Below are 144,179 nucleotides of genomic sequence, written 5' to 3'. Positions count from 1 at the left end.
AGACTGAGGTAATGTCTCGAAGACAATTACTATAGGCAAATAAAATTGACTTTTACAGGGTGTGAGCAGAGAGGAAAACAATCAAAGCAGAAACTGCTTGTAAACTAGAGACTTGAGAAGGAAAAAGAAAAGACAATGAAGTTGACAGCAGCTGAGCTGGGGGCTTTTAAGTAGAAGGATGTTAGCAAGAAGAGATAGGATGTTGAAGACTGTCTAAGACAGCAGGGAAAGGAGCTTCACAAGTCTCTCTTCCTCACTTTAATTCAACTTCTGATTTCAACCACTGATGTGACTTGAGTTGATTAATTTGTCACTTAGAGCTCACGAGTCACCAGCCATCAAATGAAAATGACAAAACGACAGCAGCCTGTAAGAGATGCGCTTCTCAAGGTTCCCCAGCCCCCAACAGAATAAGCCACTGTCCCACAGTCAACTCTTCCAAGTGGCAATTCAATGATAAGCTGTTTGGCAGTTGGGGATGGGGGTGGGAGAGGTCATGTGACCAAGTTCTCACCAAGGGAATATAACACTATGAAGGCCCATTGCAGTCTCTCCTACGACAATGCTCTGCCTCCACCATGTTCTGTCTCTTCCTTACCTTGAACCAGTGCAGGTTCAGGCTCTGTCATGTGCAAGGAGGCCAAGCCCCTGAATGTCAGCATGAGGATTCACCTCTACTTCTAAGATGGGAAAGCAAAGACCTCCTGTCCTCTCTGCCCAGCTACCTGCTGCGGCCTTTTCTTAGAACATCCTAGCCCTGTCCTAGCCACTATAGCTCCCTTTGGACAGACACAAACACCTCTTCTGTGTCGGGAGGATGGAGACTAAAAGACACTACATCAAGATTAACATGTGAGGACTGGAGAGGTGGACCAACATTAAGAAAACTTTCTGTTTTTCCAGAGAACTGGAGTTTGGTTCCCACTCACATCAGAGGGTCACAACTGCCTAACTCCAGCTGCAGGAGATTCACCATCGTCTTCTTCTTCTTCTTCTTCTTCTTCTTCTTCTTCTTCTTCTTCTTCTTCTTCTTCTTCTTCTTCTTCTTCTTCTTCTTCTTCTTCTTCCTCTTCCTCTTCTTCCTCTTCTTACTCTTCTTGTTCTCTCTCTTTCTCTCTCCCTCTCTCTCTCCCTCTCTCTCTCTCTCTCTCTCTCACACACACACACACACACACACTCATTCACACATATGCACACACATACACACACTCACACATACTCACATAAAATCTGAGATTATTCACATATCTGAATAAGATGTGAAAGAAGCCAATCTGCAGAGGAAAACCAGAAACTCTGACTTCACCTAATGAACCCTACGTTTTTGAAAGATAGCATACAACATACAAACTGGAGTGAAGTGTGTGTGTGTGTGTGCATGCGTGCATGTGTGTGGTGCATGTGTGTGTGGTGCATGTGTGTGTGGTGCATGTGTGTGTGGTGCATGTGTGTGTGCTATAAAAGTATATGAAAGTATATACCAGATACTTTTCACTCTTAGGAGTGCTTTTTCTTTTTTTTAATAAGCTATCTTTTTTTTTTTTTGACCCAAAAGGAAACCAGTTTCCCCAGCAATCCCTATCACCATTGATGTAGGTATTTTACAGCTGCCCCCCCCCCCATGGAAAATCACTGCAGATTCTGTATATTTCCATCTACCATAAAATGAGAGTGATATTTTACTTTATTTGAAGTCATAAGCTAATTAGACCTGTGTTTCCAAACATAAAATGACATTATTCGGTTTTCCATATACTCTCCCTCCTGGGGAAACAGCTGATAGTTTCCTTCTTGCTTTAAAGTATAGTTAGCGATTAATATAAAAACAGACCTATCCAAGGGAGATGCCTGTCACTGATAGTTATTATTCACAGTTCCCAGGAAGAGGGGGAACATCCTGCTATAGGATGGATTGGAACAGCAGAAGCACCACACTTAGTGAGTAGGCAGGGGAATGACTTTAGGAGCGACTGGGACACCAGAAAGCAGCTTTTGTATTGGCTAGCTTGACAGATTTCAGTGAGCTCACAGGATCAAGCCCTTTGGTTTCTGTCCTAGGAGTGACAAGGGTAACCGCCAACTTCCAGGCAAATGTTGGCTATTTGTAGTCATGGGCTCATTGTGGGAGAAGTCAGTCAAGATCAGCAAAGCCTTAAATGTCAAAACATCAGAATACAGAAAATTTTTAAAAAGCAGATAATCCACTGGGCTTCTTTGATGGCACTGAAAAATCTCTTTGTCTCAAAATTACGCACTTAATAAATGGTAAATATTTTTTGTTGGCTCCCCATAGCCCTTCAACTTTTGCAACAGAGTCTCACTCTATAGCCCAGACAGGCTATGGAGTCACTAGAACTCACTATGTAGTCCAAGGTGGTCCCAAAGTTGAGGCAATCCTCTCGCCTCCAAGGTCCTGGGATTGCTTCTCACACCGTGCAGGTGAATGTCATTTTTTATTGAGTGCCAATTATTCCTGATCAGGCAAAATAGCAAAAGACTAGAACCACTGCATACATTTAACAATCAAGTTACTCAGGTTGTACATACACACAGTGACAGAAGCATCACGGGCACCAAAATATCGATATGAAGGATGCCCATCAGGAGCTCTGTAGGTACTTTAACCTGGCTGACACGATCCCAGGGGAGAGCTGGGGAAAGCTCACTGTAGATCTGAAGGAGAAGATAAAAGCAGAGGGGACATTGTACCTGATCAACTCTAAGAGGCCCGTGGCTTGCTTGCTTCATCACTGCTCCCACCAGCTCCTAGCACAGAGTTCAGCACAAACTGGGCAGCTTTGAAAGTCTTGGTTGAATGAAGATGAATTCTGAAACTGAAATATGGTGGGACCTGCCGATAAGCCCAGCTTTGAGAATCAGGCAGGTGGAAAGTGAGTTAAAGGTCAGCATGGGCTGGGGGGGGAGAGAGAGAGAGAGAGAGAGAGAGAGAGAGAGAGAGAGAGAGAGAGAGAGAGAGAGAAGACAGAGACAGTGTTCAGGGTCTTAAAGGGGGCAGGGAGGGGATGCGTGATTAAAGAATTTTAAAGTGACTAATTTGAATAACAAAGAAATGTGTTTGGCAGGAGTTTGTAACCTTCTGTCCTGGGAGAAGCAGACACTTGAGACCGTGAGTGTTTCAGGCAAGGCTAAGAGCATCCTCTGAAGCTGAGGAGAGGAAACAGAAAGAGAAGACTTGGTGGAACACCTAGTAAACGTGCTGTATGAGAGAGGCTACCAGGAATCTCTTGAGTTAAAATCGATGATTGTATGTCTGGGAAACCAACCGCCCGAGGTAAATATCAGATTCAGGACTGACCACAACCCCAGTGTGCTCCTTCGTTCTTGTAGTTAGTGGCCTTTCTTTTGTTTAATGTGTTAGTTAAAGAACTCTGAGCAAATGGCTTTCCCAGAAATGAAGGCGAGCTTTAGTTTAATCTATTATGAGCTTAGTGATAGAGCATAAATAAGACTCGCTGTGGAATTATGTAAAAATATAACTAGAAACCATATGGCTTCCCAGGAATAGGTACAGATTGGCACTCGGAGAAACCACCTGAAGAATGCCAGTGCCAAATTCCTGCTTCCCTACTTGCAAACGCCCTTCAACCAGAGGGAGAGATACAGTGGAAAAAGCCTTTGACCACCACTGACCTCTCTGGGTCCCAGTGAAGCTGAGAATAGAGTGTTAAAGTCTTCCCAGCTCTCTGCCTGAGGGCTCAAAGAATTTAGGTAGCTGTGGACCAAGAGGCTCCTGACTCCTGGCTCCAGCGGGTGGGCGGGAGGGACAGTGCCGGGAAGACTAGGGCTTAGCTGTGCTGAAGGTGAAACAAAGACTTTGCATTTCTGCCAAGTCCTTCCCACCTGCATCACTCTTCATTTATCTTTGGGGTTTGAGGGCCAGGTCCTCTCCCTTCAGACCCTCCTAGTTAGAAGAATCGGGAGAAGAGGACTCGGGAAGGGGAGGAGTTCGGCCGAACCAGGGATCTCTGAGTCAGTGTCTTCAAATGAAATGACCGCCTCCAGGGATGTTGGGAACAGCATCTTCTGAAACAAAAGCGGTAACAACAAGCGTGCTCAGTGAGAAGTGGTGAAAGATGACTGGGTGGGATGCTTCCAGGTTGCCACTTGTTGCATTGCCAACCATGCCATGTAGACTGAACAGCCCACTGTCTTGGCCTACTGGACACAGACTTTATAAAAAAAAAAAAAAAAGATGTTGGGTTACAAATAGCTGACTAAAGGCTCGGATAGGAGGAATCCACGTAGCTATAAAACAGGTTCAGGGCTGAGGTGAGAACTCTGGAAGCAATTGCTCTAAGGACCAAGGGAGTGGAGAGGTTAACAGGGTGAGCTTACACCTGAGGCTCCCTGGGGTTGAGAGGGGAGGGAGTGAAGGTAAGAAATACCCAGTAGGCACCTTCCCTTTCCTTCTTTTCTTTCTTTTTAAAGAAACTAAGACTCAAGATTTTTTGGGGGTGGGGGGTGCTGGTTGTATCTTTATTCATCATGACATCATAGGAAGACTGACTGGCAAGGATTTGGCATTCTAAAGGCTTCAATGACAAAGGTGCATATTGTGGTAACAGGTATTTACAACAATCTAAGGCATTCGAGGGAGGGCTAATTATTTCTCATGAATAGTTCAGGGAGAATGAGGCATTTGATCTGTCTGAGGGCTGGTGTTGCATGAACTGGCTCTGGATGTGCTGACGGATGAATGGGTGAACGATCTGTGCGAGAAAACGCACCTAGCTGCAGGTACTGACTGGATGTATGGGTTGTGAAATTAGAACCATACAGGGGTGATTCTTGGCTCAATGTGACAATGGACAAATGAGATGTTTCTAGAACCAAATAACCAGTACGAAGCTAAGGACTTGTGCGATGCCTGGTGAATACGAAGGTGCTATTCGTTTATCTTCGTAAATCTTGACGACTATGCAAGTGGCAGTCATCTTTGTAATTATGACTAGGGTGTAAAAGTAAGTACTAAACAGAAGAAGCAAAAATAGAAAGTGAGGGTCAGGGACTGTGTTCCCTTCTTTTGCTGCTTCGGACCTTGTATCGAGGTGAATAAGGCAAGCACATGCGCTTACAATTGGGAGGTTGGCTGTATGAAACTCCAACACCCAGGGGAAGACCTTGGTAGGGCTGGCTCCTTCTCAGGGTTCAGAGAGAATCTGCTCTCTTGTTTCTTCCTTCTTCTTGAGTCAGATCCCATCTCTGCTGCAGGCCTCGGCTCTTACATTAGTATGCCTTTCTTCCTGACTCTCTCAAGCTCAAATCTTATTCCTTTTGTGGCGTGGCATTCCATTCCTGGCATTCTCCTTTCTCTCCTGCCTTTCTTGCCAGGGGAATCCTAAAAGTCTGTCTCCCTGACCAGCCATTGGTCGATGGCAACTTTATTTACTAACCAAAGCCAACTGGGGGCAGGGACCCTCAGCGTCCTACATACAGACATTCGAATTCCCGTGTAATTTCGGGAACCCAATTAACATACTACAACCACTAAATCAAATCCATAACCCTGCATCTCCAGTTCCTCCCTTCTTCATATACTCATATACTCAACACTGGGTCTGTCATTCTAGAAATATCTTTTTTTCCTACCGTATCCTCACCACTTCTCTCACGATAACAGGTTCAGCTAGGAGCTAAGGACAGAGCAATCTTACGAGATAAATGTATTCCATCTGTTTCCAAGGCACAACGAGACCCAGAGAAGTCACAGAACTGACCAACATCATATAGTTGGAAAGAACAGAACTGTGTCTAGACTTACATTTCTGTGACTGATTATGACATAGAACCACAGAGTCCACTTTTACTGCCAACAGACTAACATTCCAGTTTCTTGCTACTTATTTTCAAAAGTAGAGCGGTCAGAACATTTGTTTGTTTTTCTTGGAAAATAACCACAGGAAAAACCAACAGTAACAGAGCTTTTTAACTTTGAGTGTGGCCCTTGCTTTTTGTTTCGTATGTCTGAAAGCATCCCCTGGAGAACCACCCAAGCCCTGCTGCATGTGACATGGCATGGAGCCAAGGCAGAAATCCTGCTCTTCCCACCCTGAAGCCCTTGGCCGGTGGCCAGCCTGCAGTTCTGTGCTCATACCCACTATAGTGTCTACTGGGCTGGTCATGTGAAGGGATGGCTGACTGATTTAAGGACATGAATGCCAGGATTCATTGGAGAGAGAGAGAGAGAGAGAGAGAGTAAAAAATTGGCTCACACACCAGTAGAGTGACACACTATAGCCACTCCCCCACCCCCCCCAGCTGACCTGTGTTAAGAAGTGGTGTCTGTCAGATACCTCTCCTGAGGGAGGAGACTCATATCCTTTCTTTGAACTGAAGTGGCACTGACATTATAGGGCTTGGCCAGCAGAAGGATTTTGAGGCAATAAAGAAAGGTGCCTCTGGGTAAGTCACATGACAGGGCACAGAACATAAGTTGCTCTTTGACCCCTGTCAACTTCCGGTAGTTACATACAGTAGCTAAGAACTTTAGGTAGGTCTGAGCCATACAGCTACCACCGTTCGTGTTGCTAGGGCCAATAACTACATCTATGTTAAAGGTTCCTGTGACAGAGGATTCAGTTACTTAACACAGGTACAAGGCAGCATGGGGCCTCATCATGGTAACTCCTATACCAGTATTAGCTAGCAGGTACTGTTACCTGGAAACTGAGTCACCATTTCTCCATCTTCTTCCAATCCCGAGGACTGAAAGTGCCCCTACATTATCCTGTACTGCCTCTGCCATTCTAGAAATAATCCGGCACCCCCACTCACCTCCCTCACGGGAACAGCAAGTTCATCCAATACTAAGCTGGCACGCACACAGGCTCTGACACACACCTCCTGGCAGTAAGTGTTACTGAGCCTGCTTGTTCAGACCAAAGCAGAGCAAGGGAAACAAAGAAGTTGAAAAGTGCTGTGGTTTAAAATGGATAGACGGTTACAGTTTAAGGTTACCGCCAGCGTGTACAGGGCCACGGGAAGAGAATCTCAAGCCTTCAGATTATTTCTTTAACAAGGTGCTTGTCCATCCGTCCCTCCACCCCCACAACCCCAAATAAAAGTGTCATGTGCCAAGACATGATCTCTAACCTTTAGGTAACATTTTATTTATTCATTTTATTACATATCTTTGTTTGTTTTGTGTTAGGATGTGGGAGTGGCGTGTGCAAACCACGGCATGCTTGTGGAGGTCAGAGGACAATTTGTGAACATCGGTTCTCTCCTTCCACGGCGTGGGTCCCGGGGATTGAGCTCAGGTCCCCAAGTCTAGGCAGCCAACATGTTTACCCACTGATCTATCTCACCATTTTCGTAGTCGAAGTGCTAATCAATATGGAGGCTGCCCCAGCCTCTCATCGCTATTGTGAACTTTCTGGGACGACTAAGTTCTAAGGAGAAAGCTGACTTAGCTCCAGTTTTGAAGGTTCAAAGGTTGGAAGTTGCGTTAGCTCAGGCCTCACGGCAGCGCCATTGCTACTGGGTCCATCACCGTGGGAGCTGGGATATCAGGAGACACACTCTGGAAAACAGAGACTGAGACACATGGGGATCCCACAATCCGATCTCAATGTCGAGACTGTTACGTTATAAAACTACCATCCAGTAACCGAGCCTTCACACATACAGCTCGTTCACACTTCCAATCCCAGCCTTTCAGCCACTTTCTCTCTTCATTTTAACAAAAATAAGTAAGCAAATAATAAATAAATTCAAAAAATCACCCCCGCCCCCACAAAGTTTTTCTTATGGTGACTAGATCAAAATACCTCTTAAAGAGGAGGCTGTTTCTAACCCAGAAGTGTAATTTGACCCCTGTCTGCAGCAGTCTGCTGTGCTGATTAGCATGGACAATAAATATTCATGAGGCAGAGGTGGCAACGAAGAAAACATCAATAACTGTCGATTGTTATTAGCCATAAGTGGGGCTAGCAGAATGAGTCTATTATCCCCAAGAAATGGCATTAATGTTGATTTCACACACAAACACATACACACACAAACTGCAATGTGCATACGAGACAAAGCCTAGACTACACACACATATAATGAGTCTTTCTTTTGCCATCTGTTCTTGAATTTTTTATTTAAAAATCTCTGACACATGAGTGTTTGTGATGGAGGAAGTTGGCAACCACGTTGCATTCATTCTCCAGGGGGCATGGAGGTCAGAGCATCCCACCAGCAGCTGCAGGGTGCAGAGGTGGGCTGTCCCTCGCTGCCACTGGCACTCCTGTCTTCACACAATGGGGTTCATTGTCCCTCTGTTCAGGTTGGAGATGTCTTTGGAGACCTATTATCCCAGGAACAAATAGAACGATACAATATATCGGTTGTGTTTGACAAATAAGGGAATAGGTACCACTGAGCGCCCAAACTCCTTAGTGTATTTGTTACCATAAAGGGTAAACAGCTACTACACGGACTGTTTTTAAAAGTTCAGTGGCTTCAGAGAAGTACCTTTGCTCTTTCCAAACAAGCCAGGACCTCCATGCTGGCAGGATGGTTCTAATGCTCGCGCTTCCTCTGGGATCCTCGGGATCTGCTTTTCCGTCCCTCCTGGAGTTGGTGTGTTAGTGATGTTTGTGGCTTATAGAAGTACATAAAGGATGGCACGTTCCTCACAAATAACGACCTTGTGTCTGAGATGCTTGGATAACATTCTCACTCTTCTTTCACAAACCATAACCTTGTCAAACTTAAGCATCCTCAAAAATGCTTATATGAAATTTGTCATTGAATGTCTCTTAGAAAGAGTTAAAAAAAGAAAGAACAACACACTTTGCATGAGATGCCAGCTTGCCCATGTCCCTGAACACGGAACATTTGGCTCTTATGTGTTTTCTAAAAAACATCAGGCAGACTGACACACAATTTCGAGCGATTCCAATCTCCTCCTTTGGACAAAGAAGCTTTGCTAGCTGCAGTTCCTAACACAGGGTCTGGGTGTCAGTGGCAATAGAAAACAACTGTCCATCACCATGGCCGGGTGATTCTGCCCATCTCTTTTTGTGTACCTGCTCTATTGGCTTCCTTCAATGAGAAAATATGTGTAAGTGCTGCAGGAACATTCTTTCTCTCTCTGAGATGTAACTTTATTTTATTATTTTATTTTTTTAATTGGATATTTTATTTACATTTCAGATGCCATCTCCTTTTCCCAATTTCCCTCCCTAGAAAACCCCTATCCCATGCCCCCTTTGAATTTTTGCTTTTATACAATTTTTTTTAAAAATGTTAATCAATGGCTTTATAAGTTTGGTAATGCTCAATCAGAAGTGTAACCCAATACCCAACCTAGATATATCAACTATCTTTGACTGGTGGAGACACGTGAACATCTGCCTCTATGTCCCCCATCTTTTTCTCTCTCTTTCTCTCTATGTCTTTCCATTGACACAACTTTATCTTTGAAAAAGGTACTTTTCTTAGTTGATGGAATAAAATGGCTCTTTCCAAAATAATCTAAGTTGAGCCAAGAGCTTTCCCAAGGGGAAAAGCAATTTCCTCTGGTGGAGATGCGGTGGAGGAAAGGGATGGGGAGAGGGGTGGGATGTGGTATATTCAGTCTCCATTAGTAAGAACATAGTCACTCAGCAATACCGACTTGCAAGGAATGCTGGGAAATGTAGTCTCTGCCTGCCAGTTCTATGCTTAAGCAATTTTTTTTTCCCATGAGAGAAAGAGAAAGCAATAAAAGAATTTGGTTCCTCACTTAAGTGATCCAGTGAAATTCCTTTTTCTTTTCTGTTTCAAAAGTTTCCCTGAGCACAGTGAGACATTTCAGACAGACCAACATCTTAATGTCTTTCCCCACTCCTTAGAAGACTTACTGCCGCACAGCTGACAGGGCAAATCGAATCCTGCCAGTAACGTCTGTCTCTCTTGAACACTGACTCCTTCTCGTTATGAAGCAAGTGTTGTAGCCATGGGTTTTGAACTTGCCAGTTGTGCTGCAGATGAATAGCTTACATAGAGAATAGGTCCACTGTTGACTGATCAGCTGTGAGCATCCTGTCAATTCGAACACACACATCTCAGATCCAACACAGCATTAGGTGAATTGGGAATTAGATCAAAATAATAATCATTATCGCATGCCCCATTGTAACCAAGGTTTTGTGCTTACTGCTTTGTGTACACTGTTTTTCTATCTTCAAATATGTGTTATTAGGCTATTTCCTAAGATAGCTCTCAACTAAATGACCTTGTATTTAACATTATTCAGGAAGGAGCCTAAAATATAATAGGCAGTAAAGAGTGATCAGTATTTGCTCACTGGATTTAGACAGAGATCTGTGGAATATGTAAAAGCCCACTTTCATAGGGCGATGGAGTTCTTATGACAATTAGCAATCATTGGACATACTGTGGCACTGATAACTAATTGGCTTTAGCATCTCCAACTTCCTGTATCGGATTGATGGTTTTCTGGGTGTTCTGCAATTCCTAAGCACGTGCCTTTCTGCACATTTCAATTGGCCCAACTAGAGATGGTGCTTGTGTAAAACAACCCTGCCGGAATGGGCAGAGGCCATCCAAGCTCTGCTGGATCCTCATAACAGGTTCCGAATGGATTCAATACTCCTAATCATGTGGAATCCATCTGCCAGCAGCCATGTCCTGTGACCAGACAAGCTGGGTCATTGGACATACTTGAGTCTGGATAGAGCAACCCAATGTCTCTGACCTGTGTCACTGAACTGCCTGGATAAGTCTCTCCCTTATTACTGTGCTTCTTGAGAATCATGTAACCATCTGTTTTTCAGGTCCTAGGCCAGGGTTTTATTCGCCCACCTAGAGACATTGCTTGGACTATAAATGTTCCCTTCTGTCATCTCATAAATACTGCTTAGCCCTGTAGAAGAAGGCTTTGAATAGTGTGGCCAGAGTCAGGGTCATGGTTTCTGGGTAGACTTTAAGCTGGATTTTAAATGAACCCTTAGCCTCTCCAGTGTGCCATGCTTCTGTGTAGTGTTCACTCTGCACACCGCACACAGCAACCCTCTCAGGGCCCATGTCATCATTGCTTGGCTCCCACTGCCTAGTGGGCTTGATCACTACCTGGAGGTATTTACTCAGCCTCCTTGAGTCTGATTTCCTCATCACTAACATAGCACTTTTCAGAAGGAATTACCTCATGGGAATTTTATGAAAATGAAGTGGTCAGAAGATATAGATCAAGGGCTCTGTGGTCAGACTATCAGGGGTTGAAATCCTGGCTCTGTCATTTGCTGAGGGGTGTGGCTTTGAGCAGGTTACTAGGTCCTTTGAGCCTCAGGTTTCTCATCTAGGGAGTGTAATGCTTACTCCCCAGGAGGCAGACGATTAGATGAGGTGACAGATCTGAAATGCTCAACCAAGGACCTGACTCAGATCTCCCTTTCCGTCCAGTTCAGTTCTTAGTGCGCTTTGCTTTCATGCATAGCCCCTAGTGTAACTCTTGACACAATGGGAGACCAAAAATCGTAACTCCTCTTTGATAAATAAAGGGAGACAGAATGAATAGAAGCAGAATGTTCAGTTCTGAGGGAGCATAGGTGTCTTTGTCCTAATGGCCTCTTTGGTGACACCCTTGTTCCCGCTTCACAGGGCCAGGAGGAACTCTCAAGCCTTTGCCTCAGCTGTCCTTGGGACCCACGTGAGCCATCCAGTGCTTCAAGCAACTTCCTCAGAAATGAGTTAGGACCATATGACTGCTTGGAGTTACCTTCACCTGTAACACGTACAGGAAAACGGTGAGATTCTCCCTACTCCCACACCCCTAGGAATCATGGGCAACGTTGTTTAAAACTTAGAATATCATCCAGCTCCCACTGGACAGTTTGGCCATCACAGGCTTCCATAGCTCCACCAGACTGAAGTGGAGTTGAACGATGGACAAGAGGGCAGAGCCCTGGTGCTATTGCCGGAATCCCAAGTCCAGCCGTACCTAAAGTTGCCTGTGCATGTGAAATTCCTGGCTACATGTTTTCCCCCCTGACTAAAGCTATTTGAGCTAAACATCTCTCTTCTGCAATGAAAAGGACCATTTCAGCGTTCCATACACACACATGGCTGTAAAGTAACAATGACTGAATGCCTACGGAGTAGCAGTAGCAATGCTTTGCCCAGTAGACAAATGTTACAGAGATTTACTGGAGACCAAGCCCTGCTTTAAGTGGCTTGCCTGGAGCAGTGCATTTATGCCTTGGAGTTGATGAGGTAGTCATGCTGCTGCTCCTTGCAAAATGACAAACTTGTCTGTCTTATGGGGTTCAAGTCACCCTAACATTTTCTATCAAAGTTTTTTTTTTTTTTGGCTTTATTTTAAATAAATGGCAGTCAAAGCCAGTTAACTTAAGAAAATAATGATCAGCCTATGGACTCCTTCTAGTGTCAGGCTAGGACTTTTCTGTTCTTGATGGCTTATTTACCTTATATGACTTTTGGTAACATTTGGCTGCTCACAGATCAAATATCGACTTCAAGGACAAAGGCATAGGACCATCGAGAAAAAAAAATATATGGAGCAGGGTCTAAAGGTGACTCTAGAAGGCACATTCCTAGGCTGGCTTGTGCATTTATGCTCTCGAAGGTGACATTTGGGAACACACATTATAGTATGCTGTTTTTTAAAAACATCAATTAGGTTGTGTATATGCAAACTAATATTTGTTCTCTTACGTGTGTATGTAACAACAGGAAGGTCCTGGGACTTTTGAGTTAAGGAATCCGGTAGCTTCAGGTGCTTGGAGGGTGTTCCAGCTCCTACATCAAGTTCCTAGCTAGGTTAGTTAAAAAGAAGACACATCAAATCAACATGGTATCAGTATCACACTCAGTCACATGACGGCTCTCTGATATCATGTAATATCTAGGCTGGGTTAGTTACTTTCCTCATTGCTAGAATAAAGCACTTGATGAAAACAACTTAAGAAAAGCCATTTGGATAATGCCAGAATCATAAGGTCAAGGCTGAGAAGGAAGCCATCTATGAAGGTGACCTGTGTGTGGGTGAACACTTTCAGGAAGTGATACTCTCAAAAGAAAAGGTCGCAGGGATGATGTCAACCTCAAACACCCCTAGAGGCCAAATTTGAAGGAAACATTTCCTGGCACAGAAAGTTGTAATGATACTGCTTGTTTCCCCAGATTTTATGGAAACCATTTACAGCACTCAAGAAGTTGAGAAAGGCATTCAGTGTATACACACCACTTTTTCAACAAATTGACAGCGTTCTGGCAATATTTTGCTTTGCTCGTATGAGTGTGTGTGTGTGTGTGTGTGTGTGTGCATTTTTATTTTGATGAAATTCTTGAAACTGAGTTTCAGATAATGAGATATTTTGTCCCTATTTAATTTAGTTAAAAAGAGGAAACTCTTTAAAATAACACAGTATCAGTGTCACACTCAATCACATGACAGTTCTCTAACGCCATCTAATATCTAGGCTGTATTAGTTACTTTCCTCATTACTAGAACAAAGCACTTGATGAAAGCAGCCTAAGGAAGCGTTTACCTTGGCTCACAGTTTCAGTGTGCGGTACATCATGGTGAAGGGACTTCATGGTGACAGAAACCTGAAGCGGCTGGTCTTTCTGTGTCCTCAGTCAGCAATTAAAGGAGGGAGAATGTTGGTGTTCTGATAGCCGCCTCCTTTAGATTTTGTCCAGGACTTCAGGTCATATAATGGCTTTAAAGAGTTTCCACATTGGTTTAGAAATATGACCAGAGGTTTGTTTTCATGGTGATTTTAAATCTCATCAAGTTGACAATTAAGATCAACTATCACAATGATCCATACTCAAATGCCCTTAGAAAATTCCCTAAAGCAAATTGATAGGCATTTATTTTCTTCTTTCCTTCTATATAAAAGCTAAGCTAGGATCTGACTAAGCTATCATATCTGGCTATGCATCTTTATTTTTATGCTGAAATTAAGGGCACTATTATCTTTTTGAGGAGACCACACCAGCTGTGACTCACCTGATTGTTCTCTCATAGGTCCACTCTCTTGCTACTTTGTCTAGGAAATTTCTCTTTTCTTGGAAGTTAAGTCTGGAGATTTGATTTTTTTTTTTTGGTTTTTCCAGACAGGGTTTCTCTGTGTAGTGCTGGCTGTCCTGGAACTCACTCTGTAGACCAGGCTGGCCTCAAACTCAGAAATCTGCCTGCCTCTGCCTCCCAAGTGCTGGGACTAAAGGTGTGCACCACCACATCCAGGCAAGTCTGGAGATTTGAGAAGAAAAAAAGAAAGAAAGAAAAATGGCAAGTTTGTCTACTTCACGATGAATTTTATCAAGACTCAGAGAAGGCCAGGGTGTTCCACTGTGACTAACACTGACTGAGATTAGTAGATTAAGGTAGCAACCACCAGAACTTTCCATCAAAATTCTATTTATAGGGCTGGTGGGATGGCTCAGCCCTAAGGGCACTTGCCTGACATGACTGATAACTTCAATTTGATCCCCAGAACCCATGAGGAGGTGAAAGAGGGGGACAGATTGAACAGAGTTTTCCTCTGATCACACAAATGTCCTGGAATGAGCATCCTTCCCTATCTGCACACAGGGACATTTGATAATAAAAAAAAAAAATAAGAATGTGATAAAAAGAAATGCTAACCACCCCCTGCCCCTTTGCAGTGAGCAGTCTGTGGAGAATGTCCCACCGAGCACATGTCATTGTCTTCTGTGACCTCTGTGAATGGTTAGCCCTTAGGGACCGTGTTCCCACCCAGCCCCTCAAGTCTTCATTTCACTTCTCTGAAGAACTGTCAACTTTCTTTCTTCTTGTGAGTCCTAGGTTCTGGTGTTCATGAGCTGTTCTTTCAAAAAGAGCTGGCTCTTGCTCAACACTGCTGTTAGAGAAGTTCTGCAAACATGTGTAAGCACTTCCTGTTGGGGACAGCTGGCCACATTAGGCTGTGCTCTGCAAACCTCCTTTGCTCTGTGTTAGCAACAGTATCAGAGTTTGCAGAACCGACACAGCCTACTGAGGCCTCCATTGTTCTCCTGATGCAGGGGCTTTACACCCCGATTAAACGCTAAAACCATGTAGGAAGCTTTCAACTTCTGTCCCAGCCCCACCCCAGACCTAGAAGATCAGTACTTAGGAGGCTGTAGCCCAGCGTAAGTGGTCTAGATGATTCCTTGGTGCTCAACTGGGCAAGCCAGGGGGATCCAATAATCAAGCAGCTGCTTCAGAAAGAAAGAGTGACTACAGCGACACTACTCACCACCAGGGCACTGTGTATCTCCTTCTGGAGTGATGGCTGCAGAATTTCACCTCACATGAGAACTTCTTGGTGAGTTTTCAAACTTCCCAAGGGCCAGGTGGCACAATAAAGTGGTACTCTCTGTACCAACAAAGAGTATATATCTGGGTGCAGGACAGAGCCCTGTCACCTCACCTTTCTTGCCCCCTGTATTAGCTCCCTGCTGTTGCTATGATAAATAGTCAACAAGTCAGAGGTTTAAAAAGACAGCATATTTGCAAACCAGACATACAAAACGGGTCTCACTGAGCCAAAATTAAGGTATTAGCAGGGCTCACCTGCCTCTCCCAGCTTCCCTGCAGCTACTGGACCTCCAGAGTTGGTGCTCCCCTTCCAGATTTAGTGTCAGTAATGGCAGACAGGGGCGTGTCTCAAAATTCATCACTCTACCTCGTCTACCTCTCTCTTCTACCTGTAGAGAGTCTTGTGATTACATTGAGCCTGTCCAAATCATCCAAGAAGACAAGTGTTCTCTGGGGAAATCAAGAGATAACAATCTTAATCTAACCTGTTAGCATTGAAATAGCAATGATTTAGAGATGCCCCCCTCCCAACCCCATTCCTGTAGTGCTGGGTGGGAATCAAGCCCAGAGTCTCATCCATCTAGGTTATGGGCTTTATCACTAAGCCACGCCCTCAGCCTTGGAAAGCCATTACTTTGTCCAACATGCCATGATGGTTCATATTGACTGCTAACTTGACAGGCTCTAGGATTGTCTAGGAGCAAACATCTGTGAGGACGTTTCTAGATTGGTTTAATTAAGGTGGTGAAAGAGTTAAAATTTTTTAAGCCTTCCACAGATGGAGTCAAGAGTGCAGATCAGCTTGTTCTGCACTCTGGGTCCTAGGAAACTAGCTATCTACAAGACAAGATAGATTGAATAGGGTTTGAGCTGGGAGTTCAGGTCAGTGTGCCCGTGCACCCTGGATACCAGGAACAGAACTGACCACAAGACAAATTAGATAGGGTTTGATATTTCCCCATGACCGTTTCTTGAACCTGTCACGGAAGCTGAACACTGGACAGGTGCTTTCTATAGATACTTAATCATGATTTACCCCCTCATCTCCCTGGATTGCGGTTCTTCCTTTAAAAGCTCTATCTCTTCTCTAAGTGGGGGTCGTACTTCATTGCTTGCCTCTGCGTAGGACAGGCAAGAAGTGCGGCCTCAACGCGTTGAAATCAAATATACCTCTTGTTAATTACATCAAGTTCGGTGTCTTGCAGTTATTGGGGTGGCCGTGAATTCCCATGGGCTGAGAGGAAGTTTCTCCCTTCCTGGTGGGCCTTACAGTGGGAGGATCCACCTTAAACGTGGGCACCATCATCCATGGGTTGAGGTTCTCGGTTGAATAGAAGGGAGAAAGTGAGTACCAGGATGTGCCTCTCTCTGCTTCTTGGCAGTTGCTGAGATGTGACCTGCATGCTCTTGTCCCTTCTTTGCCTTGACGGTTTACACCCTAAACCATCAGCTCAAATAAGTCCTCCATCTCTTGCACGCTTCTTATCAGGTATTTGGTCACAGTGAGAAAAAGTATCTTGCATGCCCTCAAATAATCCCCCCCACCCCGCCCCACCAGTCCAACATACACGGAACAGTAAGCTTATGTCTATTGCTCTCATCCTAAACACACAGGAATCTTGTCAATGAAGGACTAATCCACCAGAGTTTACTTTGAGAAATCAGTGAGTTTACGAGACTTCCTTCCAGAGCATAGATGAGGGACTACTTAAAGAGGTGTTTGGGGATGTTCTTCCCCCAATAGGAATCACCTGGAAAGCCCTTACCCAGCATGGATGAGAGCTTTCTTACATCCACAAACATGGAGCCCCATTTTTGTAGTCTATGTACACTATGTACACTAGTCCCTCCCCTGAGTCCACATGTTGTTAAGGCAGAATGGTGGACAGCAGGTGTAGAGAGTAGCTGGAGAGTCGAGTGAGGTCTCCTGACCATCCTCATTCCTCCATGAGGAGGTATAAACAGTTAACAAGCCCAGCTGGCATGATTCTTTTGCAGGAGAGCACAGCTGAACTCCCCCAAACGGTGGAATCCTGTGCTTGGCTCAGAGGACAGTCATTCACTGCAGATGACAGAGATTGAGCCAGTAGGCACTTCTGAGAGTGCCAAAAGACAGATGTGGATTCCTGTTTTCCTCCTCCCACTTTGCCCCCAAGTAGATTCTAGGGAATCTAAAGTCTAGCCCATGACTACCAAGACTGTGACTGTCACTCACTCCAACTCCTATTTTCCCCCCCTTTTTTTTTCTTTTCCTTTCTTTTTTTTTTTTGGCTGGAGAGACAGCCGTGGGTGCTGGGAACCAAACTCTTATATTTTTGGTTGTGAGCCTAGCCTTTAATGGCTGAGCCATTTCTCCAGCCCCTATTTTCCCCTTAAATAACTGTCTTAGTGTTCTATTGCAGTGAAGAGATGCCATGACGATGGCAACTCTTATAGAAAAAAAAAAGCATTTAATTGGTGCTTGCTTACATTCAGATATTTAGTCTATTACCATCATGGCTGGAAGCATGGTGGTGCACATGCAGACATGGTGCTGAGAAGGGGCTGTGAGTTCTACATCTGAGTCATCAGGCAGCAGAGAAACAGAGAGACAGAGAGAGATAGACAGAGAGACAGAGACAGAGAGACAGAGACAGAGAGAGATAGACAGAGAGACAGAGACAGAGAGACAGAGACAGAGAGAGATAGACAGAGAGACAGAGACAGAGAGACAGAGACAGAGAGACACAGAGAAACAGAGACAGAGAAAGAGACTGGGCCTGGCTTGGGCATTTGAAACCCCAAATCCCACCTCCATCAAGGTCATACCTCCTAATCCGTATCAAGTAATACCACTTCCTCTTGACCAAGCTTTCAAATCTACAAGCCACCACAATAACAATAACAACAATATCATTTCTTTTAAAGCTTTTTTCCTTGTGAGGGATGAGACAGCATAAAGCTTTTTTCTTGTGGGGGGATGACATAAAGCATATATTTAACCTAAATTTTAGGTACGATGGAACTGCTCATGGAGGGTGGGCGTATGAGCCTTTGATGTCATCCCTGGAAGATGAGGTATTATAGGTAATAATCTAGAAATAGGTTTTCTCCTCAATGTTTTGAAAATTGATTCAAGCCACCAAAGAAAAATGCTTTGAAGGCATAGCCCTAATCTGTTTCAGAAACTCTCAACATTCAGAGTGTGTAATTCATGCCTCACATTCAGTGGGTTGGGTGGGAAGGGTTTGATGTTGTTATTATAGGCCTCTAAATGCTAGGAATTAAAATCAGCTCCCCGACATACACACATATCTCAGCAGCTAGGATCAGCTGTGGAGAGTGGGAAAGAGTGAGTGAGGACCAGCCATTTTGCGTATTTCTCAGGAAAGACAATAAACACTGATATGTAACCACAGTTAACCCTTGGAACCAACCTCATGGGGTCAGCACCCTCATGGCCACTGGGCCAGAGGGAACCCTGAAGCCCAAAAAGTCATGCAAGACATTGAATTAGTAAGCAGCAGTGTGAACTCGGGCCCGGTTCACTTCCCCCAAGTCATTTGTCTTAAGGATGCATCCTCTCTTCTGAGATTTATAAGGCAAAAGATTTGCTGGGTAAGCAAAGGCTTTAACTCTTCACAAAAGGTATTATTGACCTCAGTCGAGCAGGGTGAGCGCTGGTATCCCTACAGGCAACTATGCTATTGAGGGTAAATGGGAGTCTCTCGGCAGACGGCTTTGGGGAAGCATTTCAGGTGGAGGGTGTGGGGTGTGCAAAGGCAGGGAGGTTTGGGTGAGCTCTGGGAATTACACACAGTGCAGAATTGCTAGCTCAGGGGCTTTGAAAACAAGTGGCAGAAAATGAACCAAATGCGCAGAAGCCTAGAAGATGCTTAACCCCTATTTTTAGGATAAAACCAATAATTATTCAGCAATTTGATAGCACCAGATAAGAGATGACAGATAATAGCAAGCCCAAATTCATTAGTCTTTTAAATATTCATGGCTGGAAAGCTTAGAGATGACCTTCGTATCCAGCAGTAGAGTGTTGGGAGCCGACCTTTAGCAGAAAGCCGCTAGAAAGCAGCGATCCACATGCTAGCCACGCCTCCAAGGCTTACGTCATATCCACGAGCCTACAAGGGGCGTGGCAAAAGTGTATAAATACCCCAGATTTCCCTTCAAATAAAGAGACTTGAGACTTGATCAGAACCTCTGTCTTGTCTCTATTCCTTGTGTCTTTTCTTCTTATCCTCTCTCTCTCTCTCTCTCTGTAGACCCTGACCGGAAGACCTGAGTGGCAGTTTGAAGCCAGGCAGAGCGGAGCAGGCCGCAACATAGTAACTAACCAGGCTTTTAAGTCTTTTGTCTCAAGCCAGGTAGAGCTGAGCCGGTTGCAACAGTAGAGGACTAACCAGATGTGCTTTGCATCTACACAAAGGAGAAACTAAGAGAAGACAGTGAACAGTCTGAGTACTTAGTAAAGCCACTCAGAGGTTCAAGCCCAGGGTCATGATGATGAGGCAAAAGGGAATCAAGAAGCATGCGGTGTGCCACGGACTGAGTCTGCAGGTTGCAAAGAGGCTCGGCATTTCACTCAGAAGGGGGAGTGGCTCTGTGTCATCTCCAAGAAGCTTATGGTGGAGGGAAAGGGTTAGAGCGTACCTGCTTCACACACAGTCTCTTGTTTCTCATTGGTAGAGACGCATGCTTTCTAGTGACCACATCTGTGCTTCTACCCACCCACAGGAAGTCGGCATCTAGTTCTTGTTCAGGCCAGGTTCGGAAGTGCAGTCTGTGGATCTCTTGGAGAAGCACTGAGGAAGAGACACAGTCGGGAGCATGTGGATGGCCATAAACTCTACAAAGACATACAAGCATCAGGATGTTGGTGTAGGTACAGACATGACCACAGCACACTCAGTCTTTGTCCTGACAAAAGTTACAGTGCTATGCAGAAGACAATCACACAAATGTCATGGCAACCACACAGGCTAAAGAACTCAATCAAGTCAGAATGAGCTCTTGCTCGTGAGTGTGTAGCCTTTAGTTATAAAGAAGTTATTTTTCTGGAACCTCCCCCTGCAGTTGTTGAGGTGTTTGGTGGTTGTTGTTGTTTTTAAATTAACTTGACACAAGTTTGGGTCATCTAGGAACACTGAACCTCAGCTGAGAAAATTCCTCCAATAGATTGGCCTAATCAATGGGTATTTTCTATGGGTATTTTCTTGATTAATGATTGAGTGGGTATACTCACACACATATGTATAATATACATATATGTGCATATATACATATATGATATATACATGTGTGCATACATATATACATATATACACATATACACATATACACACATACACACATATACACATATACACACATACACATATACACACACACACATATATATATATAAAACAAGAACAAAACAAATGACGACAACAACAACAAAAAAAACGCAATCTGAGTGAGCATTGTCTCCACCTCTGATTCAGTTCCTGCTTCTTGAGTTCCTACATTGGCATCCTTCAATGACAGCCTATGATCGTGACATGCAAGACAAATACATCCTTCCCTCCCCAAGTCCGTTTTGATGGTGGGCTCTAACACAGCAGTCAACAGTTAGCTAGGACAGCCCTAGTGTGGCAGGCCTCTGCTTCTCACTTTTAAATCACTGAAGCTTGAACGAGGGCCAGCAAAGCTTTTCTGTAAATGACAGACAGTAAATACTTCAAGTGCTCATATCACGCTGTCATTGTCACAATTATTCAACTCTGCCTTGACTCACAGAGGCCACTGCAGACAAACAGAAACAAATGAACAGGTTTTCCTGGGCATGCTGGGATTCTCTTAGAAGATCCCTGCAGAACTTCGAATTTTGTAACACATGTGTTGTGGAATCCTTTTCTTCTTTTGATACTTTTCTAGCCATTGAAAATGTTGAACCGATCGGGCTCTCAGGCAGTGGGCCTTATCTGCCTTGAAGTTCCACACTCTCTGACCCCTAGTTATAATGTTCTCATGTTAAACTTCCGACTGTCTTCATATAGAAGCCACACACCTCTCCAACCCATAGTTGACTCCAAGATGAAGCTGCAAAAGCTACTTAGCCTCTGCAGTTGGCTGCTTGACTTTTCAGTTCATTTTTCTTTAACTTTGAGGATTTGCCCATTTTTATTGAACTTGTCCAGCTGTATTGGATGCTATGTGGAACGGACTCCTGGCCTGCAGTGAAGGTCACCAAAGGAGGCTTTGTTTCTCCATGACTGTTGGCTAATCCGTTTCTGGATGTCAGAAGCACTTTTATAAGCCTCGCACGGTGTGCCATATGGAATATCGTTATGTGCTCCCCAGAGCTTCTGTCACTGCCATCTGTCTGCAACTTCCTGTGTGGTTTCTTTGGCAGTGGGGGAGCCATCTATCAGAAACGCTTCTATAAAACAAGTTTTGAAAGCCTAACCCAAAACAACATTAGCCTCTCAAGTTGGATGTAAACATGTTTAAAACAAATTAGTAATGAGTTGTACTTAAAGGAGCAGCTATAAACTACAGTGTGTAATGCAGACCATCTCCTGGTGCTCCCCGGTGCTTCCAGCTCTATGAAAGCCCAATCAGAAAAACCTTTACCATCTCCCACTTTAAGGACTTTCCCACTCCAGGACCTTGCCCTTCTGCCTATGCTCAGCTTGTATTCTCAAATATCCTGTCACCTAATACACCTATCATTGAATGAATTTATATTGGCTTGACCAAAAAGGCTGGCTTACACTTTGCAAGTCTGCGTTCCATTTCACGCAGTACCAACGGCTCGAGTTTGACTTAGTGAGGCGAGTGTTCTTGGTTGTGAAGCCGTAAGCTTTGTTATAGTCTCTTTGTGGTCAAATAGGGATGAATATGAAACAGGCACTTATACTACAACAGCGACTGAGACACTCGGAGTAGAGCAGTTTTAAGTCTGTAGACGCATGCATACTTTGATAGCCCTGGATCACCAGGTGAGAAGAAAGGGCCTTGGCTTCTGTGTGAGAAGGGCTCAGTTTAAATCTTCGCTCTTTACAAACACTACAGGAGCAAAACTCATTGGCTATCACTCAGACCAACCGGGTCCACACCAACCAACCTCGTCTATTCAAGTCGGGAACAAGAATACAGCCCAATGTTTCAAAAAAGGAATGGAACCAAGGAAGGTGATATAAAGGACAAAATTCATGAGTGAAAACTCACAGAAAGATCTAGCATTTGCTCATTCTTATGCATATTTCTAGCTCTCCAAAGTTTAAACGATGGAGAACATATGTCTAAAAAACAAAGAAATTATTGTTAGAGATAAACAAGTGAGCTCTTCATAGGGGGAGGTTGCACCTGGTGGGCGTAAGAATCCGGCTGAAGTCAAGTTAAACATGTAGACTCTTGTGCCTATCCCAGACATTTTGTTGGGACAGATGTGGGATGAATAATTAATAAACTCCTCAGGAGATTCTGATGCAAGTAGCTACTGGGCGACATCTTGAGAACATCATTTTCTGGTTTGCTGGGAGAAGAGAGAAAAGAAATAAATAGTTTCTCACTAAATATTCCCCAGGTATGCTTCATGCTCATTGTTAAGCAGGGGCTCAGGGGAACACTGAGGATGTATGAAACCAGGGAAGAGATGAGGTCAAGGTGGGAGGAACCAGGGTGTGTGGTCCTTCCCAGATGTTCGGTTGGTGCCGTTAGTGACACTCATTTTAGAGTTCAAGTGGGCATACTTGTTAGGAAGGAGGCAAGTGATGAAGTCCATGCTCGTTTCTCTCACTTGGAAACAAGATCTAGAGATAAATGTCAGAGCTGGAAAGTTGGCTCCATCAGCTTGCTAGGTCTTCAGGTCGTCATTGATCATCCCTAGGGTGTGGCCCAAAATGGCAATGCAACACCCCCAGTGTTCCGTGTTCAAATTTTTCTGAGAAGGCAGAGATAAGAAAAAGCCAGAGGAGAACCAGGTGTTTTTGAAGAAAGTTTTCTAAAAGCTGCCATACCTGGAGCTAGAGACGTGTCTCAGCAGTTACGAACATTTACTGCTCTTGCAGAGGCCTGGTGTGTTGGTTTGTATATGCTCAGCCCAGGGAGTGGCTCTATTAGAACGTGGGGCCCTGTTGGAGTAGGTGTGTCACTGTGGGTGTGGGCTTAAAGACACTCATCCTAGCTGCCTGGAAGTTAGTATTCTGCTAGCAGCCTTCAGATGAAGATGTAGAACTCTCAACTCCTCCTGTACCATGCTTGCCTGGATGCTGCCATGTTCTCGCCTTGATAGTAATGGACTGAATCTCTGAACCTGTAAGCCAGCCCCAATTAAATATTGTCCTTATAAGAGTTGCCTTGGTCATGGTGTCTATTCACAGCAGTAAAACCCTAATGAAGATACCTGGGGTTTGGCTCCCAATACCCATATAGGGTGGCTCTCAACTGTCTGTAACTCTAGGTCTAGGGGACCTGACCCCCTCTTCTGTGGGCACTTATACACGAGATGCATGTACAATATGTACACACAGGCCCACACTCCTAAATAAGAAATTAAAATGATAAAAAAAATTTTAAAGTTGTCATGCCTTTTTGTCAATATCTCATGAATCAAACATAATCTTGGCTCCTTTAGCTGCAAAGAGATTCAGAAATACCTTTGTTATTCTTTAGACCACCACATACCAAGATCAAAATCAGCCTTTCAATTAGTAAGGAATTGAGAAGGATGAATACTGAGGCAGGCAGCCAGTTGATTCTGGCCCAGATGGAATCTGGGGTTGGAGGACTGTTACACTGAGCCTGGGCTGCCAGCCACAGTGATTCCAGCTACGGCCTGCTGGTGAGACAACTACCCTCACAGGGTTGGTGACCACAGCTCAGGAAGTGCCAAGCCAGGTCTCTTAAGTTTATGGTCTCTAAGTGCCCTCCAACTTTATGAAGTCCATTCCTGTCACAGCGTGGGTCTATAGGAGACAGAGGGTCAGCCTTTGTCTCTGTGTGTGTGTGTGCTCCAAATTAAAGATTTGAAACTACCTTTGGGACCCTTGGCTGGTAACTCGATTGCTAAAGCTTTTTGTTTTGACTTCCTAGAGATGGAACTAATTCCTGGTAGCTGCCTCACTCTGGGGCTCTTGACTTCCCCCATGACAGATGGGAACTGATAATAAACCTTGGGTGAGATTCCCATGTAAATTGTTTTGGAAAAAAAAATTTATCAAGGGTATGTTAAGGATTGATGCAAGGATTTGAATTATTGAAATCAGGTTCGTGTACCTAAAACTTTAATTTAAAATTTCCTATTAGTAGGTGCTATGAATAATTAAAAATTCCCATTTAACATGAGGAAAATTTCTCCCAGTGGGTTTTTTAATAAAACATCCAAACTATGAATATCACAGCTCCTGCCTTCAAGTCTTCTTGATTAATACAGCTCATTAACCCTAGACATCATATCCCTCAAAGCCCCATCATTTCTCTTGAGAATTTTGTCTTCTCCTCCTCCTCCCTTCTTCTTCCGGATCTCTTCTCTCTCTCTCTCTCTCTCTCTCTCTCTCTCTCTCTCTCTCTCTCTCTCTCTCTCTCTCTCTCTGTGTGTGTGTGTGTGTGCTCCTACACAAGAAGTCAACATCCGGCATCTTCCTCCCTTAGTCACTTTCCACCTTTTTGAGACAGGATCCCTCAGTTAACTGGAAACTTGACACTCTGATTACACTAGCTGGCCAGAGTGCTCTTGGGAATCTTCCTGTCTCTGATTCTGCAGTGCTGGGATTGCGGGCGCATGGTGCCTCGTGAAGGCTTTTTTTGTTTGTTTGTTTTTTATTTTTAAATACAATGCTGAGAGAATGGACTCTGGCCCTCATATTTGTATGGTAAGCACTTTCCTGATTAAGATTGAGCTGCGTCTCCAGCTCTCGTTTCTTTCTTATATCAAATTTAAATATCATGTTTTCTCCCAGTGACATGCCTTCCTGTTATACATGAGGAGTGGCTGTGCAGGGATGAAAAATCTTATGGGCCACTGATTCAACACAGGCACTCCTTTTTGTGGCTATTGTCTCTCCTGGCTTCTCATTCCAGGGTCATTAACAGCAGATTGCTCTCTAAATTGCTCAGAGAACAGAAGCCATCAGAAGGGAACTCCTGGGCTGTGGAGATGGCTCAGTCAGTAAACTGGTGATGTTTGCCTGTAATCCCAGCACTGGGGAGGAAGAGACAGTCAGATCCCCAGGCTCACAGGCCAGCCAACCTAGCCTACTTGGTGAGTTCCAGGCCAGAGAGAAACATATACATGTGAACACACATATACACAAGCATACCACACACAACACACACACACACACACACACACACACACACTGGATCACACCTGAGAAACAACACTCAAGCTTATTCTATAGCATCTGCATAGACACACATGTGCACATACCTCTATATGCATTTATAACACCACTAAGCACATAGACATATGGGCACACAGGCAAACACACACACACACACACACACACACACACACACACAGAGAGAGAGAGAGAGAGAGAGAGAGAGAGAGAGAGAGAGAGAGAGAGAAGAGTGTAACAGTGTTCCTATATTCACACACTCTTCCCTGTCCTGTGTTCTCTGGTCTTTCCTATTAGAAGTAATGATTACATCCCCAGTTGCTTGGATCGGGGAGGGGGGTGCCCTCATCAAAGATCATGTGTTAAAGGTTGAGTTTCTAGTTCATCACCATTAGGAAGTTGGGGAACCCTTAAGAGGTAGAGTCTGTGGAAGCTGGGTCTTTGGGGAACATGCTTTCAAAGAGGAACGTGGGACTCGGGCCGCCTCCTCTTCCTTTTTCTGTTCCCAGTTGAAGAGCTTTGCACTGCCATATACCCTCAAGCACGTGCTCACTCATCTCAGGTCCAAAACCAACAGAAGTAGCTCACCATGGAGTGAGACCTCCAAAACCGTGAGTCTTACCAAACCTTTTTCTCCATAAGTTGATTATCACGGATATTAGTCATAGTACTGGAAAGCTGACTGTCATAGCTGCCCATGCCAACCTGTACCTGCATGCTCCTCTCACCCTTTCTGACTTGTGGAAGAACTTTTGTTCTAGGAATTTTTTCATTCTCCTGAATAGTCATCCTTTCCTCCCAGACCATGAATCCCATCCAGGGGCAGGCAGGCTACTTATCTATAATATAGTTTCACCTTCTTAATTGGCTCCACTTCCTCTCCAATCACGGGATCATTGTCTTCCATCACTTTAAAGCAAAACCCCTTGAGAGAGTTCTGATCTTTAAAGTGTCTGGATACTAGACCTTTGCCCAACATGTCACTAGGTCTGCTCTTCTTGGCCTCTAGGAGTACCACAGGTTGTCATCCCATGCCAACTGCCAGCTTTCCCAGAGCCAGGCTAGTCCACCTGACCTCGTGCAGTGCCTGACACAAGCTGGAAAAGAATTGTCTAACTGGCGTCTTTCTGTGGCATTATCTTCCCTGGAGATTCATTCACACACCCAACTTTACTGCTTTATACTAGCTTTAGCCCCCCCCCTTTTTTTTACCCCCTTATGGTGCTGGTGATGAAATGCAGGCACACGCTGGGTGAGTGTTCCATCTCTGAGCTATAAACCACATCTGTTGCTAGAACACACACCCGGGATCAAAGGGAATCGGCTCATGGACTTCAAAGGTTTCAGTCCACTGGTGCTCAGCTCAGCTTCAGTCACAGGAGAAAGAGAAAGAGAAAGAGAAAGAGAAAGAGAAAGAGAAAGAGAAAGAAAGAGAAAGAGAAAATGGGAGAGAGGGAGGGAGGAAGCAAGGGGGAAGAGAGAGAGAGAGAGAGAGAGGAGAAACAGCGACAAAGACACAGAGAGAGACCTCCTTCAAGAGCAAATTACAATGATTTCACTCACTTCCTCCAACTGGGGTCACCCCCAAAGATTCCACCATGTCCCAGTAGCATATTAGACTAGGGTCCAGGCACAGGTTAACACATGACCTTTGAAGCAATTCAAACATTTATCACAACCCCTGCCATCATCCCCCACTACTGTGCTTTATAGATTTCCATTCTCCTTGTTTCTTTTGTTCACCCTAAGCTCTATAAAGACGCACGGGCCTGTATGCTATATAGGCGTATGGGGCTTTTCTGTTTTTAACTCTATCCTCCAGACTTAGAGTACTGCCTAGCACATAGTAGATGCTTATTAAACATATGCTAAACCCTTCACCAGTTAAAAGGTTTTGGAAACATCCATTTGTATAGTTGACCCTCTAATCTAGATTCAATAAGTTATAGTATATTTGGTACCACCAGACTTTAAAGGTTTGCAAGTACTCACCATGCCTGCAGGGAGAGTAAATCTATGTATTATTATTATTATTATTATTATTATTATTATTATTATTATTATTATTATTTGGTTTTTCGAGACAGGGTTTCTGTGTATATCCCTGGCTGTCCTGGAACTCACTCTGTAGACCAGGCTGGCCTCAAACTCAGAAATCTGCCTGCCTCTGCCTCCCAAGTGCTGGGATTAAAGGCATGCACCACCCCTGCCCAGCTTTATTTTTTTTTTAAAGATTTACTTATTTATTTATTTATTTATTTATTTATTTATTTATTTAATGTATATGACCACATTGTCCTTGACACACCAGAAGAGGGCATCAGATCCAATTACAGATGGTTGTGAGCCACCATGCAGTTGTTGGAAATGGAACTCAAGACCTTTGGAAGAACAGCCTGTGTTCTTAACCACTGAGTCATCTCTCCAACCCTCTATGTATTACTTTAGTTGAGAGCTTAAGCTGTGCTAGATAGTTAACATGGGCTGTCCCTTTTAAACCTCCCCAAATGCGTCAAAGAAAATATTCATCTTTTACAGAAAAGGATAGAAGCTTTAGGAAAAATCATGTCAATTCCCCAAGGATATTTATCTGGTAGGTGATATCTGGTAGGCAGATTTGGGGACAGACAGTCTCAGTGGCTGACAAGTCAGCATTCCACATGCTGTTTATATTAGTCATTGCCAAGCAGATCTGCTCAGGCAGGCGGCCACTTTCTCACTCTTTCTCTGAATGTAGTTCCCATGGACATGGATATGGGCCTAAGAATTTCAGGGAATTAGAAAGAAAGAGTTCCCCGTGTGGCTTTATCCCACTCACGACCAATCCTCTGTCCTAATTTGATTTTTGTTGCTGTGATAAACACCACAACCAAAAACAACTTGGAGAGGAAATGATTTGTTGAGCTTACCTGTCTCATTCCGAATCCATCACTGAGTCAGGGCAGGGACCACAGAGGAAGACTGCTTAATGGCTTACTCGCTATGGCTTGCTCAGTTTTCTTTCTCAGACAACTCAGGACCAACTGCCCAGGGATGGCACTGCCCACACTTGGCTGGGTTTTCCTACATCAGTCATTATTAAGAAAATGCTTGGGGCTGGAGAGACGCCTGAGCAGTTAAGAGCATTCATTACCCGGTCTTCCAGAGGTCCTGAGTTCAATTCCCAGCAACTACATGGTGGCTCACAACCATCTATCCTGGGATCTCATGCCCTCTTCTGACAAATAGGTATACATACAGATAGAACACTCATATACATAAAATGAACAAATAAATCTTAAAAAAAAAAAAAGAAAAGAAGAAAGAAGGAAGGAAGGAAAGAGGAGAGAGAGAGAGAGAGAGAGAGAGAGAGAGAGAGAGAGAGAAACAAAGAGCGAGCTCCACAAACTTGCCCACAGGACAATCTGATTGAGACAATGCCCAGTTGAGGTTCTCTCTTTCCAAGTGACTCTAGTTGGTGTCAAGTTGACAAACATTAGTCAGCATAGCTCCTATGCATGCAAAAGTCTGGACTGGGCTGATTGGCCCATGAAGTGCTGATTGGCCAACCAGGGTGAGAAATACACAAACATACTTACTTTACCTCTAAGCAACTTCCTCTTGTTCAAATTGTGTTAGTTAATAAAAACCCAGCTCAAATACAACCCTGGACAGTAAGTCAAAAGCCAATGCCTTTTCCTCCGCACCGTGGGACTAACCTTGAGAAAGATCTACGTGTCCCTGTGGCTCCCACATACTCTGACTGATTTACAAGAACTTGAACGTGTCTCTTTCTCAAAGGTAGACTGGAAAACGGTGAACAGAGACTGTGATACCCAGGTGTCTCCCCCAGTGCTGACACCAAGCTGACTGGTGTGTGAAGAATAAATGGCAGGTTCTCCTGTGGCCTTTATTCACTTCGTTCACTCAAAAGATAAACTACCAAGGACTATTATGGCCTAGGCCCTGACCTATATATAGGCAGGAAAGTTCAGGCTGCTTTCCAAAGAGAGCCTTGTTGTTGTAGTGTGGAGGCAGACACTGAGAACGCAGGAAGGGAGGAATGTTCTGTGGAGACTTGAAGGACAGCACAGTTAGGTTCTCCTTTGTGGTAGCTGTTCAATGCCAGCTTTAAAGATCATTGATTGGTGCCTGAGCATGAGAAGGAAGCATCTTCCTCAAGAATGAGCCTCAGAAGTCCCCATGGAGGACCTCGATAAATAAGAAAGTTGCTGAGAGAATTAGAGCTGACAGAATAGCAACTGAGGCGCAGTTCAGTGCTAGAGTGCTTGGCTACCATCCGTAAGGAGTTGAACTTCATTCCAGCAAGTGCCTGCGAGTGCATGCATGTGTGCACATGAATACACACAACAACATGTGTGTGTTCACACACATGCACATGCGCACGCACGCACGCACGCGCGCACACACACACACACACACACACACACACACCCCACTATCTTGATCACCTCCATCTCTGATGGAACACTGTTAACTGGAGACCAGACACATAATAGCTGATACTTAAAGAATTCTCTGTCGAAAGTAGTAACTCTAATTTACTGCATACCCTCTTACATGGTAAGGATTATATTGTTATTTTAATTTTCACTATTTAAAGATAGGTATGGAGCTTAAGCTGGCCTAGATCTCACAGCCCTCCTGCCTCAACTTCCCCATTTATAGGCATGTATTACCATGCCTGGCATATCAGCGTTTTCAAGAGAGATTCATCTCTGATGCATGATATCTGAGAACTCAATTAAGCAGCTTATACCATAGCAGCTAGTTTCTCTACTAACAAGCCAAGGTCCTTTCTGTAACCATAGAACAGGTCCCAGCTTATCTCTGATGTGGCACACTGCCCCAGATCTCATTCCAAACAGTCTCTTCAGATTTCACTGAAGGGGGTGGTGAGAAGAGTTGAAGTTAACTCAAATACCCTTTATTATGCCTGAAACGTCACCAGGATAGATTATTAGTGTGAGATTCACTGGACTGTTTAAAAAATCCTTTAATTGTAGTTCAAAAGGAGCCAAGCTATAAAATGAGAAGCAGCTCAAATATACAGGTGACTTCTCTTTAAGGTGACTACCTAAAGAGAAAGAATGTGGCTTTGACCAGGAAGCTGGATAAAAAATATAAACACATTAAAAAATAATTTGTTTGCTGTAGGGAGGGGTCGGCAGCTCCAGAAGGTGTTGTAAAGCTTTTCCTCCTGTGTAAATTCTGTTCTGGGATCCAGCAAACAGGCCCAGGCAAATCCAGGCTGGTCAGAAAGTTCTGTTCCATACTGTGAAAGATTGAACACACCCTGAGCCACGAGCCAGGTGATGACATTGCTCTGTCAGTGGGCTGGGCTGTTGAAACAAAGTACCCAAATTGGTGGGCTAAAAAGCAGCAGAGTTAATCTCTCATCATTCTTGGGGGTTCATGCCAACAGGTGTGGAGTTGGAGAAGCCTGGCTTTTTGGTGATTGCTGTGTCCTCACATGTAGGAAGAGATAAAGAAGGTCCCCAGACCTCTTCATAACGACACTTAGTTTACCCTTGAGAGGGCTCCACCCTGGTGACATGCTCACTCCCTCAGTTCCTCACCTCAGATGACCATTACGTTAGAATTAGAATGTCAGTATAAGAAATGTTGAGGAGATGAAAATGTGTGGTCGGTTGCAAACTGTTGAGTACATACTGAGTTGTGCTTCAAATTAGACTTTTCTTTTTGAGTCGAAGAGAACCTTAGAGACCTGTAACCCCCACCACCCAACCGCCAAACAATGAATTATCCCAGTCACACACACAAGTAATTGGATAACACAGAATTCCAAATCAAAATTGTGTTTGTTGTGCTATAGATTTATAAATCTGTGGTCATATTCAATGGTAAAAGGCTTGCTTAGTATGCCCAAGGCCCTGCAATAAGCACACTTTTTTTCTGTCATTTATACGTTATGAATTTAAATGCTTGAACTGAAGGGGAAAGCAACCTTAACAACCACTATCTTTTCAAGTTACTGTTGGAATATTCTAGGAAGACATTATGGTAAGAAAGCAAGATTTCAGCATAGGCAGGGCACTAGTTAGCTGCTGGTAAATTGAACTTTTCTTTAAGTTCTATTTACTTGTTTGTTTGTTGAGACAGAGTCTCTCTGCAACTCTGGCTGGCTTAGATCTAACTGTAAGCCAGGTTGGCCTCCAGCTCACAGAGACCCACCTGCTTCTGCCTCCTAAGTGCTAGAATAAATGTGCCACCACTCTGGCCAAATTCTTTATTTTTAAATGCAGTACTTTAAGATAATTTGTGATTCATATTTTACAAATTTCTAATGGTATAGAAAATAAAAGGAGAATCTCAGTGTTCGAAGAGATTTGATCAACTTTTGATCCTAGTACCTAGGAGCCCTGCCACCTAAGGAAATGGCTTGCCACTTCTGAGACTTAATCCCTAAAATGAAAGTGATCTCGATACATATTAAAATGATGTCACCAAGTCCTGGACAAAGCCATGAGAGAGCCGGAATCCAGTGAAGATTACTTTGCCGTCCTTGAGTAACATGAATAAGGATAGATAGAAATAAATAAATTACAGTTTTCATCTTAGTAAGAAGATGCTAGACTATTTAAAATTTGAAAAATAAAAATGCTTAAAAGAGATCAATGTGAGGGAGTTTGCTTCTTCTTCTTCAAAAAAGTTTCCATCACGTTTATATATTTGTCTCTGTGTGTGTGTTCACGTGTCCATACCACAACATTACAACTGGTGAGAGTCCGTTCTCTCCTACCAAATGGATCCCATAGGTCAAACTCAGCTCGTCAGGGTAAGGAGCCTTTACTCTCTGAGCCATCTTGCCAGTCCAGGGTTTTCTTTAGGATGTAGCTATCAGAACTGGGTGATATGCAAACTGAATCCAACCAAATAACATGTGACAGTTGCCCTTGCTTTCCTGCCCTCCCTCCCCACCCCCCAGGCTGTGGAGTCACTGGTTCAGAAGCTTCAAACAGCATCAGAATTCCTGGAAAGAAAGAAAGAAAAAAAGAAAAAAGAAAGAAAGAAAGAGAGAGAGAGAGAGAGAGAGAGAGAGAAGCAGAAAAAAGAATATCTGTCCCATCTGGGTCACCACCAACTGAGTCAACAGATTAGCCTATTATTTTATAACCTCAATCGAGCAAAAGAGCAACATCAAAAAGATAATCACTCTGTCCCTTCAGATTCTAGACAATAGAGGTATTTCTTAACGGAATCTCTCATCTTTGGGAAGCCTTAGAATGAAGAAGAGAAATGCCCAGGAGAATAAAATACTTTGCCATAGTCCACTTTCTGTTGCTAATAACACACTACCACAGACAAGAGGAGTTAGAACAAAAAGGAGGTTTGTAATGGTGCTGATCCCAAAGTCCCATCTGATCATAGCCATCTTCCAGGCAGATGCCTGAGGCAGCTCAGGGCATCATAAGTGTGTCTCAGACTCTCTTCGTCCTCTTATAGAGCTGCCAGGATTCAGTTGTAGAGCCCTCGCCCTAGTGACCGTATGCAGTCCAAATTATCCCCTAAAGACCCCAAGTCTAAATATCGTAGACTGAATTTCCATTCTCTCAATTCATCACAACGATGATTCAATTCCAACGTGCTTCACATCATTGTTCCAGTATGGAAGAATCAATGAGTATTTCGGAAAAAGACAGACACATGACCCTGGCTCTACCTTTCAATCAGAGAGATTCCCAATGGTTCCCTGGAAGGGCTAAGAGCTTTAGCACAGATTTGATTAAGCCTGGGATTCCCTCTAGGGCTCCGTTTCCCCATCCCTCTTATGCTCTCTAGCTCACAGCATCGTGGAGATCGCAACAACATGGGTAGAATATCATTCTGGAGCAAATGCTCGAAACACAGTGCCATATTTACTATGCTCTTGAAGTCTGTGGATCAAGAATTCAAGAGTAGCACAGGAGAGCAGCTTCTGCCCCACGTCTGTGCTGTGAGATATAGTGACTCACACGGCTGAGGTATCTTGTTTCTTCAATGAACTGAGTTGGCTAAGCACTGGACTCAGCTACGGCTGTTGACTGGAATGATCGGACCGGTCCTCTCCATTTTGCTTGGGCTTCCTCAACGAGGGGCAACCCCAGGAGAGTAAAACTTAATAGCAGTGCATGGCTATTAGCTAACATCCAAGCTCCCCGAGCATTTTAAAATACAGGCCCAAATTCTTGGCATGCCCTCTATCAAATATGAAGCTTTATAGTCTTCCCGGAAGACTCTAAAAGCATGTTATTGCCCATGAGTCAAATGCTTGCGGGAGGAGTGACCGAATGAAGGACCAGAATGACTCGAAATGACCAGGGTATGCACTGAAGACTCGAAGATTTGGGTTCTGGGTTCCTAATAGCTCTTGACTCACAGTGACTCTTGGGTTGGCCGTTCTTAATCGGCCCCTCCCATCCTATAGCTTCTGCCTCTTAGGCAGTTTCTGCTTGGCTCTGGCCAGGAATGCCATTGGCAAGCTCTATTCCCATTCTGGCTTGTTCTCAGGCTTCTTGATCCATACAAGCTCTCTTGCTCACCACTCTGACTCCCTTCTGTCTTCAGCCCAGACTGTCTGCTTTCTTCTGAGTCCATGATCGTGGGAAGGCACAGAGATGTGTGTGCAAATGTAGTGTGATGAAGAGAGGACAGATTACTTAACATTCCCAATAAGCTAGCACTAAATAAAACTGTGTATCTGCTTTGTAAAACGAAATATCCCGAAGACACAGAAAAAATCCAAAACAATGCCATCATATGCATATTTAAACATGTTGATGCACAATAATTTTTTTTAAGAAGATGTGTGTGTGAGGAAGGGCGTGTCCTTGAGCAGGCCTGGTTGGCCTGGAACTCATAGTCCTCCAGCCTCAGCCTCTCAAGTGCATCGTTCAAGCTTGCCTGTCTTCTTTCTGGAAGGCGTGACTAGTTACAACACTAGCCTCTTAGCTCTTAAATGTCATTTATTTTGTGGATTATTAAAAGACCCAACAGCTTCCAATGACTCACAGATTTCCCTATCTGACGACTAAACTACTGCCTTCTGACTAGGGTAGAGGATAATGAGAATGCAGCCAAAAAAAAAAAAAAAATCCATGGGCATCTGGCACCCGCCACTGCCTCCTAACGCTGGTCAACCCCAGCATTCATGGTTTATTAAAAGGTGGTCATAGGAGCTAGAGGGATGGCTCAGCAGTTGAGAGCACTGACTGGCTGCTCTGACAGAGGACCCGGGTTGGATTACCAGCATTCACAAGGCAGCTCACAAAAACATTTGTAACTCCAGTTCCAGAGGATCTGATGCCTCTCCTGGCCTCCAGGGGTACCAACCAAACTTGCATGTGATGCAAACATTCATTTAAGATAAACACTCATCACATAACATAAAATAAAAACATTTGTTTTTCTAAAAAAAAAAAAAAAAAGATTATTTTCAGGAAAGCTGAGACAGGAGGACTGCTGCAGATTTCAGAGCAGCCGAGGCTGCACAGTAAGACTCTTGTCTGAAAATTTTAATTTCTTAAAAGATGAATATTGCCTTGCCCCTTGAGGCTTTGCAGGTGTACCCGCTGTATCACATGTGTGTCAGTAGGTGGCAGGGAGGTGAAAGGCTATGTCTATGCTTAGTGTTCTGACCTGTGAACATTCGATTGATTAGTAGTCAAACATTCCCTGAACAAGGGGGAGTCTAAGATGACCACCAGTCTGGTGTCAGGAGGCCTGGACAAGGAAGCTAGCCTGAGATAACCACCAATCTGGTGCTGTGCAGGCCCAGATGGACTCCCAGGTCAGAGAGCAAGCCAGAGACTAGAAGAACCCGGCCTGGGATCATGGGCCCCTGATAAGAGCAAGCCCTGGAGGACCTCAAGACCAGTGCCATGGGGCTCAGACAGGGAGACAGGAAGCTAACCTGAGATGGCTACCAGTTCAGTGATGCACAGGCCTGGGGGAGCAAATCACGACTGAGATGACCTTTGCCTGGTGCCATAATGGTCAAGCGGGTCATAGCACTCCTGCAACCACTTCTAAGATGACCTCAGACACTCAGAGATCCTGGGATCCACTAAGAAGATCAAGTAAGTAGTGGAGAAATGGAAGAGAAAGAGAAACCGAAGGATGTGGGCACAATGAAGAGAGACAGAACTGGAGACTAGAAAGTAGTGAGGAACAGCCTAATGTGAGTGGCTGGTGATGTCACCTGGGTCCTGGCCTGTGCTGCTTCTGGGGGCCACATCTGGGTTTATGGCCCCTGAAGCAGCAGGGTCTGCTACCACCAAAGGCCAGGTGAACTTCCCTGGTCTGGGCTATTGCCTGGGGATGTGTTGATGTCTGAGGGCTGTGCAAAGCTGGCCCCACCCCTTGCCTGGGAATCATGGGAAAGCTGACCCTGCCCCTAGCCAACTGCATTATTTAGGAGAGCAGCTCCTCCCACACACACATTATGGGAGTTTCAGGTGAGTCAGCCCCAAGGATATGAGCATGCGAGAGCTGGCCCTGCCACTTGTCTCCTTTTCAGTGACATGGATAAGTGAGAGAAACCCTCCCCAATCCCTTACCTCCTGCAGCAAATGGGAGACATGGCCCTAAGGTCATGAGAGCAGGAGCTCTGTCCCTGTCCCTCACCTGAGGAGCACAGTAGAGCTGTGGTCCCATGTGGTCATGGGAGCTGAAGGAGAACCAGCCTTGTCTCTTGTCTGCTGTGTGGTGGCATGGACAAGGAAGAAATAAAAATTCACTCTTCCCCTTCCTCTTCCCTTATTACCTGTGGCAGGCAAGAGAGCTGACCCTGGTAATGAGAACAAGAGAACTGTCGCTGTCCCTCACCAGCTACAACACTTGAGAGGGCAGGCCCTGCACCTTGTCTGGATAGCAAGGTAGAGATGGCCTTGGGTAGAAGGATTACTGGTGAGCAGACTCCAAGGGCATGAGAGTGTGAGAGCCAGCCGACTGACCAACTCAGATACCTGGATCAGGCCCAGATCCAGGGCTTTGAATTGGCCCACCCCAACATCTACCCCATTAACGAACTGCTAAAATGCAATAAAAAGGCCAGTCCTACTGATCTAAAACTATAGGATCTCCATGACACAGGGAAACAAAAGGATATCCAAGAGGAATCCCAGCGAGGTTCCAGTGTTGATAGAGGATCAGAAACCAGAGGCCTCAGACCAGACCAATGAACATTTGAACATGAGTCATTGCAATGAACATTTGCAAATAAAGAAGTGGATGAAAGGGCATACCGAGGGATGCCCACTGTTACACACTACAGATTCCACAAAGAGATTTTTTTTTCCTTTTGTTGTGGGGAAGGTTGCAGGGGTGGAGGGCAGGTATAAGGGTAGGAAGAGATGAGTGGGACTGGGTTGCTTGATGTAAAATTTACAAAGAACCAATAAAAAGAATTTATATTTGGTGAAATATTGCTTATCTGAAGCAATTAGGAGACAATGGGTGAGTTTGCAAACCAGCACCACACCTGAGGACCAGCCTCGCCCTCCCTGTCCCAGGGCCTTTCATGTCACTGACTTAGCAATAGCCTAGAATTCAGTAGGAACCTTTTAATATTATTTTTCTTGTGCCGTGCATCTGTTTTTAACCCCCACCCCAGGCTGCTAAGCGTCCACACTTTTGAGTTCTCGCTTTTTTTTCTTTAATTTTTGTGGGAATTATAATTGAACCCCCTGAAGTCTGCGCACACCCGTGGACTTTTAGATGCGGTCTCCCCGTTTGACGTTAGGTTTGCAGGGCTCTGTCCACACCCATGTATTTCCCTCTGGAAACCACACACTGAGCCGGAACAAAGCCATTTGAGCACCTCTCCCTAAACTGGACGTGTAGGAGAGTTACAGCAGCAGACGGGTGAAGGGGGTGGGGGAGAGCTGTCCAGCTAAGTGTTGGAGTTTGTTCAGCTGAGGGGACCACACGGACTGAAGACAAACACTTGTGTTTCTAGAAGACTTAGAAGAGCTGTATTTGTTGGCATTCAAACAGACAGCAGAGACCTGGATGGGGAGGCACAGAAAGGACCTGAGTGTGTGTGGAGTTAGCAGAGTCAGTAGAAGAATGAACTAAGCTGCCTTGAAATTGCCACATAAACTTCTAGGGTTTTTTTTTTTTTTTTCTTTTACTTTAGAACAATGTGAAACCATACAGAAAGTTCCCATACACTCTAACCTGCATCCACTTTCTCCTGTTTCCAACACTGTATGTTTGGCCCAAGTAATGAGCTTAGATTGCCATGTTATTAGTTATTATAAGTCTATGCTTCGTTTACATGTTTTCTCCCAAATCCCCTTTAATGTTCTCTTTGTGTTCAGGATCTATTAAGAGCATCACAGTATGCTTAGCTGTCACATACCTTGACTGTGCCTGTTTCTCTACTACTTCTTTCTATTATTGTTGTTGTTGCTGGCTGCTTCTTCTTGTTGTTGTACATATGTATAGTTAGGTGGGGTGTGTATGTGGAGTTCAGAGGCGAACTTTGGAGAATCAACTCTCTATATTCATAAGTACCAGTGTGAGTTCTTGAATGTTTACTTCGTGCTGTGAGTTCCACATCATCATTCCTTGACTTATTCTGTTGCCCCAGTTTGCTCTGTCTTCACTCTTAGAAGATTCTTCTGTTGGTTCTTGGGTCCATTTGATACCTCAGCTCTGGGCATGGGCATGAGTCACAACTTCCATACTTTCTAGTGGTACTAAGTACTCCTGAGTTGTTTTGTTTATCTCCTGATTCAGTCCTGGAATTAGCCAATGCTTCTAATTCTGTTATTGGAAAGTGTATTAAAAAGCTGAGCTCTGGTTTAATGTGCTTGATAGTGTCGGGATGCCAGCGTGTCTATGATCTCTCAGCTGACACATCGTAGTGATGCAGATATGTCTACGAGCTCACCAAGGAGAAAGCTGTATTCACCTGCCTGCTCTGCTTTGAAAGCTCCCTTTGGTCCATGCTGAAATTGAAACGTTTGAACAGCATTTCGAGGTGATTGGGCCCTTACAGAAGGAATCGTTACCCTTACAGAAGGGCAATTTGGGGGCCCCTTGCCCACTATCTCGATCTTTATCACATAATGATACATCTAGCAGTTCTTTGCTCAATGGAACTTCTCCATATTGGACTTCAAAACCTCTGCAACTGCGAGCCGATCATCTGCTGGGTGTAAAGCACCCAGCTCTGAACGATCTGTTTTGGCAGCTTAGAACAAACACGATACTGCCCGTGCAAAACTGAACATAAGTTCAAACTTGCTTTCCTGAGCTCTAATCCATTCCCACATGGATGTTTCTATTCTCTTGTCCTGGATTATCTATGTCTACCATCTAGCACTGAGGAGCCAAGCATTGTTACATTGTTCGTTCTTAGTAATACACAAATGGTGACATTAGAATTTTAGGCCCAGTGGGAAAATACCTGTCTTCTGTAGAACACGGTGCTTGTGTGCAGTTTCTTCTGTGGTGAGTCTCAGATTCTTTGATAAAGTACTTGGGTCTGCGATCCATCCGTATCCTGTAGGGAAATGGTTTTATATATTTATAGTAAAGATAATGACACATCTTCACTTCATGCCAGAGACTCTCCCTATCAAAATGATGTTTTAGGGGCTTGGCGGGGTACCTCCTTGGTACAGCTAAAACACTGTCCTCTGACCTCTATGTACATGCTGTGGTATGTAGACCCATATGCACATTCCATGCACCCACATCATCATCATCATCATCATCATCATCATCATCATCATCATCATCATCATCATAACAATAAATAATTTATGATTATTTATGTTTCAGAAGTACATGTATCCAGTGCTGTTCGGTGCTGGGTGTCTTGACAAATGCACTGACCTAATAAACCTTCCTGAGCTTCACCAGATCAGTTGCCCTGAGGTCAAGCCATTCCAAGCTAGAATACTTGTGCTTCCAGTGGGCTCTAGACTCCAGCCCAGCACCAACATGTGCTTGGCTGAGATCTCAGCCTCAGCGCTACTTACAGATCTGTCCTCTCTGTGCTCTCTTTCAAGAGTTGCCTGAAGGGCCACGAATGGAGTGGAAGAGAAGAAATAAATCCAGTCTGCTTCTGGGATAACAAGGACCTTTGCCAGGAGTCAGCAGAGGGCCATCAGATAGAATGGATTTCCTGTTCTTTGCAAATTCCCATACCCACCCCAGCCTCTGGACCCACTGGGGCAAGTGCAGTTTGCCACTCTGGCTGAGAAAGAAGCTGGGGTTTCAGCACAAAAAGGAAACTGGTAACATTTCTTAACAATGAACAGTCCATTGCCAGGAGCTAGAGACTCTCTTTAGTGTTTCCTACTTGTTGATGGATAACAAGGGCGAGGCCCTGTTTACAAGATCCTTTCTTACTAAACTGCAATTTCTGGTCCTTGGGAACAACTGCCTGAGTTCCACAAAGGTCAGCACAAAACCTGATCATGAGTACTTTGTCCATTCCCTCATTGACTGACCATGTCCTTAGGGTAAGAGGTAAAGCTCTTACGTACGAATTAGACTCTCCACCAGGAGAGGGACCCTTCTTAAGAACTTAGAGAGCATGCATATGTGGCTCTATTTCCTGTGGTCCCCTCATTTGCAGGAGGTAATGTTAACCCCTCCCACCCCCTGTCAGGTTCCTTGTCTCTAAGTGAGAATAATTCTACCACCCTTTCAAAACCTTTACAACACAAATACAGTAAATGCTCAAAAATATTGACATTTTAAGGTGTGGAGGTGTGGTTCAGTGGTAGAGACCTGCTTAGTTTGCTCATAGTCCTGAGTTTGACTCCCAGAAACAGACACAGACAACACACACAACATACAACATATACACACTCACATACAAACACACACACACACACACACACACACACACACACACACACACACACACGAGGGAGGGCTGTGTTATTAAGTAGTTAATATTATTAGTTGTTAAGCAGTATTTAATATGTGCTTGTTCTAGCCCCTTTCCATTCATTATATAATTCAATGGTGACATAACTTTGCAAGGTAGAAGCCATTATGACTAGCAATGGACCAGTGAGTAAGAGAAGTATAGCAGCTTGCCCAAAGATGGCAGAAACAACAGAACAAGCGGGGGGGGGGGGGGGAGCTTATCTTATTTTGTTTGGTTAGTTCGTTGGTTAGTTTTGAGACAGGGTCTGGAGGTGACTTTAAGTCCTTGCCCTCAGCTGTTCTCTGAGAGTAGGTATCACACAGAAGAGGACACTCTTTGATGCTGACATTCTATCAGAAAATGTCTTTGGGAGGTTCTCAAGTGACTCTCATGATGCTGTCATTAGTAGAAACAGGATGGACGCATAGCCTTTCCTCAGCATGTTCATGAGTCAGGTATAGAAGTTCTTTACATAGGTATGTAATATATGTATGTCACACATGCATTTTTTTATCAGGCTGGGCATCATGAGTGCTAGGCAAACATTCTACCAATGAACTACATCACACACACACACACACACAGAGAGAGAGAGAGAGAGAGAGAGAGAGAGAGAGAGAGAGAGAGAGAGAGAGAGAGAACCCCCTGGCCTCTAGGACTTGGTTCAGATCACACTTTTAAGGCATTTGGGTATCATAACTAATCTCTGAGGTAAGGACCTTTATTACTTTTATTTTCTGGATGAGGAGGCAGACAACTAGAAGTAAAAGGACTCACCTTGATCCTGTAGCAGAAGTTCCTAGATGGCTTATAGCTGCACTGTTTCAAAGCCCACACTCCTAAGCTACCATAGCCCTCTGGTATCACAGGAATCAAACACACAGATATGGAAAGCTGAAGATGGAGAACACTCCACCTTCCAAAACAAGTCCCAGAGGCCAGGCTGTAAAAATGGTGTGTGTGTGTGTGTGTGTGTGTGTGTGTGTGCATGAGTACATGTGCAAGCATTCAGCTTGACTAGGGGATAAAGAAGAAAGAAAAAGACGACTAGAAGTCAATGTTATGTGAGTTTCCATCAGTGTGAAACACTCTAGGAAAACACTAATAGACATTTTCTCATGGGGGCTTTGGTACATTCTCATAGGCAAGAAAATCCACTATGAATATTTATGTTAATCCATTTAACTAAATGATCATAATGTTAGACAATGAATGGATAATTGTAAGTATTCCTTTTTTTGGGGGGGGGGTTCTGAGACAGAGTTTCTCAATGTAGTTCTGGCTGTCTAGGAACTCACTCTGTAGATCAGGCTGGCTTTGAACTCACAGAGATTTGCTTGCCTCTGCCTCCCAAGTGCTGAGATTAAAGGCACGCACCATCATTGCCAGGCTCAATTGTAAGTATTCTTACAGAAGGAAAAGAGATAGGCAATCAGTCCAAGATGTATTCTGGATAGGTGGTGTTGGTTGTTGTTGTTGGGTTTTGTTGTTGTTTTTTTTGGGGGGGGGGTTGGTGGAGATGTGTTAGCATGAGTTTTTACTATCTCATATTCATTTTAATTGTTTTGTGTTTTCTAAACCAAGAATGCACTACTTTTACAGTCACAAAAATCGTGATTATACTGAACACTGACCTTTACCTAAGCATTTACACATCTTGCCTCTCTGCAACCTTTTAATAAGGATGTCTAGTTACATCATAATACATACTTTGCATCATTGACACAGCACTTTTCCCGGGAGCTTGGACATCATCTATTTAGACCTCAGGATCCTTGGGGATATTCTTGTCTTCCAGCAGGAGCTGTCGAGGGCAGACAATGGATAAGCTGGCAGATTTTTATCCCGTTTGAGAGTCTAAAAAGTGCCTCTGGGGGTTGGCAGTGATTCATCCAGGAGAAAGCAGAGAGTCCAAGATCTGAGATGAGTCCCAAGAAAGCTCAATTTCTAGTTGAATAAGCAGATGTCTAGACATGGTGCAGAATGTCCACCCCAGTGGAAAAGGAGTATTCAGAATTAGCCAATCCACAGCTACTGCCACAGTCGATGTGCGGTGTGTAACCTATTGCAGGGAAATTATTAAAACACAAAAGCAAAGAGTTGTTTAAACATATTTTTCTGGGATCTAGTACATGCTTATCTGTTGAGAAAGTTTCAGTTTAATCGTGATTGGCACAGTACAATCAAACTTCCCTGTTGTATCTAGATTGAAATATATTCATAAATCTGTACTTGTGACAGAGATGTATCATTATTTGAAAAGTTTCCTTATGATTTTAGCATTGGAAAAATAGATACAAACTTTGTTTCCATTTCTATTACAACAAGAAAACTGAAGACTATTCACCTAACTCCTCAACCATAATACTTTTGGTTTTATGGCAATTACAGTATTTACTACTTCCCCAAATCTCTGGGAAGCCTTGTTTACTCTGAATAAAGTGGGCATATAAATGAGTAATGTTGGTTTTGACCTATCATTTAAGAAGGTACATCCAAACCTAGACCCATCTGACTCTGAACAGACTTCTAGTAGATAATAAATAACTTAACGTTATTATTATTTTTTTAATCTAGAAGAAATCCATTGCTTTATAGACAATGGAGAATGAGGTATACACAGATTTTGATGGGACTTAGTCTTGTGCTTAGCCTTAAATAATGCAGATATTTTTCTGGGCACACAAGTTTATTCTTATGCGTGACACTCAGGAGCCTGAACCAGGCACTAAATGGTAGAAGACTGCCGAGCTCAGCTGTGACTCAGTGACTCGTACATTTTGGGCAGAGAACATCCAGTAGCTCAGCATTCCCCCCCCCCCCATTATTGATTACACTCTATTAGTGCTCCCAAGGGTCTCTCATCAATAATTGATGATGGAAAGGGATGGGTTGCCTTAGGGTATGGGGCTAATCTTCTCAACCAATTTACAATACAGCTATAAATATCAGAACCAGAAACTCTTATACCGTCAGAGATACCAAGGGTATCGTTTGAATATTAAATTTTTTAAGGAGTGTCTAACTATAGAATGAGGGTTCAAAGGAAAAAGAATCCTTGGCACCTGGCAGACATTGAGACATAGTGTAGCACCTTTCCCAAATCATGAGGGGAGTGGTACAGCTCCTCCCAAGCTGACCAGCGACACTGGCTGTGCTTTCATGAAGGTGCCTGGCACCTTCCCCTTCACCACTGAGTAGGTGCTGGAACACATTCTGAAACACGTTAGAAACATCCACTTTCCAAGTTCACAGTTCACATGCTGAGACGGTCATAGAAATGTGGCTTCTGAGGTTCTAACTACAAGGTGGTGACTCGGACTTCTCAGTCTCAAATTAGGATGTGGCAAATTTACAAATGTCACTCAAGCTGGGGCTTAGAGCCATTAATATGAGACTACTCCAAGACATTATGCTCAGAAAATAAAATGCCATCCAACGTTTTAGTGTTGATGGGGAGAAATGGCAAGAACAATTTATCTTGGAAATAGACCATCACTCGCTGAAGCAAACATTGCCAGAACATCACTTTGGTTTTAGATCTGAAACACAAGTCACCTCCCATCTCAGAACTAAATGAAAACTTGCAGCCAAGGGTAACTTGATGGCAGTGTCCAATGTGTTCTAGGGCTTTCTTTTTCCTGTTAGTCAGGGTCTTGCTGTTGCATGGAACTCAGGTTGTCCTGAAATGCACAATGCCCCTTCCTCAGCCTTTTGAGTACTGAGATCACAAGTATATGTCACTGTAAAGTAATTTATCCATCTTAGTGAAACCAACAAATAGAAATTATAGACAGCCCTTCTCTATGTCCATTGTATGATAGAACTGTTGAAAATACTCTCCCATTATCAATTATTTTATTGTTCAATTTTCTATCTATACCCTTCTCTCAGATATTGTCATCTCTGAAATGGGTTCTTGGCTTCACTCAAACCCTTTCGTTTCCTCTCCTGTTTTAGAGTTTAAAGGCTGTGCCACAGCACTGTATATTGGGCATGCTGACCCTGATGTCATTAAAAAAATTAAGCAGAAGCTAGCATATATAGCAGGTAACCAGAGACACCTCTCACCAGGACGAAGAGCAATGTTAGATAATACTGGGAGATTTTGCAACAGTATAATAATATCTGCAACCTATTGCAATTTACCTTGTCATAGTACTTCTAGTCTGGAGTTTCAGTTAGGGTTTTCTAGACTATGGGTAGGGTCCATGATTTGGGGGTATTGAGTCCTAAGCCATGTATGTATCATCTTTGGTAGAAAAAAAACTATCATTGAGCACCAAACTGTCTTGGGGACCAAGCTAGGTACTGGTGAGCTGCCCCGGCCTGCGGGGATTTGACGAGACCCTAGGGAAGGGGGCGAAAGAATGAAAGGACAAGAGACACAAAGAATGCGAGCAAGTCTGGATTCTGATCAAGCTCTACAAAGTTTAATTTTGGGGGCAGGTTATAAAGACACAGCAAACCGGGAAATTTGGGTGAGGGTCTTTGCTTAGAGCTATCCCACTATTGAATCATAAGCCCATCCCACTGTCATATCCTTATACCCTAGACCATCCCACTGTCATAACCCACTCCCAGGGAATGTCAGATGTTCCTGGGACCTGAGACCTGGGAATGTCCTTTCTTAATCTTGTATTGACTAGGTTTCCCAGAACAGCAGGTAATTTCCTGGGTTTGGCTCCTGCAGTGGGGAATGAGATGCCCTCTGTCTGTTCTGTTGGGTTGGTCCCTAAACTGTCATACAAGTAAGTGGACAATGCATAACTAGTGAGTGCTAAGAGGTTGTAGGATCCTTCCCAGGTAAAGAGTGATTGAGCTGAAGTCTAAGGAAAGATGGAGCTTGGGTGGGCTTTAGCTAGGTGAAGGGAAAGCTAAAGACATACTAACATCAACAATCTAGGTGTTCAAAGGCTTTGTAGGAGAAGAAGGTGAGATATGGGCCCAGTAATGGCTCTCACTGAGGTTGGAAAGGTGGACAGGAACGGAATCAGGCAGGGCCTTTTGCTCAAGCAGAGGATTGGATGTTTGTCTACAAAATGACAGAGAGCTTCTGGAATATATTGGTAAAAAAAAGAGGGTAGGAAAATGATCAGATTTGTGATTTCATGACTGTATATGTATGTGTGTCTGTGTTTCTGTGTGTGTATGTGTATGTATGTATGTGTGTATGTGTATATGTGTGTATGTGTGTATGTGTGTGTATGTACATGTGTATGCATATGTATGTATGTATGTGTGTGTATGTACATGTGTATCCATATGTATGTATGTGTGTATGTATGTATGTATGTATGTATGTATATGTGTAGGTTTGTGTGCATGTATGTTTGCATGTACTCACCTCTGCATGCAGCATGTGGGAACTGAAAGTAGAAATTGGGCATCTTCTTCTATCAGTTTCTATGACATATTTTTGAGACAGAGAATCTCCAAGAGCCTGGGGTTCTCCCCTTGGATGACGCCGGCTAACCAGTGAGCCTTCACCTTGTCTCTAGCATGTGCCCATGTTTTATGTGAATTGTAGGATCCTTGTGCTTGTACAACAAACACTTTACCCACTGAGATGTATCCCAGCCTAGATTTGTGCTTTGCAAAAGATCCTCTAGTGAAGGGCAGAGTAGAGTGTGGGTCAGGTGAGAGCAGGCGTTTGTAGTGAATCAAGGGGGTAAAGCAAGTGGCTAGTGATGGCTTGACTGAGAGACACAGATACATATCTCAAACAAGAGCAGACAAACACTACTTGGAAAGACCCCGAGTATCTCCATAAATACTTTTCCCTTTTCATCTTTTCAGGCCCCTTAAACATTATAATTTTTGTTGATAGATCACTATTGCCTGTGAGAGAGGGGGAAGGGAGGGAGGGAGGGAGGAAGGGAGAGCCTGAGAGAGAAAGAGAGAGGGAGGGAGGGAGGGAGGGAGGGAGGGAGAGAGAGAGAGAAACAGAGAGAGAGAGAGAGCAAGAGAGAGAGAGAGAGAGAGAGAGAGAGAGAGAGAGAGAGAGAGAGAGAGAGAGAGAGAGCTGGGAATTTCAGAGATGGGTCAGTGGTTAAGAGCACTTGCTACTCTTGCAAAAGACTACATAGTTTCCAGAACCCATATGGCAGTTTACAACCATCTGTAACTCCAGTTCCAGAGGATCTGACATCCTCTTCTGGCCTCCACCAAAGTCAGATGTACACATAGTGAACATACATACACACAGGCAAAAATGTTCATACATATAAAAATAATAGATCTATCTATCTATCTATCTATCTATCTATCTATCTATCTATCTATCTACCTATCCTGCAAAGAATTTGGTCTGCAGCCATGTATAGTTGCTACCCATTACATTAAGGACATTAAAGTTTGTATGAGTTGCTTTTCTTATTGCTATGACAAAAACTTCTTAATTAAGAATTTATTTTTGCTCATAGTTTGCCCATTGTGGGCAGTGCCACTTCTAAGCACGAGGTCCTGAGTGCTATAAGAAAGCAAAAAATGAGTAAGCCATGGAAAAGCAAGCTAGTAAGCACCATCCCTCCACGGGCTCTGCTTCAGTTCCGCCCATGAATTCCTACCTTGACTTTCTGATAGACTGGGTCGGAACATTGTAAGGCAAATAAGGCCTTTTCTATCCAAGTTGCTTTTGGCCGTGTGTTCCATCACAGCAATAAAAAACTAACTCAGACAATGAGCATCATTCTGTATCTTTTTGTGGATTTTTAAAATTATATATCTAGGCGGAAACAGGAGGAATTATAGGGCAGTTTTGTTTAGTATACATAACTAGATCCTGTGTAAGTTTTCCAAAGTGGTTTGACCAGTTTACTCGTTTACTAGCAGTTCTGAGATCATTTCTGTGGTCCCTAACATCACTGGTACTTGGTATTACTGACAGAATTCTAGCCATTCTGGTTACAGTGTGTTTTAATTTGACTTTCCCTGATGAAATACTGTATTGGATAGAATAGTCACGAAGGCCCCTTGGGCCTCCAGAAGCTTTTCACGTCTGCCCACTCCCCTGCCCAAACCATTGTTATATCTTTTAGGTTTGGTTTGACAGCAAGGCACATGTGCATGTGGGCTTTCTGGTTATTTATTACTGTGTTACAAATGTCCCCAATGCTGTCTTTCACATCAATGTGGTCACCTTATTTTGCTCATGCACCCTATACTTTAAAGACGGCTCAGTAGGAAAGGCTTGTTCTGCTCAGGAATCATTGCCTAGAAAGGCTCAACCAAGGGCGGGAAGGTTAGCTCCCAAGGGACCTGGCCAGTTGTGTAGCCAGCTGAGTTGAATAGCAGAAACCTCACTTCCTATTTTCCAGGTATTTGTGTGTTTTTCCTTCCTTTCTTTCTTTTCTATTTTTTTAAATTTTTGTTTGTTTGTTGGTGTTGTTGTTGTTGGGGTGTGTGTGTGTGTGTGTGTGTGTATATATATATGTGTGTGTGTGTGTGGTGTCTGTGTGTCTGTGTAAAGGTGCACATATGGTGTATGCCATGAGCATGTGTACATATACATGAGAGGCCAAAGGACAACATTTAGTCTTACTCCTCAGCGGGTATCAATCCACCGTCCATCACCCTTGCTTCTTTGTTTGAGAGATGGCCTTATATTGGCCCGGAGCTTTCCAAGAAGACTAGGCTGGCTGGCTAGTGAGTTCCAGGGAAATGTCTGATACTGGGATTTTAAATACATGCCATAATGCAGGCTTATTGTTGTTGTTGTTTTGTTTTGTTTGGGTTCTGGGCATCAAACTCAGGTCTTTGTGCTTACAAGGCAAACACTTTACTAGTATGTTATCTCCTTGGCCCTTGCCTGTAATACTTTGCAATACTGTAGTTGAGTTCCAAGGCAAGTGTCCCGAGAGAGCTATAATCTGTATATACTGTCATCCTTTGTCATCTAGCACCAGACGTCATGTAGCATTGCTTCTGTCCTATCACATCAGTCAGAGTAGTCACCCAGTGAAGGGTGTGAGCTGCACCTTTGGAAGGAACACTGGCAACATGCTGAAGGAGCTGGTGGGTGGGAAGTATCCTAGGCGTGGCTGGAACCAACAATGTGCTGAGCTTTCCATCCATACAGCTAATGGCATCTTATAGTTAGGAAACTTTAAAAAAAATTTTTTAATTAAGTCAAGTTTATCAGTCTTTTCCTTCATGGATAATTCTGGGTGTGTTGTGAATGATCTGCTCGTGTTAGATTTACAATATGAGATGATCTTATAAGGCACGATCCTGACCATGCTCCTGTAAGACAGTTGACATTTGCATAGGAACCTCAACTTTTATAGAGGAACTGGAAACACAGAAGGAAAACAATTGGTCCAGGACTGACTCTCAAGACCACAGCCACAGTCTCTACCCTGACTCCAATGGCATCTTGGCGTGTGGCATGAACTGCTTTTTCTAAGGAGTCTATGGCCACCAAGTTGATATTCATGACCCTTCTCAGGGCTCGTTATCCCTCTGAAGGCTACTCTGTCTGTTCTGACTCAGGTTATAAATCATCTTCTGAGAGGCATGAAAAGAGGAAGCTTTCAGATGACAAAAATTAAAATTAGGTCTGAACTCTATAGGCTGTGTGTGTTTTATATTCATGTTGTCTTTATTGTTGTTCTTTTTGGGTTTTTTTTTTTTTTTCAAAGCAGCATAGAAACAGAGGGTTTGGAAGGGAGAAACATATATTTACAGCTTAAATGGCTCTAAGAGTGGGTTCTGGTTTGGTTATCAAACATAAACAGCTATATTTTAAGCGTAACAACAGGGCTAGAAGGTAAGAGTAGAAAACCACCCATTCCTGACTTTCCCAGGTTGACGTGAGGATAAAATGAGCTAATAAACAGGAGTCTGTGCCAAGAGCAGGGAATGCAATGCCTCTCTCCCTCACTGAAAACAGCAAGGCCTGGCCAAGAGGCAAGTCGGCAGACAACATGGAGAGACATTCACTAACCAGAGCGTAGTTCAAGAAAATGCTGTGGTCCAAATAATGTCATTATACATAAACACCTATATTTTAAACTAAATTGCACTAGTGGGTATTAGGAATTCTGCCAGCTTTCTGGAGTCATCCCTTCCCTCACACAGACTGCCAGGTAATTTGCATTAAGTCATTCTTTAGTGGGTGGAAGAGGCAACTTAGACTCTTGCTACTTCTTTTTGCAGGGTCTCTGTTGAAATGGGGAAAAGGTGGGAAGTATGATGACATTGTCATTTTTAACTGTTCTTTGGGCTTTTATTTTATTGTTTATTTATTTAATTTTTGAGATAGGGTCTTTCTATATAGCCCCACAGGTCCAAGAACTCACTATTGCTTTTTGAGAAGGGTCTTCCTGGATAGCCCAGCTCGACCTCAAACTTAAAACCCTTTGCCCCAGCTTCCCAATACTGGGGTTCCAAGCATGCTCTACTATGCCCATTGTAGATCAAGGTTTTGTTAAGTGGCTGTCCTTTCTAGTTCAGAACAATTGTCCCTGGTAGTTGTGGCATACTTCAAAGCAAATAGCTAACTTTTAATATTTATTTTATTCTTTTTATTTATGTCTATGTGCATAGGTATATGCATATGAGTTTGGGTGCTTAGGAACCCAACCAATCAGGACCAACAACCAGAAACATTCAAACAAAAAAAAAAAAAATGAAGTTTAAGAAAGATGTGTATTTCTTGGGCTAAGGGATTATCCCAATGGTAAAACCTTAACATCTAACATAAAGTAGAGAAAGAAAGAAAGAAAGAAAGAAAGAAAGAAAGAAAGGAAGAAAGGAAGAAAGAAGAAACAAAAAGAAAGACAGGAAGGAAGGAAGGAAGGAAGGAAGGAAGGAAGGAAGGAAGGAAGGAGAGAGGGAGGGAATGAAGGAAGGAAGGAAGGAAGGAAAGAAGGAAGGAAGGAAAGAAGGAAGGAAGAGGCATACACACTTCAAAGACACTGGGTGCAATTAGACTAGGTAGTATGCAGGGACAGTTGCCAATGACTACCGTTGGACTAACAGTCAGTAAACATGAGCTGATCATAAGATACCCTGTGAGCTTCCTTGAAAGGTACCTGTCTTGTGTTTTTTTTTTTTTTTTGCTATGAAGAAACATCATGATGATAGCAACTCTTATAAGAGAAAATATTTCATTGGGGCTGGATTACAGTTTCAGAGGTTTATTCAGTTATCATCTTGGCAATGAGCAAGGCAGCTTGTAGGCAGACACGGTTCTGGGAAATAGCTGAGAGTTCTACATCTGGGTCCACAGGCAGCAAGAAGAGAAAGCCAGTGAGCCTGGCTTGTGCTTTGGAAACCTCAGAGGCCATCCTTAGTGACACACTTCATCCAACAAGGTCACACACCCCTAATCCCTCACATACAGCTCCAATAACTGGGGAGCAAGAACTTCAAATATATGGGCGCCATTCTCATTCAAGGCATTGTTGCAGCCTGTGTTTCAGTGTAAGAGAGGCACATTCAGGTTTCAGACGAATCCTTCGCTGACTGTGTTCTTCAGGTACATTTCCTTACATTTCTGAGTCCCAGTTCTCTCATCTGTAAATTGGTTTACTGTGTTTCATTGATCTAAAGGCACTGTTTGTTTTAATGTCATAATTTTAAAAGGAAAAGCAGCTAACAGAACTATGATGCTGTCCTTTCTGATCATAAAGATTGAAAGACATATTCTTTTTTTTTTTTTTTTTTTTTTTTGGTTTTTCGAGACAGGGTTTCTCTGTGTAGCCCTGGCTGTCCTGGAACTCACTCTGTAGACCAGGCTGGCCTCGAACTCAGAAATCCGCCTGCCTCTGCCTCCCAAGTGCTGGGATTAAAGGCGTGCACCACCACTGCCCGGCTGAAAGACATATTCTTAACCCATTGATAATAAAATGAACAAAGGAGCAGCTTCGTATCACTGAAGTACGAAGCCACAGGAACCCTAAAGAGACCGTTCTTGTATTGACTAAAGAAGAGATAATGTCTAATGCCGCAAAGAACGTGCTTAAGATATTGAGTATTTTCTGTCTATTCTGATTTAATTTCTTTTTCTAAAAATCCAGATATTTGAAAAACACTATTGCCACACTATTATATGTAACAAGGAAAATAAAAATAATGAGACATGTTATTATTTGAAAAAAAAAGCAGGAGCTGAGCAAACAATTGAACATTGACAAATGATGAGGCCAAACTCCAGAAGAGCATTAAACTCCTAAGAGACTATATGGGTGTTTTTCTTGTATGTAAAGATGTGTTCCACGTTCATGCAAGGTGCCTGCAGAGGTCAGACGGTGTTGGATCTTCTGAGACTGACAGCAGACAATTGTGAGCAGTCCTATGGGTGCTGGAAACCTGGCTCCTCTGTATGAGCAGCAAGTGCCCCCAGCCATTTCCATAGTCCCCTATTCAGCTTTTTTCTTAAAGATTGCTTTTCATTTGTGTGCGTACATTCATGTGCATGCATGTGTACATGTGTGTGTGCATGTGTGTATACGTGTATCTGTGTATGTGTGTTGGTGTCTGAGAAGTCCAGCAGGTAGTGTTGCATCACCAGGAGCTAAAGTTATGGGTGGTTGTGGGAACCAAACTTAGGTCCTCTGTAAAAGTAACTAAGGCTCTTAACCGCTAACCCATCTTTCCAGTCCCAATATTGTTATTATTAGGGGAACAAAAGAAACAGCATAATTTATATTTCTATACTAGTTCTCTTTTTTTTTTTTTTTTAAAAAAAAATATACACTAGAAAAAGACATTGTCCGCCATCATAGAAAAATAAAGCACCACCGAATAAAACTCACAAAGTGAGTAAGCCTTTAGAGAAGACTAAAAACTGCATGAGAAAGAGCAAAATATTCCTAAGCTTATGGGGATATTGAAGGGGCCATGGCAAGGGAGACTATAACATGTAAAACCACCAGACTGCCCCGTATTTGGTCTACAGGAAACTCTAACACTGACCAAGGTCTTTTGAAGTGGAAAGTTGAGGGTTCTTTGGAAAGTCGGTTGGATGGTATTTTGCTGGGGTAAACACATGAAGGAATGTTTCGTTAAAGTAGACATAGGTATGAAAGGCTAAGGCAGACTGGTGAAGGAACGTTTAGCTGATGCAGACCAGGAGAGATGATATTCTGCAAAAGCAAGCACGTGAAAGGACACGTGATGAAGGATTCTTTGCTAACAACACGCACGTATTGGTCCACCTTACATTGTGTAGCTGAGCTGCATTTGTCAGGATGCCATAGAGAGAAACTCACCAAAAAAACTTCTGGTAGTGTGCTGTAGTTTGTTGCCACTTCAAAGGACTCGGTCTGATTGGATGCACATACAGAGGCAAGACACGTGCTGAGGCAAGGCACATGGAGGACACATGATGTTTGGAGGGTATCAATAGGAATCTGAGGAGTGATGAAGACAGAGCTTGGCTTGTTGGTACAGCTAGCTGTGTAGCTTGTGAATCTCATGTCTTTGCTGATCTTCATTTCCCTGAGAAAGGCACAGCTGAGAACTTCTGATGTTCCTGTTGTTCCCTCCTGCTGACTCAAGCTGAGGCTAAGGCCTGGCTGTCTTTGCTAGATCATGTCACCTCTGTTGCCATCCTGACTCTATTGAACTGGATTGCTGGTGTATCTATGAAGTGCTTGTGAGTGGGTCAGGCTGCTACCTACTAACCAGTGAACTGAACTGCTGATTTCCAGACAACACAGATGGGAGGTGCTCCAAAGAGCCTTTCTAAATAGGTCCACTCCCCACCTCACCCCCACCCCATAGTTTTCCTTTTCCACTACCTCTGGTGGGTTACAAGGAAAGTTAAAGCGTTTAAGAACCATCATTAAAAATAAGATGTAAAAAAAATTAAAGTTACAGTCTTTTCATAGAATTTGATAACTTGCTCTTAAAACTTAAATGAAAAGGAAACTGTCAAGAAGAGTCAAGATATTTTGGAACAAGAACAAAACACACAGACACTTGTCATCACAGATACAAACAGTGATTTTTGAGTCATGAGTGTGGAAGAGTGTGCTGTCTGCAAAAGGGATCCGGAGCATGGAATAAACGCTGAGGACAGACATCATGACTGTAAAAGCTTGATTCATGATGGATTTAGCCAGGAAGGCAGGTCACTGGGCAAAGGTCGAGTAGGCACCCTGCTTTCTGCCTACACGTTCCCATTTCGTATCACACACAGAATTAGATAGAGGTCACTGTATGAATAATTAAAGTCAATATAGAGGTAGACAAAAGACACAAATAATCATATTAGAAGATGGAATATAAATGGCCAATGAACATATGCAGAAGTGTTCAACTTCCATATCAATCAAGGAGACACAGACTAAACCCATTCAAGTGAGCTGAGTGTACTAATGACCACAATGAGTGTACTAATGGCCTTCTCGTGGCCACACTCTAGAGTAGTGCCAGCCTTCATTGACTGCCCCAGTCTCATCCATCCTCAAGCTTACAATAGTGAACAGACCCCAGGCAGAGCTTGTAGAAGTGCTTACATGTTTCTGTTCTTTCTCTTGTGCCTTTCAGTATACATTTCTGAAGACCTATCATCTATCATCTATCTATCTGTCTGTCTGTCTGTCTGTCTGTCTGTCTGTCTGTCTAGTTATGGATTGAATTGTGTTCCCACTAAAAATATGTTGAAGTCCTAACTCCTAATAGCTCAGAACATGACCTTATTTGGAAATAAAATCATGGGCTGGAGAGATGGCTCAACAGTTAAGAGCACTGACTCCTTTTCCAGAGGTCCTGAGTTCAATTTTCAGCTACCACATGGTGGCTCACAACCATCTGGAACAGGATCTGATGCACTCTGCACTCTTCTGGTGTGTCTGAAGGCAGCTGCAGTGTACTCATATAAATAAAAATAAATAAAGCTTAAAATAAAGGAAATAAAATCATTACAGACTTAATTAGCTAAGATGAGGTCATGGTGGAGTAGGGTAGGGATTTAACACCATATGACGTGGTGTCCTGATAAGGAGAGAAGAACAGACCAAATCAAGGAATGCCTGGGATAACAGAAGCTGGAAGTGACAAGGATCCTCTCCTAGAGGTTTCAGAAGGAGCAGAACCCTCCAGATCTGTGAGACACAGGATGCCTGCTTTTACACCAAACAGTGCTAGTGTGTGTGTGTGTGTGTGTGTGTGTGTGTGTGTGTGCTATTTTTCTACAGATACTCTAAGACATCAATACAAATTTTTAACATTGGGAAGTGAGGGACTTCTATAACACTCCATACATTAAAAAATGGAAGTTACTTTGGGTATTCAGTAGACACATTAAGAATTCTGAAGTCTGTGACAGAAAGAGCCCGGATTCCCTTGAAGAAACGGTGGGTATAAAGATGAGCCTTGAAAGTTCTTGGTGACAGCTTAGAAGAAAATGATGAACATGCCTGTGGATATGCAGGAGGAAAGTTGACTCTTCTTACAAAGTAGCAGAGGGCAGTGAAATTGGCTCCTGTACTGAGGGCAAGGCAGAATATGTAAGGAGTGAAATCAACTGAGCAAACAGCCAAGTAAAGAATGGAAGTTTCCACCCGCCTTCTCTTTGCTCTTTATAGTAAAACAAACGACAAAAGGGACAAATTAGGGAACAAACTGTTAGGAAAAGAGGATTAAGCACTTGATGTTCTGGAAAAATTTTCACTCTGTCCAGAAATCCTGTCGTGGGAACAGAAAGCCATGTCGTTAGAAAACCGATTGCTGAGAAGATTGAGGTGTGACTCAGAGCCAGTCAACCTTCTCTGCAGAAGCTGGAAGAGAAACGTGGTCATTCAGGAACGCATCAGGGGAGACTCTGATGGCTCGGATTCTACGGGAGACTGACAAGGATTCCAAGAGTCCAACTCCAGCAGAATGCTTCTGTGGAGGACTGAAAGGGAGAGACACAACATAGAGATTATGTGAAGGAGGAACTCCTAGGCTGGGCACACACAGTGCAGGAACCTGGCTGACAGAACTGCCCCAAGAGACAGAGCAGAACACTGAGCAACAGAAGTCTCTTCTCAAGACTTGGTCTATAAAGTAAATTTTCCTGCTTAGAGGGTGAGGATTGAGGTGGGGTAGGTATTCATATTTGCCCAAGACTCATTCCGTCTCAAACTACCTCAAAACACCAGCAAAACCCCATTCATTTTCATCATAAACACTTTCTTAAAAGTCTTTAACGTGGCCTGGACACGGTGGTGCAAGTCTTCAATCCCAGCACTCAGATGGCAGAGGCATGCCATTTCAATGAATCTGAGGCCAGCCTGATCTACATAGTGAGTTCCATGACAGCAAGGGCCACAGAGAGATAGAGAGACCTTTACTAAACTTAATAATAGCAATAAAACAATAAGAGTAATAATAAAATAATATAAATAAAATAAAATAATAAAACAATAAGAGTGTCTTTTGTGGCAATTAAAATCACCATGCCTTCCGGAAAGTAAAAATACCAGTTGTCTAGTTTTTTTAGATATCATTTGTATATTGCTAATTATCAAAATGAATCATCAAACAAAATAATGGACAGAGGAGAAGTGCTGTAGGAAAGGACAATAATATTTAACGTGCTAACAACTAGAGAGGGTGTAGACTTTTCATTTAAAGCGGTTTATCTTTAAAAATGCTGCTCGGTAAACCAAGGTGTGTTCGAGTATGTTTGGCTTGTCCCTCATTGAACTTTACAATATGGCAGCCGCCAACTTCATTCAGCTTTAACTGAATATAAACTAAATAAAATTTGACATTACATTTCTTTTTCTCGCTGGCCTTATTTCAGATGTTCAGTGGCCACATGTGTGGCTAATGGCTACATATTAGTGCAGGCAGAATGGTTCCCCCCTCACAGAAGCATTTTTGCAGAGAATTGCTTGACAAGAGCTAGTCAGTAAGAACACGAAGCTATAACCCCACCCTCACTCCATTTTCTGTTTTCTTTTAATTTTTTGTATTGAGACAGAGTCTTGTTAAGTGTCCCAAGCTGGCCTTGCACTAATTCCTCTTGTCTCAGTCCAACTGTTAATTGGAATCACTGACCAGGTCCAGTAAGGTAGGCACTTCTGATCGAAAGAAAGTGAATGGATTAAACAACGAGGCAGCCAGAATTTTTAATCATTTGATAGTGTTACCCAGCATCGTGATAAAGGCAACTCCCATCACATCAATGTCCTGATCATCCTCTTGCCTCAGAGCATCCATGTTCAAGTGTTTGAACACACAACAGGCCAGCATCAGGACCTTAGCTACCGATTGGTGGCTTGGCAATCTACCTTAGGGTCAGCTGATGACATTTAAAGTTCTTATTTTAAACCCTTCCATCAAGACAGAGTTTGTGGCGATTCACATTTTGCATCCAAACAGCGCCCTGCTGGAGCTCTAGCTCAGTTGGTAGAGTGCTTGCTTAGCTCACAAGGCCTTGGGTCCAATCCCAGCACTGCGCAACCAGGCACGATGGTGCATGGCTGTAATCCTAGCAGTCAGGAGGTAGAGGCAGAAGGATGAAGTTCAGGGCCTTCTTAAGTTACATAGTGAGTTCGTTCAAAGCAGCACAAACATGAGACTCTGTCTCAGAAAAAAATTTGTTTAAAACAAAACAAAAAAATCAAACAACCGTCCAATATTTCCTCCCACTCAGCTGCCAACTGTTTAAGAAAGGTCCATTTCCTGGCAGCATTTCAGTCTATTCCCTCTTAGCCAGGATCAAACTGCTTCTGACTTTTAACAGTCCTCTGCTATAAGAAGTGGACTGGGAAACAAATGGCATGACCTACAGATGTCAGTTCTGAATATAGAGCTCTGTTAGGAAGGCTGCAGCTGATCGGCTCGTTACGCTTCCACCTCAGAGACCGTGTCGGGTTCATCAGGAGGAAAGCAGTGCTCACTTGATTTTTTTTTTTCTTACCAGTTTTGAAGTCAGCACACACAGCAATTGCTTTCACTGTGGCTTTTTCACACATGTGTGTCAGGATATTTCTCTAATTCGTAACTTTTATCGCCTCAGTTCTTGGTATAATGATCTGGGCATAGGTTGTCATCTAGATTCACATGACCATCACAGGACTGTTGAATTTATTCACATCACAAAGAAAGCCAGATACTGGTAAACACACTTTATTGAATATGTAACGGATTCAGCACCAGGGGATGTGTTCACTGCCAACAATATTGAGCCAGATGTAATCAGACTTAATAGTTTTGACCTCTTGCTTTTTCCAGTAACTAAGCTGACATGATACAGGAATTGTCCCAAGTTTGATTTCCCGGGTGTAAGAAAATTGGGGGTGGGGGGAAAAAGGTTTAGGCTAGAGTACTCTGTCTCTTTTTATTTTATTTATTTTTGACATTGCTGACCTATTGGTGATAACTGGACCCCTTAAAGACTATGGCTGCTTTTCCAGGATCCCTGAATCCCCTGTCTTCTCTGGCCCCTGAGCCTCACATGAATGTTCCCCAAAGGGTATCGCTTGCACCCATCATGGCTGCCACGGATGACTTCAAGTGCAGCATCCCAGGACTTGGGTTCAAGACATCCTTCATCTTAGCATCTCTTCAGTAGCCAACCAGGAGCTGCTGTGTGGAGCTGAGTTACCCTGCTGGATGCCTTCCTTATTGTTGTAACAAGTTACTGCAAACTCCTCAGTTACACGGTTCCAATTCCCTTACAGTTGCGTAATGAGGGTCACGGCACTAGAGTCAAAGCATGTGTAGGCTTGCAGTTATTTTTGGAGGCTCAAGGATAAATTTGGATTTTGTGCCCTTTCCAGTTTGCGAGGCCTCCTACATTACTGGAGGTACGATTCCTTCCCTCATCTTCAAAGTCAGCGACACTGTCTCTCTGTGCTTTTCCTCCATATAGTCCTCCTGTGGCTTGACTCTTCTCAGCCTTTCTACTTTAAGCATCGTTCTGATCACAATGACCCAGCTCAGGGAATATAGGACATTTTCCTTATTTTGAGATGATTGGCAACTTTAGTACCTCTCTACATTGCTACCATGTTTGCAGGTTCCAGGGGGCAGCACATGGACAATTTTGGGTGCTCCTGACCACCACACCAACTCAGATCCTTTCTTTCTGCAAAAACATCTTCAGTGAAGCCCATCCCATAGTTTTATTAGAGCAAAGTAACAATGATGTTCCTGAAGTGTGTAAGAAGTCAGAACTTGTCACTAATGTGTCGGAAGGGGGCCTTGTTTTTTGGGGGTGGGGTTTGCTTAGAAGATTGAGGAAGCATCGGAGTCCACAGACCGTGGGAGGGTGAAAGAGTTGGCTGGATCAGGTGTCCTTGCTCTTTAAGCAGGTGGAGGACAGTGGTGTCTCCTAGTGCTAGGCACAATGGAGATGGGGCATGGGAGGGTGGTGGATGTGTCCCCAGGAAGACACATTGCCAGGCAGTTAGTCTGGCTCCTAACTCCTTCCTGTACCGTTGAGCTCTGATGAGAGTAACACAGACAAACTCTGTAGCTCTCTTTCTTCTCCTTTCCCTCACAGCCCTGTAAAAGAAACAAACACCAACTGCAGAAGGGAAGGCTAATAGCGCGGGCAATGGGGAGCAGAAGGACCTGGCAGGGAAGAAGAGAGAGAGAGAGAGAGAGAGAGAGAGAGAGAGAGAGAGAGAGCAAGAGAGAGCAGCTTCCTCAGGTGAAGCCCCCGAGAGGGAGCTTTGCAAAGAAGGGGCTTCCCAGTAAGTATCCTTCACCCTTGCCATGCACGTGGTGGGAGGAGCTAGGGCTGCGTACAGGAAGCCTGTGAGTGGGATGCAGTTGTCAGGGAGGTCTCAGCCTCTCCCATGAGAACCTCTCTCAGTTCTGGAGCTGAGTGGCCCTTCCCAAATTGTCTAGCTTTGGAAGTGGGTGTTCTCTGCCCCATCAATACAGCTCCTAAGAGCTGCCTTGGGGTTGGGGCATGACCTTGGGTGAGTCATTTGGCCTTTGCTCAGGGCCTTTCTGGAGAGCCACACAGATGACAGCTTCTGTCTTTCGGCTGGTGGAAGCGGCAGGTGTACAACTGTCCACTCCACTTGATAGCTGCTCCTTAGACCAGACAACTTGCCTACGTTGAGATAGGCAAGGAAAGGAAGGCGCTCTTAAATATGAGCAGAATCTGGACTTTAGTTTCCTTAGTTGTTCATTTTCTAGACAGAGTCGCTTTATGTAGTCCCGGCTGTCTTGGAACTCACTCACTATTTAGGCTGGCCTTGAACTCACAGAGATCTTCCTGCCTCTGCCTCTCAGTGCTGGGATTAAAGGTCTATGCCACCACACTCAGCCCTTATTTTATTTCTTGATCCAGTGTTGTCTGAGGGTTTTACTGCTGTGAAGAGACACCATGACCATAGCAACTCTCATGAAGGAAAGTGTCTGACTGGGGCTGGTTTACAGTTTCAGAGGTTTAGTCCATTAGTGTCATATGGGGAACATGAGGGCATGCAAGCACGAGGGCATGGTGCTGGAGAGGGAGCTGAGAGCTCTTCATCTAGATCCTATGCAGCAGGAAGAGAAACTGGGAGCCATTAGGCCTGGTTTTGAGCAGGAGACCTCAAAGTCCACCCCTAGTGACACACTTCCTCCAACAAAGCCATGCCTACTCCAACAAGGCCACATCTCCTAATAGTGCCACTCCCTATGGGCCTATGCAGAACCCTTTTTTTTTTTTTTTTTTTTTTTTTTTTTTTTTTTTTTTTTTTTTTTTTTTTTTTTTTACTAAAACTGCCACAAGGGTCTTACATGCAGCAGGCTAGCCTTGAGCTTGCTATGTATCCAAGAATGAATTTGGACAGAATTTTGTTCCTTCTGCCTTCACTTCCTGAGATCTATGACAAGAGGGGTGCATTACCATGTCTGGTTAATGTATTTTATGTAGCCTGGGACAGGGAACCAAGAGACTAGAGTCTTCTTCTTCTTCTTTCTTTTTTTTTTTCTTTTTTTCTTTTCTTTTCTTTTCTTTTCTTTTTTTTTTAGACAGGGTTTCTCTGTGTAGCCCTGGCTGTCCTGGAACTCACTCTGTAGACCAGGCTGGCCTCGAACTCAGAAATCCACCTGCCTCTGCCTCCCAAGTGCTGGGATTAAAGGCATGTGCCACCACTGCCGGCTAAGACTGGAGTCTTAATACATGTCTAGAGTAGTTTTATTCAAGAATACCAGGAGTATTAGGGTTTGCTCTAAATTTTATCTATGGGCATCAAAAGAAATAGACCCATTGTCACATTGTTTGGTGAGATAGTTGGGCCAAACCCAGGTCCCCATAACAAGATCTTGAGACAGCAACATCATTGCATGGCGATACATATCTCCATTTTAGGTGCCAGTGTTACAAGTCCTGCCATCTTTACTGGGGTTAGCTAATTATACCCATAGCTAAAGGAAATGCTAAATATTACTTTAAGATTATTAAAAATAAGGATTATAAGGCTGGAAGAGATGGTTCATCAGTTAAGAGCACTGACTGCCCTTCCAGAGGAGCTGGGTTCAAATCCTAGCACCCACGTGGCAGCTCACATCTATCTATAGCTACAATATCTGACACCCTCACATATAAAATGAAAATAAATAAATTATATTTAAAAACGATTTAAAAAATAAAGGCCCCAGGCTAGAGAGATGGCTCAGAGGTTAAGAGCACTGATTGCTCTTCCAGAGGTCCTGAGTTCAATTCCCAGCAACCACATGGTGGCTCACAAGCATCTGTAATGGGTTCTGATGCCCTCTTCTGGTGTGTCTGAAGGCGGCAACAGTGTAACTTACAGATATAAAATAAATAAATCTTTTTACAAAACAAAGGCCCCTCTATTCTTTTTAAATGTGATTTTATGGAGGTGAGACTTGTGTGGGGGTCCACATGAGGTTGGGGTGGGGTGAGCTCACCCATAAGGGGGCAGAGTTGGTGGCACCGAATACCCAGTAGCTAGGCAAGCAGACAGACTTGCTGGCAATATTGAGGAGAAGACAGGGGAATTCATGTCACTACGCTAAGCCTTGGCAGCAGAGTGGTTCATATGGGTTTCTCAGCTATCCAGAGAAACTGGCAACTCTCCCCCTCTGCCCTCTTAAACCTTCCACCTCATCACCTTACTCCCACATCTCATGATCTGCCAGACATTTCACATCTCTCTGATCTCTGAAGCTGAGTCCTTCTAAGTTCACCCGAAAGGTCACATGGACCCCGTAGCTTTCAATGATAGAAAAGCCTCCCCAGCCATCAGATTCCTTAGAGAAAAACCCCTCTACTTCTAACTATCTCTAAACTGCTCTTCCCTCCTGCTGTGCACAGAGCATCACACCGCTGCTCAGAAGGACTCATGGATCACTGACAGGCTACAGCCCAGATGTCAGCTCAGCGAGGCACAGTGGTGCACATTAGGCAGACCTCCCATTACCTATAATATCTGTTCAAATCTTTATGGCTCTCAGCAGTCTCAAACCTCCTTTAAACTGGGTGTCCCTCCCTTCTACTGTCTGAGCTTCTCTCTCTCTCTCTCTCTCTCTCTCTCTCTCTCTCTCTCTCTCTCTCTCTCTTAAAAGACTTATTTAGTTTATGTATGAGTACATGGTTGCTGTCTTCTGACACACCAGAAGAGGGCATTGGATCCCATTACAGATGGTTGTGAGCCACCATGTGGTTGCTGGGAATTGAACTCAGGACCTCTGGAAGAGCAGCCAATGCTCTTAACCACTGAGGCATCTCTCCAGCCCTCTACACTTCTCTCTATCCATCTTTCTAATTCCCTCTTACTCTCTGTGATTTTTTTTTTTCTTAATAATCCTATGTTCACTTTCGGTCAACCGGTTGCTTACTCTGCCTCTTGACTTTCTTTAATCCTGTTTACAATACTCCAGCAGAAAGCACTTGAATTAAAGGCGTGTGCTAAGGCTGAGCCATATCACAACTAAAAACAGGTTTTCCCAGTAAATAATCTCACGATCTCAGGGGTCACAGTGTGATCAAACGTCCTGCGACATATCAGTAGCCTACATTCTGTGCTATCTCTACCCTACTGCCCAGAGCAAAAGGAAGCATCTTCAGGCAGCAGGGGTAAAAGTCAAGGATACTTAGAGCATGATTGACATAGGACCCGATGCATGTGCATGTGCATGCATGCTTGCACATGTGCTATGGACAGTACAGATGGACCTATCTGAAGTCTCCTGATTCACAATGGGGAATATATCTAATTCAGCAATGGGAGTTTTTCTTACCTCAAATCTATTTTTGAGATATGGCTACTTATTATAATAGATGACACTTTGTGAGGCATTTGAAACTCTCCATTGTCCTTTAAGCAGCTGTCATGCTCAGCTCTGACTGGGCCATGGCAGGCCTTTCTCTTCTCGTCATGAGTGTGCATCACTTGGGCACCAGCACTCACACATTCTTAGGCTGTGTATCACCATCACAATTCTCTTCCTTCATCAACTCCTGGACCACACTTTTGTCAAGACTCAGCTCAAGTTACAGCTTTTCCACGCACCTTTCTGAGTGTCCAGTGGCAGACTAGCTACACTTCCTTGGAATTTCTCTAGCTTACTGATTCTCAACTGGGAGAGCTTTGCTCTCCCATTCCTACCCCAGAGACATCTGGTCACATTAGAGACATTTTTGGGTATCACATCTAGTTTGGGGGATGCTGGCATTTATTTCATAAAGGCAGTGACATGTGTCTTTCATAACACGGTACTAGCAAGCACACAGATCCCTTGTGCTGAGAACCCTGTAGCCTAGCCAGCCTCTGACACTCTATCATTTGGCTGCTCATCAGACTGTAGAATCATCTACAGTCTAAGGTTGGGACTCCTTAGAAAGCATCCTGTTGCCCCCTCCAGTTGTACAGGCAAGAAGAACACTCATCGGAGAAGAGCTGCTCTGCTCAAGGTGAGTCATTGTGACGGAGTAGGAGCTGGACAGATCTCTGACAGGCAGACAGATAGGGAAAGGCTCCATAGATAATAAAAAACACCTGGCAGGGGTCTTTCTCCCAAGAGCAGGGCCACCCTTCTGACTGACCAGTCCAGGCTGGCCAGATATGTTCAAAGTCTGTCCTGAACACGTTTACCTGAAGTTGTGGGCCTGCCAGCTTCCCTTTCTTTGTCTAAGCTGTTCCAATCAAAATGAGGGGAAGGGGACCCATCTCATGCCACCGGAAACCTTTAAAAATCCCAGCACTCTAGGATCAAAAAGGACCTTGGTCTTTCTGCTTTGCCAGGTGTTTTTCTCTCTCTCTGTGTGTGTTTGTTCTCTGTCTCTGTCCCTCTGTCTCCTCACTTGTAATAAAGTTTGTTACTCATTGTTGCCTGCCATGTTTAAGATTCTTCCTGTCCTTTGAATCTTTTATCAGCAGAGAAGATGAACCCAATGCAGAAAGTATTGCTAGCCAGGCTCTGTCTTGTGACCCTGGGGCCCTTGACCTTTGCCATTTTACCATCTGGTTGTTTTCTTTCTCCCAGCTAAATTTAGAAATTCCTATAAGCAATGCTCGGATCTTTTATTAATTGACAGTAATTCTGTCCTTAGCCTTCCACCCTCAGCATAGGCAATGCATATTTGTTGTAAGGTCAAAATTCCTAAATTTTTAAAAATACTATTTTATTCCCTTGCAGTTCTAATTAAAAAAAAAAAAAAGACTCTAAACGTATTCCCTACGTGTAACTCCTTACAAGGACATATGACTACATCTAATCCACAGAAAATTCTACTGAGAATGTTCAGTATTAATTAGAGTAAACACCAGTCACCAGAGACTCATGCATTTCTGTAATGAAAATGACCACTTAGCAGTGGAGAGAAAAACAGGAAAGGCTTCTACTAAGGAGAATGATTAACCAAATTCTCACAGAGAAACTGGAAAAAAAAATCAGCACACCCCAGAAAGGACAGAGCACTGTTTGTTTGTTTTTTTAATTCATCCCATGCTCTCTAATAGAGAACCCATTCCCACAATTAAATCAGTTCTTTTTTTAAGGAAAAAAAAAAAAAAAAAAAAAAGGCCGGGCAGTGGTGGCGAACCCCTTTAATCCCAGCACTTGGGAGGCAGAGGCAGGCGGATTTCTGAGTTTGAGGCCAGCCTGGTCTATACAGCCAGTGAGAGTTCCAGGACAGCCAGGGCTATACAGAAAAACCCTGTCTCAAAAAACAGAAAACAAAAAACAAAAGAAAAAAAATGTATGAGATAGTGCTGGTTAGTTTTAAGTCAAATTGACAGAACTATAGTCATTTGGGAGGAGGGAACCATGAGAACATGCCTCCTTTAAGACAGGGCTTTCAGGTACGGTTATGGGGCATTTTTAAAATTAGTGATTGATAGAGAAGGGCTGGGGCCATTGTGGGTGGTCTCACCCTGGTGTGATGATCCTGGGTTCTTTAAGAAAGCAGGCTGAGCAAGCCATGAAAGCAAGCAAACAGCACTCATCCATGGCCTCTGCACCATCAGCTCCTGCCTCCAGGTTCCAGCTCTGTTTGCGTTCCTGTCTGAACTTCCTTTGAGGATGGGCCTGTGGAAGCTTCAAATAAGCTCTTTTCTCCTAGGGTTGCTTTTGCCTGTGGTGCTTTCATCATGGTAATTGTGGTGTTTTGAGAAATGTTGTCCTGGTGTGTTGGGGAAACTGGCAACATTTACTCCCCTTCCCTTTTTAAGGTCTCAATGATAAACCAAAGTTGGATTTAGCAAAAACGGTACCTGAGGGGCAAAAATGAATTTACTGGGCTTACTTTCTGAGCATGAGTGAAGGGTTACTAAAAGGAACATGGGTGATCCTAAAGCAGCCATATTCATTTAGCATGGATATTGGCTTTCCCATAGTGCTCAACTTAAATATTCTAGTCCCTCTCTAAGAACCCAAGGCCAGGGGCTATATGGCAGAATTTCATACATCTGATTTGGAGTAGGAGCAGAAAAATCAGCAAGGGTCCATTGCCACCTCCTCTAATGTCAGAAACATTAACAACCAAATTTTAAGCAAGCTTTATTAAATACTGGTCATAATGATGAACACTGGCCAGATCCCGTGCCAGGGTTCACAGAGAATGGCCACAATTTACATTAGTCAGGTAGGTACATATTAAGTAAAACCCAAAGTTACATGCTTCCTGCCTTCAACTTTTTTTTTTAACTGAATATTTTATTTACATGTCAGATGTTATCCCCTTATCTCATTTTCCAGGTAATGAGGAACTCCCTATCCCATTCCTCTTCCTCCTGCTGCTTCTATGAGAATGTGCCCCCACCTACATCCCCACTCCCACCTCTCTACCCTTGAATTCCGCCCCCCCCCCCTTACTGGGCGTCCAGCCTTCATGGGACCAAGGATCTTCTCTCCCACCTATGCCTGACAAAGTCATCCTGCCCTACATATACAGCTGGAGCCATGGGTCCCTCCCTCTGTGCTCCCAGGTTTAGACCCTGGGAGCTCTGGTTGGTTGGTATTGTTGCTTTTCTCATGGGGTCCCAAACCCTTTTGGCTCCTTGAGTCTTCTCTCTAACTCCTTCATTGGGAACCCCTTGATCAGTTCAATGGTTAGCTGTGAGCATCTACCTCTGAATATGTCAGACTCTGATAGACCTCTAAAGAGATAGCTATATCAGGCTCTTGTCAGCATGCACTTCCTGCCATCTGCATCAGTGTCTACCTTTGGTGACTGCACATGGGATGGATACCCAGGTGGAATGGTCTCCGGACGGCCCCTCCTTCAGTTTCTGTTCCACACTTATCTCTATATTTGCTCCCTTGAGTATTTTGTTACTCCTTCTAAGAAGGACCGAAGCACCCACACTTTGGTCTTCCTTCTTCATGAGCTTCATGTGGTCTGTGAGTTGAATCTTGGGTATTTCAAGCTTCTGGGCTAATATCCAATTATCAGTGAGTAAATACCATGTGTGTTCTTTTGTGATTGGGTTACCTCATCCAGGATGGTATTTTCTAAGCAAAGAATTCTCAACTGAGGAAACTCAAATGGCCGAGAAACACCTAAAGAAATTGTTCAGCATCCTAGTCATTAGGGAAATGCAAATCAAAACAACCCTGAGATTCCACCTCACACCAGTCAGAATGGCTAAGATCAAAAATTCAGGTGACAATAGATGCTGGAGAGGATGTGAAGAAAGAGGAACATTCCTCCATTATCGGTGGGATTGCAAGATGGTGCAACCACTCTGGAAATCAGTCTGGTGGTTCTTCAGAAAATTGGACCTAGCATTACCTGAGGACCCAGCTATATCACTCCTGTGCATATACCCAGAAGATGCTCCAACATATAACAAGAACATATGCTCCACTATGTTCATAGTAGCCTTATTTATAATAGCCAGAAGCTGGAAAGAACCCAGATGTTCTTTAACAGAAGAATGGATACAAAAAAATGTGGTACATTTACACAATGGAGTATTACTCAGCTATTAAAAACAATGAATTCGAGAAATTCCTGCCTTCATCTAATGCAGGGTTGGGGGAGGACAAACATACATCCGGACTTACTTCCTGCACTTGTGATCAAGCAAACCCTGTACAGTTGGGGCAACCAACCTTGTTTACAGAAGTGTTAACAGGTGGCTGGCTTGCTGTCTTATAAGAACAACAACCCTCAGCATTCCAGGAAGTGATCTGTCCTTTGGCAATTGGGGCTTACAGATTAGAGGCATTTTTGTTTTATAGATCTCTTAAACACAGTAATTTTAATTTAAAACCCAACTGCAGCCTTCCCATCAGCAGTGATGATCTTTTGCAAGAACACACCACTGAACTGGTGAAGATATATGCTGTTTGCCTTGGAGGATAGTGCTGTAGAACACATGGATACAAAGTTCAAGAAGCCCACTTTAAACACGCAGTGACAAAGTAAGAGTTAGAGACTTTTTATTGGAAAAGGAACAGCTGAGAGACCAGTGTCCTGAATTTCAGAGGCAGAACTGTACGTGTGCAGGTTGGAAACCCAAGTACAGGTGAGTGGATCTGTACCCTGGTTGGGCCAGGCAGCAGCTATGTGCCTTAGCTAGATACTGTGCATCTTTAATTTTGAATTGCTACAGTTTTGATGTGAGGCTCACTATGATGCTTCCCCAAATCAAACTGTGATTTGCTGTGAGAGTTTAGGGAAATGAACACAGGAGAAAAAAAAAAAAAAAAAAAAAAAAAAGCATTCTCCACAGGTTCTTGGCAGCTCCACCAGATGAACAAATGAAGGTTATTGTTACAATGATTTCTAGACTTAATTTTGTTGTTGGAAAAAAAAAAAAAAACCTGGGACCACTTGGTTTTGTAATGCCAATTTTATGTCACTAGGAGAAATACAACCTTTTGCAAGACAGAAGGGAACCTCTGCTACGTTTGTGTCTTCACATTTAAAATAAAGCAGTATCACTTTAGATACCCATTGATGAACATTCTTCTTCAAGTAAACAAATCTGTAAGATTTAGGACTCGGGGCTGGAGAGAAGGTCTGGCAGTCAAGAACACTTGTTGCTCATACAGAGGAGCGGAGTCAGTTCCAGCACCCAGCAGCTCACAACCTGTCATAACTCCATGTCTAGGGGGATCTGATTACTTCTTCTGAATTCTACAGGCATCAGCCACACGAGTGAAGCCCACAGGCACACATGTGCACGCATGCGCGCGCGCGCGCGCGCGCACACACACACACACACAAGAAAATTTAATTAAAAGAAAAAATCAAGACCTGGAATCATAACTTCAATTTCATTTATTTCCTCTCCTCTGGTCTTTTTTTTTCCCCCCAATGTTCTTCCTCCATCACTCCCTTCATTACCCCTTTTCTGAAAGTTATTCAAATACACGAATATAGGTTTATGTAAAAATGACTAAGACAGCTAGCTATAGAGTGCTTAACATTATTGGGAGTCTGGGAAGAGAAATGTCAGAGTCTTAGCTTCCAACCTCGGCTCACAGTGATATGAGTTATCAGAAATGACTCCTAACCTTCTCATCCCTAAAGTGAGAGGTTTGTGGGTAGTTAATGGGGCTTACCCCTAGTTTTAAGTATTGGATTACATTCTTATTTCTAGACAGCCATAAGCAGACACCCAATTCAAGTATGAAAATTTAATCAACAATTAAAAATTACTCATTTTTTTAAAATAGCAAATTCAACCTGTGAGGGAGAAAATGCTTTTCATTTTGAATAGACATCTGTGCAAGCATTTTGTTGCAGTCTGGATTTCAGAAACAGAGTTGGTCTTATAACTGTGTGATCACATGTTTTAAGAAGGCTTGAGAAATGGCTTGACGGTGTGGTGTGTCCTTGGAATTCTTGGGGATGTTTGAGCAAACAGCCCTGAGTGCATTTTTACTAGCACACATTAACTGTAGAAAATAGTGGCCTTTTGTACGACATTTCCATACATATAATGTCCCTTGGTCACATTCCCTCTCACCAGCCTGGCCCCTTTCTACTCCCACGTCCTGTTTTTCTTTGAATGTAGATTCTACATGAGAGAAAATGTTGGCAATATTTGGTTTTCTATTGTTATTTTGTCTTCTCAATGTTACTTTGCTTAACACAATGGTCTCAAGTTCATCCACATTTCCTGCAAACAACATAAATTTGTTCTTCTTAGCCAGGCAGTGGTGGTGCACACCTTTAATCCCAGCACTTGGGAGGCAGAGGCAGTCAGATTTCTGAGTTTGAGGCCAGCCTGGTCTACAGAGTGAGTTCCAGGACAGCCAGGGCTACACAGAAAACCCTGTCTCAGAAAAAAAAAAAAAAAAAAAAGCCAAACAAACAAACAACACACAAAAAAACCCCAGATAAATTTGTTCTTCTTTATTCAGGAAATGTAATAAAAACAAAGTTCGTCATCTCTCTTCCCACCAAGGTTAAATAAGACAAATCTCCATTTTAAAATATTGTAAAGAAGCACCTTAGCAGAAATTCATATTTCCCCAGGGTCAGCAAGTCTTGAATTCAGAACGTGTGCTCTGGGTTGCCTCCCTGCTGAAAATTCGTCCTGCTTGCAGGTTTGTCACTTTAAACTAGCCAATCACGTAATAAGGTGAGGTTGAGCTCTGACCAGTCAGAGTGAGGCACTGGACCCTATTGTTTAGGAATAAGAACCCAGCAGGACAGCCACTGGCTGTGCTCGCCTGTTTGATCCAGCTTGGCTTCACACCCTTCTGCTGAGCAAAACTTACCGTGTTGCAAAAAACCTTCAGATTGTGTGCATTTTCCTATGACCCCAGACCCATTTCTGGCACTTAGCTCTGTATTTTCAATAAATGACGTAGCTGGTTTGGCGATTGATGATAATTTGCCCTTCAGTTTCTAAGCCCAGGATTCTCTCCTTTAATAGATAACCACATGAATGCTTGTCCTATTACTTACTTTATAGGGTTTACTATTGCTGTGATGAAACACCGTGACCAAAACAACTGGGGGAATGCCTTAGTCACTGGGAGGAGACACCATGTCCATGGCAACTCTTTTAAAGGAAAACAATTAATTGGGGCTGGCTTACAGTTCAGAGTTTTAGTTCATTATCATCGTGCCGCTTACTGGCTTGTTCCTCATGGCTTGGTCAGCCTGCTTTCTTACAGAAACCATAATAGGCTGGGCCCTCCCCCACCAATCACTAATTAAGAAAAATGCCTTACAGGCTTGCCTACAACCTAATCTTATAGAGACATTTTTCCCAATCAAGGTTCTCAGATGAATCTAGTTTGTGCTGAGTTGACCAAAAAACATGGCCAGCACAATGTCTTTCCTTTGCATTCCGTCTCAAGCCTCTTCCTTTGATATAAACGTAGAAAAGACTTTCTTCTATGTTTGTCAGACCACAGGATGAGCCACCAACTGGGCACAGGACACATAGTTCCTGTCTTTGGCTCAAAGGGCAGGGCCTCCAACCTTCAGCCTCAACAACAGCTCTCTCTGGTAATTCTCACTTCATTGTTGTTTGTAACAGAAGGGTGGAGGATGTTAGAAAGGAGAAATAACTCCCCCTTGAAAATTAGAGGCCACTAGTCAGTTTACAGAAGGGGCTGAAGAAGACCTACCCTCCATTCAACTCATATCTGTCAAGACTGGGCTTTAAGGACGTTGTGTGGAGTCTCCCCGGGTTGGTGAAGACAAAGCTATTCAGAAAAGGGTTCAGTCCCCTTTAACAACTACTTCTGAACTCTTAGTGCATGCTGTCCTTGAGCCAGGTGCTGAGATTAAAGCTGCGAGCAAACACTGGAGATAATTACATCGAGCATGGTGGCCCAGGTAGCCCAGACATCGTGGGCTCACTTCCGGGCCGGTGAAATGGGGATAATACTCACCTTACAGAGCTGATGTGAGGACATGAAGACAGAAATGACTGGACAACTTGAAGAGCTGTTCCAGGGGAGTGTTTGCAAGATGATTAAAACAAAACCCAAGCCAACTCAAGCAAGCAACCAATCAAACAAAAGCCCTGTAAGTTATTCCTGGAAATGTGTGGGGATATGTTCCTCAACAGAAGTAGCTTAGACAGAATGGAATGGGAACAATTAAAAGTTTTTCATCTATTCGTCTTAAGTTTTAAGCAACCAAACATGACATTGAACGTAGCATTCCTTCCTAGACCACAAACCCAGGTTAATTAACTGGATAAAGATTCCAATAGAAAAAAAACCATCGCGCCATTCTTAAACTGCCGGCCCTGCCTGCTCTCCATCCCGGACTTCCTGGCCTAACCTCTGCCTTCCTTTTCCCACGTTTGACAGTCCCAGGACCCTGGAGAAGGAGTAACCCGCCCCAGCCTGAGGCTCCCGCGCAGCCCCGCCACAACGCTGGGCAGGGTTAGCCCGCCCAACAGAGGAGGCGGAGACTTTGGGTGGGCGGGGCTTGGGGTGGGGCCAAGGCTTAGGCGCGCGGCTGACGCGACCCAAGGATTTTGAGGGGAAGGGGGGAGTGACAGGAGAGGCGAGGCTTGGACTCGGGGGCGGGGTCATGCGTGCGGAGGCGGGTCTAGACTTCAGGGAACCGGGGCGCGGCGAGCAGGGGCGGGGCTTCTGCGCTATGGGCGGGGTCTCGGCGGGTCCAGGCTGAGCGGGTAGAGGCTCGCGGGGGCCGAGGTCCTGCACTCAATCCACCCGGGAGCTCTCGAACTGCACCGTTCACCTGGATCCGGGACGCGGCGACCGGGGCCAGGAGGACAGAGGGACGCGGCGATGGCTCCGTGGGGACTCCCGGGGTCCGCTGTGCTTGCTGCTTCGGTGTTCGTGGGAGGCGCCGTGAGTTCCCCGCTGGTGGCCCCGGGTGAGTGCTTGGTCCGGGTCGGGACGCCGGGTGAGTTGGGTCTGCGCACGGAAGGGAGCCAGGGGCCCGACGGGTCGGGACCGGTAGAGCCCATAGCCCCGCCGCGCCCTGAGCTGAGCGCGCCCTGCTCTGCTACCGGATCTGGCTCTGAACATCTGGGTGTCCCGGGGTGGCCCGGGCAGGGTGCGGCGCGCGCAGCGCGGCTCGAGTCCCTCCCTACCCGCCTGCCCGGATCCCGCCTTCCCTCCCCTGCGGCTTCTAAGAACGGCGGGACCCCCCACTCCGACTCTTCAGGATGTCGTTTCCTGGGGCGCTTTCTCCCCAGCCGTGGACCCCTTTCTACTGCCCTGGTCCTCAAAGGCCTCACCACCCGAAGATCTTGATACCCGGGACCGGCTTCTGTTTTACAGCCTCCTTCCTCGCTTTATTTTCTTCTTTCCTTTTCATTATGTTAATGCCTTGAAAGTGCCAGTCTTTGCAGGTGGTTACGGATTCTTTTAGTAAGTCGGGAATTTCTCACTCCTTCCCATCTATGCTGGATAAATTAGGCCAGGAAAGAGGAAGGGACACCTATAATGTATACTGCTTTTTCTTTGTATCAAATCCTGTCATCACAAAAGGAACCTCTGTGGTTCAGGGTGGAAGCCACCAGCTGAGACGCTGAGTGTTGTCTTCAACTACAAGCCATCAGCGGGAGTTTCTAACTGAAATTTAAGAGGTCTACCTTTTACTTAAGGAAGCCTTTGCCTTGTGCTCCTGTTTTTATAAGACACACACCAGGGATTCTTAATAATTGTTTCCCACTCTTAATTGCCACCTCGCAGCAGTACTTAAAAAAAAAAAAAAAAGTTAAGCCTTCCTGGCCATTTGGGGTTACCACAGGCTGATTCTTACGTCAGCAGGCTCTGCCAAGCTTGCCTTCAGGGGTGGCTCCTCTGTGGGCCCAAATAATAAGCATCTGGAAGGCTTCCAACAGCGACTGTCTCCTCTGTAAAATATACGCACCGCTCTTCTGAGGACATCCTAGTCACTTAGAGCTTTGAGACTGGCTGATCATTTGGCCTTTACTTTTTCATAGGAATCAGAACATGCTAACAAGGGAACAGGATAGATAGACAATGTATCTCTTGAGTATTTATTAGCAGATCCCACATTTCCTTCAGCCATCCACCCAGGGGAAAGGGAAGCTAGTGACAAGTTTTACTGGATGGGAGATTTTCATGTACATCCTGTGTTTCTTTGCTGGGACTTGTAAGTACAAAATAGTTCAAAGTAGACTGGAGGCTGCAGGTAGTATGGGGTATCACTTGTTGCAAAGTTTGGAACAACAACAACAACAAAACCTTAACCTGGGAGCCAGATTGTTACAGTTTAGTGAGACATGTGATGAGACATCATTAGGAGAAATCCACTCCTAAGAGTATGGTTATGTTTTGCCGGGTTTCTGAACAGTATCCGGTATCAGGCCTGCAATGTGACTGAAGAAAGTCCTACCTAGCCGTGCTATTTTGAGTGAATGTTAATGCTTAAAAAGAATGACGTATCTAAGGTGGAAAGGGTGGAAGTTCGAATTTGCTGGCAGGCTTGGGGCCTGTATCAAGAGATGAGCCTGGAACTGCTGGCATCCGATCTCTTTGGACCCAAAGCCCAGAAGTAGGAAGATGGAGATGGGAACTCATACAGACAGCCTGTTGTGTGCTTTAGTTGGGCGCTTCATGTGTATTTTAAAACTTACTCCTCATGACCCAAGATGTGTTTATTTTCTGTAGAGCAACTGAGGTCTGTCACCACGTAGATATTATATCAATAAGCATTGGATAAGGAGAGAGAAGGAGAGGGGGAAGGGAAAGAGAGAGAGAGAGAGAGAGAGAGAGAGAGAGAGAGAGAGATACAGCCTGCTTGACTTTAAATTCATTTTCTTTCTACTGTCCCCCACTGCTTCCCAGAGAAAATAGAGGATAAGTCAACCTCAGCAACCTGACTGAAATTGTAAGATAGTTCTAAGGTGCCCAAATATCACATCATGAGCCTGTCGTCATCTGAGCCATAGAGTAGGGAAAGGACAGAGAGCTAGCTTCACAGCGGGTGGGTGGCAGTCTCTTTCACTTCCTTTTTTTTTTAAAGCCATCTAAACAGTGGCACTAGAGCCTACTGTGCAAACAGCAGAGATGCTTTTCCAGGTCTAGCCTTATTTATGTACTTAAGTTCTCCGGTGGCACAGCCCTTGAGTAGAGAGATGGGAAAACAGTTCCAGGGCTGGTGCTGGGAGGGATGTACAGTCCCCGGGCGTCCATCCAGCCTCAGATTCCTTATTTAGATGTTGAAGATATGTTTGATTGAATTCTGGGTTCTCTTTTGGCTGGGCAGCTGCTTAGCTGAATGTCCACATAGTTCCTAGACATTGGGTGCAGTGTTTTGAAAAAAAAAAATACTGTTTGGAGCTTGGAATTTCATGCTTACTCCAAATTTAAAGAGGAAATGAAAAATGTCACCAGTGACTGTCATTTCTTTATCTCCTCTGTGTATTTTTTTCTAGCTCTTCAGAAAAGAAACAGGAAAACTCTGGGGAGGAGTTGGATTCGAATGTGAGAAGCCACAGTCCAGGGGATTCAAACAGAAGACTTGAATTTTTTACTTTTTTAAAAAGTAGTTTGGCTTTGACGTTGAAGTCTTATTACATGTTGGGCCATTTTAATTATATCATTTAGAACAACACACATTAAAAAATGACTGTTATTTAAAAACAATTTAGTCTAAGTTGGAAGGCCTAAAATCAAGCCTTGGCATTGTCCCACTGTGGCTTCTGGTCTTTGGGGACTCAGTGGCAGAACACTCACCTTGCCTGCCTGCTGCTGTCCTGTTCAGGAATGCCTTGATTCAATTCCTAGCGCTGCCAAAAGACAATGAATAGATAGAAAAAAGAAAAAGAAACAAAAGCAAATTGTCATTAGTTGACACTGTTTCTTAAGAGTTGTCCAGTAATCTTGGTGGTTGTGTCTTAGAAACTGGTAAAGATTTTAAAGTTTCATTTTCTTTTATTTACATGTAAATGACATCTGTGTGATTTTTTTTGTCTTTATTCCAGGATTATTATATGTATGTATCATTTATATGCCACATTTAATTAGATTTAATACTGTACAATCTTAATGTATGCAAAATGTTGTACACAGCAAGGAGTTCCGCCCAAGTTTGGGGGCTGCTAAGCCATGAGAGTAAAAAAATCTGGTGTAAGAAGGCTGAGCATGGTGGTGCATGCTTTCAATCCCAACACTCAGGAGGCAGAAGCAGGCAGATCTCTGTGAATTTGAAACCAGCCTGGTCTATAGAGCGAGTTTCAGGCAGCCAGGGCTACACTGAGAGACCCTGTCTCCACAAACAAAGGAAACTAACAACAAAAAGATCTGGTGTAAGACTGAAGGGCTAAAATTGAAAGTTGGCATTGTACAGTGTGGCTTCTTCACCTTTTTTTTTTTTTTTTTTTTTTTTGGGAAAGTGGAAATCAGTGTTTATTACTGCCTATCTGATGCCAGGTATCGGTGTTTGTACTCAGATCACTAACTCTGTGATCCTGTGTAATTCCACAGGACTGATCCTGTGTTAATGGCCGGGAATGTGGACCCTCTGAGAAGTGGGAAGTTACTGAGAGTTACCTGGGCCTCGCCCTTCTGTCCTATCTGTTCAGTTCTAAAGTGCATTCTGAACCATTTATTCCTTTTCCTTTGGAAAGACAATTCTTTTCATTCTAAAATGTTTATGAGGAGTCACAGTGGTTTGACTCCCTCTGCAGCTGTCTAGATAGTTTTGAAAAGTCCCTCCTACAGTTTGAGTGGGAGGAGGGAGAGAGTTACCTTTGCTCTTTTCCCTAGAGGCCTTGCCTCAGTTTGCATTCCATTCTGGTCTTTCTCCATGCATCTTGACCTTGGGTAGTATCCTAACCCAGTGCAGTTTTATTGGCCCCGGTCCCTTTTATCGTTGTCATATGCAGTCTTCCTCTCTGAAGCACTGGAAAGGTGTCTTAGTGTTCCATCACATGCTTCACCGTGTTTTACCACACTGTGCCTCCTTTCCAGGAGGATGTACTTGTCAGTGACTGTTTTAAAATGAGATTGGAATCTCCATTGTTTCGGTGAACACCTCTGTCCACAAGGCTTGGTCTAATAGTTGATTACCTGTGTAGAAAATGGGTTCCTGGAAAAGCAACTTGGAGGTCAGTGCTGTTCACACTGTGAGGCCGTTGATAACTCCTGGTTTGTACTCTTACCAAAGTACAGTGAGTTTAAAGTACTCACTGCTCGCTCCTAGTATTTTTCTCCTAAAAATAAAAACGTAGCTGCTAATTTGTGAGGCAGGTGTTGGTACCTTATTTTAATGTTATCATCTTTGGGTTTTGGAAGATTGGCTATTTATTTTTCTGCTATCCTTCATCAGGTTGCTTTTCTTTGCCCCTCCCTAGTATCCAAGGCATTTGTACATTGCTGTAATCCTTTCTGGACATTTCTCAAATGCAAAATGCTTTGGGAAAAAAAAATGAAGATTTTTGATATACTCTGGTGGTGGTAACACACAGCCTGCCCCAGTGGGAGAGCAAGTTCCAGTTTGCTCTCACATAGGTTGAATATCCACGTGCCTTGCTGCAGCCACCCAGCACGATTGACTTCTGACTATGACACACTGCATGTTGGGTGAACTTGGCTACCTTTCCATAATCAGGCATCTGCCTCCAGGGTTTCAGTTAAGGACTCATGGCCTTGCATTTCCCTTCCCTGACTCATCTGTCCATGTTTTCCCACATCTCTTAGGAGCCAAGTATAAGTATCCCATACAAATCTAAACTATCCCATGGAGAAGTAGCAGGGATCCTGCAGAGAGGGGCTGGAGCTAAGGCTCAGTGGTTAAGAGTGGTTGGCCCGAATGTGATTTCTAACACCCATATAGCAACTCATAACCATCTGTAACTAACTCCAGATGCAGGCACGTGATGCCCTTATTTTTTGTCTTCCATGGGCTCAGGTACGAACATAATACATATACATACATACAACCAGGCAAAACACTCACATACTTAAACATAAAAATATATCTTAAAATCTTACAGAGATTTGAAAAGTGACAAATAGCCAGTAGAGACTTCAAACAAACAAACAAACAAACAAAAAAACCCAGCCAAATAAACAGCCAAATACTCACGAAGACAGTAAAGACACTTGGATGCGGCTGGGTTTCTGTTGTTTGGTAGCTCTATGGGTCAGTGCTCTATGTAATGGAACCTTGATGGGTAAGTAGAGAGGTTAGGCTGGCTCTCTTCTCTGCCAGCTAGTGACACGGCTCTCTTTGTGAGAGAAAGAAATTGAATCTGACAAGGAACATTTTGGAGATACCTGCCCCAGGCAACCTGAGTTCTTGGGGCCAGTCATCTTATCTGGAGGCTTCCTGGCCAGCCTCCTTGAACTCAGGAGACCCAGTTTCCATTGCCACATGCAATACCCCAAGGCCTCCAGCTTATTGTCTTTCCTCCTTTGGCACTGTCTGGGATCTCCAAAAAAGAGACAATTCCCCAGCCTGGGTTCTATTTCCTGTGTTAGTTGCCAGTCCTTCCCAGTAACCCTCCCCAGACTCCCTCCTTACTTGGTTTGCAAACTCCTGGGTATAACAACATTTCAACCACTAATAAAAGTGCCCGTTGTACAGAGAAAACAAACCTTTAAACCACTTCTCTTACCTGGATCATGGAGAAAATGTAGCCAAGCTGCTTCATGTGGCTGTTATCACAATTATGTGAGCCAAAGCATGGGATGCTTGGCCCAGTGTTGGCGGTGTAGGAATGCTCAAAACGTTTGCTCTGTTGTTCACTCATAGCCAGGCATTAACATTTCACATAAAAGAGACAAAACAAAAATCCCAACCACTCCAAAACTGCTCTTAAGTCTGTCACCCCAGCACTAGGCGGCCGAGATGGGATTGCTGTTAGTTCGAGGCCGGCTTGGGCTACATAATGAGTTCCAAGTTAATCTGGGCTATGGCATGAAACTTTGTTTAAGGAAAACAAGCAAAACAAATCAAACCAACCACTCCAGAAATATCCTTTCTAGTTCTCTGCCATTGCCAAGCACCTGTTGTCCTATACCATGGAGCTCTGGGCTCCGATGCCAATGATGGAAGGGACAAGAGGGGGCTTCGAGGAAGCAGGATTGGGCGGCGTCTCCACCCTACGGGAGAGGGAATAAGGGGCAATGGGCTTAACTATGTGGGTTCTCGTGGGAGGTAGAGGCAAAGCCACTGGCAGTCACAGTATAAAAGGAAAGAGAAGGAAGCAAGGAAGCCATTATCTTTATAAAGATAGACAACAATGCTTTTTTTTTTTTTTTTTTTTTTTTTTGGAAGAACTTTGGGGGGACTCATCAATGCTGCCAGCCAGTCTGTAGTTGTAGGCTCAAAAAATGAGTCTGCATTTCCTTAGGACTTGATATAGTTATCATGCCATATGCTTTGGTTAGTGAAGATCTAATTGGTTACTTTACTCGCAGGGACACATTTGGATGAAATCAAATTTCAAAACCGGGAAGCGGTCTATAGTTTTAGGGGCTAGAAGAGTCTCTGGTGATGTCCTCAGAGTTTATTTAGTAGAGGGGAAACTGAGCTGGTACCACCAAGATTGAAGACCGCTCCTTTGTACCTTCTGGGATCCTCCTGTTCTGTTGGCGTGTCCTTGCATTGACATGGACCTGAAGCTGTCCGTGCGCCTGGTTGGTGTGGTCTGTCCACACCTGCTCCTGGTGTCCATGCTGAGGAAGGCCTGCTTCCCCAGCAATTTGATTCGGGATGAACCTGACCTTAGAAAAGTGATGGCTATTATGGGAGTGACTTTTGTTCTCAGTGACATGCCTTTAGAGATGGTCATCTTGTTATTAGTCCCTTTGTTGTGCATATGAGGAAACTGAGCTCAAAATGGTACTGTGGCCTGCAGGAGTCATGGGCAGCTCATCCCTAGCAGCCATCAGGGTGACATCATGTGTGGATCTTGTTCCCTGGAAAAGAATTGGTTTTTAAAATGCAAGCAAAAAGACCAGAATTCATTCCCTTCCTGCTCCCCACTGTGTGTGTGTGTGTGTGTGTGTGTGTGTGTATGCATTGGATCTCCTGGACCTAGAGTTACATGTAGTGTGAACTAGGGTCCTGGGGACTGACCTCAGGTTCAATTAAGGCATCTCTCTGCCCCCACCTCCTTATTCTTTATATTAGGGTGGAAAGTTACTCTTTGGAACATTCACTCTCAGATCTTAGCACTGAGTCTCTTCTACCTTTCTTTGGATTGATGATAGACTATTGTCTATCAATGGGATTTGTTTACCTTCAAAGGTGGCAAACTAGACTTGGAGAGAGGATGCCAGCAACAAGGAGATGGAGGGGTGGGAGACTGAGACATGAGAGGAAGTATTAGTGAACATTTTCAGGGTAAAGGTTTTTAAACTCCAAATCTATTCATGAATGTCTTTTCAAAAGGCACAGTCAGTTGTATTCTGCCAGCCAATGCCAGTTGTGTTCGTATCATATTTTATATGTCACAACACATGAAGTATTTAAAACCACTTATTTCATGAGCATCTTAGTCTCCTTCCTGTTGCTATAACAAAATGCTTGCCACTGGGTAGTTGATAAAAGACTAGAAGTACATTTGGCTCTTGGTTTGGGAGGCTGAGAAGTCCATGAGCACGCTGACGTCTGTGTGGCATCCGGAGAGGACCTCCACTGCATCACACCATAGTAGAGGACATCATGGCAAGCCGGAGCATGCATGCCGATGTGGCTCTCTTTCTCTGCTTTATAAAGTTGCTAATTGCCACGATGGGACCTCACCTTTATTACCTCATCGAATCCCAATTGCCTCTCAAAGGCCCCACCTCTATATGCCACAAACCTGGATCTCAGAATTAAGTCTCAACACAGTCAAAAATAGCAATAGATTCCTTTGATTGGTGGAGAGAGGATGCCAGCAACAAGGAGACCAGGGGAAAACTAAATATTAACAAGGCACCCGACAACATACAAGGCACAGAAGATGAAGTGATGTGAACAGGGTATATAGAACCCTTGCCCCACGGAGCTGTCTTAGCACCCTAGTAAGCAAAGGGAGGCACAGGACCAGAGTATCTAACCTGGGGCTGGGGTTGGGGTGGGGTGTGTGGAGAATCGAGAATCCAGGCCAGGTGGGGCAAGCTTTCTGGAGCAAATAAGGCTTAAATTTCCACTGCACAGCTATAGACATTATTAGCTGGGTAAAGGGACCAGTGGTTGTGGAAGAGGGGTGTGTGTGTGACGGTTTGGATATGGTGTGTTTATTTACACAAGGGCTTAGGAGGCTGGAAACTTAATGGTTTAAGAGCTGATTAACTTCTGATATAGCCATTAGTGCAGCATCCTCATGGTTGAATCCTCATAGCATCATAGAGTAAGGGATCAGAGTAGAAACATGTCTCTCTGTCTATGTGTCTCACTTGTGTGCATGGTCCCTATTTCACCATGTGAGTCTCTGAACTACCCTGAGACTGCCAGCCAAAAGACCACCACTAGATAGGATCTCTGGAGCTTGTAGAAGTGTGAACTAAGTAAACTTCTTTAAAGTGACCCAGCCTAGTTGTGGTCTTGGCGGCTGAAATGGGCTAATACAACAGAACGCCAAGCTGCGGCAATGCTTCTCAAACCTGGGTGTCCATCTGGAGGCTGGTCATGGCCCAGGTGGTCAGCCCCACCCTGGACCAGCTAAGATAATATACAACGGGCTTGAGATGAGAATAGAGAGAGACTTTGCTTTTCTGTCACCTTTCCTGTTGTTGTTGACTGAGAGTCGGAAGTGAGCAGGAGAGGGTGGGGGATGGGAGAAGTGGGCTTACCCCTCTTCATTTGTGTTCCCTCTTGGGCTAGCCTATCCTGCCTTGTATGCATGCTTCCGGCTGAGATCAGGGATAATAGTTCAGGAAACCTTTCCTGTGACTTCTCTCAGACTGTGACCCTGAGATGACCTGCATACAGGTCAGGTGCACTGTATCTCTTCCATGGCATTCGACCCTCAGTTATATGCACTTGCTTCCACTGTATGTTTCCTATTAACTAGAACTGTGTGGCGGCTGAGTAGATGAGATGTGTTAAATATTTGAGCAGACTTAACTTTTGCAGTCACTGGGAGGAGCAGGTCCCTGTGGTCTGTTCTGTGGCATGGAGGGAACTGAGACTTAACACGGGGAGTAATTAGGATGAGAAGCGAGAAGCGGGATTTCTTGTTCATCACAGAGGAGGGGAGGCCAATGCTGGGTGGATGTTCCTGGTCCCCAAACGTTCCGTGTACGGTGTGATGATGTGTGCTCTTCCTTATCATCAGTCCGAGGAAAGTTTTATATTTAATTGTCTGCTTTTCATTCTTGCTCCATCTACTTAAAGAGAAAACCAAGGCATCTTAGCAAGTGAAAGTAGATTTTTGTTGCTAGTCAAAAATTGTTACTTAACCAAAGTAGTCTCTGAATATTGCCTCCCCCACCCCTTCTTAGAGACAGGGTCTCATTATGTGGCTTATGATGGCCTTGAACTCACTCTGAAGTCTGATCAGGCAGGAAAGCTGGCTCACTGCGCTGAGAGCTGAGAGCACTTACTGCTTTTGCAGAGGATCCAGGTTCAGTTCCTAGCACTCACACTGTGGTTCGAAGTGGGTCTCTAACTCCAGTTCCAGGGACTCTCCTGGCTTCCACAAGATTAGGCATGCAGATGACATACATGTATACAGGCAAGTGAGGTCCTCATACTCATAAAACAAATTGCAAATTTGTAGTCCTCCTGCCTTAGGCTCACGAGTTCTGGAATTACAGATGTGCCATTATCTGTGGGAAATGAACATGTGATTGGACTTAGAAACATTTTCTCTGTTTTGCCAAAGTTATGTTCACCAGGAGACAAAGGTGGTTCTAGGCTAGCCTGCTCTACATAGTGAGCTCTAGGCCAGCCAGGGCTATATAGTGAGACATCCTCTTCTCTCAAAACAAGTTATGTTTTCTAAACTTTTGGTATGTTAGAGATATAAGGAAAAAAATGCTTTTAATTCACCAAAAGACACCAGTTAGACAACCTTTCTTAGCCAGCTGGTTAAATTAGTCTGAGTGGTGGAAACTTTACAAAGCATCTATATGTCACATGCCACACAGAGCCGGAAAGGAAGAATTCCTTTCAGTTCTGATGACATGCCAAGACACCTCCACTGTGCATACACCCAACCATAATGTAGCTTTCTGGGATCCCTCTAAGGGGTGGAAGTTTGAAGCACGCCCTGTACTTTCTGTCTCATAGTGTAAGGAGTGTGGGGTGGTGGGAGGATCATTTTCCACTGTTGATGGCCCTCCAGAGCTGGAAGTCCAGCCACAGTCATGGGAATTATCCACAGTATAGAAAGAAGCAGCTGTGATTTCCTGGCGTTGGTGAGGTGACAGGTGGCTAGCCACAGACATTACATCCTTTCATTTTCTTTTGCACGTATGTGGTCTATGCTAGCATGGCCTGAACTCTCGCATTGCTTCCCTGATCTTCCACCTTCTTGCCTCTGCTAAAGGCAAAATACAGAACAGCCACCAGGACAAAAGCCAAGGCCTCCGGCGGTGCCTAAAGTTGGGGGATTGAGCAGGGAAGTTGGGCTTTGCAGGAGAAATATTTCACAGCTGTATTTGCCAAGAAGGTGTCTAATAGTTGTTACAGCTAAAACTTGCAGATAATTTTGCACACAGCACACAGTTAATTAAAACATGGGTTTGTCTTATTTGAGACATTGCCGGGTAGCTACTGTGTGTGAGTAACGTGTGCACACCTAATTTAGTTTTTGTTCTGTGAAACTTAGGATGGAGAAGTGTAGATAAGCCATGAATGGGAGTCCTTGTGGCATAATGGAAAAAGGGTTTTGGTGTAATCAGAACCACAGACTAAGGGTTGTGTGGGATCACAGAAGGACAGAAAGAGCTCTACAGCCTGAAACTGGGCACTGAAGTGATCCACAAAGGGAACTGTACATACCAACCCCATGGACCAGCCTGGGCGATGGTACTGGAGCTGGGAACGAAAGTCATTGTACCTCCGGTGGAGCAGAGTTTCTCAGTGAAGGTTACATGGTGGGAAGCTCCACAGGGGAGACTGAGGTGAGGCTCCTGAGCTCTTGAACGACTTTATTGTGCAATGTTAGGGAGCTCAGGCTGGGGAGTGGAGGGTATTGGACCCGAGGAGTCCTGGAGCTTGCCCTGGGGTGAAAGAGCCCCAGACACTGGTATGATTAGGACTGGAGTTTGTAGCAAGCTCTGAACTGTCAGTGAAGTGCTGGGGTGTTTTTCTTGTATCTTTGTAGGGTGGAGGTAGGAAGGAGAGCTCAAGGGAGCCCTAGTGCAAAATAATGCTTATTTTGTTTTTTTTTTTTTTTTATATGTCTCCGAGTCATCTGCAGGATCAAAAATAATACCATCCCTTGTAAGGGAGACAAATATAGTCTATATAATATAGTAGATTTTATATGATATGCGGATAGGAAGAATTTTTAAGTTTCAGGAATTCAGAGAACGAGAATGGTGAAGTCAGTGCTGTGGGCCATATGAGCATCAAGGAGCAGTCATGGTACCCACTTGTCTCCGGTTAGTCACGCCTCCGAAATCCTACAAACCAGCTCGCATACAGGATTTATTTTTGGAAGCCCACTGGCCATTTGCATTTCTCAGCCCTGCTGTTCTTCAAGAGCACATTGTTTGCAGCTCCTTCTTGGTTGGAGTGCTGTCACCTTTAGAGCAGTGTCTACAAAAGTCAGTATGGGGTGAATTAAAGCCCCAGCTTGGCCAAGGGCTCCATCTCTGTCACTTCCTGCAGATCTGTTTCTCTGCTCCTCAGTGCCTTATACTGTCCCTGGACAGATCTGAGAGAAGGGCAGTGTGAGAACGATCTGACATATGTTTGGTGTCTGTGTACTATGTCAACAGTCCTTACACAGGTACACTCCATGTCTGGGATGGAGTGGGAGAGGACTTGAGGGAGGGATGGACAGAATGACAGGAGGATTGGTTTTATCCATGCTGAGGTACATGCGAGACAGTGCCGTACCTGGAAATATTATTGAGTAAAGTTCTGGACATTGGTCAGTGTGATTGGTCTATGCCTTCTACCTCGGGTGCAGATGTCTTTTAAAACCCGATGAATTTACTAACCTGTAATAGGGAGTGTAGATGTATGAGTCTCTCTTGTGCATACAGAGACCCTTTGACCACACTTGACATTTCATTAGTGAGGTGACTGTAAGGGAGGCCTTACATTGCTTCAGCATGGAGCTGGTGATGGGAGAACCGGCCATGTGGTGGAAGGGCTGGAACCTTCTGTCCTTTCCTTGATCTCTAGGGTTCAGTGGACATCAGCCAATGATTGAGTCAGTCAGGCTTCTTGAAAGCTCTGTATCAGGGCATTAGAGGAGGCTTCTGTGGATGAACCCAGGACTGTGCTGGCAGGTGGTACCCCTGGAGGGGGTGTGGAAGCTGTCCGCCTTTGCCTTCCCTTCCATTTGGCCGTCCTGGTTTATTATATCCTTCATAATGAACCCGTGGGCACAGAAGACAGCTTTTTGAGTTCTGTAAGACACTCCAGTAAATTATTGAAACTGAGGGGACGTTGTAGAAACACTGAAATTTGTAGCCAAGAGTGTTCTTTGAGGCTGGCCTTAACTCCATGCTGATAGGGTCAGAATTTAATTGAAGCCTACCTAGGACACCCAGTGGGGGTTAGGAAAATGAAATAGTTGAATCTCTCTGGGAAGCCATTGGAGCCAACATTAAAACACGCCTGGAGTCATCTCTGTCACCGCACTTGTATTCTACTTAGAGAAAAAACGCAAAGACATTTACAAAATAACAGGAAAGTGAAAGTTGTCGGGCCATTGCCCTACTGTTCAGATCCTTGCACTCCGCTTTATTGAATATAAATGTGGAAGGTACACCATTTGGTTTCTTTGACCTTTGATTCCTGTGGTCTGGCTCAAAGGTCTTATAGGATTGTTTCTGCCTCCAGCCTATAGAAATACCTGGGGTGTCACTGTGGGTGGTAGCTTTGGGCAGTCCCCATAGTGAGGGATTCTAGTCCTATATTCTGGTTTACTTCAGCAAAATGAATACTACTGTTAGGTTGGACCATGTGAAAAATGCCAATTTTCAACTATTTCCATCTATGGTGACAACAGGTTTGTGTTTGAGCTAATAGTAACGAAGACCCCTTACTGATTTCCTCATTTGTTGTGAAGACTTCAGCTCGTCTGATCATTACTAACATATGTTTTAAGAAAATGTAAAGAAATAGAGAAGAAGAAAAACCTATGTCAACCTTCTACTAATCGGAAGTGAATATTAACTAAATCGAGCAAGTGTTGTTTGACACCTTACTTTTTTCTATGAATAAATGACTGTTTTTGTTTATTTATTTATTTATTTATTTATTTTTGTTTTTCTGAGACAGGGTTTCTCTGTGTAGCCCTGGCTGTCCTGGAACTCACTCTGTAGACCAGGCTGGCCTCGAACTCAGAAATCCGCCTGCCTCTGCCTCCCAAGCGCTGGGATTAAAGGTGTGCGCCACCACTTCCCGGCTTGTTTTTATATTTAGAACTTTTATTTATTATATGTGTGCGTTCTTATGCATGTGCATGGACTTGGGTGTTCACATGTCACAGTGTAGACGTGAAGGTCAGAGGGTAGCTTTCAGGAGCTACTTTTCTTCTCCTCTATTCAAGGCTTAACTCTGTGCATTTTATTGCCCACAGCTGGAAGAACTCTGGATAATTGCGCTCTGGAATTTTAGTGAATGCCCAGAGACAGCAGAGCATCAGGCCACGGCGCCTACTGCCTCACAACTTGCTAGATGTGCAACCTGGGGCAAATTATTTTACTGTCTGTAAAATGGGGTTTAAAATAATCCCTGGATTATTGTCAAGGCAGAATAATGTGTTAATATCTCGATTATAGATAACCTATAGTAGAGTAACGGTACAGACACATATCAATGTGTGACGATTATAGTATTTTTTCTATGTATAAGTTGTTGCATACTTATTTATTTTTTAAATTTTGGCTTTGTAGCTCAGGCTGCCCTGGAACTCATAATCCTCCTGTCTCAGTTTCTGTGTTCTGATATTAAAATCCTGCGCTAGGTTTTCAGAGATCCCATATGGGCGCCATGCTAATGACCTTCATACTCGTTTTCCTTCATCCTGGGTTTTCCTGATGGCCCCGTTTCATCTTTCCAGAATTCTTTTCCCATTTGATCTTCGATTTTCCTCTTGGCCCCCCTTTCCTTGGCTTTCTCCAGAGGTCATCCAGGGGATTTCACATCAGATGACTTCAGTGGGCTCAGGAGCTTGAGGCTTCCTGGCTGTTCCCCCTTCGTTTCCCGGTTCCCAGGTTCTCAGAAGCCAGCCAGACCCACGTGCCTGGCGTGTGGGAACACTGCCTGACTGAACCTGTGACTAATCGGAATGCCCTCTGTTCAGGACTTTTGTAGTTTTCTGTTGAATCATTTTCCCCTTCCTGTTCCTGGAAGGAAGAGAAGCCTGGGCTGTGTGTGAATGTGATGTGAGAAATGTGGGAGCCTGACTGCCCTGGCTGCGCTGTGGCTCTGTGCTCCGTCGCTCTGAGCTCTGTGGCTCTGACTGGCTACCTTGGCTCTTGGCTCTGCACTGCTAATTATGAATCTACTTTGCCTGCAAAGTGCATGGGAAGCCCATGGCTGCTGCTTCCTCATATGGAGGACTCGTGTTTTCTGTACCTCACATGGAACCGTGTTCCTTCTAATCCCTGGGGTTCATTGTCTTTCTGTGTGTCTAGCTTTTATACATTGGTAACTGCTGCTAATAGTCATATCACTAACACTGAACACACACTGAGATAAAGCCAAATTCATCTCATAGAATACTTAAAAACATTTCAACCCTTGTCCACATTTTATGGACGAGGAAACTGAGGTACATAGACTTTTATCAGCTTGCCCTGGGCTCTCATAGCCTGGAACCAATCTGAATACTTCCCCTCCTTGCCTTGCTGGGGAGCACCTTTGGCTCAGAATCTCTGTCCCTCCTGTGGTGATCCTGGGTTCAAGTCTCTACCCAGCCATACCCCAGAGGGATGTCTCAATGCTGCTTCTTTATTAGTTTCCTTTCTAAGATGGGTTTAATTCTAGCATCTATTGGCTGGTATCTGTTGGCAGGATAATATCTGTAAGTCCCTAGGTCCTTTGCTTACTACTGCAGAACAAAACAAACACCAATCAGTCAAACAACCAACCAAAAAAAAAAAAAAAAATTAGGTTCAGTGTGTAAAGTCTTCACTAAATAAGTACAAAGACCTGATTGTGGATAACTAGTGCCCACCTACATAAAAAACAGCCAGGTGACACATAACTGTGGTCCCATTGTGTCTGTATGTATGTGTGTGCGTGCGAAGGTGGAAACAGGCATCCCCCAGGGCAGGCTGGCTGGCCATTCTAGCCAAGTTAATGAGCTTCAGTTCAGTGAGAGATCCTGTCCCAAAAGATAAGGTGGAGAGCAATTGGAGAAGACACCTGATCTTGATCTCTGGCTTCCACAGACATGCACACCCACGTGCTCATACACTTGCACAGCGTGCGTACACACTCAGTAATAACATCTATCTCAGAGTTGTGGGAATTAAAGAAGATCAATGCAAGTAAAAATACTGAAGTTGTCGCTGAAGTGGAGTTACTCTTAGCCGTTGATGGCAAAGAATCTCAGCACCTTAGAGGCTTAGAGCAAGGAGATGACAACCACTAGTACTGCCCTGGGGCTCAAAGCTCCCTCTTTCCACTGATGTGAAGCTTTTGCCCTGCTCCTGACCCTTACTTCCCTGTGTGTCTAGATTCTGCTGTATTCTGTGCTTGCTGGAAAGATTTGGCTGACCTCCCAACCCTGGCAGGGGCGTTGAACACAGAAGCCAGGGATCCAGCTCCCCAAGGCTTGGTCCTGTCTATCAGTTCCCCGCCGCCAGTCTCAGGGGAGTCACTGATTTTGTTCAGGAATACCCAATGCTTCCCTCCTGAGGAAACAGGCCATCTGGGCCTGTCTTCTGCTTCCTGTTTGAGTGTTTTCTTCTGGCTCACACTATTTGGCCTTCCTTCCGTGGCTTAAGTAATTTCCAGCGTAGTCTCGCCTGGCTTCTTGAGAGGACTACGAACAGATCCGTAAGGATCGCAGCCTTCTGAAAAGTGGGCAGTCGCCATTGGTGAGGTTGCATAAGCTTGGATTTAGTGTCCCTGTAGGAACCTGGCGAGTTGTAGAGAGCTGGAGTCCTGTGACCATCAAGTTGAAGGCCAACTCCCAAAGCTGGCCTAGGAGTGTACTGCTATTTGTAGCCCTCTTTTGCATCCAGTAGACTGGAACTCTCTGTTGGTGTAGATGAACCCAGAGCATCCTTTGCACTGCTGTCTTTCAGGGTTTGCAGTTGTTCAGCTTCGAACACAACCTGCTCATTTATGTCTTCGGGAATGGCTGGCATTTGGCAAGTGGAGCCTAATTACACCAGGCCCAAATAAGTTCTAAACAAAACTACCTGTCAAGTTACAGTGGAAGTGGGTGCTCCATGGGTGACCCCGGAACCCTTCTCAAGGAATGTCCCTGCTGTCACAAGCTGTATGTTGCTGGGGTTCAGGGTATCCCCATTGTGTTCCCAGAAGCTGTGACTTTTCAGGGTGTCCTCATTGTGTCCCGGAAAGCTGTGACCCTCCACTTGGCACTCAGAAGTGTTGACTTAAGTTGAGGGATTACTTTTACTTCTGTTCCTGATTTGTGTTTGGTTCAGTTGATCGGTGTGGTCTCTGTGGGGTGTTCTGGTGTGGTGGCTGGGTGGGGGAGGGGACAGAATGTCCCTTTCTATCATTACCACAGCGATGCATGGAAGACTGTGATTTATTTATGAGATGAGGATATAGGTCATCGTTCTGGCTAACTCCTTGCTGCTACGGAGTCAGATCCAGTTTCAAATGTGGAAGCGCATTCAACATTACTGGTAATTGGGTCGGAACATTCATATCTTACAGACTGTTTCTAGCCAATGTGTATGATTACACTTTTCTGCCTTTCCTGCCCTTCCCTCTTTTCTCTCCTCCTAAAAGAGTTTTAAATATCAGGCCATTATCACGGAGGGCTCAAGCCATGTCTGTAGCAACCATTGCACAAGGTCCCAGTGCAGTAGTTTGTGACCAATGTGAACACATAAACAAGCATGGGTGTCAATAGGTTCAACAAAGTCCTCCATTTTCTTTGTCCTGGTAATGGCTGTGGAGAAATGTATTATGGTTGTGTTTCTGAATGACCTTTTGTTTTTCACAGTTAATATTGGAGGTTTTTATGATGCTTAGATTTTTTTTTTTTAAGGATGCTGTCAGTACGGTATCATTTCCTCATAGCTAACGTCTTATGAAGATGATCTTTTCGCTGAAGGAAGATGCATGTATGCGCGGATAATACATAGTGGGGTCACTTGGAGGGAGGTGCCTCTGAGTCGCTGGAGAGGTGCTGGGTGGCATGTGCTGACTGGCTACAGGCCATCTTTGGGGTTAGTGGATCTAGGTTTAGCCTACCTGTTTTTTTTTTGTTTGTTTGTTTGTTTGTTTGTTTTTTTGTTTTTGTTTTTTTATGTGTATAGTAGTGTTTTGCCTGCCTACCTGCATTTATACTATGTTGTTGGGGACCGCACTAGCCCCAAGTTGGGGCGGCCAAAATAAATGTTGCAGCCCAGGCAAAATGTTGAGGCCCGGGCCGACCCACGTTTGGGCGGCCACTGTATCCCGGCCCAAGCTGCTTCTCTGGTCTGCAGGTCGGGCTTCAGCAAGAGCGAGGGTGACGGCAGATTCTACCTAATGTCTGATGTGTATGAATCTCTCTCTATAGTCTCCCTAATGTCTGAATCCTACTGTCTGCCTCTGCATTTTATATGTCTTACTTCTAAGCCACGCCTCTAAGTTACACCTTTAATCATGCCCTTAGGTCTTGTCTCTAACTCTGATCTCTATACTTCTAAATCATACTCTTAAATTACACACCTTTAATCTCACACACCTTTAATCTCAAGGTATCTAAACCAAGATTATCAGAGTGTTCTCAGCTGTTGTAGGCTATTGTAATTTAAATCTCATGTCAGGGTATATGGCTCAAGATGGCTGCAAAGCTGATAGCCGCTTTCTGCTAAAAGTCGGCCCCCAACACTATGTGTTTTCGGTGTTCATGAAGGGCATTGCATCTCCTGGAACTGGAGTTACAGATGGTTGTGAGCTGCCATGTGGTTGTTGGGGACAAAACTTCTGAAAGAGCAGCAGGTATTCTTAACCACGGAGCCACGTCTATGGTCCCAAACCACCTATTCTTTTAAAAGACATGTGTCAGAAATTAACTCACTCCCCCTCCTATATGATTTGAAGTGTCCAGATAGGTTCACAGTAAAATTCTCCCTGCACCTGTTCTCCAGCCTCCCAGCCCTGTCCTAGAAGACAGAAGGGGCTCCCAAGAACTAAAGATTTAATATATCCTCCTGTGCTCCTGAAAACAGATAAAGATAGATGGGCAGGTCACAGGCTTGGGATGGGGAAGAGGGGAAGAGAACAGGAAGAAAGAGAGGTGCCCTCCCTGGCCCTGAGGCCATTCGAGCATTGACTTTTGGCATGACTTCACTGGTGTGCCCTGCCTCTTGGGGTGCCTCTGGGACTCCTTACCGGCTCTGTCTCAGAGGCATGGTTGATTGCTTCCTGCCCTGTGTGCCAGAGCAGAAGTGTGGTAAGTCGACCATGCCCCATTTTCAGGCCTGGTTTGATCTGCCTCTGTGGGCTCCTGAATGCTAGCCATTGTTTGAGGTAGGCTGGAAGATTGCCAAGGAGGCCAGAACTTTAGCAATCGACCTCTCCAGATGCCTTGGGATCCTCGCTAATCCCTTCCTGAGGAGTAGCTAGGGGCAGGGTCAACAGCTGTTGTCTGTAGCCTCTCTGTCTCCTTAAAGGGTTTATTTGGTCAAGGCGTCCTGTGGTGTTAAGATATGACCTTCAGTGGTAGAGACTGCTAGGGACTTTCCTAGACTCTAAAAATTTCCCTCCATCTTGGTTTAAATAGAAACTGGGGATGGTAAATATTTAGATTATTTTTTTTTTTTAACTTTTTAAATATTAACGTCACTGTAGTTTTGGTCCTTTGATCGTGGAGCAACCTGGTTTTGGACTGACTCTGCTTTGTTCCCAGCTTCGCTTCTGTACAGTGTTTGTTCCCTTTGGTTCAGCCAGGCTCACCATGTTTCCTGCATAGGTCTACTGTTAAGTGCTCATCCTTCCTGGGTCCTTGGTGCTTCCCTTTCAACCCCTGTGGTACTTCTCGAAGGAAACACAGGCTGCAGAGAGACTGGGCTCAAAGCATCACTTCTGAGTAACGACTGGCAGTTGCTATGCACTTCTCATTGCAGGTGGTGTTTGGCGTAGTGACCAGGGGTGCAGCTGTGAGTCAGTGGTTCAGATCCGGACATTGCTGGGTCCCACACGGTTTACTGAGGAGTCAGTCTAGGCTTCCACTGATGCCAAAGTGGGCTTTTTTTGGCCAAGTCAGACTTTGGTGCTCATGAATTCCATAACCTCTGAGAGGTTTTGACACAGTAATGGTAGGTGAGGGACTGTATGCACTGGGGTGGGATTCTGTTACCCACATGGGAGGATTCTGAAGGTAGGGTGCTCCTTAGCCCCGCCCTCATCTCAGCCACTCAGTGCAGAGGGTGGGGCTCCAGCAGCTACTTACTTACTCACTCTACCACATTTAAGCACATTGATATTCTAACTCCTGTTCTCCAGGGCCCACAGGGGCTCTCTTGTTCTCTCAGTCCTGGCCCTGAGAGCAGGGCACAGTTGTAGAGGCTCTGCGGCTTTATCTGTCTCCAAAGACACTCAGAAATATTTGAGAGTCATTTCATTTTGCAGAATTTGCTTTAAGTCCCTGTTTATAGTGTAGGTAATTGATTTTGACTATACTTTAACTATAAAGTACACCACGGGGTGGGGGATGGTGGTGGTGGTGGTGGGTGGGGCGTGTCCTACTGGTTCACAGCTCCTTCAGCTAAGGGTAGTGACCCCATAAGGGGTTCCACACTGAATGCCATGAAGATTATGACAATGGTAAAGCAAATAAATGTACACTGACCAAAAATTAATTTAAAATAAAATGTGCAGTGGCGCTGAGGAGTTTCTGGCAGAGGTCGTCCTGGATTCGGAGGCTTCTCTACTGCTCTGGTTCTAAACTCAGCACAAACACTTTCCCTCATACATGCTGCTGCCCCATGTTGCTGAGGGATGTGCTCCAGACACCCAGGCTCATGCAGACTGTTGTATGTTACAGATCACTGCGTTTCTACTGTACATATGGAGGGTTCTGCTCTGCAGAAGCACGGTGGTGTAATTTTGGGAGGGGCATTAGTCATTCCTTGGCGTGTATGAATTTAGTTAGTGTCTCTTTGGGATATAGAGTTAGAATTCTTTGTTTTAAGAATTGCTGTTTGAGTTGCTGACCCAAGTTTCAGAAAAAAAAAAAAAGAAAGAAAGAAAGAAAGAAAGAAAGAAAGAAAGAAAGAAAGAAAAACAAATGAACTTTGCCTTGAAATTGGGACAGAAATTCTAACAACAATTTCTTTTTCTTTCTTTTTTCTCTGACAACTTCTGAAATGACTAAATGTACTATATATTCATGCAAATTGGAATTATCAGTAACAATGATGATGAAAATCAAAGTAGCTAGCAAATTCTGGAAAGTGTTGAAGGTATCCTTTGTCCATCAGATATTCAGCTGAGATTTAATTCTTCATGTAAAAGTAAACTCAGACATTTATCTCATTAGTGTGCAAATTTGCCGCCTTCTTCACTAAATGAAAAGATGGTATGTATCAAAGAATTGTTTTAAAATATGATTTATGTTATAAAGTAGGTGTTTGACTTGCATACTCCTTTTTATATATCTACGTACCTAGGGTATCTCTTCAGAGAGATGACTGACTGGGCATTTCAGTCACTTAACCTATCTAAATAAGTATTCTTGGACACTGTGATTGGAATGTTAGTACTTAGAAAAACCCTGTGTGTGTGGGAGGGGTCTCCTTCCCATTCTCTGGCTGTGCAGGAAACCCACACTTCGGAATGCATCCCAGTGTGGGGTAAACTGGAGATGGTATTGGAACGACTGATAGGCTGCTTCCTCATTGCGGTGATTGGCCACAGCTATGAGACTGGCCCAGGGGTCACTTGTCTGGCGTCTCTGGTTTCTGCTCTCTCCCCCATTATCTATGAAGCCCTCTGGCTCGCCTGATGTCCTCTAGGAATGCCATTTCTGCCCCATTCTGTCTCAGCTTCCCTGACTGGTTGAAAATACAAATATAATTTGGAAACAGACTAGAAAATGGCTTTCGTCATTTGAGGTTGGCTTCCATCATCCCCACCTTCCCCATCTCCACACTGCTTCTTCCTTTTTCCCTTCACATATTTTGTAATCTGCTCAGCAGGCTCTTGGCCAAACACCTGGACACAGAGAGCACTCAGAGTACTGAGAATTAACTAAAGCCGGCCAGGCCTGGGAAGAAAACCCCATACAGTACTGATACAAGCTGGCCTTTGTTGGGCAGTGTTTGTCTTCGGAAGGGGTCACCTTTGCAGTCAGAACCAAGAAGGGCCTAATTGCTCCAGGGAACCACAGATTCCCAAGGTGAGGCTGTGGCTTATTCTTGGAGACCCAGCAAGGCTATGAGGAGCCGAGACTGACTTGAGAGTTGGGAGAATGGAGATTGGTGACAGAGCTGCAGTCTTATATTTGGAAAACTGCTTTGCAGATGGCAAAATGGGTGGCAGTTTTCAAAACACACTCATGGACTGGAGAGATGGCTCAGCGGTTAAGAGCACTGACTGCTCTTCCAGAGGTCCTGAGTTCAATTCCCAGCAACCACATGGTGGCTCACAACCATCTGTAATGAGATCCAATACCCTCTTCTGGTGTGTGTTTGAAGACAGCTACAGTGTACTCATACAAATTAAAATGCACACACACAAACACACACACAAACACACACACACACACACACACACACACACACTTCTGCTGTCCTAATTGTAACCCAAGCTTTGAAAGTTGGAGAGCCTTGTGTGAGGGTAGCTGGAAGCCTGCAGGAACAGGTGAGCTCTGACTGGTTCAGGCCTAGCACTGCCACTTCCTCAGTTGATCTTGGGATCTTCCCTAGCCTTCCTGTGCCTCAGTTTCCCAATCTATAACTTAAGGATCATAACCTTCTGTGTGGTGTTAATAAATCGGGCCTCCTGTGCAGAGGCATTCGGTGCGTAGTATGGTACTGGCTCAGAATTGCCTGACCTTGCAGCGGTAGCTATTTTAGGTAAGAACTGTGGTGAAATAGTCAGGCTTTCTGCACCCCTGTAGGCCTCTCACCCTCAACTGTCCCCTCTCTTGCCTTAGCTTCACTGTCTTTCTCTTTTCATCTCAGTTGCTAGGCATCCTTCTGGGCCTTGCAGCCTACACTGTATACTCTTAGTAGGGCAGAATATTGGATATATATATATATATATATATATATATATATATATATATATGCCTGCATATGTACATACACACATGTATATATGTACGTATATATATGTATGTATGTATATCGCTTACCCCAGCCATATGGTGAGTGCCCTTGTGCATGTTTTTCATGAGCTTCTTCTAGTCCTTAACCCCTCTGCTGAGCCTGCTCTCCCTGCAAATCCCTCTGCCCCACCTCTGTCCCTAGTACATGCTGCTGCTTCTTAAGCAATAGAAAAATAGAGGATGTCGTCCACCTGTTTCCTTGGCTCCGTTCACTGACTTTAGGATGCCTGGGGAAGCAGTAGCTCTTGCAGTTTACGTATTTGATCATGTTCTCCATGTGGAGAGCATCTCGAGCTCAACACTCCGTATTCGTCCCCTTTCCTTTAACATATTAGGAGATGCTGCTGTAGTTTGAGCAGGTCACTAACACTCCTGATTTGCAAGGTGGGCCTCGTGGCGTTGAAGTATATGTGAGTGGGAAGGCTAGCCTGTGCCAGTGAGACCATTGCCGTATGGTAGAGCATTGGTTACTGTTGCCCAGAGGCAAGGCTGCCGTGGTGCGTGTGTTCCTGTACCTGAGCTCCTTTCTGCTTCCCACCAGAGTCTGCCAGCAAAAGTTCTCGGCCTCCTACCTCTAGAACCTTGAGTCAAAGTAAACCTATTTTTTTTCTACAAATAACCCGATTTTAACTATTGTGTGGTAGCGACACATTCGAAGGACTGATACTTTGTTTTTTGTTGTTGTTGTTGAAAGAGAAAAAAAAACTGCAGAGAAAAGTTTCTTCCTTCACCCTCAGTGTGACTCCCCTCCTACTGCGCTTGCCCACACTGCCTTCTGGAAAGAGCAAACCACGCTCTGTCCCTCCGTTCCTTACCCTGGGTGGGGACCTGCTGTCCATGGTCCCTGGGTAACCACTGTCTGCAGCCAGCAGAGTTCTCCTATGCTTTGTTGGTTTTTAATTTTTTTTTTAATTCCATCTTTCCTCAGTTCATTTTAGTTTTATTTTATTTATTTTTATGTTTCTTTATTTTAAGTTTCTCAAGAAGGGGGTTTCTCTGTATAGGCCTGGCTGTCCTGGAACTTGCTCTGTAGACCAGACTGGCCTTGAACTCAGAATTCAGTTGCTCATGCCCCCTCCTATTGGGATCAAAGGTGTGCACCATCATGCCTGACTTAGTCTTAGGTTTTAAAAAGAAAATACCAAGAAATGGAGTAGAATCCAGCAAGAGAGAAGTTAAAAGATTTTTATGCTGATCTCCACATTAGAAATGAAAGGTTTCTCTCGTGTTCAGGGAAGTGTACATGACCTGACCTGCCTGTGGTCCTCATAGATCATCTCCTAACCTTTTCTGTTAGGTCACCTCCCCCCCTCCCCCACATCTGCCCTCCCTCTCCTTCCTTCTCTGTAAGAATGCTTAATGTATTCTTCCTCTCACCAAATTAATTGCATGGTACCCTGTTATCATGATTTATTTATCTCGTATAGTGAGTACTTTGTATTCTCCGTATATCAGCCATTCCCACCTCCCCCACCCGTCTGCTTTCTCTTTCTAGAGCTCTGACCACAGCAGTCCCACGTAGCCACGGTTTTGCTCTTTGTGGTTTTAGTTAGCCGTGATCAGCTGTGGTCCATAAATATTAAATGGAAAGTTACAGAAATGAAACATGCATGCCCATTCAACTGCATCCTTCTGCCTGGTGCCACAAAACCCCGAGCATCCTGTTCCTTCCTGCTGGGGATGTGAATCGTCCCTTTGTCCACAGTGCTTGCTTCCAACCTGCTAGTAGCTACCTTGGCCATCAGACTGACGGTTTGTGTGTCAGTTCTTGTGTGCAGTTGACCTTTATTACTTAGTAATATCCCTAAAGTGCCAGAGGAACACTGGCAAATCTTTATATTACCAAGAGAAATCATAAAACGGCTTCTTTTAGGTGAAAAGTTGAAAATATAATAAAAGATTGGGGGGAGTGTCTTAGTCACTGTTCTGTTGCTGTGAAGAGACACCATGACCAAGGCAACTCCTATAAAAGAAAGTGTTTAATTAGCGCTGGCTTACAGGTTCAGAGGTTAGTCCATTATCATCATGGAGGAGAGCCTGTCAGCATGCATGGTGCTGTAGCAGTAGCTGAGAGCTTTACATCCAGAGAGAGAGAGAGAGAGAGAGAGAGAGAGAGAGAGAGAGAGAGAGAGGCAGAGACAGAGACAGAGACAGAGACAGAGAGAGACTGGGCCAGGTGACCCACAGTAACATGCTTCCTCTAACAAAGCCATACTTTCTAATCCTTCTAAGCTTTTCAGAGGCTTCCACTCCCTAGTGACCAAGCTTTCAAATATATGAGGATATGTGGGGGGCGGGAAGGGAGCACATTCTCATTCAAACACCACCAGCACTTTTGTGGGTTACTTTTGTGCAGCTTTTATTCCCAATTTTAAAGTTACACTGCATCTTCGAAGGAATGTGCATATAATAGATAGGGGGCTGGGTGCTCCTGGTGGCTTTAGGCATCCACTGGGGGGGGGGGGGTCTTAGAGTAAACCCCCTGCAGATAAGTGGGGACTGCACATTTTAGACATTTCATGTAAGTGATGTCATACTTGTCCTTCTGTGTTTGACCGACTTAGTATAACGTCCTCAAGGCTCATCCATGTCATCATATATGGACACTTCCCTTCCTTTATGGAGCCGAACAGTAGCCTGTTATATATGTACACTGCAGTCTCCCTTTCCCTCTGTCTGTCAAGCGGCACTTATGTTAGTTCCTTATCAGGGCTTTTGTGAATACTGCACAGACACAGAGAGCCTCAAAGTCCTTAGTTAATTCTTTGGATATAAACACAGGTATAAGATTTTTGGATCAAGTGACAGTTCTCGTTTATATCTTTTGGGTTTATTTTATTTATCTATTTTGAGGATCTCTGTACTGTTTTCCATATCCCTCCTGCTTTAGTTTGTCTTGCAGCACCTGCCATTCATGTCACCTAGGATGGGACCATGGCTTCTTGTGCCAGGTTCTCTATGGAGCAGGCTCAGTGTTATTCCTTCAGGTTGTGCCCACAACTTCTAGGTCTGTGTTTTTCTTAGCCCATTTTGTGCCAGTATATCATTACTGTAAACTGCATAATCTGCAAATGTGTGCGTTTATTTGGTTTATGGAAATTGCAGAGTGTGGTGTTGACATCTGGTGAGGGCCTTCATGTTGCATCTTAACCTGGTGGAAGGGTGGCGAGGGAAAGAGCGTGCTGGGGACAGAGAAGGAGGTTGGAGGTCAAACTTGTCCTCCCATCAGGAGCACATGATAAACCACCCGTGATAACTAAACCACTCCTGTTGATAACTAACCTACTCCTGTGGTAACTCACTCACTGCTGGGTAATTAACACTCATGATAAGTAACCTACTCCTGGTAACTTGGCTAAGTCTCATGATAACTAATTCACTTCTGTGATAACTAACTCTCATGATAACTAATGCACTCCTGTGATAATAAACCAATCCTAAATAACTAACTCTCATGATAACTAATCTATTCTTAGGGTAAGGGTATTCAGATATCAGACTGGAACATTTTAAACTTATTTTTTTGAAAATTTTGTACATTCATACAGCGTATTTCTGATCATACCCATCTACCACCACCTCTTGAGACAACTGTTTGGAGATAATAGTTTATTAGTTAATTGAAAGGAAATTAACTTTATTCCAATTAAATGCTTCCAGCATTATTCACTCTAATTTACTGTTAATTAATAGTCACTGTACTATTGAAGAGTTATTTTTCTTTTTCTTTTTTTTTTTTTTTGGGGGGGTGGGTTTCAAGACAGGGTTTCTCTGTGTAGCCCTGGCTGTCCTGGAACTCACTTTGTAGACCAGGCTGGCCTCGAACTCAGAAATCCACCTGCCTCTGCCTCCCAAGTGCTGGGATTAAAGGCGTGCACCACCACCGCCCGGCAGAAGAGTTATTTTTCATTGACTTGTTTAGGTAGGCCACAGTGGATTCTCTAGCCAATACTTTTCTTTAAACTCTTGTAATCTGAAATGTTGATGAGCAGACAGAACTTTCTGCATTGATGAGAATGGATGCTCATTATCTGAGCTGTTCAGGAGAATAGCAAACAGCCACGAGACTGGTGCACACCTGAGATGCAACAGAGGAACAGAAATCTTAAGTTCATTTGCGTTAAATTCACAGTCAAGTGGCTTCACCTGACTGGTGGCTCCTTTTCCGGGTGCTGCAGGTCAGTGATGGTCACTGAGCTTCTTTGATAGCGCTTCCTTTCTCTGTGGTGTACGTGCTAATAGAGTTAATCTCTTAGTGACTTCATGGGCTAGAACTTCTGCTTGCTATTGCTACCTAACAGATTACCTCAAAGCTTAGTGTCTTAAAAAACAAGCATTGCTTGGTGTGAGGATCTACACCCTGGGCATCACTCATCTGGACAGCTCATCTTTGCTCCATGCAGCATCCCAGCATCCCCTGGCTATAGGATCCCCTTCCAAGCCAGCTTGTTTACTGGTTGGCAAGTTGATGTGCTGCTGGTCTCTACACAGACAGGTTGGGCTTCCATACAGCGTGTGGCTGGGTGCCAAGAGCAACGGCCTAAAGATGCAGGAAGTAGGAAGTGAGTTGCTTAAGGCCTGGGGACAAGATACCAACTCCCAACGAGTTCCATTGTGCTGACAAATCACAGATGAGATTTTTAAGGAGAGGAGATGATGGCTCTTCATGTTCGTGAGAATGGCATCTGAAATCTAGGGGTTGTTTTCAAACCACCGAGGGTACACTCAGTACTTTGCTTCTTTTAAGACAGCCTCTTTCTGGCCTTGGGCTTAAAGGCTTCTGTCTCAGCTGCAGTCACTCGGAATTTTACGGATGAGGAAACCAAGCATTGAACATTTACATTTTGCTCACTAAAGATGTGAAGTCTCCTAAGTGGCTGAGCTGTTAACATCCAACAGGCAGCCTGAGCTTTTAAGTTCAGTGCTTTAGTACATCTCAAGAATTGCCTGGCTCCCAAATTTAAATTCCTACCATCTGCAGCTTTTCTGTTGCACTGCAGTTGAGATTAAGTGAATGATTCTAATTAATGAATTAAGTGATTCTTGTTTGCAAATCACACAACTCTGTACAGGCAGGCTAGGTGCCAAGTGGACAGTGAAGACACACTCTCAACCATCTTGTTCAGAGCTGCCGTTGATACCAGTTCGGAGCCCACTGCTCATTCCTGCTTCCCATGGCTAATTGATCTTTACCTTCTGCCTGAAACAGGCAATGACTTTGAGGAAAGCTAGTTGGCCTTCAGATGTTCCTGTGACATAAAACGTGGTAGAGGAAGGGAAGGGAAGGGAAGGGAAGGGAAGGGAAGGGAAGGGAAGGGAAGGGAAGGGAAGGGAAGGGAAGGGAAGGGAAGGGAAGGAGGCAGGCAGGTTTACTCAGAACTGTAAAGTTAACTAAATGTTTCAGGCTTTGTATTTATCTATGTGTTATAGACACATGTACTTTTTATGTAGATACCTGCATTATTTAGTGATAGGAATACATTATAAGAAATTCTTCATCAATTAATAGTACACTTATATAAACTTTACTGGTACAGCCTGCTGTCATTTACATGACATAGCCTATTGACCCCAGGTTATAGAACCTATACAACATATTACCCCACCAGATCCTGTACACAGTTGTCACCCAGTGTTGTTTGTGTGGTGTCCAATTATAAAAGAAAACAGTAAAAAAAATGCAGTACGAATTTTTAAATTTCATTATAATCTGTGAGGTCTCTGTTACATATGCAGTACATTGTTTGAAAAGTCACATGCAGGGAGAAGTATGTGTGTATTCTTGAATAAGAAATTAAAAAAATGCTATTTCAAATTCTAGAGGTTGTCTGATAAAGTAATGAATGGAACCTTTTGCAAACTGATGAAACCAGTAGTTTCCTTTACTGCTCAAAGATCATGGGTGTTTCCATGTAAGAAGAGAAGCAGCCCTTTGTCTCATGGGTGCGGTTATGCTTCCCTGTGATACTGTTGGCTGCTGCTATGGCCTGTGCTTATTCCATACTAGGTGTGAGTACAGTCACGCTACATTCATCCTTTCTTAGCAATGTGTTGAGAAATCATAGAGCTAAGCATTGCTGTCGCCGGTTTTCTGATTTCAGGGTTTCTTTTGCAGGGTAGGTGACACTCTACACAAGAAGCTTCATTTTATCAGAGAAATCAGAGCCTAGACATCAAACCCAAACACCGTGTTTTCCTTTACTTTGCACTGCCTGGCCTTCTCCTTGTATTTGCTACTAATTTTTCTGTGGCATTATCGAGTCAGGGACAGCAGGGCCAGAGGCTATGCTCCACTCTGTAACTGGCAACATTCTGAATTCCTGTCATCTTTTAGGCACCCCAACTCAGGTACAATCGATCTTGGCTTTAACGCAGAAAAGAATTTTAAGACAAGTCGGTATGAGGCAGAGCCAGCGTTTTTATTAAGATGAGCGTTTTAACAGATTTTAAAACAGGAGAGTTGCTCAGGGAGAAAGTAACATACAGGAGAGTACAGATGTGGACTTCTCATGGGCTCCATTTGTCTTTCTAATGGACACATAGACCTTTTGTGTGGGTTTTGAAACTACTGAAAGAGTTGCACAGAAGGTTCTTCAGCGGGGGAGTGGGGTATTGACAGGATTATGATTAATAAGGCAAAACTGTAGATCATCAGATACTGGTAAGTAGGAGAGCTCACTGTACAAAGCCTTGTTTGAGATCCCCAGAAAATAGGAGGGGCATGAGTACCTTCAGGCCTCAAGTCTGGTTATTGTTATTTCAAAATAAAATTATCTATTCATCATCCATTTATTCCTTCATCTCTCCACCATCCATCCATCCATTTACCTTTCCGTTCATCCACTTACCCATTCATCTATCTATCCATTCTCTCACCCATCTATCATTCATCTATCTATCCACTCCTCCATCTACTCATCGTTCCATCCATCCATCCATCCATCCATCCATCCATCCATCCATCCATCCATCCATCTGAAGACCCCCATACTCAGGAGACCCTTCCTCAAGTCTCCGGAAATCAAGACCACCCAAAGATCACAAGAAACCATACCTGGATGCAATCAGCAGAAGCTTTATTAGGGAAATTAGCCGGCCGTCAAAACTACAAGCTCTTTAGCTCCAAGAGCAAGGTTTTGGCCCAGAGTGGTGGGTTAAAGGGTCTTTTATAGTGGGGAAAGGAAGGCATTTTCGCGCGCTTACACATGAATGGTTGCATTTTCGAGCGGTTACACATGATTGGTTGTTTTACAAATTTTGAACATAGCACTGGGAAGACCAAGGGAGGGGTAACCAAGAACAGTGGAACATTTCAGAGAATCTACCCCAAATGATCTAGAGTCATGTGAAAATCACTCTGCACACTCATTCTTCTCAAAAATGTGGTTTTTACCATGCTATTGTGTCCTATCCTGCCATTTACCAACTATTTCAGATTAACTATCTTCCGGCTATAGCTCCACCTAGGTGGCAGCATCTTTTATCTGTGGTCAGGAATGTGTCTTCCTGCCTTGGGCCTCTCCCACCCATAGGTGGGAGAGGCTTGAGGAATGTAATCCAGCAAGTGTCCTTCACCTGGAATGTGAAGGCCTGAAATCTTATTTTCAGTTCCGCGTTCTGTAAAGCAAAAAATCTACACATATTTCATAAAATGGCCTTTATAATTTTTCATTCTACACATCTACCCTCTCATCCATCCATCCATCCATCCATCCATCCATCCATCTATCCATCCACCCTCCCATCCATCCATCCACTCCTCCATCTACTCATCTTTCCATCTATCCATCCATCATCCATCCATCCATCCATCCATCCATCCATCCACCCTCCCATCCATCCATCCATCCATCCATCCATCCATCCATCCATCCTCTCATCCATCCATCTACTCATCTAACCACTTATCTGTTCATCCATCATCCATTTATCCATTTCCACCCATCCAATCTGTATGTCAGCAGCCTATAAGGCAATTAGTTGTGCTGCAGTTCTTGCTTCTCCTCTCAGGAGGGACTTCAGTCAGCCTCTGGAGTAAAGGGCTCCTTCTCTCATAGTTCTCATAGTTTTCTCCATCTATCCCACAGGTTTTCTCTGCAGTCTGTTTTCTCTCTTTCCTAACCACTTGTCATGATGGTGTGCCCAGGCTTTCTCTGACTTACTTTCCAGAAGCCGTATGACTGTTACACTATCTTTTCAGGCACCCCCTGGAATAAGTTCATGTGATAATGATTTAAAAGTAAACTTCTTGGTTCTAAACCACACCCTCACCACAGCTTCCCTTTTCTTGTGGACAAGTCCCCAGTGCTATTGTCTCTCAGTGCACGTGAATTCCTTCCATGTGACCTGATCTGGACGCCTGATGCTAGTGTTCTCCCTTCTCCTCCCAGCAGCGGCTCACCACACAGCAGGCACACAGTATCTGGTATTTAGATCAATGAATGAACAAATGCACACAGGCTTCCAGTTTTACATTTGGACCTTGGACCAGAAATCTGAGGCCATCCCTGGTCTTTCTTCTCTTTGTGCTGTCATCATCTTAGTTCGCTCAGTCCTTCTGGAACATAAGCCACACGAGGACAAGATGTTTGTGTCTGGCTTGGTGTGGTGCACGTAGGTCCCTGGCGTTTGCCAGGCAAGATGGTGATCATTTGCTCCTGTAGAAACACTCCTGTGTGTTTGGCCCACAGCAGTTAGTTTCGTCTTCATAAAAGCTGTGCAGATACTGTGTCAGGGTGCTCCTCTCATACACAGAGGCATTTGGTTGTTGGATCATTGTTCCTTGTCAGAGTGCTGCTAAAAGTATAGTTGGACATCCATCCCCACGTCTCCCGAGTCCTCACACACAACTACTAAGTAGTATGCTGCAATGACCCCTTAACACTCACATGCGTATTCTGTGCAGGCTAAATCTAAAACCCTGTGCCTCCTAAATCCTCTGTTAAGAGATTTTATAGTTCAGGAGGTGGTGGTCTTAGATTGTTTCAGCTCAAGGCTATGTTTGTCCCCTTTGTCCCCATCTATCCAGATCCCCAGACCAGTGTATAGCTCATAGCTTTTGGAGCACGAAACTTCAGTGTAATGGGAATGTTCTCAGAGCTTTGTCACAATCATCTGACACAGCCGTCCCACATGTCCCTCTCTGTAGACAACACTGGTAGCCGCACATTACACTCCCGAGCAGAGACAACTCCATCGTCACCCACCAACAACGCTGGGAATGGACACCCGGAATACATCGCGTATGTGCTCGTCCCTGTTTTCTTCGTCATGGGTCTCCTTGGTGTCCTCATCTGCCACTTACTTAAGAAGAAAGGCTATCGGTGTACAACAGAGGCGGAACAGGAAGTTGAAGAGGAAAAGGTGGAAAAGATAGGTAAATAACCTACGCTTTTTAAAAAAAAACTGGTGGAGGAAGGGATTCTAAATTAAAGAAAAACCTTAATATAAATTAATTTCTTTATGAGGAAAACTATTTTCTGCACAGAGTTTGAAACCTTGCCTGCATTTACTGACTACCTGCTGAGTGTTTACGTCAGAGCCTGGTAGCCTCGGGACTGATATTTGTGCGGTGTAGATTTATTTCTAATTTTATTGACGTTTAATTTAATGAGGTTACTCTCTCTCTACCTTGAAGGGTCGGTGTGAGATTTTGACACAAGGTGTTTTAGTGACTGGCACTTGCTCATAAACCTAATCCTTGCTGTTACTACTTATTGAGTAAGATTCTAATAAGAATGGTAGGAACACGAAACGGGTCTCATCAGGTTTGTGGTGTGTGTATTACTGGAGGAATGCTAGCTAAAGTCCACGAGGCCGAACTCTAGGCTGTTAAGTGAATAGACATAGGCATAGGTCAGTAGAGCAAGGGCTGGCGTTTCCATGTGAATGTGTGGGCGCTCATCTTTTCTTTCCTTCTGTCTGCACATGCAGTCCATAGCTAGTGGTGGAGTAAACCCCACCCACAGTGCGTTTTTTCCTCACTGACATTCCTATCCAGTCACGCCTTAGGGAGCTTTCCTGATGGGCCCAGAGGGCTAGCAGCTCACTCTTCATCCCGCTCAGCCCCTCTATGACATCTTTGCAGGGAGGTGACATTTGGAGTAGGTTACCCGTGGAGCCTACCCACAGGGCCGGTGAGGGAAGGTTTCTCAATCCTTGCCAGCTTGCTGGACTGTTGGTTTTTCCACCCCCACTGACCTTTGAGGCTGTGGAACATGGGTGAACATGATGAGTCACGCCCAGCGAATGAGCAAACCAGCCCTGAGTGTTTGTCAACAGAGCAGGGCCTCCCCCTCTCTTCCTTCTAACCGACGCAGGTTGGCTCAGCCATCAGCTTTCACTGTGACTGTCCAGCCATCCATAGGTCATGGGGGAGAAGCCTCTCTTGGGGTGTAGAGGACACTCTTGCAGGTACATGGGCGTGTTGTTGTCCTACCCTGTATGATGTCTCAAGACTTGTCCTGCTAAATAAATAATACAGATCAGTTTCCAAATGGAGGCTTGCTCCTCTTTTTCCGCCTGACTGCTAATGCTGGGTCCCCAAAGTAAACTGAGGCTGTAAACAAATAACCAGTGCCCAAATTTAGCTCCCTTGTTTAAAAGGAAAAGAGAGGTTTATAAACATGAAGGAATACTTACTTGTTCAGTTGAAACCATAAATCAGTAGGCCAACTGGATACCGCAAGTCTGCGATGAGCTAAAACCTAGGGACGATAGCCTTTCTTTTAGTGAACTTTCTTCTTGTTTCCCAGGAGGGTTTAAGGTCATAAGGAGAAGTAAGAGAAAGTGAGGGCAGAGATACATGCATTCCTGTATTGTCATGCCAAGTGAGTGGATATTTGATCTTGAGAGATTGCTGGAATGGTCCTGCGCCTTTTTCTTTTAACTTTTAATTTTAACTTTTAAATTCGTGTTCTGCCCAGGAGCTCAAAATGTGGCCTTGGGAAGGTGTGGCTGAAGGATTAAAGACTCTTAACGCTGTGTGAGGGTGCTTAAACTTTCTGGAAGGTGGTCGGTGAGGTCTTGGGCTCTAAGATAAGTGTCTAATTGACTTGTTGTGGGTGACCAATCGTAATGCCGCCCTGTCCTTTTTCTTTCTTAGAGTTGAATGACAGTATAAATGAGAACAGCGACACCGTTGGGCAGATTGTCCACTACATTATGAAAAATGAAGGTAGGGTATCTTCGTGCTTCGGGGCATTTCGTATTATTAAAAAATCTCTGTAGAGTCAGAATTTGAATGGTTTCAAACTGCTTTATTCTGAGCTCTGTAACACCTCAGCTTTTAGCATTGTCCCAACAGGAGAGTTAGCCTCGGTGCTGTTTGATTACTTCAGCATCGCAGAGGGCCAGGAGAGTTGATAGTTTCTAGGTTGTGTCACATGACTTTATAAAGCCTCCGTTTCCTCCTAGAGAGTGAGAGTTACATTACACAACTGGGTGCAATAGCACACGTGACGTGCTGGATGTCATAAGGACTCACGTTTTACCTGGTTCTTGTTTTTCACACTTAAGGACATGAGTTTGATCCCCAGCATCCTGGTAAGAACTGGGGAGTGGCAGCAAGTGCTGGTAATACCAGCCCTGGGCGGATGGATGTGGTGAGGTCCTGGAGGGCTCTGAGCTGGTCTAGCCAGTTGGTGAGCTTCAGGTTCAGTGAGAGAGCCTATTTCCAAATATGAGGAGAGTGGTTGAGGAAGACACCCACATTGAGCTCTGACATTGAGCACATATATGAATATACTCTCACACATGACACATACACATGCACACACAAACACACACTTTTGCCAGTTTAACCATTTGGAAGGGGGGAGTTGAGTAGCATTCATGTCCTTTCTAATAGCTACACAAAAGTGTCAGCATATTCTAGAACTTCCTCAGCACCCCACTCTGAAAGATGTATGCATCTCTTCCTGTTGCTTCCTCTCCACACTACTTGCAAAGCTGCTTTGCTTCCTGCCTCTGTGGTTTGTATCTTCTAGGATATCCAGTATTAAATGTGGACACTCGGAAGAGCTTAAGCATCAGGACATAGGGCTTTTGTTTTTCCATATATTTTTTTGAGATAGATTCAGTCTGGCTTTGAACTCAGTATATAACCAAGGATGGTCCTGAACTCCTGATCAGCCTCCCCCTGCCTCCTAAACGTTGGGATTATAGGCATGTGCCACTATGCTTAGCCTTATGAAATGTATTTTAAGTCAGCTTTTTAAGTGAAGGATCCAATTGTTACTAAATGAATTAGGGTCCTTGTTCTGAATGCTGGGGGTTATCTTCATAGGATAATGTTTTCTGTTGCTATAACTGAGTACCACAAGCGTGATAAGCTATAAAGAACAGAAGTTTATTTAGCTCATGATTCCAGAGGCTAACAAGTCAAAGCATGGGGCTAGAATCTGCTTGGCATCTGGAGAAGATCTTCATTGATACATTCTGACCTGGGACATTCTGAGACATGAGGAGACAGAGCAATCGTGTCAGAAAGAACCTGCTTTTATGGAAAAAAAAAAAATCACTCTCTCAGTAATCCATGAATCCGAGAATCTGTGAGCAGGCCAGTGTCTTCATTAGGGCAGAGCCTTCCTGACCCAGTCACCCTGAAGCCCCTCCTCCAAATGCCATCAGTATGACTTTGGGAGATCATGTTTCTGACACATGAGTGAATTTTAGGACACACCCAAACCTGAACAGATTCTTTGATCTTAGTGGTTTATGTTTGTAGTTCTCCTTACTCCATTTGCTGAAATGCTACAGTGTCTACGTCCATCAGCATGTGACACCTTGTCATCACCTTGTCATGCTCTCTGGGACCTCTGTCCCCACATCACTCAGCAAGAGTGCCCACCTGGTCCAGACTCAGATCTGTGCCTGTGTTCCAGCTGCACTTTGTCTTTAGCCTAGAGCTAGTAGTTTGATACGTGATCTCACCTAGGTTTCAACACATCTATCTAAAGCCAGTGGTATACTCAATTTACAGGTGAAGGAAGGGAGGCTCCAAGGGCTTGAGGTCCCCGAGGTTCGAGCCTTCTCTCTAGTTCTAAACTTTGTGCTGTTTTTCAGCCTATTTTTCTCTTTCAATTTTGATAGTTTGAAAATAAAAAGAATAAATAAACTGAGTAGAATGGTGTTTAGAATAAGAACAAAAAGACAAGAATACTTGGGTGTGGGTCTGTCTCCCAGAGGTTTCCCATCAGGGCATGGGATTTGACAATACTGGATTCCAGCACCCTAGGTTATAACCTGTTTTCAGGTTGACTCTGAGGCTAAAATCTTCCACTGTATGGAACAAGCACCTCGTTCGCCTGCCTTGTGTTCCATAGCTAGCGCAGCTTCAAACTTTATTTCAGTTTAGACTTCACTGTTATCTTCCCAAACAGACACTCTCTATACTTACAAATTATAGGTGCACTCCGAACTTTTTAAAGGAAATTAAAAAGGAATAAGATGAAGCACATGCTCTCTGTTAACATCTTTCTCTGTTTACGCCCAAAACACATAGTTTTTGCCATTTGTATTACTGACATATGAGCAGTTTCCTGTGTTGTATTTTTAACTCGCCAGATGGGTAATTTAATTTGTCAGATGCAGTCATGATGGGGTTTTTTGTTGTTGTTGTTGGTGGTGGTGGTGTGGTTTTGTTGTTGTTGTTGTTGTTTTGTTTTTGTTTGTTTTTTTGAGACAGGGTTTCCCTGTGTAGCCCTGGCTGTCCTGATACTCACTCTGTAGACCAGGCTGGCCTCGAACTCAGAAATCCGCCTGCCTCTGCCTCCCAAGTGCTGGGATTAAAGGCATGTGCCACCACTGCCTGGCAATATTTTTTTTTTAATGAAGTAAAACTGAGGTTTATTAGAATTTTAATATAGATTTAAGCCAGAAGGGGGACGAAAAATCAGGCTGAAGGAGAGGACAGTTGTACACACTTAGAGTGGTCAGCTGGCTTCCCAACGTGGCATTCTTGCTTAGGGTTTAGGCATGTGCCTTTCATTTTAGAAATCAATTTTAGCTTACCTCACTGTCCTTTGAGGTTTGGATATAGTAGCTGATCTGCTGGGCAGGCACATTTTGTTGTGGTGTGTGGTCACACTGCCTGTTTCTTAAAGATTTATTCCCATGGGTGCTGGGAATCAAATGACTTCTGCAAGAGCAGCATTTGTCCTAACCACTGAGCCATCTCTCTAGCCCATACTGTGCTTCCAATACAGGATGTGTGCAGATTTCCAACTCAGCCAGTTCTTTGCCTCCAAATGCCAGCTCCATCTACCATCTAATTAACTTCCGACTCTGCCAGGGAGTCAGTGTGGTCTACCACAGGCACAAGGCTGCCGTGCTTTGCATGCAAGCTCTGTTCCTCTAACGTGCACACTAAGAATCTGAGAATCCCCACAGTCTCTTCTTCAGGTTTGCTGATTTGCTAGAATGGCTCCCAGAAGGCAAGAATATGCTCTTACATTCAGTGGTTTGTTAAAGGGGACCAACTAGGGGCGGGGAGCCAGGCATTGGGAGCAAGGGGCTGGAGCCCAGAGCTGCTATCCTCTGATCTCAGGGCCTTTCTGCCTACTGGCCTCACCCTGACTCACCTCAGTCTGATCAAGTGGCTCATTATGAATGACAAAAGACATTCCTTTTTGACTCAGGAAATTTCACTCAGGAAATTCTCAGGGTTTTAAGAGCTCCCACACCCACACACCTGTCGGTTAGGTTATCTTCCTAATCTGGAGAGAGAACCTGAGTAACCCCAGTGTGCTATCTCTTAATTTTCCTTTCTCTAGAGAGCCAAACTGAGTGTGTGTGTGTGTGGTCAGCAGGGTTTTTCTGGCATTGTGTAGGAGTGAGAAGCATCAAGGACTAGTCAATAATTTCACATCTTATTTACCGGGCACTCGTCATTTATAGGGAAGTTTTTCCTCAGGGAAGTTTAAACAGTTTTCTTTTAAATGCTTATCACTATAGAATCCATTACAGCCAGCATGACACCATTCCCTTTGTTGTTATTTTTTCTGGTCATGTTTGGTAAATTATGGGAATGTACAAACCGGCCGTTTACCATGTACTTTATATAAGTCATGTGTGAGACTATACTTCTTCACCAGTTCATCTGTTATTGATAATGGAATACACGGATCTAGTGCTTTTTAAAAGCAGAGTGGTTTGCTGTAGCTCATGGTCTAGAGGATGGAGAGGATGGAGAGGATGGAGAGGATGGAGGTCCAAGGTCAGGCAGCCTCGTTGATTTGGACTCCGATGAGGGTCCACCTGGCTGGGTTACAACTTAGTGGATAGCAACTTGTTGGGAGCATGGGGGAAAGGAAAAGAACACACGACAACCAGGAAGCCAGAGAGAGGAGAGATGGGGGGAGAGAGCTCTCTCCCTGTAGAGGCTAGGACTCAAATGCAGGGACTCCTGCATGCTAAGCATATGCTCACCGCCGAGCTACAGCCCCAGCCCTTTCATTTTTATAGCAACCTTTTCCTGGGAACTAAGGGTAAGAGGCAGGATCCCAAGAGCTGTCTGAATTCTGAGGGCTGTGTTCCAGTAACCTAATCCCCTTCACTGGATTCAGAAGGTTGGACCATTTCCCACACCACCACATCCACATGGCCATTTTGTTTGCTGCCGTTATGCACCTAACTTGAGGGAGAGCAGCATCAGTGGGTGGCAAGCCAAGGGTAGCAATAACAGCACAGAGAGAAGCTGTAATGGGGACCGAGGTTTCAACACCAGAATCTTTGTGGGACCGAAGCACATGGAAACCAAAGTAACACTCCAACCTATTACCTGAACGAAAAATCTTTTCCTGAATCCCCATTATATGACATATGTCACAAGATTATGAAGTGTGTCAAAGTCAATGTGTCTTTTTTTGTTGTTGTATGGGTGGAAATAGTATAGACCTAATTCAGGGCTTTTTTTTTTTTTTAAATAACAAAAAACTTTTGGTTTTACAATAAAAACTTGTACTTGACAGCTTGTTTGGACACCCTCACAGTTGTTAAGAGCAAAACAGGTACTTTGTTTAGGAAAGGGATGACATGTGTAAATATTTCTTAAAAATACTGCCCCCCCCCCCATGGATTTCTAAAAGTTGCACTGAGGTGTTGTGACTCCCAAGGTAGTAAAAACTGGAGATCATGGGGGAGCCCAAAACAAAATAAAACAAATTAAAATGACAACGAACTCACTCTCTTTTTTATGTAAGGCAACAGATGCACCATAGCTCATAAGTGGATTTAAATCTTTGGTATTGTATTTTCATGGGAGGATGGGTAGGGGAAAAAGTGGGAGGGGCAAAAAGGAAGTCAGGTTGTGAAGCACACAGTGAGGGAACCCTTGCCTCTCAACTCTCCTAGCAGCAGAGTTAGAACTAGCGTTAATTGTCCTCCTCTGGGGATGTCATGTGATGTAAACTGCTACATGCTACCTGTCATTGGCTCACATGGTAAATCGTAATCCTTTTATTCTTTCCTCTCTGGAGAATTTATTGTGCTTAGTCATGAGAACAGCGCTTTAAAAATCAATGGAAAAGGTTAGGAGTTGGTAATAGCATTTGGCCTTGACAATTAAATAACCAAAAGAAGTTTGACATTCACAGCAGCCTTTGATGGGCCACGCTGTAAGAAGTAGGAACATAGGGCGTGGGTCGGGCCTAAGAAGCTTGGGTTCAGTGTGTGGACAGCTCACATCCGTGGGGTTTTAAAGAATGAACACTGTAATTCTAAGTTAAGCCCTCCTATGTCACATAAATTTGAAGTGTTTTTCCTGATTTAGGGGCTTCTGTAGTCCTAGAGCAGAGCAAAGGCAGTTAGCCAACTGGGAAGTAAACCTCCTACCCTCCTCATCCGGGCCTCTGGGAACTGAGAGGACTGAGGTGTTTCTCAGACAGCTTTTCTAACATGACTGATTGCTCGTTTACCTCATTTAGTGCTTCTTCTTTTCTCCTTAGCGAATGCAGATATCTTGAAAGCCATGGTATCTGATAACAGCGTGGGCGAAGTTGAAAGGTGAGTGCCTCTCTTCCAGTGGATAGAGACAGTCTTCATGTGTTTGTTCGGCTTGATGCCCTTGGTATTTTGCTCAGCTGGAGCTGGCCTCTAGCCTTGGTACTACTGGCATTTGGGGTCAGGCGAGTCTTTGCTGAGAGTAATGGCTGGGACAAGGTAGATTGCTGAACACAGCCCCTCATCTCTGCTCACTGGATGACAGACCACTATCCCTCTCCTTCAACGTGTGACAACCTCAAATGTCTCTGCACACTGACAGTATTCCCAGGACCACAGTACTCAGTGACCCGAGCTCACGGGAGTTGGGTCCAGAACCTTCTAGGTGTTGAGAGCAAGGGCTGAGGATTACAAGATAAGGAATACAGAAAGCTGGGGCCAGGAGGAGCTCTGTGTAGGCTGAGAGCTCATGCCAAGCAAGTTTATTAAGCGGCACAACATCTTAGATACAGCTTTTATGGGGAAAATGGGATCCAGTCAGTAGAAAGCTATCCTACAGCCAGCGGGTGAAGTCAACAGGAAGCCAGACACACAGTGTTGCGCAAGGGGAGCACAGGATATCTCAAGTGCTCCACAGACGGAACACAGAGTGGCCATGGAGCTGATACCCATGGGAGAGTCAGGATGAAGTCAGTTCCTCCAAGGCCATTCCTCTAGGCCTTTACTGGCTTTGCCAAGCTTATTCCCTATGTGAGACAGCCTTATATCAGGGCCTGAGTAAGCCTTGGATCATCCTGGCTCTCAGTAACCCTGGTTGAGAACTCTGGTGGTAAACGGTAGTGTTAGAGAAAGGGAGGTTAGTGGCTAAGAGTCAAAGAGCAGGTTCAGAGCCCGCGAGTGGTTGGTTGTGTCCTGCCTCTCAAGTTAAATGATCCTGCTGAGTTTCAGATTCATTGACTATAAACCATTGTGCTAACTTCATTCAATCACTACCAGGAATACAGAGCACTTCGGGTCCTGCGAGACCTTTATGAACAACGGTAACCAAATGATAACCTGGTCAGTTTGGAATACCTGGTATTACTGGTTATAGGTTATAGGTTATGGTTGTTGGGCACCAGATTCTTCTGTAATTAGTTACAGATAACTATATGTCTAGACAATTCTCCATTTCTCTAACAAGGAATGTTGACTGGGTGTATGATACAGTGTTGGCTAGAGCAGGGCAGTCACAGACCTTTGCTCTGAAAGGATTCAGCTGGTGGGGCATAGAGATGGGTGTGGGAGGCCTTCTCAGAGGTACAGGTTGGAGTTTGGGGGGTTCTGGTGACCAGAGGAAGGTCAACAAGAAAGAAGTCTGTTCTGGTGGTGCTGATGTGGACAGGTTCTGTAGACAGGCCACCTGGGAATGGTTCCGTGGCTAGAGAAGATGCAAAATGTGACAGGATGTTGAATTGGGATGGGTGCCATTCGAAGCAGAATCTCCTGCTTTGTATGTGGCCCCTTGCCAGGTGCACCTGACACTCTTTTATCGTGAATGGGTCTGTCAGACGGGCCGTGTTGTCTGTGCACATTAGAGGGGTCATGCCGAACCCTGAGCCACGTGCTCAAGTGCTGGAGATGCCGTTTAGGACATAGACTGATGTTTCTTACCTTTGCCCATAGATATTTGGTGTTGAATACTTATTAGCTTCCAGCAGCTTGAACTCAGTTGACTGTGGGTCTGTCACTGGGCTGTGTAATCACTGATAACTGTTGAGTGAGTGCACTTGATGAGCTCAGTTTTCTAATCCATGGTGTCAAGCTAACATTGTTCTGCCAGGGAGCTCCTACTGTGTGCCTGTATGCGAACAGCTTTAAGGACATTGCTAAAGAGCATGTGAGAACTTCTAGTTACTGTTTTGATTCCTCAGTTCTAGTGTGGCCTGTACTGCTTTTGAAGTGTGCTAGTCCACTGGATGCCAGCAGCCCAGAGGCTGGTTTCTGTGTGACTCTGGGGCTCTTGCTGCACATCTCAGGGGATTAGGGATTGATCTCAGGTGCAGTAGAGGGCTGATTCCTGGTCAGTCCAGACCTGTGCTGTTTGAATCCCTCCTTTTCTAGCGTAAGATTGATATGTGCTTTCTGAAAGTAACTGATATCTTGTAGCTATAATTCTGCTTTATATATTTTAGCTGGTCTGACCAAATGTCTTCTAGGTTACCCAACTGGTCACTACTGTCTCTGAAGCACTGTGTGTGGCTGTGGGTATGAATGTGGGGGAGCGGGGCTACAACTTGACTCTCTAGGTTTGGAGCTCAGAACCACTTAGGTGCTTTGCTTCTTTGTGCCCCAATGCCCTCATTTTTATGGGGAGGAAATGAATGCTTATACTGTAAAGATCCATCAGGATTTATTAACTTAACACTAGGACATTCTCAGGAGACAGTTGGCTACTCTTCTGTTGTCATCCACATCAGCATGCATTTCCTTTACCACTTTCTATGTCTTAACCTGGAAGTTTTTTCTTTGATGTAACAGTCAGATTGGATCTAATATTCTAACCGTTCCGTGGTACATTCAGGGTGCCTTGCTTGGCGTTCTAGGCAGACTCTTGGCTATGTGTGAGAGAAGTCAGTGTGATTCTATGAGAAGGAGAATGGAAGTTTTGGAAAAGAGTAATGTGAAGTCAGATTGCGTGCCCTCCTTGGGAACAGTGGTTCATTCCTCAGCCCAGCTGCTACCATTGTTTGAATGAACAGCTGTTGCATGGTCCTGAGAGCTGAGTGCTGTTACCCAGGGCCAGTTCACAAAGTTCATTTGTACAGTTGAAGGGTTTGCTCCTGCATCTCAGGGAACAACTGCCTTCACTGGGGTCTCTTCTAGGTGGCCATTTTTACCTTGTCTCCCTCTCCTTTTCTTCTCCCCTTCAGCCCTGTCACTCCTAGCACGCCAGGGAGCCCACCTGTGAGTCCTGGGCCTCTGTCACCAGGGGCCACCCCAGGGAAGCATGTCTGCGGTCACCATCTGCACACAGTGGGAGGTGTCGTTGAACGGGACGTGTGCCAGCGCTGCAGGCACAAGCGATGGCACTTCATAAAACCTACCAACAAGACGAAAGAGGGTCGACCACGGCGACAAGGCGAGGTCACAGTCCTCTCTGTGGGCAGGTAAGGGGTCCTGATGCTACTTGTGAGGGACCTGGTTGCTATGGTTACACACACACACACATATATATATATATATATATATATATCTGTGATATATATATATCGAGATATATCTATATCTATATCTATATCTATATCTATATCTATATCTTCTCATGAGTCTGGCTTCTTTGATATGTCCTGGTTTGGATCCTGGATGTTTCTGACAAACCAGACAGCTTTTGATAGCTCATATAGAACAAGTATTAATTAAGATGAGGAATTAATTACTCTGTGTAAATAGATGGAGCCCAGACTGTCAACTGTCCTCAGAACATATGTTTCTATTTCTCTTGTGAGAATCTAAAACAGATGATCAGGTCAGTGCATGGCTTTTCCCACAGCTATCCAGAGCCAGAGGCCCCATCCACTCCTGACTCTGCAGGTTTGTAAACAGAGAGAGTTGTGGCAGATACTGTGAGGGGGGGCTTTTAGTGAAAGCAACCTGGGCTGGTATGTATCATTTGACTCCCATGCCACTGGCTCTGGCTAATCACTTTTCTTCACCAAAGTGCCAGGCAATCAGGAAATGGCATGCTGCCATGCATCAGAAATAGAGAAATACAGATTTGGTCCAGAACTTTCCAGTCTTTGCCACTTAAGATCCACGCCAGATGCAGTGACTGCTCTCTTTGCGGTCACCTCTGCTGTTCCCAGGGTCCCTCAGTCTCAGGGCATCATTTCCTTGTGATCCACATGTGATGTAAAGATCCTGCTGTTGGATGGACAGCTTAGTAAGACTTGACATGAGCAGGTTTGCAGGGGACACTCATGCACTTTGAGAGTTAATACAGGAAGTTGTGCATTGCATTGGTTGTGACACTGGGAAAGGTCACCCATACAGGAGTCAGATTGGGTAAGTGCTGGGGTAGCCAAACCTCTAGGAAATGTTGCCTGGGCCCATTGCTTCTACCTTGATCCAGTTGTGGTACCACTGCATACAGACTGTTCTGTCACTGTACCTCAGTTTCCCCCCACACACACACCCCTGCCCAAGATGAAAAGGCAATCATAGCCTCTTCCCAGGGCTTCTGTGAAAACTAAAAATGGTAACTCAGGTAAAGGTTTTAGAGTAGCTTCAGCCTCATGAGAATCCAAGGAATAGTGTGAATTTTTAAAGTTCTTAGTGTAATTTTAGCTGTTGAGTCTTGTTCTGTGTGCCAGTAGCCATAGCCAAGGCCGAGGGCTGTTTGCCTCTCACGGCAGAGCAGTACAACTCATGACCAGACTTTTATCAAGAGTCAGAGTCATGGGAATGTATGAACGCAGTGAGTGAGACCCCGAGGCCGTGTGGACAAAGCACGCTCTGTTTCTCCTTGAAAAATGTGCTGAGAATTCTCAGTTCAGCTCCAATATGCATTTTTCAGGGCTCAAAGTCCACCCCCCTCTTAGGCGTTGGGGATGATGGGTATTTGATTATTATGGCTGCTTTTCAGAATGTTTGCTTTAAGACTCTTCCAGGTTGACAGGATAGTCTCTGTTTCCTAGACTCCTCCTCTATGTGGCTTGTGATCTCATTTTGGACAAGGCCACCACTATAAAAATGTAGTTACTGGAAGGCTCTACGGGTTTGATGACACTGTTCTGGAAAGACAGAGTGTCAATTACCTGTTCTCACACTTCTTAATGACATTCTCTTCTTTAATTTATTTAATTGTTTTTCCTCAATCTCGAGGGAAAGTTAATCTAAATCTGGCTTTGAAAAGCAGAAACACCTTCCAGTAGTGAAGTCACCCCTTGGCTCCTTTGCCCGGCAGGTGTGTATTTGCTCAAGGTGGTTATGCAGTGGCCATCTTGGTTATGCTCGTCTGAGTTGTAAGTGGCTTTTCCTGTTGCCTAGCGTTCTGTAGTTAATGGCCACGCTACCGTTGGGAACCACAATTCTGAGGCCACAGAGCAATTCAGCCTAAGTGTTTTCTGATCTATTTTGTGTGCTCCATAAACTATTAGAGATGTTGTGCAGGGGCCTGCAGGGAAATGTGCCCTCTTGTCTGGTGGCGATTTTGTTGCTGTTGTCCCTTTAGCCTGAGCTTGTTTGGTTTCCTCCGGGTGAAAAAAAAATTTTTTTTTTAAACTTACAGTTCCTGCTTGGAACGGGAAATTCGAAAGACGGTCACGTCTCTTTTCTGTCCTCAGGTTCAGAGTCACGAAAGTGGAACACAAGTCCAACCAGAAGGAGCGCAGAAGTTTGATGTCTGTCAGTGGGATTGAGAGTGTAAACGGGGATGTGCCTGTGACACCTGTGAAGAGGGAACGAAGTGATACAGAATAGCCGGTGAGCTGTGGGGACATTGGGTTTGGAGTGTGGCCGGGTGGGTTGAGGATGTTGGCCACATAGAAAATGAAGGGCCTCCCTGAGACTGTTGGGATTGTGGGGCACTGAGTCTTCAGGATTTCAGGAATACTTGTCTGCCCAGGGCCTCTTGTGAAGAGGGTTAGAACATTACAGAGTGGTGGAGCCTGTGAGACAGAAATCGGCCTTCTGGGAGATGTATCACCTCAAGTCCCTAGTGTCACTGTAACAGCATTGTACTCAAAAAAGGGTGAAATCCAAAACTTAGGATATACGATAAGTAAGCTTTTAAAGGTTGGAAGCTTATTATATTCTCTATCTAAAAGGAAGAAAAAAATAAACAAAAAGCAGGTTGGGATGAGAGTACAGGACGGTCTCAGGACTTGGGAGGCTGAGGCAGGAGGTTGAAACTCCTTTGAGACTCTGTGGCAAACAAAACAAAAACAATACAAGATATCCCGTGGCAAAGGAGATCCATTCTTACCTTGTTTTAAGTAGACTGTGTTTGAAAAATGCTGGATCAAGCAAGCCGCTGTTTTGAATTGGAAGACAATTCTCCTTCATTTATTGTGCACTAGCAGCTGGACTATTACTCTGCAGTCCTCAGTAGGGACATTACTTTGAGATAGCCCAGGAACAATATTGCTCTTTGCACGAGCTGTCCTGAAGCGCCCGAGACAAGGTGCCGGCTTCTTTGTTTAGACGTTTTAAAAGCTTCAGCTCAGCTACTTCCCTGTAATGACTTCCTATTGGTTTAGCTTTCTTCTGACTCCTTCCCTTCTGGCTTGAGGAACATTTGTTGTCTTTGTGCTTGTTATGTGTAAAAGGGCAAGGCCTGAACTCCAGTGTGGAGGGATTGAAGCATATAAAGGGAGTGAGGTCAGGCATGACCTTGACAGTCCGGTGGATTGGTTGAGTTCAGCCTATGGCCTACGTACGTCCTGGATCTGGCTGCCAGGTGTAATTCTCTGTTTGCCACTCTAACCCTGAGTCTTGGGCCAGGTGTGGCAGCCTTTTATATCTCATTGGCACATGGAGATGACACTACCTGCCTTGGGGTGACAATGAGGTTTCTCTGAAGTTGCAGTGAAGCCCAGGGCCTGGCCTGCTGCACACACCAGACAAGCTGGGCAGTGCTGCTGGTATCCTGAGGTAATTTGTACTCCGTGGGTGAGGCTGAGTTGAGGACACTAAGCGTCCTTGAAGCTTCTCTAGTAGCTTGCAGGTTCAAAGGGCTAAAGACACTCTGGACGACACCTGGAGGAGGTGTGTTCCTTAACCCTCTGCAGCACTGGAGGTACTGGCCCCTGTTTAGAGCTAGTTCCTGGAGGTTTGTGTTGGGGGAGGTCTGGCCCCTTCTAATTTTAGGAGCTAAATAGGGCTTTTTTTGTTTTTGTTTTTGTTTTGTTTTTGTTTGATTGATTATTTTTTGAGACAAGAGTTTCTCAAGTTTCCCATAATTCATGCTGGCCTAGAACTTACCTTGTAGTCTGGGCTGGCCTCGAACTTACAACAGCCCTTTCTCGGCATCCTGAGTACTAGAATTACTGGTGTGGGCTACTTTACTTGGCTTAGGTGATTTCTTTTTTCTTTTCTTTTCTTTTCTGTTTGTTTGTTTGTTTGTTTTGTTTTGTTTTTTGTTTTGTTTTGTTTTTTTGAGACAGGGTTTCTCTGTGTAGTTCTGGCTGTCCTGGAACTCACTCTGTAGACCAGGCTGGCCTCAAACTCAGAAATTCGCCTGCCTCTGCCTCCCAACTGCTGGGATTACAGGCATGCGCCACCACTGCCCGGCCTTAGGTGATTTCTTTAAAGAGAAAAAGCAAGGCAAAAAAGCTTGGCTTCTCAGCTGAGAGGAGCCTAAGGAAAGAGGGCGAACGAGTGGCTCAGGACAGCAGCAGTGTTAATTGGGATTCTAGCTTTCTGGACATAGCGCTGACACTACCATTGTCATGGTTATAAATATTTCCTAACGAGGTTCACACCATCATCCCAGATAAGAAATTTGGTACTTGGGTGGATAGGTTATGTATCACTCAATGGTCACATCACCGGACAGAAGACTCAAGACTTGTACCCACATCTCTGAATTGCAAGATAGAATGCTAGGCCTGACCCAGTCAGCCTATGGTAATTCTTAGGAAGAAGCGTAGGCCTTGGCCGTCAAACGTTTCTACTGATCATTCTAGAACTACAAAGCACTCTGACACCTGCTAGGATTACGTAATTGGGTTCTATCAGAGGCACACCAGTGTGAGCTCATTTGGAAATAAATAGTTCTTAAGTGCCCATACCTCCTTTTTTATATGAAGTAAAGCTGTAAATCCATAGATTCAAGGCAAGTGCCAAGGGTAGCATCTGGGATGAAGTTGCCTTTCAATGGAGGATATAACCATATTGGTGTGTGCTGTCCAGATTAGTAAGAATCACCTCAGGAGTGCCCTCAAGAAGCAAACACATTCTCTGAGACTCCAACTCTCTGTAGTTAATCCTGAAATTTAAAAAAAAAGAATTATTATGGAAATTAAAAAATTCAAAGGCAGACAGAATAATAATTAAGTGTCTATAATCTGTGGAGTAGTTGAGTATCTCACTTTGCAGGCGAAGTTTTTCAGCTCAGTGTTGGAATTATGAGGAAATTGGAGTTTGCAGTGGAACCCAGGTAGCCTGGCTTTAGTTGTCACAGATGTCAACCTGGTTCAAGGACAGGCCTTAGGTTGTGTCTATGCTGAGTTATACAGAGAATGGACCAAGAAAAAGGAAGGAGAACTCGTTGAACTTTAAAATACAACATATTCATTAAGGTTTTCTTCTGTTTCGGAGGAAGTTTGCTTGGGACAGTTGGTTTGACTTGACTTTCAACCAAGAGAACCTGGAAGTTTTCCTCTGGGCTGAAATCTTTGGCCCTGGACTGAATCAGATTTGCCATAAAATATAGCAATAGCTGGGTGTGGTGGCAGGCCTTTATTCCCTGCACTCAGGAGACAGAGGCAGGCAGACCTGTGAGTTGGTGAACAGCCTGCTCTACAGTGTGCTCTGAGCCTGCCAGGGCTACACAGTTGAGACCTTGTCTTAGAGAGAGGGAAGTACATACTTTACATAAAGTAGTAAAAAGGCTGATCTGTTTTTATGTAGTTGAATTAAATCTTTGAATTTATTTATTTTTTTCCCCTTAAAGGTATTTTGTTCAGATTGAGTTTTCCAAGCTGCCTTACTACAGCACCTTAATTTACTCTAGATTCTCTTAGTTATTGGGTTATTTGGTTCTTCTCCCTGCTCCTGATCACTTCCCTCTATTCTTTTTTCCCTCCTTGCGTCCGTGCTTCCTTCCTGCCGGCCTTCCTTCCGTCCTTCCTTCCGTCCTTCCTTCTTTCCTTCCTTCCAACAGAATCTATGCTAAGTCAGTTTGCTCTATCTACAGATTCTGCACTTCTGGATTCATCCACTATCCAACTGAAAACCTTTCCAGAAGTCCTCTGTCTGTCCTGAGTGCATATGTCAACCTGCCTTCCCATGCCAGCATCCCCTAAATGATGCAGCGCAATGACTATTTGCATAACATTTACTTGCATTTGGTATTATAAGTAATCTAGACATGATTTAGAATTTACAGGCGGAAATGTGCACATGATGTGCAAATATTCTGTCTTCTGACACAGGGGACTGGACACCCACAGTTTGTGCTGTGCACAGAGGTCCTTAGCTGACCCTTAGAGCTGCTGAGCGACCATCGGGTGATCTAGATAGAAACATCAGATGGAGCAGGATTTTTCTTTCCCGATTTCCTTCCCTCTTCTAAAAACAAAATGCATTTGTCCTCTCCCTCTCTGGCTCTCCCTCCCTGCCCCTGTGGCTTGAACTCCCTTTGTAGCTCATTCTGACTTACATTCTGCCTGGTTTATTTTGGCAATGCCGTCAAAATGGTTTCTTTTCTTTCTCCCCCAGAAAATGTGTTTTGATTTTCTCTTAGAAGAATAAGCTTTTGTTCTTCAAAGTTAAATAAATGGAATTGCTTTCAGTCTCCAGATGCCACAGCCTTGTCTTCGTTGTCACTGGTCTCTGGCGTTTTTTGTAGAAACCATGCAGCTCGAGTTCTCCCGCGTGTCTCTGAGCTGTATTCTCCTTTTCCCACATTCTGATCGCCTCTGATTGAAAACATGGACTTGAAAAGTTGCTCGACATTTCATACATCTGTAATTTTAACTGTTCAACTTTCATCCCATTAAAAATTGGACTGAGGTGTTTTTGTTTTATTTTGATTTTTTTTTGCTCTTGAGATGTTGCAGTTTTTTAAAATAAATTCTACATATTGCCATATATGTACATATATCTAAGATATATATATATATACATATGCATGCATATATATATATACATATATATACATATGCATACATATATACATATATCTATATCTATATCTATATCTATATATCTATATATCTATATATCTATAGATATAGATATTTGGTAGATTCCAGCTTCACTGTGTGTGTGTCTGTCCTTTCTTCATTCCCTCGACAGCCCTAGGCAGGGTTCTGGGGCCCAAGCTTGTGGGGACATGATAATTTTATTTTAATGTCTATGTACTATTTTCCCTCATTCTGTAAGGTGTGTCCTCCCCCCCGCCCCCAGCCCTGGGCTGTATGGGAGCTTCAGGGGTATGTAAGCTCAGTTGTCTGCTTTTGCTGTTTTGAGTGTGATTCTTGGGGTTCCTGACTAAATTGTGTTATGGAGTTTTGCCCCTATAATTTTTTTCTAGTAGTTTTACAGTCAGAATTTTGAAATGAAAGCAAGTCAATTATTAGGCATTTCTGTTTTAATTTATATTAATTAAGTTTTGTCCTCTGAGATGTCACATGTGTATAATACACTTGGACTCCTCTCGCTCCACTCTCCCCTTTCCTCACATAGAGACTTTTTATTCTAATGTATCCATGTACTTTAAATTGTATCCCTTAACCACCAATGATTGTAAGCAAACTGCTTAACCCAACCCCTTTCTTTTCTCCTCTCCTCTCTCCTCTCCTCTCCTCTCCTCTCCTCTCCTCGCCCCGCCCCTCCCCTCCCCTCCCCTCCCTCCCCCTCCCCTCCCTCCCCCTCCCCTCCCCTCCCCTCTACCCTCCCCTTACCTCTACCCTACCCTCCTCTACCCTCCCCTCCCCCCCCTCCCCTCCCCTCCCCTCTCCCCTCCCCTCCCCCTCCCCTCTCCCCTCTTCTCCTCTCCTCTCCTTTTCTCTTCTCTTGAATTCCCAGTGACCCTCCTGCCTCTGCCTCCCAAGAACTGGGATTTGAGGTGTTCATCACCATACTCACATAGCTGTGTCACTCTCATAGCCTCGAACTTGTTGTGTATCTAAGGCTGGTCTTCTCAATTCAAATCTACTGCTTCTATGTCCAGGGTGCTGGCATTATAGGCATCCCTAACCTTCTTATGAAATTAAGTGGTTGTTAGCTTAGCTGACAGGAATATGTGTAGTTCTTCTTTTTTTTTTTTTTTTTTTAAAGAATTGTTTATTTTATGTATAAAATAAATGACACTGTCATTTATTTATACAACAAAGTACACTGTCATTATGTATAAAATAAAGTACACTGTCACTGTCTTCACCAGAAGAGGGCATTGGATCCCATTATAGATGGTTGTGAGCCACCATGTGGTTGCTGGGAATTGAACTCCGGTCCTTTGGAAGAGCAGTCAGTGCCCTTAACCACTGAGCCATCTCTCCAGCCCCATATGTGTAGTTCTTAAAGCAGTCCTTGGCACAGTTAGTATTGCTAACTATTCACTGCCATCAGAACCAGTCCTGCCGTTCTTGGTGGCCTTTGTTAATTATTAGGCTATTTCTTGAGTGCTGTGACTCACCTCTTCTTTTTTTCTTTTTTCAAGTTAACTTTTTACTCTGTGAATTTCGCATCATGCACCCCAGTTCCACCCCATCTCCCCATCCTTTCCTTTGCCCTTGCAACTTCCTCCTAAAGAAAAATAAAACAAACCAAAAATATCTCGTTGTGGAATAAGTGTGGACAAGAGAGTATATTTCAGGACACAGGACGGCTTCTCCTTAAGAACGAACCGGCTTTGGACTCTCAGGACACCCAGATGGAGACAATCCTTGACAAAGCCCTTAGGAATCTGAGCCAGTTTTGTGTTAAGGAGGCCTTAGAAATTGCCGGGCCTTGTAGGGAATCAAACCAACGGGAAGGCTTTGCTGATTCAAAGCTCTTTTGACTGCAAAGCTCTGGGGTGTGCACTGCAGCCTGTGTGCTTTGGGATGAGAGTCTGCTCCCCGAGCATGCTTAGCCAATCACAAGTCTGCATTTCTGACCTTCAGCTGACCTCTCTCAGTGAGGGAGGCCAGCTCCTCCTTCCCCTTCAGTTTGATTGCCAAGTATCTCATAACATACTTGGGGTCTTCTCCTGAGTTTGCCCTGCCCTTACGTTCTTGGAATTGCTTTCTCCCTCCTTCCTTTCTCCCTCCCTCCCTCCCTCCCTCCCTCCCTCCCTCCCTCCCTCCCTCCCCCTTTCTCTTTCAGAGTGAAAGATGATGGTAGGAAATGCCAGCTGCAACTAGTAGCCCGTCTTTTTGTCCCTAGCTTCTAGAGCTTTTGTGGAAAATACTTTTTCTTTTTTTTTCTTTTCTTTTTTTAGTTTCAGGGAGAATGGAAGACTCTTAATTTGATGAACTGGCCTTAGGCCTTATAGGGGCATTGGATAAACGTTTATAAAAGGAAAGTGCTTGGGTAAAGTCTCCTGTTTGGTTTCAGGAGTGAAGCTGTGCCTTGTGTGTTATCTGGCATGCTGTGTGTGGGAGGATCAGCCATGATCTTGCAAGAGGAGGAGGGAGGCAGTGTCTGTCTAGGCCCCACTCTTTGGAGAATACTCAGGGTCTAGTGAGAAAGGCCAAGGTCCAGTGAAGGTCTGAAACATGCCTATGGCCTCACAGTAGTGAGCATTTCAACTCCCCTGGCTTTCTCTAAAGGGCTGTGAAGGAACACAGTGACCAAGGCAACCCATAGAAGAAACAGTTTATTGGGGCTTACAGTTTCAGAGTGTTTGAATCCGTGACTATCATGGTGTGGAGTATGGCAGCAGGCAGGCAGGCAGGCAGGCAGGCAGGCAGGCAGGTAGGTAGGTGTGGAGCTGGAGCAGCACCTGAGAGTTTACATCTTAATTCACAAGCTGAGAGAGAGAGAGAGAGAGAGAGACAGAGAGAGAGAGAGAGAGAGACAGAGAGAGAGAGAGAGACAGACAGAGACACAGAGACAGACAGAGACACAGAGACAGACAGAGACACAGAGACAGAGACAGAGGGGGGGAGAGAGAAATTGTGAATGGCATAGACTTTTGAAACCTCAAAGCTCCACCCCCAGCAACACACCGAGGCCACACCTCCTGATCCTTCCCAAACAATTCCACCAACTGAGAACCGATTATTCAAACATATGAGTCTATGAGGACAATTCTCATTTAAATCACCACAGGCAGCCTTGTTTGGTCCCCCATGGCTGTTAGCTTTTAAAGCTCTGCCTGGACCAAGGGGGCTCTGCTTTGTGAGCACTGGACTCAGTCTTGTCCCAGGAATTTCAGGTCATAAACCTTTAGATCTAAAAGGATCAGCGATTGTAACATGGTTTAACCCAGACATAGTTTTATATTTCAGATGAGTCTATGAGTGCCTAGCACCCCTTCTTGGTGCCAGGCACTGTGCTAGGCTGGACCATGGGGAGCAGCAGTGTGTAAACTACGCACTTTAGCGGTGACAGCCCTTTGATAAGACATAGGAAAAAGGAGCTGTAATATTTCTGCTCTGTTCATCATTGACTTTGCAGCATTAGAGGCTCAGGGACTTTGGAGACCTAAAGACAGACCTTGGGAAGCCCAAGGGACGAAGAAAACAAAATGCCTTAGGATATATATATATATATATGGCATCGATAGTTGTAACCAGTACTTCATTTCCATAATCTGCACTACGATACGTTGGCATCTATGCACATGAGATAGCCAAAGTAAAATGTGTTGTCTGTTTTCTCTGACAGGATGTGCAGTACTTAAAGGCTCCACAGGAGCTCTGGGATGAATTCTTATCAATTACTCACTAGTTGCTATCTTAGACAAGTGGTATTACTGCTGCTGCCTCGGTCTCTCTGTTTGTCAAGAAGGCACGGCATGGTGTTCCTTGGTACTGAATGGCTGAGTGTTGTTCTAATCTGCAGATCTGAAATCCAAAATGTACCATAGTCAAAGCCTTTTGGGGCACCAATGTAAGACTCAAAATGTTTTTTGTTTGTTTGTTTGTTTGTTTGTTTGTTTAAGAAGAACAGTTTAGGTTTCACGTGTTCACAACATAATACAGAATCTGAAAACTCAGCAGGACTAGTGAGATGGCTCAGCAGGTAAAGGTGCATACTGCCAAACCTGATGGCCTGAGCTTGATTCCCCCTGACCCCACATGGTGGAAGAGAGTACTGATGACTAAAGTTAGCCTCTGACTTCCTCAAGCTCATCCTATCACATGTATACCCTCAAGCCTGCCCACAAGTTCAATTAAAAAAAAAAAAAAGCTCAGAAATCTGAAACATATGGTCCCAACAACTACTTCAGATAAGAAACACTCTGCTTGTCCTATATTAGGTGAGCTCTATTTAAATTGTAATAAAAGATGCATATGAGTTATATATCAATATACATAAATAAATAAAAGAGTTTTGTGTGTGTGTTTTCTTGTTTCCCCTGAGGCTCAGAAAGTCTAGGTTGATAGAACCTCATCCCATCCTTAGGTAGGTGCTGACTGAAGGCAATCAGCTGCCCCGCAGCTCATAAGACAAATGGCAGCCATGGCTAAGCTGCTTCACATCACCAGAAGAAGGTGATGCTATCCAGTCACATTATTCTGCATTACCTCAGTGGAGACTGAAGTCCGAGGGGAGCTGAGACTCAGGACTGTTCAGTCCTCATTTCTTCAGGTCCAGAGCCACACTAAACGTCAATGGCAGAAATTCTTCCCTAGTCTCCCTTTCCCAAGGGCTGGAGAATTTGAAGTGTCCAGTTCTCAGCACTTGGGTAACCAGTGTTGCTGAGAATGTGCGTTGCTACTAGTGCATAATCCAGTTCAGGGGCAGCCTGTAGACTCCCAGAGCAAGCAAAGCATCAGGAACTCCATCTCTGTTAAGCCTTGATTTCTCTGGACATTATTGGGGAAAAAAGTGAATAGAATTTACAAGAATATTCACTAATGTCTATGTTAGGTTTTTGTTTGTTTCTTTGTTTTTAAGTATTTCGATTTTGAGTGAAAACATCTATAAGGGTTTTAACTCTCACACCCCCAAATGATCCGTATATAAATACTTGCTTGTGATTGGTATTTAAAAGCTAAGGTTTTAATTATTTAAACCCCTCAACAAAATATGAGAGCTGTGTGTTACTGAAAATGCAGTGACCAGTAAACATGAAAAATGCCCAATTTAGACTGGGAATGGGGGTGCATGGCAGCACACAGGAGGCAGGCTCAGTCAAGGCCAGCTTCGTTTGCATTGTGAGTTCTAGGCCAGCCAAGGCTGAAACCCTGTCTGTGTGTGTATTGGGGTGGGAGGGGAGGGCGGGAGTAAGAGCAGAATCAGAGAGAGAGACAGAGATAAACAGAGACAGAGAGGCAGCCCAACTTTATTAATAATGAAACTTAGAGGTCTTCAGTCTTGTCTGTTTTTTAACAAAAGTGGATATGAACGTGAGCCTGACAGCGTAAGCTCACCTCCTCACAGAGCCTTCTGAGGTTAAAGAGGATACTGGATTCATAACTAATGTGGGCGAACACAGCAGAGTGAGACCCCGGATAAACAAGTGTTTGGGTTTTTGTTTCATTTTGTGGTTTTGTATAGACTTTTTGTTTGTTTCATTTTGTGATTTTGGTTTTTTGTTTGTTTGTTTTGTTGTTGTTTGTTTTGTTTTTGTATAGACTCTTATTCTACAGCCCAGATTGGCCTTGAACTTGAAGCAATCCTCCTGCTTCTGTGTCCCTAGTGCTGGGATTATCAGCATGTGTCCCCATGTCTGTCTGTAAGCCAGTTGACATGGCCACTGGTTCAGAGGGTGGAGGGAGGTGGAGGCTGTCACCCAGGGAGTCTCACTGATAGAGATCTTTGTGATGATACTCTAGAAATGGCGGGAACTTAAAGTCAGATTCTGACCCAAGAGTCTCAGTTACAGATAACACGAGGGAGTGTAGAGACAGTGTTGGAACCTGTTCCTTTTAGCTTCCTTAACGTCCAGCCACTGGAGAGAGTGTCAAGTTTTCTTCAATGGGGGTTTAATTCACTGAGCTCCACCGTATTCTTTGACAATGGCATTATGCTGTCTTTACAGTTAAGATGATAACATATAAGTTACACATCTCAGAGAAGCACTGGTGACCTTTTCTTTTGCTTCTGCTGAATCTTTAGTGACTTAAGGTCTTCATTCATCCCACCAGTCTTGTTTGATGAGGGAAGTAGTTAAATTTGGGAGCCTGTGCACCAAAGTCTTGCTTAATCTCTCCCAGTGTGGGCATCCATTTGTCTAAAGCTGCATTTCATTTCCCCCACAGAGAGAGGCAGCTTCTGAAGCACAGGGGGTTTTCTGCAGATGGACACTGGAGGTGAGGGGAGGCCACCCTCTACCCTCTGCCTGTTCTTGTTGGGCTTTTGTGGCTTCTGTGCCAGCCACACGAAGCTCTGATCTTTTTTGACCGGTGTGGAAGGCATCTTTTAACACTGAATTGGTAAAAAAGTACCAATTCAGAGTATGTTTATTCGTCAATAATGATCCATTCCCTTTCCCATAAAATAAGGGATGAAATTTAGTATTGTTAAAACATACTGAACACACTCTTGGGGGCTCCCAGAGACTGAACCACCAACCAAAGAGCAAGCACAGGCTACACCTAGGCCCCAACACATATGTGGCAGATGCGCGCAGGTCCCCTGACAACTGGAGCGGAGGCTGTTCCTGACTGTTCCCGCCTGTGGATCCCGGTCCCCTAACTGGGTTGCCTTGTCTGGCCTCAGTGGGAAAGGGTGTGCCTAGCCTTGTAGTGACTTGATGTGCCAGGGTGGGTTGATACCAAGGTTGACTTCCCCTTTCTCAGAGGAGGGGACGGGGGAGGGACCCAGAGGAAATGGGGGTTTTAATTGGGATGTGAAGACATATATAAATTAATGGGAGAAAATCATACCAAATGCACTGCACACTTTTTAGGTACAACTCATAATTGAGAACAGCACAACTGAGTTGCCCAAACCAAGACAAAGCATACTATCTTGATGTCTAAGGAAGTTTACGGTTTTCTGGTGGACCATCTAGAGCTGTGTGGTGTCACTCCTCCTCTCTATGACGTTATGATGAGTGTCATGGTGTTTACCCAGAAACTTAGCTGCCTTGCAGAGAGCAAGGACCAGATGGGAGGGGCGTCTGTGTGGGTGTCTTCTCTTTCCTGCATAGTTCCTGAGGCCCCGAAGCAGCGGTTTGGACTTTTCATATCCTTGGGCAGAGATAACAGCGCACAGGGCAGTTTTTAAAATCAGCTTTAAAGGTGGCTGTTTAGAGCCGAGAACTGGATGCTGGAACTGGATAACCTGATGCTCCTCTTCCTGCTGTTGGCTGTTGGCTGCTGGGTACCATGATAAACACTGAGTATCAGTTGGTTTACGGCAAACCTCGTTACCCTGCCGGGGACGCCAGGGGACGGCCACCTTCAGCAGCTATGACTAAGGATCTAGGTTCGAATCTAGGCCTCTGATGTTATCCTTTCATTGGTCCAACCTGGGTCTTTAGTTCCTATCCCTAGAGGTCAGCAGAATCTACTGTTAAGATTCTTTTAAGTGACAAATTCTGAGTTGGAATGATTTTTTTTTCTTTCCTTCTTTGTTTGTTTGTTTGTTTGTTTGTTCTGAGACAATGTCTTTGTGACAGTCCTCCTGCCTCAGCTTCTTGACTCCTGGAATTACAAGCATGGATTACCATACCTTTTCACTCTGATGAAATGTTGCATTCCAGGCCTGACCTCATTGTCCTAGACTTTGTGACTTTCCAGATACAAAAAGTCACTTAAAATGCAGCCACAAAACAGCCCAATACATACTTTCTAGGTAATGTCCTAAAACTCATAACATAATTTTTAACTCTTTTTTTTTTTGGGGGGGGAGGGCGGGGAGTGGCATTTTTACATTTCTCTACCAGGCCTCTTTGTAACCTTTTCTGTGCTAGGATGTTATCTGTTTACTGAGTCCTTTCCCAAAGTGACCTCAGACTGTACACTCACTGGCCCTCCCCACACACAAACTCTTGTGTCAGCTCCACAGAGACACTTGTTTCAAAAAACTTGACTTGTGCTGTCTCAGGGGACAGTATTTCATTTCCATTGGTCGGTCCTTCATCCAATACATCCTCTGTGGAAAATCAGTCTTCCTCCCTCTCCATCATAAGTCACCATGAATAGCAGGAATGGCGAGAAATATGACGAAATGCTAACCTTGGAGCCTGGAGAGACTGCTCAGTGGTGAGGAACACTGACTGGCTGCTCTCGGAGAAGACCTGGGTTCAGTTCTCAGCGTGACTCCTGTCCATCCTTAACTTCAGTATCAGCATATCTAATGCCCACTCTGGCCTCCATGGGGACCAGCTATGCGTTGTGTACACAAACATATATTTAGGCAAACACTCATATGTATAAAATGGAACTATCTTTAAAATAGTGGCTAATCTTAGAGTGTATATCTTGAAGGGTAAATTTTTGTTCTTTCCTCCCTTTTCCCCTCGCTCTTCTTCCTCTTTTCCTCCCTTCTTCTCTCCCCAACCATATATGCTAGTTACTGGGGATTGAACCCAGGGCCTTGTGCATGCTAGGCAAATGCTCTCTCCCTGTGAGCACGCGCTTTTTTTTTTTTTTTCCTTTTATTAGGTCTCATTAAGCTTCCCACTTTGGTCTTGAACTCACTATGCAGCCCACACTGGCTTGAGCTTGTGATCCCCTTCCTCATCCTCCAGCTAAGATTGTAAGTCTGTGTCCCCAGACCCGGCTTGTAAATAGTATGTTCTTAAACTAAGACATTGTGGCTTATCGTTTGTTAGTCGTATTTCTGCAAACTGGCCTCTTGTCTTTTTATGTTCAGCATGTGTAGGCAAGCATGCATGGCAGATGAGAATGCTTTGCTCCTTTATGTAGGTTTGCTCTTTGGGTTTCTTGCATAGCATGTATGTTTCAGCACACAATGGCATCTTTAGAGTTTCAGGAGCACAAAAGGGTATAAAGCTATGAATGACCGGAGATATTTAGGACAGAGAAGGCTATTTTATAAGTATGGCTGAGGTCATCACTCTGCAGCGGGTGGCATGACGGCACAGAAGCAGGGGTTAAGATCCTTTTTCCCTGGAGAAGCGAACCAGGGATCACAGGCAGAGTGACTAACTGCTGTCGTGGGAGCTCCTGTGAAAACCTGCGCCCCTTTAATACAGTTCCTGGCGCTGAGTGACCCCTCCAACCGTAAAATGATTTTGTTGCTTCTTCATAACTGTAATTTTGATGCTATTATGAATCATAACGTAAATATCTGTGTTTTCCAAAGGTCTTCCCAGAGGTTGGGAACTGCTGCTCTAGTGTCTCAGTGATCCTTAATGGCTTTAGACTAAATTCTAGAAGGAAGGTGTAATGGGGGCTGGGGAGAGAGGATGGGTCAGCTCGGCTCAGGAGGGATCTCGGCTCCCCTGTGGTGCAGTGGTTAAGGTAGCCACCTGCAGAGGGCAGTGACAGATCAGCATGAGGTGTTTCCCGGTTCTCACAGCTTTTCCTATTTTCTCTTGCAGCAGCTGCTTGCTGTCTTGAAGAGTTCCAAGAGACTCCGAACTTTCGAGATATGAATTTGCCTGGGGAATATTTTTATATATTTTATACAGTTTCTATCATGAAGTCAATGGGCATGTGGATCAAACCCAAAAGGGAATATTTTTGCTATGCAGGACACAGAATCCAGTTTGCTTTGAAACAAGTTTTGGGGCTTAAAAGGTGTGATGAAAATTTACACTTGTGGACCGTCCCGGCCATCACGGTTCCTGGTTGCACATTCCTGGCTGTTCTGTATACAGGAGGCTCCTCCCTTGGAATCACGGCATCAGGAACAGTGGAGCCATTTACAGCCTGAGCTTGTGTCTGTGTGCCCACGTCTGTTACCGAGCCCCAGATTTCATTTTGACGTGAGATCTTCATACACACAGTTGGGTTGTTACAGAAGACTCTTGCCTGCAAAAGGTCCTTGGAAACGTGGAGTGCTCAGAAGCTGGTTCCCCAGGACGTCGTGGGATCAGATGGAACCACAGGTACCCTGCACTTCAGATTCCTGGACCAAGAATTCAGCACTGACTCCTGCTTCCGTCAGCCTGCTCCTGTCAGTCTCTGGTCACTTAGAAGATACAGAGACTATTGCTGTTTTTATTTAACTTAATCTACACAGTTGTCCTGTAGTCTAATTGAGTAAAAGGGAAAATGGCTTAAAGTCACTCTAAAAAAAACTGTTTTGACAACCAAAGGCTAAAACAAAACACTCCTCTCCTATGCAGACAAGCCCTTGCTAGACCTGGGCTGTTTTACTCAGGATCCTGCTGTAACTGATGCTTAGTAATGGCTTCCTAGGAAGATCCCAAGTTCAAGGCTTCGTGGGCTACTGAGAGTTCAGGGGATAGCCTGGGTGACTGAGCCAGACCCTGTCTTCCAACAAAAAAATGAAAAGAGAGCTGGGGTATCACTCAGCAGTGGAGGGCTTTCGGGCAGGTTCCACTACTCCTAGAGGCTTCCTGCCCTTAGGGCTCCCTCTTGGCTTTATTTTATGGAACACCTGAAAGTGAGGCAGATTTTATGCCCTACTTCCATTGGTGATGCATTAAGTACTGGGTGTGGTTTTGTTTCTGTTTTTAATTTGGCTGTACAAAAATAAAATAGAAACAAAATTTAAAAAGGGTTTAAAAAAAATATAAACCCCAGGGCATTTTCTGTAAAAAAGGAAAAAAGATTCTGTTTCTGGACACAAAGTAACTTTTTTTTTTTTTTCAAACATTTTATGTGAGTGGTAGATGCAGTTTGATGTGAACCTACACTGGCAGCTAGTCACTGGTATGTGTGTTGTGTCTACAAAGCTGAGAAGCCAGTGTGGATGTCAGGTTCTCTGTGGTCCAGGAAGTAGAGTCTGTATTCATGGGAGTAATGTTTGAGCAGCTAAGCCAATATTTTTACTTAAACAAACAAACGAACGAACAAACAAACTCTATACATTTTGCAAAAGAATATACATTTTGCAAAAACGAAATGATGTACTTTAAATGGTGATGGGCTAATATGTAAGATATTCTTCAGCTTTAATTATTTTTAAATTTTATTCAGTGTGTAGCACTTTCTATAGCAATAAAAAACAAAAAAAAATAAATAAACAAAGATATTTAAGATTGTATTTATATACCAAGAGTACATTTTAAACATTTTCTAATACTTGAGCAGATGGGTGACTGGCTTCCAGGGATGCCAAAAATTAAGCATTCAATATGTTCAACACATAAGCTTTGTCCTGGTTTGCACAGTCTGATGGAATCCTGAGTGTTCCCAGCACAGTTGATATTTACCGTCCCTCCTCCTTGCTCCTCTGTCAGAAGTACTGAGGATTCTAGATAAGTTGACTGTCCACAGCACTAATGATGGATCACTTCTTGGGGTAACAAATGAATTGGTTGCCACCACGATGTAAAAATTTTGTAAAGGAAAAATTTCGGTTTCCAGTGTCAAATGTATTTTTAACTGTCTGGTTTGTACTTTTTATGAATTTTGTACTACCAAAGCAGAGTTAAAAATAAAAGCATTAAACCAGCGTGTTTGAATGAGCTACATCTTACAGGACCGGCTTCTTAAGTCTTGGCTTGTTGAGTGATCGTTGGACTGGTTTCATTGGATTTCCCCTTTCATAGCTCCTCTCGCCTGCCCACCCAACTTTGGACCTAGAGAAATAAAGATAGTGTGGCGTTTATATGTACCCCTCAGTCTGCTAATCTTAATGCTCAACATCTTACATCACTGGAGGAACATGATCATGACTAAGAAATCACCACTGGCCCAAGACTGATAAACAAATTAGAACCGGGGGGATTCCCACTTTGCCCTGAGTTATTGCATCTCTGCGGACTGTTCAGTAGTCTGGTCTCTTCTGCTCAGCTCCACACGGTGTCTTTTGGTTTGGACTGGAGAGCTGTTTCTCATGGATAGACTGAGGTTTTGCATTGGTAAGGGTGTTGTATGGGTGATGTGTTTTTCCAAGTGCTTCATGTCAGGGAACATGGAGTTGACGTGTGTCGCCTTGTGACTTCCAGTCGGTTATTTGGTTGTCGTGTCTAACAGGTTTCACTATGTTTAAGTTACTGTTTGTACCTCTGTAATGAAGAGGAACGGCACTTGGGGAGGAGGCCTGTGCTGAAATCTTGATCTGCTAGCTTTGTCGTCCATTGGAGTTGGCTTCCCCAGGACTCCAGTCAGCAAGTTACCAAGAACTTGGTAACTAAGGCGATACAGAAAGCTATTTCAGGCCAGAGTGAGAAACCAAGTTTTCTCCAGGGTTAGGTCCATCCTCTGCTCCATGGGAGGCGTTTGTTAGAAAGTTCTCAGCATTTCCTGGTTTGAGGTTCCTTCTCTGTGTGTGTGTCCTATCCCTCCTTTTAAGGCTCTCTGCACTTTGGCTTGGGACTTCCATCAAAAGACCTCATTCTAACTCCGTTACATTTGCAAAGATCCTAGCTCCCGGTAGGGTCACAAGAGTCCTGTTGGGATTTCAGTATCAATGTGGGTCTTTGGGGGGGGGGGGGTTGGCACAGAAGTATAACTCTATTCCCTAGGGGATGGTGCCTGTAACAAAAGTTCTTTCAGATTGTTGTCTTGACTTTGACAGGGCTCTCTCCTTCCCCCACACTCCTCTGTCTCCTTTTCTAACCCCTCATCACTTTCTGGCCCCAGAAGATGCTCCAGGCTCTTCTTCTTTTCATGATCCTTGCCTCAGTGTTGTAGAACATATTTAATCTCTCTCTCTCTCTGTCTCTCTCTCTCTCTCTCTCTCTTTCTTTCCTTTTTTTTGTTTGTTTTTTTTTGTTTGTTTGTTTTTTTTGTTTGTTTGTTTTTGTTTTGTTTTCTGAGACAGGGTTTCTCTGTGTAGCCCTGGCTGTCCTGGAATTCACTCTGTAGACCAGGCTGGTCTCGAACTCAGAAATCCGCCTGCCTCTGCCTCCCAAGTGCTGGGGTTAAAGGCGTGCGCCACCACCGCCCAGCGAAAATATTGAATCTGTCTGGGGTTTCTACCCCGACTTGACCATTTCATTCCCAGATAACACACACACAACCTTTGTATTTACAATAAGCCTTGATCAGCACTAGAGCAGATGATATCTGCCCTCTATGCTATTAAAATCCATTTCCTATCGCTAACCCTGAGTTATTACTTTGTTTCATGGGGCTGCTCTGAACTCCCAGTTGGTCAGCCCTCAGGGCCAGGCTTTCTTGACTCCCAGCCCGTGGTGTCTTCCTCCGCTCTCCACCCTTTTCTTCCCTTCGTGGTTGTCTCCAACTCGAACACTGCCAGGAACACCAAGCTGATCTCAATTCTGCCCAGCGATAGACTGTAGACATCTTTATTCACCAATCAGAAATAACTTGAATTTATGTGGGGAATCTCTGGGACGGCCATGTCTCCTCCCACTCCAAACATTACAATACATAGATAGCAACGGACAGAACCTCAATGTCCCAGTCTTAGGACCAACTACGTATCTAAATCATTTTACTGGGGAATGATATTTTTGAAAATAAGGACACAGGCTGTGTTCATTGATTCTGGGTGTCACAGCCTCTGCCCTCTGTATAGTAACCCATATCTAAGGACACATCTTTGTGTTTCTGTGTGTTAAGAGTCCAAGTCCACATGGTACCTCTGGCTCTGTATTTCTCCGTGGCATTCATTTTACCCTTATGTTCTTTTCAACTTTTTAGGAAACGCCACTCCTTTTGTTCAATGCAGGCACACACATGGTTGAAAACTACCCCAGGAGAGCCAGCTTTACTAACAGAATATGGTGCTGCACTCAGCTTTTTGCTTTTGGACTTCGGGTGTCCACAAAACTGGTTCCTTGGGTCACACTTTGGAGTGTGCACAGATATACTATGGCGTAGGTCGAGGAAATGGAAAAGCTGACATAATTTTTACCCCAGGAAAAGTAGAAACCTGGAATGTGTGCACTAGCAAAGATCCTGGAAATCCCCTGGATTCCTCATTTCATAGCCAAAAGAGGTTCGCTTGGCGTGGCATACTTGTTTTGAATCAGACTCTTGGGATATACATGTGATGCAGATTGGGGTGCCAAGACCTTGTTTAGTTTTGACATTTGTCAGGGTTGGGGATGTGGGCTAATCAGGGCCAGTCTGGATGCCCCTGGTCAGTGCTCACTGTACCTGGGCTCCTGGAGGATCTATGGTTTTGGGGGTGGAGGCACTGTTCACGGTTTTGCACACTTCTGCATTTCCTTCTCAAGTCTGTCTTGCTGGCCAGCTGTGTGCCATCCAAAACTTACAGTGGAAACGTGAAAGAGTTGGGGAATTTACAGCTGGGGTCCCCACAACTTGGAGCTATGTAGCCAAGTGTTTGCCGCGGGAACATCCACCTTGCACCGAGATAGCACTTTGTCTCCCTCTGCTGGTTGAATGTAGAAACTGCAGGGGGTATGGTCCCACCATTTGTTGATGCAATACCTTTCAGGCATCGGTGTGCAGAGCCCCCATGATGTGTTGGCAGACGAATAAACCTTTAAAAATTCAGGCTATCACTAGCTAGCTAATGAGAGTAAAGGGGCAAGTTTCATTATTTTCCTGATCTTTTTTTTTCCTGGCCCTGTCAGTCTATCTTGTTTTTCCCATCAAATGCTTCCTTACTGTCTGAGGCCACCTGTGTGCCTGGTGAACACGAATGAAGGCAGGAATGACTGTGGAGGAAACCTCAGGCCCTAAGTGCTGTCATAGAAATGGTGTGACTGTTGTAAGCAGTTGGGACTCAGAGAGATAGCTTGACCATCCATGTAGATAGTTGAGCCTTAGCTCTGCCACCCATGCTGTCTGTTGGAAACCAGGCTCTTGGCTTCTTTGAGGCTTAGCGTTTTTCTGAGCCACTGTTCAAAGGGTGGATTTACTTGTTTGTTTACTTTTGCATGTAAATGTGTTTTCTTTCTCTCTCTCTCTCTCTCTCTCTCTCTCTCTCTCTCTCTCTCTCTCTCTCGTGTGTGTGTGTGTGTGTGTGTGTGTGTGTGTGTGTGTGTGTGAGATGCCTGTCTGTTATACGTTCTCACGTGTGTGGGCCCTTGTAGGTGTGTGTGTGTGTGTGCATATGTTAATACTGAGAGTCTCTAATTTCTCTTTACTTCATTGAGGCCTCTTACTAAACCTACACACTACTGATTTGATTAGTCTATCCATCCAGCTTGCTGTAGGGATCCCCTTGTGCATTTTTTTTTTTTAAGGAGTAGAAAATGCATGCAAAATCATGATGCCTGCCCACAACTCCCATAAACTCCCAGAAGGCACTTCCCGTTTAGTGGCTAATTGGTGCCACTGTTTTGTATGGCTATAAATAAAATAACCTGGGGTTGAATAGTTTAAAAGGATAAAAGGCTTGATTAGTACCAAGTTTGGGAGGTTGAAAAGTCTACGCTTAGCAGCCACATTTAATAAAGCCCTTAGTGTTCACTGTCCCATGGCAGATGCGCCCTGACTGTAGCGGGAAGGATTGTGAGGGATTCGGAGAAGAGGAAGAACTCCAGGGAGACCCGCTCTCGGGGTAAGTAAGCAACTCCACAAGACACAATTCACTCCTTAATTCCATCTCGAGACCTGATACCATCATCACTTGAGAAATAAACAGTCTGTCCATGGGGGTGGGGCCTCCACAACTCAATGATCTTTTAAGGTCCCACCAGCCCTCAACATGATTACATTGCGAATAAAGAACGCTAAAAGAAAGATTCATCTTAACGAGCTACTCACTTCAAGGGCAATGTGACCTAAACGTGTAAGTGGACATGAACCCCTGTGTGTGTGTGTCAGTCAGCAAGGGATGAAATAAAGGGGGATAAAATATGTTCAAGATAAGTGCCTCTATTGTACTTGTAATGTTGGGTGATAATTGCTGATGTAGGTGGGAAAGGGTTTATCACTTTAGAGATGAATATCATCAGAAGTCGTTCGGAGAGCTCTGGGGCATAGCAGCAAAGTTACTAAGAAGATGTTGACCCGTGAAAGTGACCCTTAGCCAAGTGACCAGAAGACAGCTAATAGTGATGGTTTGCCAGGAGCTAAAAGGTGAGAAGCACTTTATGTCTCAGTGTGGTCTCGTGGTGCAGAGGGAGGCCTGGCCATCGCCCCTGCTTTATCTGTGATGTGACTGGAGAAACGGGTCTCTGTACGCACCGGCAGGATTTGCTCACAGACACAATTGATGAAGATTTCAGTCGATAATTCAATCAATAGCCATCTATCTCAGCAAATTATTTTAAAGTCATGTCTATATAGTTATTTCATCTTACTATAAATAAATAAGCGATAAATAAAGAGCTTACATATGACATCCATTTTTGCTAGATTGTCACCTGGCTTATGGCTGATGTCATGGAAACCTGTATGAGTCTGGGACTCATGGATTTGCAAATTCATAGTTTAAACCTTTGGTTGCTCTTCAGTTATCAACGTTTTAGACAGGGAAAGCATCTCAGCTGGCCCCAGATCAGAGACCAACTTTCACGAACCTAAGAAATCTTCCTTACATATATGTCTGAGGGCCACATGCATCCTTTTCTACAGCTTTAGGAATATTATAGCCTCAGTCCAGGTTACCTTACATGGATAGTTGGTTTTCAAAATGTCAGAAGTCCATAGAATTGACACTACAAATATTTATATATTAATGTCCATTCTGATTAGAGACCTGTCTGTTCCTGACAGCTTCCTGTTGTGGATTCTAAGAAGAAATTGAGCATCCTTGGAGTTATGCCAGTTGTGTGGTGACAGCCACTAGGCAAGAATTGCCTCTTTCCATCTACAGACAAATTACTGTCCAGAAGAGGACACACATGCAGAATAGTCGACTGATTATATCTGCCTAGACAGAATAATCAGCCCTTAATAATCCTGCATCACTAAGGTCTGTCAGATGACTCTGGGCCAGAAGGCTGAAGATTTGATGCTCGAATGTTCGGTAGTATAGGGGCTTCTCAGGTGTTCAGCGGTCTCTATAAATTGGCTAAGTTTTAGAAGCTACGTTTAGTGCTTCCCATAACTTCAGTTAACTCAGTCATTCCGGATTTCTGACGGGGTTGAAGACCCATAGTCTCATAGCCAATCCTGGCTATTTACTTTGAGAGAAAAGATCTGAGTAGATGGTTTTCAGCTGACATTCATTCTAAAGCCAAAAAAAAAAAAAAAAAAAAAAAAAAAAAAAAGCAAGCCAGGATCAAAAGTAAGTGTTTTAGTTAGAAGAGATGACAGAGGTTCTGGTTAGTCAACAAAATGATGGACTGGGTATTAGGACTATCTTGTACCTCACTGGTACAATTAGGAATAAGTATGCTCTAATTGTATTTTGAGAGAAAAGTTTTACTTTAACAGGAAGAGTGATATGTAGGAGGAGCTAAGTGGGAAGGAGTACTGAGAGGAAGAGATGGAGTAAGGAGAGAAGATGAAGAAGAGGAGAAGCTAGGTGATGAGAGAGAGAAAGGGGGGGGGGTGCATGGAGGCAGATGTTCACATGTCTCCACCAGTCAAAGATAGTTTTTATATCTAGGTTGGGTATTGGGTTACACTTCTGATTGAGCATTACCAAACTTATAAATCCTTTGATTAACATTTTAAAAAAATTGTATAAAAGCAAAAAGGAAAGGGGGGTCATGGGACAGGGGTTTTCTAGGGAGGAGAAATAGGGAAAGTGGATGGCATCTTAAATGTAAATAAAATATTAAATAAAAAAAGGAAAAAAAAAGGAATATTATATCCTGAATATAACCTGGAGATCAAGTTTATCTTTCTGGAGTTTTCTCTCTCCTCTTCATCTCTCTTCAAGACAGGATGTCATATAAGCTCAGGCTGGCCCCAAGCTAGCTATGTAGTTGAGGATGACATTGAAATTTTGTAATATTTATTTTTAAATTATTTGCATGTGTGTGCATCTGTATGTGATTATGTGCACGTGAGTGCACTCTCCTGTGGAGGCATCAGATCTAGTAGGCCTGCAGTTACAGACGGTTGTGAGCTGCCAGATGGGTGTGCTGTGACCCAAACTTGGTACCTATGGAAGACCAGTACGTGTTGTAACCACTAAGCCACCTCTACAGGCTTGAGCTTGAAATTTGGACCTTTTCTGCCTCGTACCACTTGGTTTTATTTGGTTCTTGGAATGGAACCTAGGGCTTTGCACATGCAAGGAAAGTACTTGACCAATCAAGCGACATCTCCAGACTTCTTTTTCCCTTCCTCCTGTCCATCTGCCTTTCTTTCTTGTTTGCTTCCTTGCATTTAAGACAATGAATTATTATATAACCCAGGCTGGCCTCGAACTCACAACCTTCCCGCCTCATTCTCTTGAGAGCTAGGATTATGGATGTGCACCAACATGCCCAGCTGTTAGGTTGTTATTTTATAATGATACATTCCTTGTATCATTTTGCTTTCAAAGCATCAGGATTCTCCTTTGTTTTAGATTTATTTTAATTTATGCTTATGTACGTGTCTCTGTGTCCGCCATGTATATGTGTCTGTGCGTCTGCCATGTATGTGTGCGTGTGCCTGGGAAAGCTGGAAGCCAGAAAATGGAGGCAGATCCCCTGGAGCTGGAGTTACATTGATCATGAGTGGCCCAATGTGGGTCCTGGGATGTGGGTATTCTTCCTCTGGAAGAGTCACAAGCACAAAGTAGCAAGGTTCTAAGTAAGCACTCTAATTAGCAGTCTGGAACGTGCAGTTTTGATAAGGGAAATGAGTGAAATTCTTTACCTGTTTTCTGGCCTTTGGGTCACATTTCAATCTAGTTTCCTATTAACTATTCCCAAATGCCGGAACGTGGCTCCCCAGCAGCCCCAGTGAAGGAAGAGTGGCAGGTGGCTGGCATTAGATGTGCGTTTTCAAGTGTGCTTGTGTCGAAGCTGTGTTGTGTTGTTGTGCACGCACAGATGCTGCATATTCTGTCAATATGAACCCCATTTTATTTATTTACAGGGTGCTTCTCGAAATGCGAGTTCATTTGCTTTTCTAAACCAGTGGTTTCCTATGTAGGTCTCATTAGGCCCCAGTGGTGTGGGAGGAAACAGTCAACCCTGATACTTTCATTATTGCCTCCTCTTACTGTTGCTCTATGAAGTAGAAGCCACACCAGAACAACACAGTGCGTTTATTTATAACATGTCGGTGTAGGGGTGAGTGTGCAGTATTTGTTCTTGATGACCAGTGTGAAGTCAGCAAGGTGGCTACCACTGTCACCAACCCAGTGTTGATAGGCAAGGCTAGGGACCTGCCCACATTGCAGTGTGGATGCCAGGGACCCACCCACTCAAGGTCCAGCAAGTCTAAAAGGTCTGAGGTCTAAAAGTCTGTGTTCTTTCCTTCTCTCTACTTTTTAAAGGCAAGTGTAGTGCAAGCTTCCAGGGCACACTAAAGCTGGAGAGGGTCTCTTTTTAAGCTAGAAAATGGGAATGGTCTCCATTTTAGAGACAAGAAAACAGAGACTCACTAAAAGGAAGGCATTCAAACCTATAGTTTATAGCAAGAGACACTGGCAGACTCTAGGAGCAATGTGACCAAATCTCATGTGTGTGTGAGGTTCTGGGTAAGGGCCCTGGGATCAGGACTTCTGGACACCCAAACACCACGACTCTTGGCTGCATTGTTAGGTACGGAGGTACTTTCTCCACATCTGGAATCAAGAGAAAGGGGACCGAGAGTCTCTTCAAAGGATATGTCCTTTGTTCTTCCTTCCTTAGGATTTTAAAGATTAAATTCAAGATGGCTGAAAACTAAGGTCACCAGACCCCCAATAGCTTGGCCTAAACTTTGGCTCTCAAGGATTGGTTTGTTTGTTTGTTTGTTTGAACTACGTTTAGGATCCCTACTCTCAAGTGAATAAGAACTCTGGTTGTTCTACTCTGTGTCCACCCTTTCCCAGCTCACCAGAGAGCCTGGTTCAAACAGAGCAGAACAGTGGGGTGGGGTGGGGTGGGGTGGGGAGCTGCCTTCAGGAAACCCGATTCTGACTCACGTGGGCCCATGCTCCTCCAGGCAGTAGACACACATATGTCACCGGGACCTGACACACAGTCATCATTCAGCAATCTTGACTGACGCCTCTTCAAGCCACATGCAGAGCATTTATTCTTTCCTTCAGCAAAGGTTGGACTTAGTCACCACTTACTGCCTGAGCCTGGCCGTTGTCACCTGTTTGGTAGTTCCTTTAGTGGGTAGGATAGCAGATAGGTGACTTCAAGGGGCTTACTTTAATAGGCAAGTGAGTCTGACTTCAGTCAGCATCCTGGCTGCAACCAGTGTTTTTGTTTGTTTGTTTTGTTTTGTTTTGTTTTTACAGCCTGGTGGGCTTCAGCAGACTGCTCCCTGCTGGGACTTTTCCCATGGGAGAAACTAACACACTCAGTACATAAATACACACGTAACACACAACACATGAGTCTTTGCACACAAGAGGTTGGGACTGAAAGATCAGCAGTTCACAGACAGCCTTAGTTACACAGTCAATCTGAGGTCAGCCTGGGCTACATGAGACCCTGTCTCAAAAAGCCCAAAATAAAGGCTTATTTCTCCATAATCAGGGAAGGCACTTACCGTAAGCAAATGTCAGCTTTTGCGTGTTTGTTGCTATAATAGAATACACTTAAGTGGATGCATATAATCTAGAGAAAAAGTAAAATAAAGCCACAGAGAGAGAGAGAGAGAGAGAGAGAGAGAGAGAGAGAGAGAGAGAGAGAAAGCGCATTCTCTTTTCCATCATGAAGATGCATGCAAGATAAAGCATGGACAAGAGAGGGTTTGTGAAGACTCTCCCTAGCTGAGGAGCTACTGGCAATTGATAGCTGCTGGTGCAGTCATTTTTCTTTTGGGGGGTGGCCATTTAAAAGTTGCTCAGTCTCCAATGGATGTCTCTCCACACATGCATTTGCAGGCAGCACTAATTGGATTCAGTGGGTTGTTTAAAAGGAAGAAAAGGATGTGAAGGTGGGATGGGTGTATTGAGGGGTTTGAGCGAGACAGAGGCTTGGTTGGATATGTTTAAGGTATATTACAAACAAGCTGGGGCTGGTGGCGCACAATTTTAATCCCAGCACTTGGAAGGCAGAGGCAGGTGGGTCTGTGAGTTCAAGGCCAGCCCTGTCCACAGGTGAGATCATGAAACTCTGTCTTAAAAAATAAACAAGGAAAACATAAGCATTTCAAACATGTATGAATTCAAAGAAATAAATAAATAATTAAAAATAATTTTTTAAAAAATGTGTGCAAACAGGATTGGCTATGGTAGAGCCTTCCTGCTATGGGGTTGCCAACAGTGACTAAGCCAAGCAAGTCATGAGCTCTTTGCTCATCCTCCTGCATCTGGTGCTTCCTTGTGCATATAATGTTACCTATTAGAATTGTTGCTCAGTTCCCCAGGACTGACAGCTCCCTCATGCTGAAAGGATGAAGATGGGAAGATGGCAGCTGGCACCATTCACTGAGTGTGGACAAGGTGTGTGCCATGCAAGACACCTACATTCCCTTCACTGTTTTGAGGACCTTCCTTGTCAGTTATAACAACCTGAAACTATTTGCCTTGGCAACCAAGAAGTGACACTTAATTTCCTATATAGGATAGTTCAGTTTCTACTAGTGGAAAGTTAAATGCCAGTCTTAGTTCAAGAAAGTAGTAGATGATAAATAAATAATCAATCAATCAATCAATCAATCAGTCTTGGGCTAGTGAGTTGGTTCGGCCAGTAAAGGTGCTTGCTGCCAAGCCTGATGATCTGACTTCCATTCCTGGGCTCCATTTAGTAGAAGGAGAGAACTGATTCCCAGAAGCCACAAGTTGTCCTCTATATGCATGCAACACACACACACACACACACACACACACACACACACACACACACGTAAAAAAAAACCCAACAACTTAAAACTGAGACTTAACATGGTAAATTCCATGTGCTACAACTAGCTGAGGATCATAGAGACCTGTGATGTCTGGGCCTGATCTCCGTTGGTGCCTCACACCGAGTATGCTGCCAGAATGTTCAGAATGTTTGAAGGAGCTCCCTGTCTGCAGCATCACTTGTCTGGTTCAGTGCCACCAAGAACACAACACACACAGCAAGATGCGGGTGGCTGAGGGACCACCTCATAGAAGGAGCCAGAATGGGGATTTTTTTTTTCAGTCTCAAAATTCTGAGTCCCGTCTGAGGCCCTCTGGTGAGGCCTGAATGAGGGCGGGGAAGACTGTGTTATGAAAAAGGTTTGTAATCCTTGGCTATCTGTTCACCTTCTCAATGCAGCTTTTTGCAAAAGTGAATCCTTATAGCATGAGAGAGCGTGCTGTCAGTGCTGGGGAATGTAGTAGCTATTTCTAATGAACTTATGAGGTAAAGGTGTTGCTTCTGGGACACAGAGAAAGCCTTGTCTGCACCAAGCCCTTCTTTCCCTGGGGGCCCTGTCTGAAGTCCCTTTTTGTGATCATTTTGGAGATGTGACAGAAGTTGGGATGGTGGTAGCTGTTGAGACTTCCTTCTCCTGGACCAAAAGTTTAAGAATTGTCCATGCCACATTTAATATGAGTACTGTCCTCGGGCCTCTCAAAACCTGTTAGTTGTAGCATAGGCTTTGGGGTTTGGGAGTTCAGATGTGGCAGAGACTGTAGGCTCAAAAATCAATATGCATTCTCTCTCATCTTCATGAATTCTATCCCAAGTTGATTTGGAAGACTCAAGCACACAGCTTGATTGATGTTTTCTGTTCTCTTTTCTATCCAGCTAGATCTGGCTATGTGATCAGATACTAACCAACCTGGTATAAGTAGAAAGTTGGACTATACCACCTTACCACAGAGGGAGTGCCATCTCTGGCCCTTCCTTTTTCGTTTAAGGCAAATGGATGTCTACGTGTATAAACTGAAGGGAACACCAACAGTCACTAATTCTGTCTGAGACTATTATATCCAGCTTTTCGGCAAGACAGGGAGACACATATGCTGTGGTGCTTTAATGAGAACCAGACATTTAATGACATAAA

At 44.2% G+C, this 144,179-nt stretch overlaps 2 protein-coding genes and 1 non-coding gene across 10 annotated transcripts in view; 2 read left to right on the top strand and 1 right to left on the bottom strand.

The window, feature by feature from the left end:
* The first annotated feature begins 35,167 nt into the window (after nt 1-35,167).
* Nucleotides 35,168-35,299, top strand: LOC117713209 (small nucleolar RNA SNORA17). The gene has a single exon (XR_004607388.1). It is a non-coding gene; the product is annotated as a small nucleolar RNA SNORA17 (small nucleolar RNA).
* Nucleotides 35,300-71,459: 36,160 nt separating this feature from the next.
* On the top strand, nt 71,460-132,714 carry Rell1 (RELT like 1). Its single transcript, XM_034508200.2, has 7 exons — nt 71,460-71,708; nt 103,559-103,786; nt 105,515-105,586; nt 111,357-111,414; nt 114,264-114,500; nt 116,676-116,814; nt 130,670-132,714. Exons 1-6 carry the CDS (start codon nt 71,621-71,623, stop codon nt 116,809-116,811), a joined length of 819 nt encoding a protein of 272 aa, XP_034364091.1. The 5' UTR covers nt 71,460-71,620; the 3' UTR covers nt 116,812-116,814; nt 130,670-132,714.
* Nucleotides 132,715-144,139: 11,425 nt separating this feature from the next.
* The window catches only part of Pgcka1 (PDCD10 and GCKIII kinases associated 1), an 81,756-nt gene continuing 81,716 nt past the window's right edge, over nt 144,140-144,179 (bottom strand). For all 8 annotated transcript variants that reach the window (XM_034509067.2, XM_076938516.1, XM_076938521.1 and 5 more), the window contains one exon: nt 144,140-144,179. This exon is cut by the window's right edge and continues 1,658 nt beyond it. The gene's annotated coding sequence lies outside the window, so the exon portion shown is untranslated.

This window comes from Arvicanthis niloticus, chromosome 7 (genome assembly GCF_011762505.2).
Source record: "Arvicanthis niloticus isolate mArvNil1 chromosome 7, mArvNil1.pat.X, whole genome shotgun sequence".
In the NCBI taxonomy this organism is placed as follows: Eukaryota; Metazoa; Chordata; class Mammalia; order Rodentia; family Muridae; genus Arvicanthis; species Arvicanthis niloticus.
This window is presented reverse-complemented; position numbering and strand designations above follow the sequence as displayed.

Bases quoted from the DNA above. Each gene is read 5' to 3' on its own strand.
- Rell1 (XM_034508200.2), top strand. From the start codon at position 71,621: ATGGCTCCGTGGGGACTCCCGGGGTCCGCTGTGCTTGCTGCTTCGGTG. The intron at 105,587-111,356 runs GTAGGGTATCTT...TTTTCTCCTTAG, and splicing joins CTACATTATGAAAAATGAAG to CGAATGCAGATATCTTGAAA. The intron at 114,501-116,675 runs GTAAGGGGTCCT...TTCTGTCCTCAG, and splicing joins ACAGTCCTCTCTGTGGGCAG to GTTCAGAGTCACGAAAGTGG.